This window comes from Asterias rubens, chromosome 22 (assembly GCF_902459465.1).
Source record: "Asterias rubens chromosome 22, eAstRub1.3, whole genome shotgun sequence".
NCBI classification, from domain to species: Eukaryota; Metazoa; Echinodermata; class Asteroidea; order Forcipulatida; family Asteriidae; genus Asterias; species Asterias rubens.
Genome location: NC_047083.1, coordinates 3,930,791 through 4,074,298, shown reverse-complemented (window position 1 = coordinate 4,074,298; position 143,508 = coordinate 3,930,791). Strand labels below are relative to the sequence as shown.

The following is a 143,508-nucleotide window of genomic DNA, read 5'->3' as shown; positions in this document are numbered from 1 at the left end:
TGGTATTCAACTGCTCTTACGAGTATGAAGGCAAGATCCTCAACAATCACCTACTACCAGGGCCAACACAAGGTGCTTCACTGCTCGGCGTATTCCTGCGATTCCGCCAACACCCTGTTGCCATATCTGGGGATATTCAGGCAATGTTCCATCAAGTGAGACTACTCCCTGAAGACAAACCTCTCCTTCGATTTGTATGGCGTAAGATGAACCGAGACGTTGAGCCAGATATCTACGAATGGCAAGTTTTACCATTTGGCACCACGTGCAGCCCATGCTGTGCCACATTTGCACTACGCAAACACGTCAGCGATGACAAGGATGTCTGCAGTGCAGTTGACCAGGCATTCTACGTCGACAATTGCCTTGACAGTAAACCTACCATACCCGAAGCAAAGGAGCTCGTTATGAAGATGCGAAAGCTACTCTCAACTGGTGGTTTCAACATCAGACAATGGGCCAGCAACATCCCTTCAGTAGTTGATGAACTTCCATCTAATGCCAGATCTGAAGGCTACGAGCTCTGGTTAGCCTTTGGTCAGAACGACTTGTCCGAAGGCACCCTTGGACTTCGATGGCAATGTTCAACAGACGAACTCAGTTATAAACACAGATCAACTGAGTACTCGACGCTCAACCTACGAACTATCTACAAGATTCTTGCTAGCCAGTATGATCCAATTGGCTACATTTCTCCCTTCACAGCACGTGCTAAGGTGCTAGTGCAAGACCTTTGGAAGACAAAACGAGACTGGGACGACCCTCTGGAACCAGGAAAGATCCGTGATCAGTGGCTCACTTGGGAGGAGGAGCTCTCCGACCTTCCTCTGGTTAAACTGCCGAGATGTTACACCCCGCCTGATGTCAACACAGTGACTTCCAATAGAGAACTACATGTTTTCTGTGACGCATCTGAACGAGTATACGGATCAGTTGCCTACCTCCGCACTGAAGACAAGGGGAACGTCAGCGTCAGTTTTCTCATGTCTCGATCCAGAGTGGCACTGAAAAGACAACTATCGATGCCACGACTCGAGTTATCAGCAGCTCTCACCGGTGCACAACTAGCCGATCTCCTTCGTAAGGAACTTACCCTAGAGATCAACAAGGTCACCCTATGGAGCGATTCGACCACAGTCCTGCAGTGGTTGAAGTCAGAATCATGCCGATATAAGGTCTTCGTTGGTACTCGTGTCACCGAAATACAGACCCTTACAGATGTGCAGGACTGGCGCTATGTGGACACCCAGAACAACCCTGCCGATGACATTACCAGGGGTAAGTCACTCAAAGAACTGAGTCAAGAATCCCGATGGAAGACAGGCCCACTCTATCTTCGTCAACCTCCGTCTCAGTGGCCGAAAAGTCCAATCACTGACCCTACAGAGGATGCAACAGAGCTGAAGAAAGCAACCTTCTGTGGTAAGACTGCCATTGTAGAAAACCCATTGCAGCCCGATCTCCATCAGTACAACAGCTGGGACGCTCTGGTAGAGGCTTTCAAACTATCCCTTCACGGGGTGGCCAAACCTGGAGATGACACAGCACAGTTGCGGGAGGACATCGAAAATCTTCTGTACCAAAAATGTCAACTCGAAAGCTTCCCTGAAGAGCTGTCTGCCTTAAATGCCAAACGAGGAATACCGTCCGGGAGCAAGCTCTCACAGTTGGACCCAGCCTATGACGAAACCGCAAAGCTCATCAGAGTTGGAGGACGACTACGTAGGGCAGAAATCCTCTCCGATGCTGTTAAATACCCAATTGTCCTTGATCCTCATCACCACATCACCAAGCTGATAATACGTGACTATGACGAGAAGCTTCTTCACTATGGTCCAGAACGTATTCTAGCTGAATTAAGACGCAAGTTTTGGATACTCCGGGGAAGGGAGGCAATTCGTCGTCATCAGCATCAATGCTTTGAATGCCGCAAATGGCGCGCAAAACCCGAAGTACCAAAGATGGGTGATCTTCCTCCGTCCCGTCTCCGTCTATTTAAGCCAGCCTTCTACTCTACCGGTGTTGACTGTTTCGGTCCGATGCATGTCAAGATTGGTCGCCGCTCCGAGAAAAGGTGGGGGGTGATCTTCAAGTGTATGACGACCAGAGCTATTCATATAGATCTCTTAGAAGGCCTGGACACCGATGCCTTCTTGATGTCCTTTCGGCGCTTCATTTCCAGACGAGGGAAGCCCTATGAGTTGATATCTGATTGCGGAACCAATTTCAAGGGAGCTGAAACTGAATTACAGGAAGCATTCCATGCCATGAAACCTGACCTTGCTGCACAACTAGGCGACCAGAAAGTGAGATTCAAGTTTAATCCACCCAGTGCACCTCACTTCGGCGGAGTGTGGGAGCGAGAGATCAAGAGTATTAAAGACGGTCTCAAGGTTGTAATCAAGGACCAATCAGTCACCGAAGCCGTACTACGCACCGTCCTGATAGAAATTGAAGGCATCCTCAATTCCAAGCCATTGGGCTACATCTCATCTGATGTTGCAGACATCAATCCCATAACTCCGAATATCCTACTGATGGGACGCCACGACCAGTCACTTCCACAAGTAGTATACCCTGTCGACGAGCTGATAGGACGACGCCGATGGCGCCACAGCCAAGTACTAGCGGACCAGTTCTGGTCACATTTCCTGAAATACTACCTGCCAAGCCTCCAACTTCGCCCAAAATGGCAAAAGGACTGCCGTAACCTCACCTGTGGCGATGTTGTCATGATTGCCGACCCTCAGCAGCCTAGAGCTCATTGGCTAGTTGGTAGAGTCATCGAGACACTTCCTGGAGTTGATGATCGCATCCGAGCGGCCAGAGTTAAAGTCGCTGATCGCGAATACACCAGACCCGTTGCGCGTCTGATACGCCTACCTGAGATCACCGATAGTGAAGACCCCTAGAGATGGACACCTATCGTGGACTTTTGAAGACTTTCTCTGTTTGATAAAATTTAGAGCCTAAATTTGGGGTGGCTGTCAGAAAGTCTCCGCATCAGGACAGTTTTTGTTATAGCGCCCTCTCTTGAATCAAAATCTCCAATGTTTCCATGATCATACCAATCGCCATTTTACAAGTCCAAATCCAAACTAATCACGTAAATTCCTCAAATAATTCCTAAATATCCAGGTTAATCCAATCATCGAATCACTTTTATTAATCACCAAAGTCCCGTGCGTACATCCTAATCGTGAGTACTGTTTTAATTATTACAAAGGGTGATTTTAAGGGAAGTTGGTTTTCCATGTAATTCACGTTTCAATTTGTTTACATCCACATTGTTACAATGCATATAAATGTACATGTAGGCCCATATCATAGCGTATAATGTATAACGATGATTACTGTTACCAGCCCAATATGTATAATTGATTGGGGTTAATTTCTGCTTTCTCTATAGAACCACGGGTATATGATCACCAATAAATCAAAGTTCAAGTACACCTTCTTTTCATGGCTAAAATAAGAGATGACTCAATACCCCCGCCGTACAGGCCCGTAGACTAGTTCAACCTGCTTATTATGCAACGACGGCCAGTGTATTGAAACCATAACAGCCTATTCTTATAACATTACATTACATTCATAAACGCACGTGGTTATTTAGTCTTGGTGCAAGACGTTTCTCGTTTCCTTTTCACGCACACCGCGGCCAATTCACCGACATCGCGCGCACCGACTCACCTGACTTATATAGTCCACTCACCGCCCCGGAGAAACGTCTTGGTCCGTGTGCTGATCGCTCGGGAATTTCCGAGCACATTCCAATCATGCCGTGCTGCGCTAGGCCTGCATAACTCTGACGTAGCAGTATCAGCATAATTTCCCACAGTCTGGTATCTGTACGTCTTCTGTGCAACGCAACCAGAAACAGCGAGGCTTCCTCGTATGTTAGTTGGTGTGTCGGGCTTGTACATTTACGTTCGTCTTTTAATTTTTGTAAACATGATTGCTGCTGAACGATGTGCGAATTTAGTTTGCCCTAAAATACGTTTTTAGGGAAGATTTTGAGAATTTTGTAAGTGCAATTAATTGAGGGGAATGGAATCTTAAAATGTTATGAACGAGGATGTTTAGCAACAGAGCTAACAAAAATAGATCGATGTTCACGAACATGGGATTTTCTGGCATTTTTAGTCTTAGTCCAAAGGGTAACTTTGTAGGTAAAAAAAATTGTAGGGTCACAGTGCCTGAAAGTACTTTTTATGCAGAAAAAACTAAACACTACATCCGAAACGTCCGTATCATACTCACACAGCTTGGTTAAAATCAACCGGTGGTCGACCACCATTAAATATCTAAGCCTATGAGTAATTTGACACGTCTTCGCGAAGATAAGAAGCCCAGCCACAACACCTCGTTGGCATTCGGTTGTGTACTGTGTGCATGTGTACAAGAAGGTACATGTACATGTCAGACATATCCTTTGCCGACGCACTTGGCCATGCAGGATATCTTTCTTTATTTTCGAAATAATGTGCAAATATACCCATACAAGTTACAAGTTCTCTCACCCGCAAATAAAACTCTCGACTCCTCGAGTCTTGCCGATGCGGTCAGCAATATTTTTATAGTATTTTTTCATTGACTGACAATTTCTTCCCTCTAACAATCGATCGCAACCGCTGATCTCTAATTAATAATAACATAAAGATCAGTGATCGCCTTTGCATGCACAATAAAACGCACATGGTGTGTATTTCCCCGGGTTCCCGCCGTAGCATGATGCAGCGAGGCTTTTACTCGACACGTCGGGTGCATGCAAGTTACCAGACTGGCCCGCTTGTCTGTTTCCAGTTGTGCGCGTGCGTAGTATTTTGTTGACCCACACGTTGAATATGTATGTGAGGTCACATAACTCAAACATGCACACGGACCAAGACGTTTCTCCGGGGCGGTGAGTGAACTAAAGTCAGGTGAGTCGGCGCGCGCGCTGTCGGTGAATTGGCCGCGGTGTGCGTGAAAAGGAAACGAGAAACGTCTTGCACCAAGACTAAATAACCACGTGCGTTTATGTATGTAATGTAATGTTATAAGAATAGGCTGTTATGGTTTCAATACACTGGCCGTCGTTGCATAATAAGCAGGTTGAACTAGTCTACGGGCCTGTACGGCGGGGGTATTGAGTCATCTCTTATTTTAGCCACCCTGCAAAAATAAGGGGAAATGAAGTCCAACATCCATGTAATGTATAATAATCCCTTTAAATTGCAGTTGGATGATATGGACATTTTGCCTTATTTGAACTTGGGGTCACCAGTTGCTTTTGAGTATGTTTTAGGTAAGGGATCATGTTGCATTATTAATCGAATATTTATATGGGACGTTTTTTTGGAAGTTATTTAAATTAATAAACGGTAATGTGTTGGTTGGTTAACTATGATTCTATCTTTGGATTTATTTGTCTGGCGTTTCTGCGGAGCAGTGCCTTAAATTAGGGTAGTCGTGAGAGTTGTCGGGGACGGTCCAATTCAAAAACGTTTCGGTGGTTTATACAACAGCAAGATGTCACTGAGGATTTGGTCGAAGTGGTCGACCCGGGCATAAGCGGTTTAAAGGCAGTGGACACTATTGGTAATTACTCAAAATAATTATTGGCATAAAACCTTTCTTGGTGACGAGTAATGGGGAGAGGTTGATGGTATAACACATTGTGAGAGACGACTCCCTCTGAAGTGAAGTAGTTTTCGAGAAAGAAGTAGTTTTCCACGAATTTGATTTCGCGACCTCAGATTTAGAACTTGAGATCTCGAAATCAAGCATCAGAAAGCACACAACTTCGTGTGACAAGGGTGTTTTTTTTCTTTCATTATTATCTCGCAACTTCTACAACCGATTGAGCTCAAATTTTCACAGGTTTGTTATTTTATGCATATGTTGAGATACACCAAGTGAGAAGACTGGTCTTTGACAGTTACCAATAGTGTCCACTGTCTTTAATATCTATAGTGGAATATTTTTATTGCATCTTGAGTAAATTTACATACAGTTTTTTGTTGAAGACTAAAAATTAAATTTTATCTTCTATGTATATTATTAATCAGGACCTGATGGGGTACCTTTTTGAAGTTGATTTGTCATATTGATTGAGATTTGGCTTGAATTTGAGGTTTGATGGAATAAAAAAAATGCTAAAATGCGCCCCCAAATAACATTTATTAGTTATTAGCATTATTTTATATCAAATATATTATTATCATGTTATTATTATCTTGTTGAAAAAACGAGCCTGGTATATGAGATATGAAGGCAATTGTCTCCTGTTGCCCAGATTTTTGCCTTGGTGCCCCTGAAAATGTTCCTCTATAGAAATTGACAACTTCCTTATAGAGTTGCCCTTTTCTGGATAACAGAATGGCGATATGAACACAATGTCACACTTTCATTAAGCTATTAAAGCTCAAAAGCGGTCAAGAGCAACAAAATTGTTAAAATAAAAGGTTACCATGGTTACCATCCAAAATACTATATTACAACATGTATTGTCTTTAACTGGTTTCCTGCAATTTTTTGCTTAATAGTATTGATGACCAGGGCCCAATTTCATAGAGCTGCTTAAGCACAAAATTTTGCTTAAGCAAAACAAAACTTGCTTAGTAATATCAGATTCCCGGCCAAGACCCACTCAATTGTTATGCTAAGTTAACAACAGCTAAATACCAGTCACAAGCAATGTATATGGCATGACATTTTTGCCAGTAACATGTGAAAAATAAGCGAACTATTGTCGTGCTTTAGCAATTTTTTTGCTTAAGCAGCTCTATGAAATTGGGCCCAGTTTTTATATAGTGCTTTTCACACCCAAAGGGCATCTCTAAGCGCTACCAACATTAATGACAGTAAATTGTTCAGCATATGTTTTTCACCTTTTGAGGAAGCTGGCCTATAGGCTCCTATTGTCAGACTATTAACTATTTTGTTTACAAAGTTTCGTAAACTGTGGGTCATAGTGATAGGGCATAGGTCAGGAGGTCAATTGTTAGCGTTCCACATGTTCAACGTCCCATTTGTATGACCTCCGCTCTCCGATTCCAATCTGAAGTTATCGTTGAACAGCGGATGCCACCAGGGGTAAACGCGAGCGCAAAGCAAGGGATCAAGAATCAAGATCGTTCGGTCGGCTCTCTTGGTGTGACGCACCATCGGCTCCTGAAATTCCAGCTTTAACTTGTTGTACATCATTCCGTAGCTGACGCTGAACGATGCGTTCACTAACTCCTTCCCCATGATCCGTTCGGGCTCCAAACGATGGCAAGTCTTACACATGATTTTCAAGATCCATTGATCACGATTAGGGTTCACAAAAATCTCTCGCTCACAATCAGAAATCTGACACGCGCGACTCGTTTCCTGAAACTTCAAGTAGTAGACGTAGTTCGAGCCCTTGCGTCGACTGACGTGGTACATGAAAATGAGCCCCGACATGTTCTCCACCGCGTCGTTGGTGTTTCCCAGCGCGGTGTTGCGGTGGGCGAAAGGCGGGTAGATGAACTGGAGAGAGCGTATAACGAGGGTGCGCAGACCGAACGTTCGCTGGATGCTGGTGTAGTGAAGCTCCTTGGGGAGACTCTTTGCTGCTTCGGGGCTCCAGTACCTAGATCTGTCATTCTTGTTATAGTTAATTTTATTAGATTACACAAAAGGCGTCATTAGCCATTTTTGAGATTATATGTTGGACACATAGAGGGCGCACTGGTGATACTGCTTGCACAAAATAATGCGACGGGACCGGAAGAAAACACGCGCGCCGATTTGTACGCGCGTTGCACATGAAGTACACATTGGAGTTTGTGTTTATTTAAAACGCTATGCGATAAACACACGCTGTGCGATGCTCTTTTGTCTACTTTTGTGCGATGCTTTTTTTGAAAATGGCCGCATGCTCACATAGACCTTTTCGCAAATACCGGGGCGCGCGCGTAAAGCTAGGAATTAGGTGCATTGTGGTCTTGCTGGTATCCAAATTTGATCCATATAATCCCACAATGCACCTCATTCAACAGTCTGCGCGTGCGCATTGGTATTTGCGATAAGGTCTATGTCGGGCCATGTATAAAGGCCAGTGCGCCCTCTAGATCTTAATAACTCTATGGTTGCATATTGTAGAAGTGCATTGTTTGGTTTAGATGTAAACAGACAGGTTTACCCAAACTACTGGTGTTATAGTATTGTGTCCCCCATATCTCAAAATGCCTTATGTCCGAGTGGTTTCAGAGCATCGAACTAAAGTTCTGGGCCCAATTTCATAAAGCCTGTAAGGCACATAAAACTTGCTTAGTACAAAAAACGATTGCTTAACAAAAATAGGTTACCAGTCAGAACACCGTCCAGATACCATTGCTGTGACTAGTACCCCGATTATTTGTTGCTTAGCCAAGAAATATACTACAGAGCAGAATTTTCTGCTGAAAAGCTTTATGAAGTTTGGCCCTGGTGGTTAAGTCATCGGAGTGTGGGTTCGAATCCCGGTCAGGACACTTGTGTCATTGGGCAAGATGCATTTTGCTTTTCTTTACACAGGGGTATAAAAATGGGTACCTGCGAGGGTAGAGGCTGACATTGTGTATGAAAAAGCCTTTGGGTTGTATACTCCCCAGGGAGCTGAGAAAGATTAAAGAAATGTTATTGGCCCAATGACCTGCAGCCGATTTCACGAAACGCTAGGATTAATCCTAACTCGAGTTAGGACGAGTAATCCGTCCTAACTTGGGATAGGTTCAATGCGTCCTATTATTTGGATACGGAAGTGAACTCGTCCCAAGTCCCAAGATTAATCCCAAAGTTAGGAAGAGTTTGGTGAAATTGACGGCAGGGCACCTTGAGACAGTTATTGCGAAATGCGCTAGAAGAAGGTGGGGTTCTTTTCGGACTGACCTGAAATACAGCTTTCTCCAGAACCCTGCAGTGTTTGTCAAGGCGTACGTGTCACATGCAAAGGTTGAGATGTCTTCAGGGTAGATATAGGCGGACACAAGGTACCAGATAACCGTTGGGTAAGCATTGGCACTTGAAGAGTGACCTCCTGTAACTTGCTCTGCAGCAAATAAAGAGAGAGAGAGAGGGAGATGATGGACCGTTCAGATCTCTTGCATTCTAGAGCAGGGCCTACCTTCATGGCTGTGCTGTGCTGCCGAATTCTGCGCTTAAAGACAGTGGACACTATTGGTAACAACTCAAAATAATTTTCAGCATCAAAACTTACTTGAAGAACTTACAAGAAACGGCTCCCTCTCAAGTAACGTAATATTTGAGAAAGAGGTAATTTGTCACTGAAATAATAAAAGACTTCAGGCCTGAAGCCTTTCTTTAGAAATCTAAAAGATAACAAATTTGTGCAAAGTTTTTTGTTTTTTCTTTTTATTCTTCATTTTCCTCTTTATCTTCGATGACCGATTGAGTCCAAATTTCTACGAATTGGTTATTTTCTACATACTGGGATCAGTACTGGTTGGGATACACAAAGTGAAAATACTGGTCTATGACAATATTTATTACCAAAGGAGTCCAGTACATTTAACCACAGTGATGAGACGCCAGTTAGCATCTTAAACTTTAGATCAATCTCGAGACTAAACATGACTGCCTCTTACTTACCGACTGGCATCCTTTCTGTTATGTCTTCCTTCTCCGTCATCTCAGTTAGGTCGACAACCTCGATGAAGACGATCTCTTCCTCATCATCATCATCAGAGAACTCTCTCTCAAACCAGTCTTCAATCACATCATCTTGGGAGGTGTTCTTCAAGATTTCACTCGTGCTGTCCACGAGTTTGACTTTAAAAGAAACAAAGATGGTTACGTTGCAATGTGTCACTTCACAATGCATGTACTTGGGGTTTTGTTTGTTTGTTTTCTCATAATACAAATTTGCCCCAAACGAGGCAAAAAGCCACGCTTGAAGAGCTCTCTCTCAAAGTCATCAATCACATCATCTTGCGAGTTGTCCTTTAAGATTTCACTCGTGCTGTCGACGAGTTTGACTTTAAAAGAAAACAAAGATTGAAATGTGTCACTTCACAATGCATGTAATTGGTTTTTGTTTTTGTTGTTTATATTGTTTGCCCCAAGCAAGGCTAAAAGCATCCCTTGAAGAACTCTCTCTCAAACCAGTTGTCAATCACTTCATCTTGTGAAGTATCCTTAAAGATTTCACTCGTGCTGTCGACGAGTTTGACTTTAAAGGCAGTGGACACTATTGGTAATTACTCAAAATAATTATTGGAATAAAACCTTTCTTGGTGGCAAGTGGAGAGGTTGATGGTATAAAACATTGTGAGAAACGGCTCCCTCTGAAGTGCCATATTTTTCGAGAAAGGAGTGATTTTCCACGAATTTGATTTCGAGACCTCAGATTTAGAACTTGAGGTCTCAAAATCAACCATCTAAACGCACACAACTTCGTGTTACAAGGGTGTTTTTTCTTTCATTATTATCTCGCAAGTTCGATGACCGATTGAGCTCAAATTTTCACAGGTTTGTTATTTTATGCAAATGTTGAGATACATTAACTGTGAAGGCTGGTCTTTGACAATTACCAATAGTGTCCACTGCCTTCAAACCGAAGGCGGTTACTGTCACAAAATTTCTTGTTTTTTTGTATATATTTGTATATAGCAATGTACCTTTAAGTTCAGGCTATTGTTAAAAGTTCCTGCGAGGTTGTCATTGATTAGGTTCACTGGAGTGTAGAGGTTTAAACATTCCCTTGTTCTTTTTAGCATGGGGTTTCAGGTATAGAGGTTTCAGGTTATGTAACACTGGGTCAGTGAAGTATATAATTTATTCAAGGTGATTAGGCCAAGTAGTTTAGTCAGGGGGACATTCCAAGTTTAGGGTGTTGGCCAGAGAGTTCCAGTAAGAGCAGTAAGAAGGACACACTGCACAGCCACTCTGCTCTTTCACCTGACATTGTGATGAGCCAGCAACATCGTGGATAGAGTGTGTCGGCACTCTATACTTGGCTCAAACCGTGAGCTTCAAAAGTAAACCAGAGCAGGGTGAAATTTATCACCATAGTTAACATTGAATCCAGGCGGAAACACCCAGGATTGACTGTAAGTTAAACCAACTATTTATTTATTGTTTATAACTGCTATATTTTCAGGGCATTTTGTTTGAAGAAGTTCAACCAAAACAAAGTCTATATTTTCAGTGCATTTTGTGTGAAGAAGTTCAACCAAAACGAAGTCTGTATTTTCAGTGCATTTTGTGTGAAGAAACAAAAACTGTGTTGATAAATCAATATTAATTTAGAATTGAGTAATCTGGCTTTAGTCATGTTAGTTACAAGAAATACTATTTTATTTGCTTGAGACATTTGAGAAAGTTGTGACAGAAAAGTGCTGTTATCCAAAATGGTTTTTAGTGCAAAGTTTGTTCAGAAGGGCCATAGTCAATCACATTATTATGTGTTATTTGTTATTACAAACTCTATTGTTTAGATGGCCAAGAGTATGTGCCGAGAGTATGCGCCAAGATGGCCAGGGAATGGGCGAGGTTGCTCCAGTTATAACGCGCGTTCATCAGTAGGCGAAACGTCGGGCCGGACAGGGAAGTCGCGGCAGGGCTGGACTGATGTATCAGGGAGGTTGCACCGAGGAGGTATTTGTTGGAGAAAGGAAAGACTGGCTTTTATGCCTAGAAAACAATATTTGGAGATGCATATTAGTGTTAAGTAGAAGTTGAGATTGCATATTGATGCTATTGCGAATTTAAGTGGAATTTGGAGATGCATATTATTGCTAAGTAGAAGTTGCGATTGCATATTGATGCTATTGTGAATTTAAGTGGAATTTGGAGATGCATATTATTGCTAAGTAGAAGTTGAGATTGCATATTGATGCTATTGTGAATTTAAGTTGAATTTGGAGTTGCATATTATTGCTAAGAAGAAGTTGGAGTTGCATTTTGATGCTAAGAGAAGTTTGAGTAGAGTTCGGAGTTGCATAATATTTCTATTTGAAGTTGATGCTTGATTGTAAATATAATGTAAATAATCATAACTAAAAAAGGAGTCGAAAGTGTTTGATTTCGGTGTCGTGATTTTAGGGTTCCTTGGTGAATTCAGCGGGGTGCTGACAGTTACATTGAAATGTGTCACTTCCCAGGCGCGCCTGGGGTTGATTTTACCTAACTCTTCATAAACTCTTGGGATTAATCTTAGGAAGGATTAAGTTCCTTAAACCATAGCAGTTAGGATGGATCGGACCCATCCTAAATTAGGACGAGTCTCGTTTTAACTCAAGATTTTCGTGAAAGTGTTCGTGAAAGCGGCTGCTGGGGTGGGTTCACAAAGAGTTGGGACTAGTCCCATCTTGAGTTAAGACTAGCTAATATCTCCTAGGACTAAGTTCTTTGTCAAATCGACCCCTGGAATTTCACCTTGGAGGGGGCAAGTCAAAACTTTTGAAGGGGGGGGGGGACCAAGGCCAAGACCAGGGCAACGCAGGGCATGGCCGTATAATTCCAGGCATGACTTCACATCGCATGTATTTTTTTATATTTCTTTTAATTGTTTTTTAAATGCAAGAATGCCCCAAACAAGGCTAACTCATTGTGAAGATTGCCACTGGAAGCCAGTGAAGATTGCTTTCAACTTACTTTCTCTATGGATAGACATTGTAGCAGCTTTACCGGTCCTCTTGCTTAGAGCACGGCAGCTGGCATTATCAGCGAATGCTTGAAGAGTTACATCTGGGAAAAGAACAATTAAATAATAATAATAATGATAATAATGATAATAACAACACCAAAGTCTTATATAGCGCACGTATGATATGTCTAGACGACGGCCGTGCTTCATGGCTCTGCTTCCCGCTGAATTCTATGCTTACGGTCACCATTCTCAGCTTGAACGGCAAGCGACAAATTTCTACGCAAGATAATATCGAAGTCTTAAAGGCAGTGGACACTATTGGTTATTACTCAAAATAATTATTGGCATATAAACCTTATTTGGTGACGAGTAACGGGGAGAGGTTGATGGTATAAAACATTGTGAGAAACGGCTCCCTCTGAAGTGACATAGTTTTTTGAGAATGAAGTAGTTTCCCACGAATTTGATTTTGAGACCTCAGATTTATAATTTTGAGGTCTCGAAATCAACCAGTTAAACGCACCCAACTTTGTGTGACAAGAGTGTTTTTGCATTATTATCTCGCAACTTCGACGACCAATTGAGCTCAAATTTTCACAGGTTTGTTATTGTATGCATAATGTTAAGATACACCAAGTGAGAAGACTGGTCTTTGACAATAACCAATAGTGTCCAGAGTCTTTAATTGAGAATTTGAGGGATATGTTGATACCAGTACATAGAAAAATAAAGTTCATCATCATCACTGCTATACGCTCGACCCTGATTGGTCAAGTTGATGATGACGCGCGCCCTCAGATCACGTGTGTATAACCACCCGTATAATAATCATCACTGACATGCTGACTACACGATCACGGGTTACACGACACACATGAACGACCTTAAACAAACCATAATACCAGTTAAAGTAGACTTAACTTTGTAGCCATTTGTCGTTAAATATTTTCTTTGCTCTGAAGTAGACTTGTTGACAAGTCGTTAAATATTTTCGAGTGCATGCTCAATTGATCGCCTTGTTCAAGGCCGGACGTTGCAAACATGTTATGGTCGTAGCCTAACTGTGGACGTGAACTGCCTTGACTTGTTTGATTTAATTGTGACTTAGTCTACACTATTAACTGTGGACGTGAACGGCCTTGTCCAGTTTGATTAAATTGTGACTTAGCCTACACTATCAACTGTGGACGTGAACTGCCTTGACCAGTTGGATTTAATTGTGACTTAGCCTACACTATCAACTTTGGACGTGAACTGCCTTGTCCAGTTTGATTTAATTGTGACTGTGCCTACACTATCAACTGTTCACACTAGCTTCTTTTTCACAGGAACAACGTGTTACCCCCGGGTTAACTCAGGGATTTAACCCTACCCCTGAGCAGGGTTTATGTGAGGTGTAAAAAATATTGACAACAAGTTCCCGGGAATTTCCCGGTAAATAACTATAGTGTGAAAAGGGCTACACATGTACGTCGGGTTTGACTGTGGGGCTAATGTTTGAAGTGAAATGGGGTGACGTCAAAGATGCTATTTGGCTTAAAGGGAAGGTACACGTTTGGTAATTACTCAAAACAAATATTAACTTAAAAACTTACTTGGTAACGAGCATTGGAGAGCTGTTAATAGTATAAAACATTGTAAGAAACGGCTCCCTCTGAAGTAGCATAGATTTTGAGAAAGAGGTAATTTCTCACTGAAATATTGAAAGACATTCTAGCCAGAAGTATTTTATTCCTATCTGAAAGCATACAAATTCGTCCAACATGAGTGTTATTTCTTTCATCATTTTTTTGAAGGGCATTTTATGTACATTATACAATAAAAGAAATAAACCGTAACCCGCATCTGATTTCATAGCCGGATCTTATAAATATTATATTATTCATGTTTTATTGCCCAAACATTATGTTGCTATTTTATTCATTGTTTCTCATTAAAAAAAAATGATCCAGGGGTTGTTATTGTATTAACAGCTTTTTATTTGATTTTGCTGAAAGTCGTCATGGCCCAATTTCATGGCTCTGCTTCCCGCTGAATTCTATGCTTACGGTCACCATTCTCAGCTTGAACGGCAAGCGACAAATTTCTACGCAAGATAATATCGAAGTCTTAAAGGCAGTGGACACTATTGGTTATTACTCAAAATAATTATTGGCATATAAACCTTATTTGGTGACGAGTAACGGGGAGAGGTTGATGGTATAAAACATTGTGAGAAACGGCTCCCTCTGAAGTGACATAGTTTTTTGAGAATGAAGTAGTTTCCCACGAATTTGATTTTGAGACCTCAGATTTATAATTTTGAGGTCTCGAAATCAACCAGTTGAACGCACCCAACTTTGTGTGACAAGAGTGTTTTTGCATTATTATCTCGCAACTTCGACGACCAATTGAGCTCAATGTTTCACAGGTTTGTTATTGTATGCATAATGTTAAGATACACCAAGTGAGAAGACTGGTCTTTGACAATACCAATAGTGTCCAGTGTCTTTAATTGAGAATTTGAGGGATATGTTGATACCAGTACATAGAAAAATAAAGTTCATCATCATCACTGCTATACGCTCGACCCTGATTGGTCAAGTTGATGATGACGCGCGCCCTCAGATCACGTGTGTATAACCACCCGTATAATAATCATCACTGACATGCTGACTACACGATCACGGGTTATACACGACACACATGAACGACCTTAAACAAACCATAATACCAGTTAAAGTAGACTTAACTTTGTAGCCATTTGTCGTTAAATATTTTCTTTGCTCTGAAGTAGACTTGTTGACAAGTCGTTAAATATTTTCGAGTGCATGCTCAATTGATCGCCTTGTTCAAGGCCGGACGTTGCAAACATATTATGGTCGTAGCCTAACTGTGGACGTGAACTGCCTTGACTTGTTTGATTTAATTGTGACTTAGTCTACACTATTAACTGTGGACGTGAACTGCCTTGTCCAGTTTGATTTAATTGTGACTTAGCCTACACTATCAACTGTGGACGTGAACTGCCTTGACCAGTTGGATTTAATTGTGACTTAGCCTACACTATCAACTGTGGACTTGAACTGCCTTGTCCAGTTTGATTTAATTGTGACTTAGCCTACACTATCAACTGTTCACACTAGCTTCTTTTTCACAGGAACAACGTGTTACCCCCGGGTTAACTCATGGATTTAACCCTACCCCTGAGCAGGGTTTATGTGAGGTGTAAAAATATTGACAACAAGTTCCCGGGAATTTCCCGGTAAATAACTATAGTGTGAAAAGGGCTACACATGTACGTCGGGTTTGACTGTGGGGCTAATGTTTGAAGTGAAATGGGGTGACGTTAAAGATGCTATTTGGCTTAAAGGGAAGGTACACGTTTGGTAATTACTCAAAACAAATATTAACTTAAAAACTTACTTGGTAACGAGCATTGGAGAGCTGTTAATAGTATAAAACATTGTAAGAAACGGCTCCCTCTGAAGAAGCATAGATTTTCAGAAAGAGGTAATTTCTCACTGAAATATTGAAAGACATTCTAGCCAGGAGTATTTTATTCCTATCTGAAAGCATACAAATTCGTCCAACATGAGTGTTATTTCTTTCATCATTTTCTCGCAACTTCGATGACCAATTGAGCAAAAATGTGTACATACAGGCTTGTCATTTGATGCTGATGTTTGGATAGACCAGGGCCCAATTTCATAGAGCTGCTAAGCACACAAATTTGCTTAGCATAAAATTTCTTCCTTTATAAAGACAGGATTACCAACGAAATTTCCATTTGTTGCATATTTCTTGTCACTGATATTCAGCTGTTGTTTGCATATCCTGAAAATCACGTGGAAACTTGGTTGGTAATCCTGTTTTTATCGAGGAAGAAATTTCATGCTAAGTAAATTTGGCGAGAAGACTGGTCTTTGACAATTACCAAACGGGTACAGTGCCGTAAAGGGGGTACGAGTCCTTTCGAATGTCTAGGCGAGGGTGGACCTTTTTTGTAGGTTGTTTTTTAATGTATGCTTGAAAAAAAATGGGAAAAAAAACATGTATATAATTGTCAGCCCAGCCCAGTTTTATTTTTGGCTGTATAGGGTTAAAGTCCATTCGTGTTTGGCTTTGGGTTTTTAAATTGTTGTTCCTGATCCTGTTGTTATGGGGTTTTGTGTGTGTTGTTTTTGCAGTAATATGGATTCGCTTTTGTTTTGATGTTTTCTTATAATTTGGTGCGTTCGATTAGCTTCCCTGGGTCAACCCCGCGGTGCTCACTCGGGTGAGCCCCTGCCTTTAGCAAATCGAACGGCCACACTCGCCCTCTCGTTATGACGTCATGCACCTAGGGCCAGCCCCCAAGTGACGCACTCCACAAGCAGGACACTGCGGGCTGACCCAGGTGAGCCCCTGGAATGACGTCAAAGCTATTTGACGATAACCAAATGTGTCTAGTGCCTTTAAAGGCCGTGAACACTTTGTAATAACTTATAATAATTATTAGCATAACACCTTACTTGATAACGACTAATGGGGAGCTGTTGATAGTATAAAACATTGTGAGAAACGGCTCCCTCTAAAGTAACGTAGTTTTTGAGAAAGAAGTAATTTTCCACGAATTTGATTTCGAGACCTCAAGTTTAGAATTTGAGGTCTCGAAATCAAGCATCAGAAAGCACACAACTTCGTGTGACAAGGGTGTTTTTTTCTTTCATTATTATCTCGCAACTTCGACGACCGATTGAGCTCAAATTTTCACAGGTTTGTTATTGTATGCATAATGTTGAGATACACCAAGTGAGAAGACTGGTCTTTGACGATTACCAATAGTGTCCACTGTCTTTAACAGAGTTAAATAATCACCACTATTTTTAGAAAGCAATATAACGGACAACTCGAAATGTAAAGAGTGTGTTGTGTTACTCTTAGTTTAGTAAGTACACAAAAATTAATACTTACAATAATTATTAGCATAAACCTTGGTAGCGAGTAATGGGAAGAGATTGATAGTAAAATACATTGTGAGAAACGGATCCATATGAAGTGACGTATTTAGTTTTCGAGAAGGAAGTCATTTTACCACAAAACTTGATTTCGAGACGTCGGAATTAGATTTTGAGGTCTCGAAATCAAAGCACACAACTTCGTGTGACAAGGGTGTTTTTTCTTTGATAGTTATCTCGCAACTTCGGCCATCAATTGAACTCAAATTTTCACAGGTTTGTTATTTTGTGCCTGTGTTGAGATACACAATGTGAGAAGACTGGTCTTTGACAATTACCAATAATGTCCAGTGTCTTAAAAGACACTGGACAATTACCAATAGTGTCCAGTGTCTTGAAAGACACTGGACACTTGGTAATTGTCAAAGACTAGCCTTCACAGTTGGTGCATAAAATAACAAACCTGTGAAATCTTGAGCTCAATCGGTCATCGAAGTTGCGAGATAATAATTAAAGAAAAATAACCCTTGTCACACGAAGTTGTGTGCGTTTAAAGATGGTTGATTTCGAGACCCCAAGTTCTAAATTTGAGGCCTCGAAATCAAATTCGTGGAAAATTACGTCTTTCTCGAAAACTATGGCACTTCAGAGGGAGCCGTTTCTCACAATGTTTTATACCATCAACCTCTCCCCGTTACTCGTCACCAAAAAAGGTTTATATGCCAATAATTATTTTGAGTAATAACCAATAGTGTCCACTGCCTTTAAGACTTCGATATTATCTTGCGTAGAAATTTGTCGCTTGCCGTTCAAGCTGAGAATGGTGACCGTAAGCACAGAATTCGTCAGGAAGCAGAGCCATGAAATTGGGCCATGACGACTTTCAGCAAAATCAAATAAAAAGCTGTTAATACAATAACAACCCCTGGATAATTTTTTTTTTAAAGAGAAACAATGAATAAAAATTAATAATATTTGGAAGATCCGGCTATGAAATCAGATCCGGGTTAGAACAAACCAATTACCATGAAGTTACCAAGCAAACCCATACCCTCACCCTCGATACATCAAGCCTTTATAAAGGGCACCGTCCACGCTGACAAATCATACACCAACTTGACCAAAGTGGTTACTGAAATCAGTTTTCCAGTTCTACCTTCGATTCAGAAGATTCTTATCCCATCATGATGAGTGGGTTCTTGAAGTTTGCCTTCGTGTTGGGCATGTGTGCCGTCGCTGTGACTGCCAAGTCCGTACAGGTTTGTCACTTTGTTTTCATTTTATTTAGGGCCTAATATTGTTTCAGACATGTGTGCCAAATTATTTGGCCCCTATCCTACTCGGTGTGAATATTCTTGCTTTGGTTTTTGAACCATTTGATTGTTGCTTACGAATTTACACTCAAACAAACTTACCTGTGACAGAAAATTTGCTAAAATGATTCAGCCCTGATACTCTTTGCTTTACCCCCCCCCCCCACCCCATTTTGTCCTAAGGGCTCTGGGATGGATTTCATAAAGAGTTAAGACTTTTCTTATCTCGAGTTAGGACGAGTTACTCGAGTTACTGTCCTAACTTAAGACTAGCCATACGTTTTTTAATACGTCTTTCTAACTCTTTGTGAAATCGACCCATGGACACTATTGGTAATTACTCAAAATAATTAACAATTTAAACACTGACTCGGTTAACGAACAATGGAGAGCTGTTGATAGTATAAAACATTATGAGAAACGGTTCCCTCTAAAGAATCATTTCCACTAAACCCAAAATGTTTGAATTTTATTTAAAGACCTCAGAATTAAATTTTGAAGACCAGAAATCAAGCATCTGAAAGCACATAACTTTGCGTGACAACGGTATTTTTTTCTTCCATTATTATCTCGCATCTTCGACGACCAATAATTGAGTTCAAATGTTCACAGTTTTGTCATTTATGCATTTAATTATGTTGAGACTCACTAAGCGAGAAGACTGTTACCAAAGGTGTCCAATGTCTTAAAGGACACAAGTGTCACGTCTGGGGATTGTTAACGATGAGGATGACTTTGACTGTTTGTAGATCAAAGACATCGAGAGAGTGGAGATGACTTCCGAGGAAAAGGAGTTCTTCTTGAAGATGGTGTCGGTTGCGAAGAAGGCCAGCATGTACGGTTTGAGCTCGGATGCTAATTTGTGTAAGTGACGTCATTGGTGTATATTTCTTTCTTTCTGTCTAAAGACCTACTTGAACGAAAAATGGCAAGTCGTGAGCTTTGCTGAATTTCATTTTGTTTCTTCATTGTTTGAAAAGTTGATCTCTGTAACAATTTAGTTTGGGTGTTTGATGGTTTTTAGTCCATTCTATGGTTGTTGTTTTTAACTTGCTGTCCCTTCCTCCTATTAATACGGTGTTTCATTGTTCTTCAATAATCTGGATTTGGTTGTGTTTAAATGTTTTCTTTTGGGTGATTTTGAAATGTTTCAGTGCAATCTCCTTTTTGAATTGTATAACAATTTTGTATCTTTGGCAACATCGCAAAGTAACATATTTTCCCTTTTTTTTTTTTTTTTTACCGTAAAGCATGTAATGATCTCCGAAGTTTCCAGAAAAACTGGAATCGAAGTATAAAGCCAACTGCATAATTCTGTAGTTCATAATTTACTTTAATTAACTACTGTTATTGTTCATTCTTTAATATTTATTTGTGTCTATTCTGCAAATCCAGATGAGCCAGCAATCTCTGCCAACGGACAGTGTTCGGTGTCGGGAGATGTCGGGACCTGCTCAGGAGCCATTTCCGTTCCAATAGACCTAGGGTTTTGGTCATATACTATCGATGTCAATGGTAATAGTCTGCTGATTTGTTTTAATTGTATTTATTAGTAAATGTACATGCCCCTTACTATGATTTGTTATGCAGTGCAGCACTCAGATCGATGCCATTAGAGTGACTGAAAAAAAAGGATTCAAATTATACTGATTGATTATAGGCATACGGATACTATTGGTAATTTTTTCACAATAATTTTTAGTATTAAAACTAACTTGGTAACGAGCAGTGGACAGCTGTTGATAGTACAAAACATTGTGAGAAATGACTCCCTCTGAAGTAACGTAGTTTTCAGATAGAGGTAATTTCTCATTCAAATAATAAAAGACTTCAGCTGAAGCATGATCAGGAAGGAAGAACAAGTCTGAAACAATGGGTGCGTTCGTTTAGCTTCCCTGAGTCGACCCCGGTGTGTGGCGGTTTTTTTTTCCCAGGACGAGTGTGTGCAGATAATTACCCACGTTCGTCCTGGTAAAAAAAAACACGCCACGCACCGGGGTCGACCCAGGGGAGCTAAACGAACGCACCCAAAGATGCGTTGTAGAGACACTATACTTGTATCACGGAACCAAACCCCGTCAAAGATTCGCAAGTCTGCAAGTCGCACCTTTTTTTATGTTTGCTCTCCAGACCATGGAATGCTCCCAAAAACTTCATCAGAGTCTGACTTGATATGCAAATTCAAGAAGTGTGTCAACAATTAGTTATACCCAATCTAATTACTGCGCTCAATGATACATTGGCGCTCTATATCACGCCATGTGTGCTAAGTTGACCATTGGGTATTATCGAAATGCTGGGAGTCAGTGAATGAGGGGGGCGTTTTCGTGGCTGAGATGCAGAAGAATAACCGCGATCTAAGACTTGAATCAAGTCTATAGAGGTGTGGGTGACAAACACCAACAACGTTTAATTTTTATATTTTCAGTAAAGTATTATACACAAAATGAATGTTTATGAGTGCAATGGTGCGAATACGTTCATGGGTTGAAAGATGTAATTTTCCAATTCAACGAGGCGGAGCCGAGTTGAATGGAACATTCCAGCTTTCAACGAATGAACATAATATTTGCATCATTGCACGAATGAAAAACATTCGTTATTTGTTTTATATAACATCCAAGTAGATCTTTGTCATTTTGATTGGAAGATACTACAAATTTTGATTGTGAAATTACACCCGTTTCTCTTTAGGTCGGCCTGTTGGATTCAACAGTCACAATGCGCGTTCTGTACAGCTATTTTTAGACACGCAGAAACCGAATGGTAGTATTTTTGCTGCCTTGGCAGTAACACTGCTGCGTTACCAAAGACACGCGCACGCCACGCACGCAGTGATGTTTTTACTCAGCTTTTTCGAATGGAACGAAAAAGCATGGTGGGTGACTCAGCGTGCAGTGGTACTTTATTTGCTATCACGTGATGGACATTCCTCCAATCAAATGGCAAGGATCTGCTTGGATGTTAAATAAAATTTTCTAATAATATTATCTTTTTTTTCAGCTGAGCTGATTGTTGACTACATCCCGGAGAACTACGGCGTTCACATCATCCTGAGAGTCAACGGGGACACCATCGTCAACCAGGAGGTGTCGGGTAAGCCAAGAATCTTGTCTTGTTTGCCCCATTATTGACCCTTAATAAAAAATAAATCAATTCTGGCATCTATCCTTCTAGCTCAACTTATCTATCCTTTTAGCTTTTAGAACATCTGTATCCTTTTAGCTCTGCCTAAAATATGTTCCTAACTCCGCCTAGCATCTTTCTAGCTCGGCGCCTAACATCTGTCCTTCTAACTCTGCCTAACATATCTTAGCTCCGCCTAACATCTTTCTAGCTCCGCCTAGCATCTTTCTAGCTTCGCCTAACATCTTCCCTTCGAAAAGGAACTAATGTCAGCGTGCAGTGAAGCTAGGTGGCAGAAGACTTACCACTTTAAAGGAACACGTTGCCTTGAATTGGTCGAGTTGGTCTTTGAAAAGCGTTTGCAACCGTTTGTTATAACATGCATTTGGGTGGGAGGATGTTGTAAAAGTAGAATACAATGATCCACACAAACACGCCTCGAAATTGTACGATTTTCCTTTTACCTCATCAACTAAAACGGTCGGCCGTTTGGACTCCCATCAAATGGCCGACCGTGTTAGTCCGCAAAGTAAAAAGAAAACCACGCAATTTCGAGGCGTGTTTGTGGGGATAGTAATCTATTACAACATCTTCCTATCCATAATAATGGATATTTTATAACAAACGGTTGCAAACGGTTTTTATAGACCAACTCGTCCGACCCAAGACAACGTGTCCATTTAATACATGGTGCTCTGTGATGTGCACATACCCAGACCTTTACCCTCAGCTTTCCAAAGTCCCCCATTGAGTTTACACGTTATTTTCATTTCCAATTGGACTTTTTGTTGACGATAACACGTTCGGAACATTTCGGATAACTTCGAAAGAGGAGGAATTCCTCCTTTTTGGTCACGTGATTTTGGGTGATACCGGACCCTAAATTCGACAGAGCCTAGTCGGAGATTTTTGGGTCTGGGAACCAGACTATATTATCGGTAATAATTATGCGCATGCTCAAAACTGCGTATGTGACCTTGCGCTCGATTAGCTTACACGTGATACTCGTGTCTCTCCCGATGTCAGTCACCACATGAGTGCGTTTTGACGACCCCAACCGGAAACATTGGTCATCGGCATAGATATGGTCATCGGTTGAGCGTTTTCGCGTCTCGGTTGAGACGCGGTGACGATGCTGTTCAGCAGACCAACCGGTAACTGACTTGTTGACTCGGTTGGGATTTGTTTGGGGTCGAAACTGCACTCCAGACCTAGCCTGACCTCTGACGTCACACTTCGAGGCTCGTGAGAGTGGCCTCTAGCCTACAGGTCAACCCTCGTCCATCTTCACCTTTCACCTACATTCATATGCAGACGACTGTCAGTGCAGCTGTCAAACGTCACACCTCCGACCAATCAAAACACAGATACAGAATGCTTACGTGACTGCACGTTCGTCCAATGAAATAATTGTGTCCAACAAAATTGCTGGTTTTGAAAAGCAAGTATCTGTCTTGGGACCAGTGTACCACAGACCCAGCTCAGGAGCGTAGTACACTATCCAATATGGAGCACTTACGTATTGGGCCAAGACTACCACATACCCAGCTCACGAGCGGGGTCTCTGTGGCTATCACGAGTGTAAACCCCGGTACACTGGGGGAAGCTAATCGCACGCGTTATAGGGAATTCACCTGGTAAGTTTGCTGCCACCTAGCGTTCAAAAACTCCCAGTGTTTTAAATTAATTTTGTTTCTCTTTTTGTTTTACTCTACTAGCTGTGAATCCGCCATATGTGTGCGTCGGTATTGCGAAGTTCCTGACCTTATGTCTGAAAATTTCAGACATCAACATAAGTGGTAGCAACTTTCACGCATGCTTCGGTATTGTAGGTAGGGTCCTCTTTGTCGACGTTGCGAACTTGAACCTTGGATGCATCGACGTCTAAACAAAATAAAAACAATTATTATACTAATAATAACATTAATACAAAATAATAATAATAACCAGTGTTTTCCCTCACGACGGATGACGTTTTAATTATCACTAGCTATCGAAAAAAATACGTACAGGCCTATACTACACTCTGAAAACAGATTGTCAACATATTTGTATAAGCGTAAAAGCAGTGAACACTGTTGGTAATTACTCAAAATAATTGTTAGCATAAAAACTTACTTGGTTACGAGCAATGGAGAGCAGCTGTTGATCATGGTATAAAACATTGTGAGAACCGGCTCCCTCTGAAGTCACGTAGTTTTTGAGAAAGAGGTTGAATTGATTCGAACCTCGGCTGAGGTATCAAATTCAAGCATTTGAAAGCACACAACCTTTGCGACAATATTGTGCTATATTCTTTCTTCGTCTTCTCACAACTTCAACGACCAATTGAGCTCAAATTTTCACAGGTTTGTTATTAATTTAGAGAATACTGGTCTTCGACAATTACTAACAAGGTGTCCTTTGCTTAAGTTTTGTACCCATTGGTTTATATTCTTGTATGTGTTTGTACAAACCATTTTGAGCAGGTGTCAAAATCATGATAAACACGTTCATTTAAAAAGTTGGTACGACATTATGTGTTTAAACTCTTTAAAATGAGTATAATTATTATGTACACACCATCTTACAGTTTTGAATTGATACAAAAAAATATAAAATACTTAAGCATAACACCCGTGAACAATCCACCCAAACCGCGGATCTTGATCTAGTGATAATTAACTCTAAACGTGTATACTTTGGACAAGATATTGCTTACAATTATTATTATATCTCGATTAAGTAATTAAATTAAGCAATGGTGGTGACCATTATGGGTTCTTTAATTTCTCTTCCACGATCAAATATTACATTTATTTTAAAAACTGTCTAAACCCTCCTCTGCACACAGTAGTGGAATTGAGCCACAATCACACAGACTTGACCTGAAATCCGGGTCCCTTTAGGTCATATTCGGGTCAGTTTTACCCGTAGTTTGTATCAAAGTGACCCAGAAACGGGTCAACCTGACCCAGAATCTGAGGAAAAATCCCCTGTCAGTTCTGATCTGGGCCCAATTTCATAAAGCCTGTCTGTAAGCACACAAATTTGCTTAGCATGAAATTTCTTCCTTGATAAAAACAAGACTACCAAACCAATTTTTTCATTAATTTGTTGCATTTTGCTTGTTGACTGACATTCAGCTGTTGTTTGATTATCATGAAAATCACGTGGAAATTTGGTTGGTAATCCTGGGACCTGAAAAAAGAGTATAGTGATTCATCAGACAAGTATCATGTGTTTTAAATCGATTATTCTTCGCATTCGGTTGATTTCATTATAACAATAATCATAACTAAAAGACGATAGTTATAATTGTAGAACACTCGAGCTTAGCGGTTTAAAAAGACAAATCCTCCGCATGCCTATAGTAATTTTGTCTTCCACAGCTTCTAAACTGTTTTGTTCAAGATTTAAGTAATGCCTACTTTACAAGGTTCAAAAGATTTCACAACTTTGAGTTTTTCTTTAAAAAAAGTGATACTGAAGGATAAACCAAAGTGGACTGAATTTTTTTAAAACTTTGTAGAGTTTTCTTAGGTGTACTTTACATCGTCTCAGTAACCAAGTAGCCTAAATAAAAATGAGCAATGAAAAAAAAAACTTTTAATTTGTTGTCATTACTGTTTTTTGTGGTGTGAGGAAGCAAAACTTTGGGTCCCAATTTTTAGGTCAGATTATTTAAGTTTCAAAAAGTCGCATCCCCTTAAAAGCAGTGGACACTATTGGTAATTACTCAAAGTAACTGTTAGCATAAAACCTTTCTTGGTGACGAGTAATGGGGAGAGGTTGATGGTATAAAACATTGTGAGAAACGGCTCCCTCTGAAGTGCCATAGTTTTCGAGAAAGAAGTAACTTTGTTCGAATTTGATTTCGAGACCTCAGAGTTAGAACTTGAGGTCTCGAAATCAACCATCTAAACGTACACAACTTCGTGTGACAAGGGTGTTCTTTTCTTTCATTATTATCTCGCAAGTTTGATGACCGATTGAGCTCAAACTTTCACAGGTTTGTTATTTTATGCATATGTTGAGATACACCAACTGTGAAGGCCAGACTATGACAATTACCAATAGTGTCCACTGCCTTTAAGGTGGTCCCTTGGCTGCCTCTTTCCAGGTTGTTTCGTATTTTGGGTGTGACCCGGTTGTATGGCTTCTGGGTGTAGAGTGTGACCAACAGAGGGCGCTCTAACATTGTTGAACATCCCCGAACAAAGATATTGACAAAAATGGAGACCTTCAAAATAGGGCTGGATAGCTCAGTTGGTAGAGCGCCAACACGTTTCAATCCGGAGGTCGTTGGTTCACATCCCATTCTTGTCAATTCTTTGTTCAACCCTCAAAATCATTACCCAATTAATTTACTCAGTCAGTTTCTCTTGTGGTTTATGTTGATATTTTAAGTTTCAGTTAATTGCACAAAGCTGTAGACTGTTGAACATAAGTTTTAAACACCAGCCAGAGGGGTACAGTGGTTTCAAAGAAGCAGATACATATGATAAATAGCCTTGTCGAGGCTCATGCGGCACCCCATCAAGCACGACCCCCTAAAGCCCAAACGGCGTCACACATCGATAAGACAGGGGATCAGTCGAGAAGGTCCTAGCCTGGACGCAATTTTTTCTGCACTTAAGATTGCCATCCTCAAAAATGTCCTGATTCTGTTTTTCAACAAATCCCCATGAAAAACACTACTACGGCAATTTCGTAGTGCAACCTAAACACGTCACACTTTGATACCAAAGTAAGCCTTTTCGCAGTTGATATAGTTATTTTCTAAGAGATCGATTCGCAAAAAGGCCTACGTTCTGTCAGGTAAGGACTGGGGACAAGTCTAGTATCGCCTTTTCAGTAGTAGAGTGTGACCAACAGAGGGCGCTCTAACATTGTTGACAGTTTGCTGAGCAATATCCTTCATCCTTCGTCAGTCTCGACACGATTGCACAACAAACGAGCCACTTCAAGCTTCCTAAACCACCAATTTTGCACTCTGTTCTGTCAGTTGGCAAACATAGTGAAGGTAAGTAAGATTAATCAATAATTGCAAGTTAGATCTCACCCGGCCAGTCTTGCAAAACTATTACAGTAGTGTAACCATTCCATACCTACACTGACTTCTCAATCTCGCTGCACTGTCAGTGTCAGTACTCAGTGGTGTGTCCTTGTACACACACTACACTCTGTGTGAGTGTGACTACTTTGGATTGGATCATATTTTATTCCTAAACTGAATGAATTTGATATTCCTCCCATGGTTGATATAAATAATGGATAACTTTCCGTATGGCGCCACCACTTTTTCACTCATTTTTACAAAAAGGGATATATCATTGAGTTGAGGTAAATTAGATACTATTATTATTTCATATCGAATGAAAACGTGGTGGCGCCATACGGAAACTTTTCCTAAATAATACTTCAAAGAAAAAAATAATACAAGTAGGCCTAGGCCTAAACCACTTTTAATTTTTTTTTTTTAACAATTTATATTTAGTTAACATACATAATGATTTATGACACCATGACCATACATCGGTACCGGCATAAACAGATAAATAACTTATAAGGTTTAACTTTATCGCGATGCAGAACTGCAATGCGTTATTATGGGTAGGTAAATGGGATGGGTCATTTGCTACCGCGGTGTTAGTAACTTAGTTGCGATAAAACGTAACCCTCCTCCCGACGGCCGCCAGGCCGGAGGGTTACTCACTATTTTTATTGTTAGTTTAATACCATTGTGAGGTGACAGTTGGTGCTAACCATAGAAATAGAACCCGGAGAACGCTGAGTGTCTCATTGTGTGTGCGGTTTCTTTGTGAGACCATTTTTATGGACGCGCTTTACGCCATTTGCGTAGCGCGTCGAATATGGCAAAATATTTTGGAATGCAATTTTGCCATACAATGACATCATCATTGACCAATGAAAACACTAGAAACGGTCTATGTGCCCTGACATCTTGCCATTTTGCCATACGCGCGTGTCACAAAATGATAATTTTCCCATACGCGCGTATTGCGCGGTATTTATCTGCCGCGTCCACAGACGACACAGAGGGTGGCCGAGCTCAGCGTTCTCCGGGTTCTATGTCTATGGTGCCAACTAAGGTCCGCCATCTATGGCCATTGCATTCCCATCCCTTGTGTATTTTTGATACATGGAATCTGTATCAAGATGGGGTTTATAATGGAACAAAATCCATTACTCTTTAGATCATTTATAATCGCGCACTACATTCATTTAAACACTTTTTTTCTGTGATTGAAAAGGATAAAAGAGTCCATCCTGTCAAATGCATGTTCAACCTATGCTAAAGGCTCCCCCAGGATGCCACTCAACAGTGGAAAGCAGCGGGGAAAGAGATCAACGAAATCAAGAGGCATTGATCACTTTCACGTCGAGAACAAGGAGAAGAGCAGAGGAGGCTGGCAGAAAGAAAAGGGGCGGAATAGTGCCAGTGGTGTCTCCTCAAAGTTTGTACAAGCTCAAGGTACTTGGTTAATACTCCCTCAGCTTAAAGACACTGTACACTATTGGTAATTTTAAATTGCTCAAAATAATTATTAGCATAAAACCTTACTTGAGTGAGTAATGGGGAGAGGTTGAACGGTTCCCTCTTATAAAGTGAGGTATAGCTTTTGAGAAAGAAGTAATTGTCCATGAATTTGATTTTGAGACCTCAGAAGCAGATTTTGAGGTCTCAAAATCAAGCATCTGAATGCCAACTTGGTGTGACAAGGGTGTATTTTCTTTCAATGTTATTTGCAACTTTGACAACCAATTGAGCTCAATTTTTCACAGGTTTGTTATTATGTGAGAAGACTGGTCTTTGACAATTAGGCCTACCCAACGTGTCAAATGTCTTTAACTTAAAGAGACGCATTGCCTTTGATCGAGCAAGTTGGTCTATGATAAGTGTTTGTATAGTGTTATAAAATGCACTATTAGAAAGACGTTAGTAGAAAGCTATGATCCACACAAGTATGCCTCGGAAGTCGCGTGGTGTTTCTTTAATACTTTGCGAACTAAAGTTGGCCATTTTGACAGCAGTGTAGCCTATATGTATGTAATCTACCTATAAAACACCTTGCTTGCCATAAATTATTCAGTTCATAAACATTCTCAAACGATTTTCCACCTTGCCGTTTCCAAGGCAATGTGTTTTTGAAAGACCCAACTGCAGGGGGGTACCGTTTTCCAAGTTGGGAAAAACTTTTTCACTGGAAATTAAAATAATGCTAAGTCCTCTGGATTGTTTAAGCTGTTTGCCAAAAATAGGTTAGTCAAGGAGCTTAAAAAATAGTGGCATATGTTCTTCTTGGGTAGATTTCACAAAGAGTTAAAGGCAGTGGACACTATTGGTAATTACTCAAAATAATTATCATCATAAAACCTTTCTTTATTACGAGTAATGGGGAGAGGTTGATAGTATAAAACATTGTGAGAAACAGCTCCCTCTGAAGTGAGGTAGTGTTCGAGAAAGAAGTAATTTTCCACGAATTTGATTTTGAGACCTCAAGTTTAGTAGTATTTGAGGTCTCGAAATCAAGCATCAGAAAGCACACAACTTCGTGTGACAAGGATGTTTTTTCTTTCATTATTATCTCGCAACTTCGACGACCAATTGAGCTCAAGTTTGCACAGGTTTGTTATTTTATGCATATGTTGAGATACACCAACTGAGAAGACTAGTCTTTGACAATTACCAATAGTGTACACTGTCTTTAAGACTATTGTCTTATCTCAAGTTACGAAGAGTTACTCGTCCCAACTTTGACTACCCATACGTTTTTTATCTCCTGTTTATATCTACTAGAATTATTATTTAACTGTTCTCTTCCCAGATGTAACTCTTCAAGCATTCGCTGATAATGCCAGCTGCCGTGCTTTAAGCAAGAGGACCAGTAAAGCTGCTACAATGTCTATCCGTAAAGAAAGTAAGTTTAAAGGCAGTGGACACTATTGGTAGTTGTCACAGACCAGTTTTCTCACATGGTGTATCTCAACATATGCATAAAAAAACAAACCTGTGAAAATTTATCTCAATTGGTCGTCGAAGTTGCGCAATAACTATGAAAGAAAAAACACCCTTGCCAGTCGGTGTTGTGTGCCTTCAGATGCTTGATTTTGAGGCCTCAAATTCTAAATCTGTGGTCTCTTAATCAAATTCTTGGAAAATTACTTCTTTATCTAAAACTTTGTCACTTCAGAGGGAGCTGTTTCTCACAATGTTTTTATCCCCCATTGCTCGTTACCAAGTAAGTAATCTTCAATGGCTACCATTAAAATTATAAATTGTTTAACCAACTCATGATCTTAACCTACCGCTCAATACATAAAATTCGAACGGCACATTTATCATAATAATTGAAACTCATTAAGCCTAACAACTCCAGTCGAGCTGGTCTTCGCTCAGCAAGTCAATATCTTCTGACTGAACTGAGATCTTATCGCTCCTGGGGAGACGGATCTTTCAGTACTGCTGCCCCTCGTCTTTGGAACAGCCTTTCTCACTACATACACTCTATTTCGACCTTCAACGGGTCAAAGTTATTTTCATCTTTATTTTTGTTCTTTTCTTGTAGCCCCCCTTTACAAAGAGTCAGCCTTGTTTGGGGCAAACTTGCATACAAAAAAAATAATAAAAAAATAGACATATTCGCTAGAGGGCGCGGTTGCACTTTGTGACGTCATAGATATTTTTTGTTAACTGCCCACCCTTGCCAGGCACTAACATCGTTGAAAGCAACTTCATACCTTTTGCCACTTTTGAATTAAAGGGGCACTTCCTGTTGCGACCGGAAGTAGAGGTCATGTGAGGTCACGCACACGAAAAAAAATGATGACCTAATTTATCCCTCCCCAATCCCGCAAACAGAAACCTACGGTCTCTTCTGGTTGATTTGTGATAAATTTTCAAACATTTAAAACACAACACCTTTAAAATGACGTCATGTGACTTCTGATGATGTCATAATGACATCCTTGTTTTGCAATGATCATTGCACTAATACCTTTCATCACTGAAATTTTCATTGCAACTGCTATTTTGGAACATTGCAAATCAGCACTTATAAAAATTAGTTCTGAAGATGACAAATAAAAAATTAAAAAAAATTAAAAAAAAGATATTATCTAGTCTTCACTCAAGATGGGACTAGTCCCAACTCTTTGTGAAACCCACCCCAGCATCCGCTTTCACCCACACTTTCACAAAAATCTTGAGTTAAAACGAGACTCGTCCTAATTTAGGATGGGTCCGACGGTCCTAACTGCTATGTTTAAGGAACTTAATCCTTCCTAAGTCCTAAGATTAATCCTAAGAGTTTATGAAGAGTTAGGTGAAATCAACCCCAGGCCTGTGAAGGGGCACATTTCAATGTAACCGCTTTCGGTTTAAAGTCACACTCGTCGACAGCACGAGTGAAAACATGTCTTCTTCTATGGTCACCTTGCCAGTTAGTTTAGAATTTTAGCATAGTTAGGGTTGGAGGCGTCTGTCTCCTGAAAAGGTCAAAACATTACCGATGCCAGCAGAGATATAGGCCCATGTAATAAATAATTAATTAGTTCTCTGTTGGCGGGACAGACGTATCCCCATACTTTTGTTTGGGCACTGGCCTGGTGACCAGTCTTTTTTCTTTGTCTTTTTCTTCCACTCTTTACTTTTTAACAAGTGTTCTGCGCCTCTGATCATTTTGTATGTAAGGGGCGCAATATAAATTTTAAATATTATTATTATTTGTGAAGGATACTTCACAAGACGAAGTGATTGACAACTGGTTTGAGAGAGAGTTCTTCAAGGGTGGCTTTTAGCCTTGCTTGGGGCAAACAATATAAACAACAAAAACAAAAACCAATTACATGCATTGTGAAGTGACACATTTCAATCTTTGTTTTCTTTTAAAGTCAAACTCGTCGACAGCACGAGTGAAATCTTAAAGGACAACTCGCAAGATGATGTGATTGATGACTTTGAGAGAGAGCTCTTCAAGCGTGGCTTTTTGCCTCGTTTGGGGCAAATTTGTATTATGAGAAAACAAACAAACAAAACCCCAAGTACATGTACATGCATTGTGAAATGACACATTTCAATTTATAAACCGTTTTTTGTTTGTTTTTAAGTCAAACTCGTCGACAGCACAAGTGAATTCTTGAAGGACAACTCGCAAGATTATGTGATTGATGACTGGTTTGAGAGTTCTTCAAGGGTGGCTTTTAGCCTTGTTCTTGGCAAACTTGCATTATAATTTTTTTTTAAAGCCATTACATGCGTTGTCAAGTGACACATTTCAACGTAACCATCTTTGTTTGTTTTAAAGTCAAACTCGTCGACAGCACTAGTGAAATCTTGAAGAACACCTCGCAAGATGATGTGATTGACGACTGGTTTGACAGAGAGTTCTCTGATGATGACGAGGTTGTCGAGCTAACTGAGATGGTAGAGAAGGAAGACACAACAGAAAGGGTGCCAGTCGGTAAGTAGAGGCAGTCATGTTTAGTCTTGAGATTCATCTAAAGTTTAAGATGCTAACTGGCGTCTCATCACTGTGGTTAAGACACTGGACACCTTTGGTAGTTGTCATAGACCAGTATTTTCACTTTGTGTATCCCAACCAGTACTGTTCCCAGTATGTAGAAAATAACAAATCTGTAGAAATTTGGACTCAATCGGTCATCAAAGATGAAGAACAAAATGAAGAATAAAAAGAAAGAAAACAAACTTTGCACAAATTTGTTTGCTTTTAGATTCCTAAAGAAAGGCTTCAGGCCTGAAGTCTTTTATTATTTCAGTGACAAATCACCTCTTTCTCAAATATTACGTTACTTGAGAGGGAGCCGTTTCTTGTTACCAAGTAAGTTTTGATGCTGAAAATTATTTTGAGTTGTTACCAATAGTGTCCACTGCCTTTAAGCGCAGAATTCGGCAGCACAGCAGAGCCATGAAGGTAGGCCATGCTCTAGAATGCAAGAGATCTGAACGGTCCATCATCTCCCTCTCTCTCTCTCTTTATTTGCTGCAGAGCAAGTTACAGGAGGTCACTCTTCAAGTGCCAACGCTTACCCAACGGTTATCTGGTACCTTGTGTCCGCCTTTATCTACCCTGAAGACATCTCAACCTTTGCATGTCTCTGCCGTGACACGTACGCCTTGACAAACACTGCAGGGTTCTGGAGAAAGCTGTATTTCAGGTCAGTCCGAAAATAACTCCACCTTCTTCTAGCGCATTTCGCAATAACTGTCTCAATGCACTTTACGTTAGTGCCCTGCCGTCAATTTCACCAAACTCTTCCTAACTTTAGGATTAATCTTAGGACTTAGGACGAGTTCACTTCCGTATCCAAATAATAGGACGCATTGAACCTATCCCAAGTTAGGAGGGATCACTCGTCCTAACTCGAGTTAGGATTAATCCTAGTGTTTCGTGAAATCGGCTGCAGGTCATTGGGCCAATAACATTTCTTTAATCTTTCTCAGCTCCCTGGGTAGTCTAGGTTCCTAGACCATTGGTGTTGCGTGGTCACACACAACCAACGTTCCGATTATGCACGGCAAAAACTGTACACGCTTGTAATGAACGAACGCTAGCGGGCGCTCTGTTTCTCTGATTTCCTGTGCTCACCAAGGTCTAGGACATTTGCAACGACGGGTCTTAACTTTTTTATTGTTTTTCGGCAAATCTCCCCCGACTTTCCGGTGGAGCCAATCAGAGGCTGCGTTGCAGTTGGCTCATGAATAATTCATCAGTGTTGTGCATGCAGTGTAAATGCATTGCATGACTTTTGCTAGACACGGCATGGGCGGTACGTGATTTTCCACAAGGCTTATTTCACGTTCCGATTGCTCCACGCCGTGGGGCCATACAAGCGTCCGTTACACGGACTCTCTGAATGCTAATCTTACGTTCGATTTTTGACCATTATTTACGATTTCAAATCGTCACGTATCCATAATCTGAATAGGTAGTCTATACTTAAAATTTCACTGTTTTCCTTTTAATAGGCCTATAATGACCACGGAATTACTCTTTGAGCAAAGATTATTAAAAATAGCGCGCCGATCACATTGACCTTTGACTCGGTCTAGTTTGAATAGTCATCTTCAACCCGTCACGTGATATGAATAATCGAGTCATTTGCATAGTCTGGCCACGCCTTCAATTTGCAAATGTCCTAGACCTTGGTGAGCACAGGACATGGTGAGATCCGGAAATCAGAGAAACAGAGCGCCCGCTAGCGTTCGTTCATTACAAGCGTGTACAGTTTTTGCGGTTTGCTGTTTACATCTAAACCAAGCAATGCACTTCTACAATATGCAACCAAAGAGTTATTAAGATCTAGAGGGCGCACTGGCCTTTATACATGGCCCGACATGTGAGCATGCGGCCATTTTCAAAAAGAACATCGCACAGCGTGTGTTTATCGCATAGCGTTTTAAATAAACACAAACTCCAATGTGTACTTCATGTGCAACGCGCGTACAAATCGGCGCGCGTGTTTTCTTCCGGTCCCGTCGCGTTTGTGCAAGCAGTATCACCAGTGCGCCCTCTATGTGTCCAACATATAATCTCAAAAATGGCTAATGACGCCTTTTGTGTAATCTAATAAAATTAACTATAACAAGAATGATAGATCTTGGTAAGTTTTGTATTGTCTCTCCTGTTTTTCTAGGTACTGGAGTCCCGAAGCAGCAAAGAGTCTCCCCAAGGAGCTTCACTACACCAGCATCCAGCGAACGTTTGGTCTGCGCACCCTCGTTATACGCTCTCTCCAGTTCATCTACCCGCCTTTCGCCCACCGCAACACCGCGCGGAGAAACACCAACGAAGCGGTGGAGAACATGTCGGGGCTCATTTTCATGTACCACGTCAGTCGACGCAAGGGCTCGAACTACGTCTACTACTTGAAGTTTCAGGAAACGAGTCGCACGTGTCAGATTTCTGATTGTGAGCGAGAGATTTTTGTGAACCCTAATCGTGATCAATGGATCTTGAAAATCATGTGTAAGACTTGCCATCGTTTGGAGCCCGAACGGATCATGGGGAAGGAGTTAGTGAACGCATCGTTCAGCGTCAGCTACGGAATGATGTACAACAAGTTAAAGCTGGAATTTCAGGAGCCGATGGTGCGTCACACCAAGAGAGCCGACCGAACGATCTTGATTCTTGATCCCGTGCTTTGCGCTCGCGTTTACCCCTGGTGGCATCCGCTGTTCAACGATAACTTCAGATTGGAATCGGAGAGCGGAGGTCATTCAAATGGGACGTTGAACATGTGGAACGCTAACAATTGACCTCCTGACCTATGCCCTATCACTATGACCCACAGTTTACGAAACTTTGTAAACAAAATAGTTAATAGTCTGACAATAGGAGCCTAGGCCAGCTTCCTCAAAAGCTGAAAAACATATGCTGAACAATTTACTGTCATTAATGTTGGTAGCGCTTAGAGATGCCCTTTGGGTGTGAAAAGCACTATATAAGAACTGGGCCCAATTTCATAGAGCTGCTTAAGCAAAAAATTTGCTTAAGCACGAAAATAGTTCGCTTATTTTTCACATGTTAATGGCAAAAATGTCATGCCATATACATTGCTTGTGACTGGTATTTAGCTGTTGTTAAGTTAGCATAACAATTGAGTGGGTCTTGGCCGGGAATCTGATATTACTAAGCAAGTTTTGTTTTGCTTAAGCAAAATTGTGTGCTTAAGCAGCTCTATGAAATTGGGCCCTGGTCATCAATACTATTAAGCAAAAAATTGCAGGAAACCAGTTAAAGACAATACATGTTGTAATATAGTATTTTGGATGGTAACCATGGTAACACCTTTTATTTTAACAATTTTGTTGCGCTTGACCGCTTTTGAGCTTTAATAGCTTAATGAAAGTTTGACATTGTGTTCATATTGCCATGCTGTTATCCAGAAAAGGGCAACTCTATAAGGAAGTTGTCAATTTCTATAGAGGAACATTTTTCAGGGGCACCAAGGCAAAAATCTGGGCAACAGGAGACAATTGCCTTCATATCTCTGTTTATATCAGGCTTGTTTTTTCAACAAGATAATAATAACATGATAATAATATATTTGATATAAAATAATGCTAATAAATAATAAATGTTATTTTGGGGCGCATTTTAGCATTTTTTTATTCCATCAAACCTCAAATTCAAGCCAAATCTCAATCAATATGACAAATCAACTTCAAAAAGGTACCCCATCAGGTCCTGATTAATAATATACATAGAAGATAAAATTTAATTTTTAGTCTTCAACAAAAAACTGTATGTAAATTTACTCAAGATGCAATTAAAATATTCAAATAGATATTAAAGACCGTGGACACTATTGGTAATTGTCAAAGACCAGTCTTCTCACTTGGTGTATCTCAACATATGCATAAAATAACAAACCTGTGAACATTTGAGCTCAATCGGTTGTAGAAGTTGCGAGATAACAATGAAAGAAAAAAACACCCTTGTCACACGAAGTTGTGTGCTTTCTGGTGCTTGATTTCGAGACCTCAAGTTCTAAACTTGAGGTCTCGAAATCAAATTCGTGGAAAATTACTTCTTTCTTGAAAACTACTTCACTTCAGAGGGAGCTGTTTCTCACAATGTTTTATACTATCAACCTCTCCCTATTACTGGTAATAAAGAAAGGTTTTGTGATGATTATTATTTTGAGTAATTACCAATAGTGTCCACTGCCTTTAAGTGTAGCTACACTTTACTCCGTGTAGTATAAATTTTAAAGATTGCAGTTGGACTTATTTTTATAAAAATTAAATGTCCTTTTTTGAAGAGGAATTGTAACTTGTCGTGTGTTTGTTTTGTTTGATATTTACTATTAAAAGTTACTAGAAAAAATGTAACTTAAAGGTTAGGATCTTTTACTTATAATTATTTTGCCGTAAAGGGGCAGCAGAACAGGTGTATCATCTAGTGTGACATTAAAGCCACTTTCGGTACAGAAAAAAAATTAAAGTTCAAAGATTTACTAATAACTTACAGGGTTTGAAGAAGGTAATGGTGAAAGACTTCTCTTGAAATATTATTTCATGAAATGCTTTACTTTTTGAGAAAACATTAACACAATATCAATTCTCAATCGAGAATTACGGATTTATTTTAAACATGTCATGACACGGCGAAACGTGCGGAAACAAGGGTGGGTTTTCCCGTGATTTTCTCCCGACTCCGATGACCGATTGAGCCTAAATTTTCACAGGTTTGTTATTTTATATAGAAGTTGTGATACACGAAGTGTGGGCCTTGGACATTACTGTTTACCGAAAGCGTCCAATGGCTTTATTTAAGCAACGAACTGTTGTTATATAGTTTATGGAGCTAGGAGGAGTGGCCTCAAAAACTAGTAGCAAGTCGGTTGGGAAAAGCACATTAGCTTTTTTTCAGGGGTGTTTTATATTACTGGTTTAGCACAAAAAACGGCTGACCTGCCAAGAATTTAAAACAAATCAGAAGTGTAGTGGCGGTCTGAAAATGTATTTAATTGGTTTGCAAGAGGCTGGAGACTTTAAAAAAAAAATTGAGTATTTTTTCAATATCAACATGGAGGTAGTCAGTAACTTTTTATTGCAGTTTATGGCCCTTTTCGAAACCACGGCTTCGATTTGGATTCCGAAGCCCCGAGTGCGTACATTCTCAAAACAACCACGGGGCTATAAAGCTAGCCTGAGTCGAATCCAAGGCTGAAGCCGTGGTTTCGAAAAGTGCGCGGCTCTGCAGCTGCTGTGTTCAGAGCCGTATGTTGTGTTGATAACGCCCTCTATTGACAAATCAACTTCTGACAGCTGCAAAACAATAAATTAAAAAACAAGATGGCAGCCAACGGGGGTGTGGGGCTAAACAACCGAGCGGAGAGTACGTTTCGTCGGATGATCTCCGATATAATAATGGAGAGGGGGAAGGTGAACTGTGCAGAGACAGTCGAAGGTACAATAGGAGATTTACAAACGATGACGAGAGGTGGGAATTCGGTGTTTTGTGGTGGAACTGTTTGCAAGTGGTTTGTTGTGGTGCACTGCATATGCATGCTGCATACGTAATTTACGTTGTTTTCTGTGCATGATGTGTGACTGAATTAAATATCATGGATGACTCATTTTTATTGGTCATCATGGCTTGGAATTGCATGTGTGTTTTCTTTATTTTGCATTGGGGAAGTCAATATTTTTTTAAAGTGGGCACTAGATCTGCTTTCGGCTGGAGGATTGAAAGATGCTGAGAATCTCAGCCAGTGAGATGCAAAAAAAGTGATTGAGTGGTTGAGCATTTTAATAATAAAACCAAGTTTCATCTTTTTAAATTTAAAAAAATTAAAGAATTTATGACTCATTTTATTTTTATTGATTGGTCAACATTGGTCCCTGGTTCTTGATTTGGAATTGCATGTGACGTGTGTTTACTTTTTTTTGCATGGAGAGAATATTCAATCAGGAAAAGTTTCCGTATGGCGCCAACACTTTTTCATTCGAAATGTACCTACATACATGTACATGTAATTTAATTCTTGTCCCTTTTTGTAAAAATGAGTGAACAAATTGTTGCGTGATTATACGGATAGATGTCCTTAAATCTTTTGTTTACGTTGGGCTTGAGGATTTTTTTGTTTTCATACCAATTCTAGTTGCGATTTATAACGTAACCCTCCTCCCGCCGTCGGGAGGAGGGTTAGGGGCCCTACCTAATTGCAACTACATGTACACCAATCCATGAACTTTGAAATGATAGATGCTGACTCACTCAGTTTTAGAAATCAACAATTATCTTTTTTGTGGATGACTCAATTTACTGGTCATTATGACTTTGATTTTGAATTGCATAATGTGTTTTCTGTTCCTGCATGGGGGAAGTCGATGTTTGGTTTACGTGGGCATCCACCATGGGAACGACGTGTTACTCACTGTTTACAAACAAAGGATTTTGTGTTTTTTAACACCATTCCATGAAAATGAAGAATGATTCTGCGTTACAAATAATTGAGTGCTAACTCAGTCCAACATTAGCCGCATCTTACAATTTACATGAAAATGTCTTTATTGTACAATGGGGAAAAACGTCTCAGTTTGAGTCAAAAATGCCAGCTCATCTGGTCATGAATCGCTCAAAAGATCGGCTCAAGATCAGATGAGCCATAATTGGCTCACATGAGTATAGACTTTAGCTCAGTCAAAAATGAGCCAATGTGAGCCAGTGGCTCAATTTTTATGGGACTCTAGGTTGGTTCCTAGGAGCAAGTTCGAGTAGGCACAACCAATGGTCGACCAGCCTGGGTTTCGAGTGCAAATGGTCAACCTTTAGTTAACCATTGTTCACACTCGAATTTGTTTTATGCAGTCAGAAAATGGAAGGAAAAATCACAGCAAAATTTCATGAATTATTAATTCTTAATTTTGTTATAATTTTGTTTAGATGGGTTTGTGCACATTCCAATGGAGGTGAACTGCTTCTGGACTCAAGTCTTCGCTCAACATTTTCTCACAGCGTCTGATGAACACAGAGACGACATGCTGTTTTTTGTTTATCGTCACAGTGCATCAAATAGAGCAGAACGACAGGTACGCTTCCATATCAATCTTAATACCATGGGTTCTCCCCCTTAAAAAACAAGCGTATCCCTAGGATTCAAGCTCTGGTGTTTCTGATCAGCAGAGTGTGGGTTCGAATCCCGGTCATGAACACTTGCTACATAAAATTGTGGAGGTAGTGCTTTCTGCTCTATACCGGCCAGGCTTCGGACTGATGATACCCTACTACATTCGTATGGAATGTTCAAGGGGTAACCCTGTTTCAGCCCCAGGAGTAGGTGGCAACTGCCTTTGGAAAAAAATATAATTGTAGCCCACACCTTGAAGTGGCCTTCAGGCCTTGTGTGTCTGGCGACTTGCAAACAAAACATAAAAAATCCCTAACCCTAACCCTAGCATGTAGATCACGAGGACCAGGGTTGTATGCGTAGCAAGACCATCAATATTATTTGTTTAAAGCCATTGGACACTTTCGGTAAACAGTATTGTCCAAGGCCCACACTTCGTGCATCACAACATATAAAATAACAAACCTGTGAAAATTTAGGTTCAATCGGTCATCGGAGTCGGGAGAAAATAACGGGAAAACCCACCCTTGCTATTTCGCCGTGTCATGACATGTGTTTAAAATTAATCCGTAATTCTCGATATCGAGGAATTGATAATTGTTTTAATGTTTTCTCAAAAATCAAAGCATTTCATGGAATAATATTTCAAGAGAAGTCTTTCACCATTACCTTCTGTAAATCCTGTGTTATTTGTAAATCTGAACCTTTTTTTTTTTTTTTTTCTGAAAGTGTCCAATGGCTTTAAAGGGAAGGTACACGTTTGGTAATTACTCAAAAAAATATTAACTTAAAAACTGACTTGGTAACAAGCATTGGAGAGCTGTTGATAGTATAAAACATTGTGGGAAACGACTCCCTCTGAAGAAATGTAGTTTTTGTGAAAGAGGAAATTTCTCACTAAAATAATAAAAGACTTCTACATATAGCTAGAAGTCTTTCATTCCTATCTGAGAGCACACCAATTCGTCCAACAAGAGTGTTTTTTCTTTCATCATTTTCTCGCAACTTCGATGACCTATTGAGCCCAAATTTTCACAGGCTTGTTATTTTATGCATATGATGGGATACACCAAGTGAGAATACTGGTCTTTGACAATTACCAAAGGTGTACCTTCCCCTAATTTAAACAAGAACATTGTTTTTAGTTTGTAAAATTGAAATGAGGTTTAACCGACTTTTCCCGATTTTGTTTCAACATGTTTAATCTAGAATGAAAAGGTAATTGTTTTTATTTTATTTTTGTTGACATTCTTATTATTTTCGTTTGTTTCATCACAAAAAAAAAAACTTGTCATCACTCTTTAGAATCAAGCATGGTTGATCATGTCGACCACGTAATCATGGTCTGGTGTTTCGTGGCCGAATGGTGTAATTCACTGGAGCCAAGCTTTGGTATTGTCAGCATTAGAGTGTGGGTTTGAATCCTGGTCATGACACTACAAGTGCCCCCTGAGCAAAGGCACTTTAAAGGGTGTCCATGTACCTTTTGTAGGACAAAAAAACACAATGTCCACAGATTTACACTAAACTTACACAGTTTGAAGATAATGGTAGTAGAAAGCTTCCCTGAAAATATTACGTGCTGAGGTGCTGTAGTTTTTGGGTAATGAGTAAAACAATGTCATGAAAATAATTTTGGTCTCATGAGACCAAAATTAAAGCATTTACAAACATATTTTCATTACATTGTTTTACTCATTTCTCAAAAACTACAGCACCTCAGTAAGTAATTATTTTAAGGGAAGCTTTCCACTATCATTATCTTCAAACCCTGTAAGTATAATTTAAATCTACGTATTATGGACACTTTGAAATAGTACTCAAATCCTTTAAAACCATAACTGCTTCAGAAAATATTGGGAGAGCAGTGGTAGTGCCTTCTGCTCTACCAGCCAGGCCTATATCCTAAGGGACACTGAAGGGGTTAACCAGCCTGTTTCAGCCCCAGTAGGGGAAAACATGCCCCTGGTGACAGTTGATCTCTAGGTTGAAAGTCAAAATCAGTTACAAGTGTGTCCCTCATGTTGAGGTGGCCGTCTTGGACTGACTTCAAAAAGCAATGACATCCATCGCAAGGCAAGATACCAGTATTACCACAGTGATTTGTATCAATCATTGCTGTGATTGGTCAAATCGGTGAACGCGCACAGTTTGATTGACAGGCCGGATCGGTTCATTCTTAGAACAGGACGGGTGAAGACACAATCATTTTCTCTCTCATTATTTCGGTAAACAGGTTGTTGTACTTCTTCGGTGGACTGGAAACTTAGTGTGATTTTCTCTGTCTTTTTTGCACATTTATGAATTATGAAACTACTGCACACGTTTTGGGTTACTATGGTACAGTGTATAATTTATTGGTAATATGGGATAGTTTGGAATGCTAGGTGGCAGCAGACTTATCAGGTACATTGTTTTCGTACGTCTGAGCATCATGGGCTTTTTGCTGAGAACCGTGCAAATATCAGACGTTTACAAAAACAATCTTTTTAAATCTGGTATTATTATTGTTGTTATAATTTCGCAACAACCATCAAGATAAAACCAATTTTAATGTCCCAGAATACACCTCAGGGCATTATTTAATACCAAAACACCAGGTAGAAAATGCTCAGAAGACCTGGTTTCAATTCATCTGCGTGTGGCCAAACATCCTAAAAGGTCCATTGTGACCCACAATTTCGAAAAAAACTGGGGTAAAACCGGATTTACCTTTAAAAACATTACTGTCACAATAAAATAAAAACCCTGACCTGCCGAAGGAGAGACACCAAATTTTATCATAATAAGCAGGGGGTTTCGTTTTTTTTTTCCTGGCACTGCGAAATATTACTTGACAACGGTGGAGGCTTGTGTAGTTTGTAAAATTTATCTCGGGAACTGATTCAAAATAATGTATTTGTGTGGAACACTTTTTTCCGCCTTTTCTAAGGTATTTGGAAGGGATTTTGTTTTTTTCCCAACTTCTCTATAGAAACTTAAATATATGTAACTTTTGGCAAAGACACAAGTCTTCGGTCAGGACATTGCTGCGAATGTTTTACTGCATCAATTTCTTATAAAGACAGCTATGTGCCCCTTGGACAAACCGAACCATAGAGGGTTTAGGCTCCGTCCTCTCATCTGAAGTCCTGAGAGTATTGTGAAGCACGCGCAATAATTCTCAAAACAACCGCAGGGTCACGCTAGCCTGAGCCGAATCTAGAGCCGAAGCCGGAGTCAAAAAGGGCCTTTCATTTGACTTTCACCAAGTAATTGCCTGCTATTTGAGGATATATTGCAAATGTTACCCCCTCTATTTGGCGAATGTGGCGACAACTGTGTTACAAATTTTAAAATGTAGAATGAAATTTTTGACCAAGGCTACAGAGACACAAGTTTAGGACCTTCACGAAAGTGTGTTCTGCTTGCATTAACCCCCACCCCACCACCAAAATAAATAAATAGTATGTCTCCTTTTACCTGTAAGAAAAACTTGTTATTCTTGAATCTAAATATGTTTTCTGTGTCTGATTTTTAGACAAGAATGGAGGTCTATCGCAAAGACTCCAAGAACCTACCGAGTTTAGGAGAACCAAATATAGACTGGGAGGAATCGGTCTACCTCAATCTTATACTACAACAGGTAAGAACCTAGACTGGTCCCCTGTTCAGGCACTAGGCCAAATTTCAAAGAGCTGCTGAAGCGCAAAATTGAAAGCACAAAAATATCTCGCTTGTTTTACACATACTATATTACAGTCCGAAATTCCCTGCCATATGATATTGCTTGTGACTGGTATTTAGCTGCTGTTTACTTTGCATAACAATTGAGTGGAGGCTTGGCCGGTACTCTGAATTTACTAAGCAAGAATTTTGTTGCTTAAGCAAAGTTTTGTGCTTAAGCAGCTCTGTGAAATTGAGCCCTGGTCCCCTGTAAGACAGGTACTGTTCTTTTAGCGTGTGCTGTGTGTACGAAGACAGCGGATAGTCTGTCCGTCCTTAAGAAGCATTCTCAACAGGTCTACGCATGACCGTCCAAGAGGCGGATGAAATAAGAAACCACTACTATTATTATAATCTCCCCTTCCATTTATCTGACAGTATGACTACATTTTAACGTGTGCTGTGTGTACCAAGACAGCGGATAGTCTGTCCGTCCTGAAGAAGCATTCTCAACAGGTCTACGCTTCACCATCCAAGAGGAGGATGGACACCAAGGGGGAGGAGACCGCCGTCTCGTACCCCAACATCTTCTTCATGATCGACAACTTTGACGAGGTAATTAATTCAATTCAATTTTTTATTGGTCCTACCATGGAGGAAAATTCATTTTGAATACATGCAATACAGACACAATTAATAATACACAAACATAAATAAACTACTGGAAATACATACACAATGTAATATTAATTAATCAGAGAAAACTACATAATAAACCACTATGGAATCATACTGAAAACAACTTCTAAGCAGAAAGTAAACAAAGTAGTTCAACACTGAGGTTGAGTAGACGGACAGAGTATGAAGGAGTTGAGGTACATGTTTGTTTTGCACCGAAGTGACTGCCATCACCTACCACTTCTTAGTTTGATGAAGAATTTGTTCAATGGATGGTTAGTGTTACATTCGACTGCCTCTGCTTTAGATCGAACCTTATCTTTGCAAGTTTCATCAAGATCGATGTCTATCCCTAGGATTTTCGATGCTTGTTTCACATCCCGTTTCATTTTACCAGTATCTTGTTTTCTTGCTCCATTGTACCAAACCACACACTCATGAGTAATAGCACCTGTAATAACAGATGAGTAAAACGGAATCATAATTTCCTTGTCTACATGAAAATAATTCAAATCCTTCATTATGTCTGATTACATAACAACCTTAAGCATTTTGATTGGAGGGCTGTCAGTCACTTGATAGCAAGTAAACGTACCATTGGACGCTACGCCATTCACTGTGCATTTTTCGTTCCATTCAACGTGCATTTTGGTCCCCATTTACTGTGCATTTGTCATTCCATCCGATTTGTTCTTAGAAGAAAGTTTTAATGTTAACTAACTTTGAGAGTTATTACCAAAGGTTATACATGAGATACCCTCCCAACATACACACAATTGTGATGCAAACAAGGGTAATGAGTCGTTTGTCAAAAAATTAATATCGGTTGGGAGAGAAACAAACCTAAAACAGGCAAACAGGGGTGACATTTTAAGAAATGTTGTTTTTGTAAGCTTTTACGCTTAATACAAAAACAAAATAGATCTTTTTTCGATATTGGCAAAAATAACATCACAAAGGGTAAATGACATTAGCATTGAAAGAAAGTGTGCCAATAAACAACTCGACTGTGTAAACCTCTTTCTTCTCAGTTTTATCCTCTCGCATCTCTTGTTCAGTGTTGTTTCTACTTTCACAAGTCTTAAACCAAAGGTGTTATCAATATGGGGTTTTAAAGGCAGTGGCAAAATTGGTAATTACTTAAACTAATGATTATCATAAAACCTTTCTTCATAAAAAGCATCTGAAAGCACACAACTTCATGTGACAAGGGTGTTTTTTTCTTCCCATTATTATCTCGCAACTTCGACGACCAACTGAGTTCAATATGTCACAGGGCCTGTTTGTTATTGTGTGCATATGTGGAGATCACTAGGTGAGAGTACTGGTCTTCGACAAGGGTTGGTGACCGAACCGAGAGACCCTTTTTTGGCCCATTGTCCGGCGGATGGGGAGGGGTAAGTGGGTGCCACCAGTCCTCAACCTGCCGGCGCTACTATAGGGGGGTGGAAACAACCAATAGTGTCCGCTGCCTTTAAATGGAAATGGCCTTGCCCTTTCAACATGTTCACAGAGGAAATTCCAGACTTGAAATGACCCAGGTCGTCGACAAATGACTCATTTTTTGCTTGAGATCATCACAGGGTTACACTGTGCAAGCAATTTATACAGTGTATTCATCATGTTCATACACTCTACTTATCGTGCTTGTACTCCGTCAAAGACAGTACACTTAAAGACACTGGAAACTATTGGTAATTGTCAAAAAACCAGCGTGTACAGTTGGTGTATCTCAACATATTATGCATGAAATAACAAACCTGTGAAAATTTGAGCTCAATTGGTCGTCGAAGTTGGAGGTAATAATGAAAGAAAAACCATCCTTGTCACACGAAGCTGTGTGCTTTCAGATGCTTGATTTCGAGACCTCAAATTCTAAATCGTAGGTCTCAAATTCAAATTCGTGGAAAATTACTTCTTTCTCTATAACTACATCCCTACTCCAGAGGGAGCCGTTTCTCACAATGTTTTATACTATCAAACTCCCCCATTACTCGTCACCAAGTAAGGTTTTATGCTAACAATTATTTTGAGTAATTACCAATAATGTCCACTGCCTTTAAATGAATTCAAAATTGTCTGTCGCTAGCGCCTATACTCTTATGAATAAAACATCAAGATTCCTTCTGGGTAGAAATTAGCTTACTCCAGGATCCTTAATCCACTCTCTTTAAACCTAAATCCATTGATCGTGGCCTAGGGGCAGAATGTATACGTAAAGTTATTCCCTTTTTGCTGCCCCTTGTCTAACGGCATTGTCGCCGCACTGCCTAGTCAACTGCTAGTATAATTAGTCTTACAAGATTATTGAACCGGAGTCAATTTATATACCGTGTCTGCGGACACTTCAAGTGTGTCTACCCATTCTCGTGTTTGTTTGCTGTTTTTCTAATAAAGACGACCCCCCAGCAGTTTTTTCTTCCTTAATTTGTGTGTCTACGGGATCCCATTATTCATGACTTGGAAATACACTCTGGGCCGAATTTCATAGAGCTGCTTAAGCACAGTAAAGTACACCAAGCACAAAAAACAGAACAGGGTTACCAGCCAAAATACCCTGTCACATATATTTAGTGACTGGTATCCTGGTCATTTCTGCTAAGCAGAAAATGGTTCAGTGCTTAAGCAGCTCCACATACATGTAGGGGCCTGTATGTTGTTTTTTCTTCCTTAATTTGTGGATGTGTACGGGATTCCATTATTCATCGTCTTGGCACTATGGCCACAATTTCATTGGGATGCTTTGAAGCACAAAAAGTATTTTTAAAGCACAACAACATTATGCTTACCGGCACAGGGTTATCAGCCAAAATACCATGTCACATGTACAATTTGTGACCGGTGTCCGGCTCATTTCTGCTAAGCATAAATTGTTCAGGGCTAGCTAAAGCAGCTTTATGAAATTGAGCCCTGGGCCCAAGTTCATAGAGCGTCTTTTTAGCTAAGCACAACAAAATTATGCTTACCAGAGCAGGGTTGCCAGCCAAAATACCATGTACCATGTCAAAATACCATGTACAATTTTAGCTGGTATCTTGTTCATATCTGCTAAGCAGAAAAGTGCTCAGTGCTTAGCAGCGCTATGAAATTGGGCCCTCTTTTTGGTGGTTGATTGTAATGCTATCATTCGTAAAGTAATGGTGTTTCTGATGAGCAGAGTGTGGGTTCGAATCCCCAGCCGTGACACTTAACCATTGCTTCGCCCTTCGGATGGGACGTAGAGCCGTTGGTCCCATGTGCTGTGTAACCAATTGTGTCAAGATTTTCACAGGTTTGTTATTTTAAACAAAAAGTGATATTCAAAGTGAGAATACTCAAAACGTTTTTTAGCATAAAAACTTACTTGGTAACAAGTACATGAAGTAATGGAGAGCTGTTGATAGTATAAAATATGTGGGAAACAGCTCTTTCTGAAGTAAGGTAGTTTTCGAGAAAGTAGTAATTTTCCATGAATTTGATTTCGAGACCTCAGATTTTGAGTTTTTTTTCTCAAATTTTCACAGGTTTGTTATTTTGTGCATATGTTGAGATACACCATTGACAATTACCAATAGTGTCCAATACCTTTAACTTGGTGCTATTGCTGCTCTGCGACATGCTATGATTAACGTTGTTGTCTTTTTGACTTGGCAGGTGTTTGGTGATGTAATGGTTGAAGAAGGACAGCTTATATGCGTAGAGGTCGTCGCAGCAGAGAAACAAGGTCACTATCGTAGCGTTATATTTCTAGGCTCGGTGAGGTACGAATCGCTAAGGAGGGTGTATGAAGCCAGGGTAAGCTCACAACTAACATGACTAGAGCCTTGCATAATACTTCCTGTGAACGCACATGCGATATGAAATTTCATGTGAAGTCATAAATTCGTCAACAAGATAATTCGCAACAGTTGTTCAACTGCTGCAAAACAATCGCTGCAAAAACAGCCTTGTGATGTCAAAATTTGCTTCGCATTCGCAGGAAGTATAAACCAGGCTTAACCGATGCTAAGTGGTGTTTGTTTATTTGTTTGTTTGTTTGTTTGTTTGTTTGTTTGTTTGTTTGTTTGTTTGTTTGTTTGTTTGTTTGTTTGTTTGTTTGTTTGTTTGTTTGTTTGTTGTTTCCATTATCTTCCTGTCAAGGGAACTCAGCAAACTCCTACAAGGGGATACAAACACCAAGCTGGCAACAGTCAAACTCTTTCACACAAACTGTGGTTTAGCAACTATGATTATGAATTGAACAAGTCAGGAAATTGTGATTCAGTAACTAGACGACAATCTGAAATGTTATTTTTCATATTGGAGATTGTCTTCAACTGATTGCCTGTAAATTGCCTGCAGTCGATTTCACCAAACTCTTCCTAACTTAGGATTGATCTTAGGACCTAGGACGAGTTAGTTCCGTTTATTCGAAGACGAAAGGACACATTGAACCCATCCTAAGTTAGGATTACTCGTCCTAACTCAGTAGGATTAATCCAGTGGATGCCAGAAAGTGTTTTTATCTTGTTGTTCTTTTCATTTTCAATTCACCACAGGCGAGTGTAACTTCCAGAGTAGCTGCTTCCATGGGGCTTTACGGTCGTGGAAAGAGCCGTGTAGAGTTTATCCGAATGAAGGGGCCAGAGGGCAAAGGTTACGCCGAGGTCGCCGTCAGTAGACACCACCGGGTCGGTTCTATAGACTACAGCAGTAGTGAAGATATGACTAGCGGGATTGAGAGTAATGCAGAGTCACCAACAGAAGAGGTATGGAAAATCTCATTCCACTGTCCCTGCCCAAATGCCCCTGTCCCACTGCCCCTGTCCCACTGCCCCTGTCTTGTCCCATTGCCCCTGCCCTGTTTCACTGTCCCTACTATTTTTCATTGCTTCTTCCCTGTCCCACTTTTCCTGCCCTTCAGGGTTCGAAATTAGCGGTCGCCCGGTCGCCAAATGCGAGTGAAAAGAGCGGCGGGCGAGTGAAAACCCTTTCTCACTAGCCCGCCGGGCGGGTCAAATAATTTTTCCTTTTCACATATAAATGAGGGTTCAGTGGCAAAATCCCACAGAAAAGCTTTTAAACTAGTAAGTTTGACAATTGTAGATACTTGCTAGATTTAATTTTGCCGTGATCGGGACTGGAATTGCTGTCGTTCGTTTCAGAAAACACGTACAATCAATTGAAAACATGATGCACAAACCACATGGTGCCGATCGAGTATCCTTACAGTACATGTACATGTACACGGTCGCCCACTGGTACGTCCATGCAGTATGCACAGCACATACACAACACACACACAGTCGTCCAAAGTCCATTCTGACCAACACTCTGCACGCTGTGATTGGCCGTTGATGGCTGTTAATAATTCCATATTCAAGATGTTCTTGACTAGACTTCAATGCAGTACATGTTCGCGAACGGAGTAAATAATTGCCGCACGTTGTGCATTATGCCAGCAGACTGTGCACAATGTACAGCCTTTGAGGAATTCCAATAACATGGACAACTTTTGCCAACAGAGGGCGTTGCGAGGCAAAGTTCATTGAATTATTTCTCGATGTGCGTTGTTGACTGATCGTTGATTCATGAAGATTTTGTTGCAAACAGAGTTCAAATCATGTTCAAATCAACGGACCCCCTATAACCATGAAGTCATGAAAGTTGTTGTTGATGGAAAAGGGATAGTTTAAGGTAAAAATTCAGATATAAAATCCTTAAAAATTAAGCAATTTTAAGGGCTTCATTTTCTTTGTTTCTTTTTTTATATTTTTTTAAAATAAATACATGTGGGCTAGTGAAAAAACCTGCAGGCGATCGAAAAATTGTGGTTGACTCGCCCAGCGGGCGATTGAAAAAATAAGTTAAGGGAAACCCCTGCCCTGTCCTATTGGCCCTGCCCTGTCCCACTGCCCCTACTATGTCTCATTGCCATGTCCCACTGCCCCTGCCCTGTCCTATTGCCACTGCACTGTGACAAACACTGAAACTCTAGTTTTTATAGTTTTTTTTCTTCTTTTTCTTTCGTCCACGGTTGTTAGTGTAAACCAATTATTAGGCAACCGAAAGATGCAGCTGCAAATAACAACCACATCAAGCCGGCACTAAGGAAGTCTCGTTCAGACAGTGAAACGTTAGGTCAGCTTGACGAAGACAGAAGAACGAGAGACGAGGAGAGAGCTATGTCAGAGGGTGAGTCCATGCAGATGGTCCTTGAGACAACTTCGGTAAATTGACAAAGACCAGTTTTCCACCTTGGTGTATCCCAACAAATATATATGTATGCATACAATTTTCAAGAGATGGAAGAAAAATACCCTTGTTGTACAAAGTTGTGTGCTTTCAGATGCCTAAGAAAAGGTCCCAGGCCTGAGGTCTTACATTATATGAACAAGAAATTACCTCTTTCTCATAAATTATGTTACTTCAGAGGAAGCCGTTTCTCACAATGTTTATATTATCAACAGCTCTTCGTTGCTCGTTACCAAATAAGATTTGTTACAATAATTTTGGCCATGACCCACCATTTTAAAGGATTTGGGTACCTTTTCAAAATGTCCATAGATTTATTTACATTAAACTTACAGGGTTTGAAGATAATGATAGTGGAAAGCTTCCCTTTAAATATTACTTAACCGAGGTGCTGTAGTTTTTGAGAAACGAGTAAAACAATGTCATGAAAATACGTTTGTAAATGATTAAAATAATTTTCGTCTCATGAGACAAAAATTATTTTCATGACATTGTTTTACTCATTTCCCAAAAACTACAGCACCTCAGCACGTAATATTTTCAAGGAAGCTTTCTACTATCATTATCTTCAAACTGTGTAAGTTCAGTGTAAATCTGTGTTTTTTGTCCTACAAAAGTTACATCGACCCTTTAACTTGATTATTAAATAAAATTATTATTTGATAGATGAGCAAGGTATTACCGAAGGTTGGAGAAATCGATGGTTGAGACGGACGTCGAGTGCTCTCCGTCGCTTCAAGAGAACCCAAGCTGCAAGTGTCAGACAGCTGACTCTTAATGTTCACTTAACGTACGTGACGCTACCGTGGCATCGTATTATAGGAGGTGAGTCACGCCTAGAGCTCGGGACTCGGGAGTGTCAGACTTTGTGTTGTTTCATGGCCTAGCAGTTGACGGAACACGTTGCCTTGGATTGGACGAGTTGGTCTTTGAAAAGCGTTAGTAACTGTTTGTTATAAAATGCATATGATCAGAGAGATGTTTTAAAAGTAGAATAAAATGATGCACACAAGTGGCACTTGAAGTTGCACGGTTTTCCGTTTATTTCATCGACAAACATAATCGGCCATTTATCGGAGTCAAATGTTTGACTCCCATAAATGGTCGACCGTGTTAGTTCACAAAGTAAAAGGAAAACCACGCAATATCGAGTGATAACTCTGTGGATCATTGTATTCTACTTTTAAAACATCTTTCTAACCATTATGCTTTTTGTAACAAACTGTTTCAAACGGTTTTAAAAGACCAACTCGACCGATCCAAGGCAGCGTGTTCCTTTAAGAGCACCAGACTCCAGCTCTGGTGATTGTGATCAGCAGAGTGTTGGTTTGAGTCCAAGTCTTGAAATGGTGTGTTGTAGCTAAGCGGTTAAGAGCACGAAACTACGAGCTCAGGGGTTGTCGTCTGATAAAAAAAACAAGCAACTAATTTTTGTTTCCATATGATAAATTTTTCACTAAAAGAAATGGTGCATGATAGGGTGAAATGATTTCTAAGTTTTCATTTCCTTTAATTTATTCACCAGATGTCCTTGAAACTCAGAAGCAGCCCGTCCTAAGCTAGTACAGAGTTCAACTCTCGTCTAGTTTCTTGCCAACTCAGGATATCATTCTCCTCCCGGCGTGACATCAACCCTTATCGACCTCCTCCAGCGGGCACTGAGGCCCCGCCCCCTCCTATAAGAAGGTTGTTTTTATTTTTCTACTCCTTCGACTATTTGCAGGTGTTGTTTAAGAGTAGACTCCCTGAGTGGTGTTCCTCATAGTCCAAGAAGTAGCGCTCAAATTTGAGAGAAAAAAAACCTCCAAGACCACCTGTAGCTCAATATTAAGGGGTCTGGGTACGTTTTGTATGACACAAAACACAGTGTCCACAGGTTTACATTAAAGGGACACGTTGACTCGAGTTAGTCTATGAAAAGCGATTGTAACGTAGTAGAAAGCTTCCCTTGAAATATAACTTGCTGAGGTGCTGTAGTGTTTTAGAAATGGGTTAAACAATGTCAAAGAAAGAATGTCTGTCTCCTGGAAACATTGCTCCGCGATTTTTTTTCTCAAAAACTTGACAACTATTGAAGCTGAAACTTCTACAGGTCAATTAATTACAAACGTGTACATCCTCATTCTCAGTGAGAGAAGGGATTCATGTCATGGCCAAAAAGCTTATTTTAAAAAAGGTGTCAAAAACCCTTTAACCCGACCAGAGTACTGGTTACACGAACAGAGCACTGCTTACCACTTAAACAATTAAACTGTTTGAGTGTAAAAAAAAAAAGCACTAAAGGGGGTCATTCATAAACACTACCGAAGTTGGTTTAACTCATGGTTCAACCCAATTGAGTTCAACTCTGTGTGAACGTTACTAAAGTTAGTCTGAATCGGGTTCAACCCATAAAAGTTAGACCGTCCAGCGAGGGGGTTTATCTTTAGACCGCTTCGGGTTTATCTTTTAACACTGTGTGTGGACAGAATTTAAAAATACCACATCCGGTTTAACTCACAACAGACGACCCATTGACCTCCGTAATCATTACGTCTTAAACACATGGTGACCAATGAACAGGACAATAAACCGGATGTTAGAGTAACATGGTTCGCCGCTGCTTTGCCCTTTGCTGTCTGAGGGAAGGGGGGAACAACTTTTGACAACTTTTTACAACCACCTCGAAAGTTAAACCGGTTCGGTTAACTAAACTTAGTTCGCTGTCTGAAGATTGATCTCATTTTGTATTTTGATTATGGAAAAGAACGCTTCAATAATCGACAGATATTTCATGCATCGGACTGAAGGTCAACATTTGTTTCATATTTTTTCATCATATTCTGAAATCGCACAGAAAATAGCAAGTGTAGGGCCCAATTTCATAGCGTCACTTACCTCAGAATTCTGCGCTTCTGATTGCAAGCGGCAAATTTCTGCGCGGTAGATGTTCAAAGGCAGTGGACACTATATTGGTACCGGTAATTACTCAAAATAATTATTAGCATAAAACCTTACTTGGCATGCTTGGTAATGAGCAATGGAGAGCTGTTGATAGTAGAAACATGAGAAACGGCTCCCTCTGAAGTAACGTAGTTATCGAGAAAGAATTAATTTTCCACGAATTTGATTTCGAGACCTCAGATTAAGAATTTGAGGTCTTGAAATCAAGCCATCTGAAAGCACACAACTTCCTGTGACAAGGGTGTTTTTTTCTTTCATGATAATCTCGCAAGTCTGACGACCAATTGAGCTCAAATTTGCACAGGTTTGTTATGTTGTGCAAATGATGAGATACACCAAGTGAGAAGACTGATCTTTGACAATTACCAATAGTGTCCAGTGCCTTTAAAGGAGCGTTTTAAAAGTCGGAACCTTACAAAAGTTCCAATTTAATCGGAGAAGTATTCTAAAGCGGAATGAACCATTCAATGTTATGGCGTTTCTGGAATTCTCCAGGGCCCACTTTCATAGAGCTGCTAAGCACAAATATTTGCTAAGCATGAATTTTCTTCCTAGATAAAAACAGGATCACCAGCCCGATTCCCATTTGTTGCATAGTGCTAGTTAGTGGTATTCAGCTTTTGTTTGCTTATCCTGAAAATCACATGGAAATTTGGTTGGTAAACCTGTTTTTATCAAGGAAGAAATTTCATGCTAAGCAAATTTTTGTGCTTAGCAGCTCTATGAAATTGGGGCCTGTACTTTGGCACAAACATGACAAAGATGCGGTCTTGTGGAATGTTCTTGCAGTGCAGTGTGCATACAGCAACATTTTTTTTTGCGCCTTGAGTTTGCCCGACCTCTTGAGATGCGTCATTATACTGGTATTTCGTATGGACTGTGAAAGAGGTAATCCTGTTTCAGCCCTAGGAGTAGGTGGCAGTGGCCTCTGAAAAAAAAAAATGGTAGCCCACACCTTGAAGTGGCCTTCAGGCCTTGTGTGTCAGGCGACTTGTATAAAAAAAAAATATATAAAAAAAAAAAAATAAAATAAAAATAAAAACAATAATTGATCCCTCAATCTGTCACATAGAAGATGTCTTACAGGCTTAAGCAAAATGGTGAACCACAGTAGTCAACCAATGATCGACCACTGTAGTCGACCACTGGTCGACCAATCTGGGTTTGGGTCAAAATAGTCAACCTTCAATTAACCACGGAGTGCACTCAAACTTGCTCATGGATGTGCCCACTTTGCTTAAACAAGCAGGGCACGTTATGGAGGGTCCAGGCATAGTATTCTTTCTTCTTTTTAGTCTGAAATCCAGAGGTATTCTGCTTTTGAAAAAGTCAGACAAATTGTGATTAAATAGCCTTAAAGGTCGTCTAAAGCTTTCAACTTGTGTACTAGTACATGTAGCTTAGCCCTTGCAGTCAAGAACATTTTCAAGATTATTTCGTCAAAAAAGAATACCTTGAAGTTTTTTGTTGCCAAAGAATTGTTGTTTATATCCACAGGGAAATTGCTTTCCCCCAGTCTGGATTGTAAAATGTTATTGTTTAAATTTTTTAAGGATTTTGTGAAAAAAGTCTTTATGTTGCAGGTATTATGTATAAATTGAAACAAAAAAGCTATTATATATATATATGTTGCAGAAGTAAGTTTGTAAATGATGGAATTATGTTCGGAGGGTTGTTGACATTCATAAACAGTACTTTGTGAGAAGGGAAACCCCTCCTCATTTCAATAAGTGCACTGGGTTCAAGGAACACGCTGCTTTGGATCGCTCGCGTTGGTCTTTGAAAAGTGTTTGTATCGTTTTTTGTTTTTTTTAAATGTGTATGATTAGAAAGATAATTTAAAAGTAGAATATAATGATCCACACAAGTATCACTCGAAATTGCGTGGTTTTCCTTTTACCTGGGCGACAAACACGGTCGGCCATTTATGAGAGTCAAATTTTTGACTCCCGTAAATGGCCGACCGTGTTAGTTTGCAAAGTAAAAGGTAAAACCACACAATTTCGAGGCAAATGTGTCTGGATCATTGTATTCTACTTTTAAAACATCTTTCTAACCATATAGATTTTGTAACAAATGGTTACAAATGCTTTTTAAAGACCAACTCAACCAATCCAAGGCAACCTGTTCCTTTAGTATTTCTGTGCTTTACACAACACACGGGACCAACGGCTTTACGTCCCTTCCAAAGGACGAAGGTTTGAACTAAGGTTAGGGTGAGAAAAGTACACTAGATGTGTCGGAACATAGAACTCTGTCATGGTGCAGCCATCTTGAATTTCTCCCATTGATATCAATGTAACCAAACCGAGGCTGGAAGAACAAAATAGTCTGGTTCCTATTTGCAAAAATGATTATTAGTATTCATTATTGTTGTTCGGTACTAGGAACCTGACCAAGATGGTGACAGCATGATACAAGTCTATATGGATGTTACCCTGACATTATGCTGTTCTGTTAGAACTAGTACAATTTTGTTTCCCTGTGAATGGAATCCAAAAATAGGATTTGGTCAGTATTAGAAAATGGGAAAACATGTAATATTTTGTTGTCCACATACTATCCAGTCTATCCGATCATGGAGTTATATATAAGAACTAGAGGGCGCACTGGCCTATATACGCGGCCCGGCATGCGCGCATGCGGCCATTTTCTAAGTTGACAAAACAGCATCGCACAGCATGTGTTTGTGCGGCCATTTTGTAAGTTGACAAAACAGCATGGCGTAGCGTTTAATAAGCAAAAACTCCAACATGTACTTCATATTCAACGCGTGTACAGAATGGCGCACATGTCTCCTCTTGCGGTCTTGTCGCGTGTGTGCAAGGAGCATCACCAGTGTGCCCTCTAATTCTTATATATAACTCTATGTATCCGACTAACCTTGGATTATAAGCACTTGTACATGTACCTGGGACCGATTTCACAATGATAGGCCTAACTTAGAACTAGCCCAAACCTAGGACTAGTCCTAGCTTAGGACTAGTGCTAACTTAGGACCAGTCCTAACTTAGGACTAGTCCTTAAACTTATAACTCTGTAGGAGTTATTAGAAACTTAAAGCTAGTCCTAAGTTAGGACGACGTGTAACTCGTCCTAACTCAAGACAAGACTAGTCTCAACTCTTTGTGAAATCCACCCCAGGTGTTTTTATAATCCAAACCTGATAGTTGTACTGTTATTATGATTGAGTGAGTATGTGTGTGCAGGGGTCGATTTCACAAAGAGTTAGGACTAGTCCTAACTTAGGAGTAGTCCTAGGAGATATACAAATTGCATGGATAGTCCTAAGTTAGGACTCCTAACTGGTCCTAACTCGAGATAAGATTAGTCCAAATTCTTTGTGAAATCCACCCCTGGAGCTTTGGGAATGGGGAATGAGGGGTTGGAAGGGGGGGGGGGGGTATGAATTTTAGGATTATGCATGGCCGATTGGTGGGGAGGGGGAGGGCTGTCAAACTAGCTAGCTTGCCTCAGGTACTTAAACATTTATGATTTTATTCTTAAGTGCAATCTGAGTAATCACCAAAAATGAGAAATTTATTTTTCAATGTACAATGTAATTCTAGTAGGCGCAGATTGTCACTGTATTTAATTTGTCATGCGTACTTAGCCTTGCTCAATCAAGGCAGTCAAATTATTCACTCCGAAAAAAAGAACGCCGCTGTATAAAAACCCACCCGTATACACTGTGCATAAAATGTGTGTAACCACATCGCACGACACGATGCCCCCGTACACTATCCGCATGGCCTCCGCATGCGGTTTGTGGTACGAGTGCGGTCGACTTGTGTGCACAGTAGTCGTACGATGTGACAGTGTCCGAGTTGGTCGTGCGGTGTGATTACACGCACCATAACCGAGTATACGGGTGAGTTTAATACAGCAGAGTCTTTTCGGAGTGAATAATGCAACTGCAAGACTTATGTGTACTATGCGCAAGTTATAATTTTAGGGGTATAATACAGGTCGAATGTGAACAGGGGGTAAAGTTGTTGCTGCTCAGGGTCCAACTTCACAAAGCTGTTAAGCAGAAACAAAATTGCTTAGCAGATTTCTTTGCGAAGCATAAAATGAGTAGGGCACCAGTTGCAACAATGTAAACTGCATGGAATGTTGGCTGGTAACCAGTTTTTGTTAAAGGCATTGGACACTATTGGTAATTACTTAAATAATTATTATCATGTGAAACCTTACTTGATTATAAGTAATGGGGAGAGGTTGATAGTATAAAACATTGTGAGAATTGGCTCCCTCTGAAGTAATGTAGTTTTTGAGAAAGAAGTAATTTTCCACGAATTTAATTTTGAGACCTCAGGATTAGAATTTGAGGTCTCGAATTCAAGCATCTGAAAGCACACAACTTTCACATGGGTGTTTTTTCGTTCATTGTTATCTCGCAACTTCGACGACCGATTGAGCTCAAATTTTCACAGGTTTGTTATTTTATGCATACGTGTATGTTGAGATACACCATGTTGAGATACCGGTCTTTGGAGAAGACCGGTCTTTGACATTTACCAAAGGTGTCCCTTGCTAAGCATTATTTGTCGTACACCTTGATCTGTTAGTATTTTTTTGTCCAGTATGCCAACAAATGTGCAGTTGTTTAGACTCGACAATGTAGAAGGTAGACTAATAATATGAGAAAATGAAATAAAATTTTCTCTGATACAACAGTAATTTAGTTTATCGTCTCTAATCTTATTGCCCCAAGTCTCTAACCCTAATCCCAGGGCCCAGTTTCATAGCCCTGCTTAGCACACTAATTTGCTTAGCAAGAAATTTCTCCCTTGATCAAAGCAGGAATGCCAACCAAATGTCTACGTGATTTTAAGGACAAGCAAACAACAGCTGAATATCAGTATTAAGAAGGAACATGCGACAAATGGAAATTTGGTATTGTTACTCCTGTTTTTATCAAGGATGAAATTTCATGCTAAAGCAAATGTTTGTGCTTAGCAGCTCTATGAAGTTGGGCCCTGGTCTTCAACACCAACCCCGAATTTGGGTCAAAGATTGAAGAAAATCACGAGGGGTAGTTCAAAGTAGGCCCTACAGCATATTTATCACATTTAGGTCAGACATTGAAGGGGAAAAAAACAAAGGGGTAACTCCAGCAATGGATGTCAATTTGTTTGCCTAAAAAGAGAAACATTCAGAAGGGTTAAGTTTACCATTTTTATCAGCTTTTGGCCATAATTTTGATTGGAAAAATAAAACACAAATACACATACACAAGGGGGTAAGTCCAGCAACTTTGCAAATTCTTGCCGAAAATTGACAAGGGTAAGTCCAGTATTTTGATCAGTTTTGGCCAAAAAAAGTACCAAGATCACAACGGGTAAGTCCAGCATTTTCATCAATTTCAGATTCAAAATTTCAAAAAGATTCAAACGTTTTGTCGGATTTCGGCCGAAAACTGACAAAAATCACAAGGGGTTAGTCCAGCAGTTTTAATAGAATTCGGCCGAAAATTAATTAAAATCGCAAGGGGTAAGTCCAGCATTTTTACCGGACTTCGGCCGAAAACTGACACAAATCACAAAGGGAAGTCCAGCGGTTTTATCGGATTTCGGCCGAATAATTGCGAAAAAACACAAAAGGGTAAGTGAAGCCAACAGTTTTATCAGTTTTTGACAAAACAATTGACAAAAATATAATATTTCCGCAAATTTAGCTGAAATCATGGCTCAGTTTAAGAACCCCAAATGTGCTATCAGTAAAGTAATCTGTAGTCAATGTGTTGTTTCCCCAGAAGATATTAAATTTATATTAAATGAAACAATCATGCACGGTGTGTTATAATACCGAGTTTGTTTAGGTTGTGTTTTATTATATAATTATCTAGTATTTTCTGTAATAGAAGCAGATGGGGCCGTAGCTACACGGAACACGCAGTGGACTGGGTGCGATGAGACCCGGGTTCAATTCCCGACAGTGTCCTTTTTTTTGTATTTTAGTTGGACGCAGTGAATTATATAAGTAGAGTTTAAAACTACCTTCAAAGTCTATACTTGTCAAATTTTGCTTGAAAAGTCTATAGCCTTGTGAATTTGTCAATTTTCGGCCGAAATTCAATAAAACCGCTGGACTTACCCCTTGTGATTTTGTTAATTTTCGGTTGAAATCTGATAAAAATGCTGGACTTACCCCTTGTCATTCTTTACAATTTTTGGCCAAAATCCAAAGAAACTGCAGGACTTACCCCTTGTGATTTTTGGCACAAGTTGACTTACCTAACTGCATCATTTTACTGCATAAAATCACAGCTGAAAACCTGGCTAAAAAAAACGCTCGGCCTACCCATTCAGATTTTTATGAATGCAATAATTTCTGTGAAACTTTGGCTAAAATGGTTTTCATTTTTTTACCCCCGAATGTGTTTTCAGTCAAAATGTTGGAATAAATGTATCATTTTCCGGTGGAAGGAACCCCCGAGTTTAAATAAATGCAACAATCATTTTAAGAAACGCCATTAAACGAGTGTTTTTAATATTGAGTTTGTCAAAATTGTGCTTTACTAGGCCTAGTATATTCATTGAGAGTATGAGATGGGCCGCAGCTACACGGAACACGCATTGGACTGGTTGCCACGAGACCCGGGTTCAATTCCCGAGAGTGTCCTTTTTTTGTATTTTAGTTGGACGTAATGAATTATATAAGTAGAGTTTAAAACCACCTTCAAACACCAACGGGCACTGTGGCGACACAGTGCACTGGATAGTTCAATTGCGTGCTATCCAGAGCTGGTACACCCGGTTCGAATCCTACCCGTACCAAGAGGGACATGACTTTTACTGCTGGCACCAGTAATGGATTGGGGTCCGTCATGTCTATCCCCAAAATAGGTAAGGATGAAGATATTCCGGGTGGGAGAGTAAAGGAGGGACCGGGATGTCCAATCCCTTAAGGGTTCTAATGGGTGATCACCACGCTGGTTTCGGCCAGACTTTGAGTCCCCTGAAAGCCTGGTCGTCACTCTGACTAACTCTTTGCACAAATTTGCTTTGATGTTAAGTTAAAAGCTTACCCCTTGTGATGTTTTTAGTTTGGGGCTAAAATTTAACGCAAATGCTCGGTTTACCCTTTTTTATTTTTATTTTTGACCTTAACCTTATTTATATTCTGGACTTGCCCCTTGTGATTTTTCCTAGAAGTTTGGGTCTATATCCAATAAAAACTACTTGTGATTTTGATATTTTCAGCCCAAATCTGATCAAACTGATGGAATTACTCCATGTGATTTTCGTACATTTTTGGCTCAAATAATAATTATGATAAAACTGCTAGACTTACACCTTGTGATTTTTGGGGGGTTTTCGGTCGAAATCCAATAAAGCCACTTGTGATTTTCGTAAACATTGTGATGGAAATATCAGTTTTATCAGATTTCGGCCGAAAATTGACAAATATCACAAGGGGTAGTAAGTCCAGCAGTTTTACCGGACTTCGCCCGAAAATTTACAAAAAACACAGGGGTTTTATTAGATTTCGGCCAAATATTTACAAAAATCACAAGGGGTAAATCGGACTTCGGCCAAAAATTGACAAAAATCGCAAGGGGTAAGTCCAGCAGTTTTATCGGATTTCGGCCGAAAATTGTAAACAATCACAAGGGGTAAGTCCAGCAGTTTTGTCGGATTTGGGCAAACAATTTACGAAAATCACAAGTGGTAAGTCCAGCGGTTTTATCGGATTTCGGCCAAAAATTTACGAAAATCACAAGAGGTAGGTCCAGCAGTATTATCGGATTTGGGCAAAAAATTAACAAAAGTCACATTGCATTTTTTTTTCGGATTTCGGCCAAAAATCACAAGGGGTAAGTCCTGCAGTTTCTTTGGATTTTGGCCGAAAATTGTAAAGAATGACAAGGGGTAAGTCCAGCATTTTTATCAGATTTCAGCCGAAAATTTACAAAATCACAAGCGGTAAGTCCAGCGGTTTTATCAGATTTCGGCCGAAAATTGACAAAAATCACAAGGGGTAAGTCCAGCAGTTTTATTGAATTTCGGCCGAAAATTGACAAGTTCACAAGGCTAGAGACTTTTTCAAGCAAAATTTGACAAGTATAGACTTTTTCACGCAGAAATTGACAAATTCACAAGGCTATAGCCTTGCAGATTTTTGCAAGCAAAAATTTACAAATTCACAAGATAGCCTTGTACACTTTTTCAAGCAAAAATTGACAAATTCACAAGGGGTATAGCCTTGTAGACTTTTTCAAGCAAAAATTTACAAGTAGACTTTTCCAAGAAAAAAAATTACAAACTCACAAGGCTATAGCCTTGCAGATTTTTTCAAGCAAAAATTGACAAATTCACAAAACTATATAGCCTTGTAGATTTTTTCAAGCAAAAATTGACAAATTCACAAGGCCTTGTAGACTTTTTCAAGCAAAAATTCACAAATTCACAAGGGGTATAGCCTTGCAGATTTTTTCAAGCAAAAATTGACAAATTCACAAGGCTATATAGCCTTGTAGATTTTTTCAAGCAAAAATTGACAAATTCACAAGGCCTTGTAGACTTTTTCAAGCAAAAATTCACAAATTCACAAGGGGTATAGCCTTGCAGATTTTTTCAAGCAAAAATTTACAAATTCACAAGGCTATAAGCCTTGTAGACTTTTTCAAGCAAAATTTGACAAGTAGACTTTTTCAAGCAGAAATTGACAAATTCACAAGGCTATAGCCTTGAAGACTTTTTCAAGCAAAATTTGACAAGTAGACTTTTTCAAGCAAAAATTGACAAGTTGACTTTTTCAAGCAAAAACTGACAAATTCACAAGGCCTTGTAGACTTTTTCAAGCAAAAATTCACAAGGCTATAGCCTTGTAGACTTTTTCAAGCAAAAGTTAAATTTGACAAGTATAGACTTATTCAAGCAGAAATTGACAAATTCACAAGGCTATAGCCTTGTAGACTTTTTCAAGCAAAAATTGACAAATTCACAAGGCTATAGCCTTGTAGACTTTTTCAAGCAAAATTTGACAAATAGACTTTTTCAAGCAGAAATTGACAAATTCACAAGGCTACAGCCTTGTAGACTTTTTCAAGCAAAAATTGACAAATTCACAAGGGGTATAGCCTTGTAGACTTTTTCAAGCAAAAATTTACAAGTAGACTTTTCCAAGAAAACAAATTACAAACTCACAAGGCTATAGCCTTGCAGATTTTTTCAAGCAAAAATTGACAAATTCACAAGGCTATATAGCCTTGTAGATTTTTTCAAGCAAAAATTGACAAATTCACAAGGCCTTGTAGACTTTTTCAAGCAAAAATTCACAAATTCACAAGGGGTATAGCCTTGCAGATTTTTTCAAGCAAAAATTTACAAATTCACAAGGCTATAAGCCTTGTAGACTTTTTCAAGCAAAATTTGACAAGTAGACTTTTTCAAGCAGAAACTGACAAATTCACAAGGTTTACAGCCTTGTAGACTTTTTCAAGCGAAAATTGACAAATTCAAAAGGCTATAGCCTTGTACACTTTTTCAAGCAAAAAATTACAAATTCACAAGGCCTTGTAGACCTTTTCAAGCAAAAATTCACAAGGCCTTGTAGACTTTTTCAAGCAAAAATTGACAAATTCACAAGGCTATAGCCTTGTAGACTTTTTCAAGCAAAAATTTACAAGTAGACTTTTTCAAGAAAAAAAATTACAAATTCACAAGGCCTTGCAGATTTTTTCAAGTAAAAATTGACAAATTCACAAGGCTATAGACTTGTACACTTTTTCAAGCAAAAATTGACAAATTCACAAGGGGTATAGCCTTGAAGACTTTTTCAAGCAAAATTTGACAAGTAGACTTTTTCAAGCAAAAATTGACAAGTTGACTTTTTCAAGCAAAAACTGACAAATTCACAAGGCCTTGTAGACTTTTTCAAGCAAAAATTCACAAGGCTATAGCCTTGTAGACTTTTTCAAGCAAAAGTTAAATTTGACAAGTATAGACTTATTCAAGCAGAAATTGACAAATTCACAAGGCCTTGTAGACTTTTTCAAGCAAAAATTGACAAATTCACAAGGCTATAGCCTTGTAGACTTTTTCAAGCAAAATTTGACAAATAGACTTTTTCAAGCAGAAATTGACAAATTCACAAGGCTACAGCCTTGTAGACTTTTTCAAGCAAAAATTGACAAATTCACAAGGGGTATAGCCTTGTAGACTTTTTCAAGCAAAAATTTACAAGTAGACTTTTCCAAGAAAAAAAATTACAAACTCACAAGGCTATAGCCTTGCAGATTTTTTCAAGCAAAAATTGACAAATTCACAAGGCCTTGTAGACTTTTTCAAGCAAAAATTCACAAATTCACAAGGGGTATAGCCTTGCAGATTTTTTCAAGCAAAAATTTACAAATTCACAAGGCTATAAGCCTTGTAGACTTTTTCAAGCAAAATTTGACAAGTAGACTTTTTCAAGCAGAAACTGACAAATTCACAAGGCTACAGCCTTGTAGACTTTTTCAAGCGAAAATTGACAAATTCACAAGGCTATAGCCTTGTACACTTTTTCAAGCAAAAAATTACAAATTCACAAGGCCTTGTAGACCTTTTCAAGCAAAAATTCACAAGGCCTTGTAGACTTTTTCAAGCAAAAATTGACAAATTCACAAGGCTATAGCCTTGTAGACTTTTTCAAGCAAAAATTTACAAGTAGACTTTTTCAAGAAAAAAAATTACAAATTCACAAGGCCTTGCAGATTTTTTCAAGTAAAAATTGACAAATTCACAAGGCTATAGACTTGTACACTTTTTCAAGCAAAAATTGACAAATTCACAAGGGGTATAGCCTTGCAGATTTTTTCAAGCAAAAATTTGACAAATTCACAAGGCCTTGTAGACTTTTTCAAGCAAAAATTCACAAATTCACAAGGAGTATAGCCTTGTAGACTTTTTCAAGCAAAAAATTACAAGTAGACTTTTTCAAGCAAAAATTGACAAATTCACAAGGGGTATAGCCTTGCACACTTTTTCAAGCAAAAATTCACAAGGCTATACCCCTTGTGAGTTTGTAAATTTTTGCTTGAAAAAGTCTACAAGGTTATGTGAACTTGTCAAATTTTGCTTAAACAAATCTACAAGGCTTTTGTGTAGGCCTACTTGTCAAATTTAGTCTTCAGTTTGTGCCTCAAATTGGTTATAAATAATTGTTGGTATTATTAGTTGTTAAACTAAATAATGTTAAAGAAAATTTGTGCAAAGAGTTAGTCAGAGTGACGACCAGGCATTCAGGGGACTCAAAGTCTGATCGAAACCAGCGTGGTGATCACCCATTAGAACCCTTAAGGGATTGGACATCCCGGTCCCTCCTTTACTCTCCCACCCGGACTATCTTCATCCTTACCTATTTTGGGGATAGACATGACGGACCCCAATCCATTACTGGTGCCAGCAGTAAAAGTCATGTCCCTCTTGGTACGGGTAGGATTCGAACCGGGTGTACCAGCTCTGGATAGCACGCAATTGAACTATCCAGTGCACTGTGTCGCCACAGTGCCCGTTGGTGTTTGAAGGTGGTTTTAAACTCTACTTATATAATTCATTGCGTCCAACTAAAATACAAAAAAATGACACTCTCGGGAATTGAACCCGGGTCTCGTGGCAACCAGTCCAATGCGTGTTCCGTGTAGCTACGGCCCATCTCATACTCTCAATGAATATACTAGGCCTAGTAAAGCACAATTTTGACAAACTCAATATTAAAAACACTCGTTTAATGGCGTTTCTTAAAATGATTGTTGCATTTATTTAAACTCGGGGGTTCCTATGATACATTTATTCCAACATTGTGACTGAAAACACATTCGGGGGTAAAAAAAAAATTGAAAACCATTTCAGCCAAAGTTTCACAGAAATTATTACATTCATAAAAATCTGAATGGGTAGGCCGAGCGTTTTTTTTTAGCCAGGTTTTCAGCTGTGATTTTATGCAGTAAAATGATGCAGTTAGGTAAGTCAACTTGTGCCAAAAATCACAAGGGGTAAGTCCTGCAGTTTTCTTTGGATTTTGGCCAAAAATTGTAAAGAATGACAAGGGGTAAGTCCAGCATTTTTATCAGATTTCAGCCGAAAATTAACAAAATCACAAGGGGTAAGTCCAGCGGTTTTATTGAATTTCGGCCCCGAAATTGACAAATTCACAAGGCTATAGACTTTTCAAGCAAAATTTGACAAGTATAGACTTTTCACGCGAAGAAATTGACAAATTCACAAGGCTATAGTCTCGTAGTCTTTTTCAAGCAAAAACTGACAAATTTCACAAGGCCTTGTAGACTTTTCAAGCAAAAAAGTCACAAGGCTATATAGCCTTGTAGACTTTTTCAAGCAAAAGTTAAATTTGACAAGTATAGACTTTTTCAAGCAGAAATTGACAAATTCACAAGGCTATAGCCTAGTAGACTTTTTCAAGCAAAATTTGACAAGTATTTTTTTCAAGCAGAAATTTAAAAATTCACAAGGCTACAGCCTTGTAGACTTTTTCAAGCAAAATTGACAAATTCACAAGGCTATATAGCCTTGTAGACTTTTTCAAGCAAAAATTTACAAGTAGACTTTTCAAGAAAAAAAATTACAAATCCACAAGGCTACAGCCTTGTAAACTTTTTCAAGCAAAAATTGACAAATTCACAAGGCTATAAACCTTGTACACTTTTTCAAGCAAAAATTTACAAATTCACAAGGCCTTGTAGACTTTTTCAAGCAAAAATTCACAAGGCTACAGCCTTGTAGACTTTTTCAAGCAAAAATTGACAAATTCACAAGGCTATAGCCTTGTAGACCTTTTCAAGCAAAATTTGACAAGTAGACTTTTTCAAGCAGAAATTGACAAATTCACAAGGCTATAGCCTTGTAGACTTTTTCAAGCAAAAATTTACAAATTCACAAGGCCTTGTAGACTTTTTCAAGCAAAAATTCACAAGGCTACAGCCTTGTAGACTTTTTCAAGCAAAAATTGACAAATTCACAAGGCTATAGCCTTGTAGACCTTTTCAAGCAAAATTTGACAAGTAGACTTTTTCAAGCAAAAATTCACAAATTCACAAGGCTACAGCCTTGTAGATTTTTTCAAGCAAAAATTGACAAATTCGCAAGGCCTTGTAGACTTTTTCAAGCAAAAATTCACAAATTCACAAGGCTATAGCCTTGTAGACTTTTTCAAGCAAAAATTTACAAGTAGACTTTTTCAAGCAAAAATTTGACAAGTAGACTTTTTCAAGCAGAAATTGACAAATTCACAAGGCTACAGCCTTGTAGACTTTTTCAAGCAAAAGTTGACAAATTCACAAGGCCTTGTAGACCTTTTCAAGTAAAAATTCACAAGGCCTTGTAGACTTTTTCAAGCAAAAGTTGACAAATTCACAAGGCTATAGCCTTGTAGACTTTTTCAAGCAAAAATTTACAAGTAGACTTTTTAAAGAAAAAAAATTACAAATTCACAAGGCCTTGCAGATTTTTTCAAGTAAAAATTGACAAATTCACAAGGCTATAGACTTGTACACTTTTTCAAGCAAAAATTGACAAATTCACAAGAGGTATAGCCTTGCAGATTTTTTCAAGCAAAAATTTGACAAATTCACAAGGCCTTGTAGACTTTTTCAAGCAAAAATTCACAAATTCACAAGGAGTATAGCCTTGTAGACTTTTTCAAGCAAAAAATTACAAGTAGACTTTTTCAAGCAAAAATTGACAAATTCACAAGGGGTATAGCCTTGCACACTTTTTCAAGCAAAAATTCACAAGGCTATACCCCTTGTGAGTTTGTAAATTTTTGCTTGAAAAAGTCTACAAGGTTATGTGAACTTGTCAAATTTTGCTTGAACAAATCTACAAGGCTTTTGTGTAGGCCTACTTGTCAAATTTAGTCTTCAGTTTGTGCCTCAAATTGGTTATAAATAATTGTTGGTATTATTAGTTGTTAAACTAAATAATGTTAAAGAAAATTTGTGCAAAGAGTTAGTCAGAGTGACGACCAGGCATTCAGGGGACTCAAAGTCTGATCGAAACCAGCGTGGTGATCACCCATTAGAACCCTTAAGGGATTGGACATCCCGGTCCCTCCTTTACTCTCCCACCCGGACTATCTTCATCCTTACCTATTTTGGGGATAGACATGACGGACCCCAATCCATTACTGGTGCCAGCAGTAAAAGTCATGTCCCTCTTGGTACGGGTAGGATTCGAACCGGGTGTACCAGCTCTGGATAGCACGCAATTGAACTATCCAGTGCACTGTGTCGCCACAGTGCCCGTTGGTGTTTGAAGGTGGTTTTAAACTCTACTTATATAATTCATTGCGTCCAACTAAAATACAAAAAAAGGACACTCTCGGGAATTGAACCCGGGTCTCGTGGCAACCAGTCCAATGCGTGTTCCGTGTAGCTACGGCCCATCTCATACTCTCAATGAATATACTAGGCCTAGTAAAGCACAATTTTGACAAACTCAATATTAAAAACACTCGTTTAATGGCGTTTCTTAAAATGATTGTTGCATTTATTTAAACTCGGGGGTTCCTTCCACCGGAAAATGATACATTTATTCCAACATTTTGACTGAAAACACATTCGGGGGTAAAAAATTGAAAACCATTTTAGCCAAAGTTTCACAGAAATTATTACATTCATAAAAATCTGAATGGGTAGGCCGAGCGTTTTTTTTTAGCCAGGTTTTCAGCTGTGATTTTATGCAGTAAAATGATGCAGTTAGGTAAGTCAACTTGTGCCAAAAATCACAAGGGGTAAGTCCTGCAGTTTCTTTGGATTTTGGCCAAAAATTGTAAAGAATGACAAGGGGTAAGTCCAGCATTTTTATCAGATTTCAGCCGAAAATTAACAAAATCACAAGGGGTAAGTCCAGCGGTTTTATTGAATTTCGGCCGAAAATTGACAAATTCACAAGGCTATAGACTTTTCAAGCAAAATTTGACAAGTATAGACTTTTTCACGCAGAAATTGACAAATTCACAAGGCTATAGTCTCGTAGTCTTTTTCAAGCAAAAACTGACAAATTCACAAGGCCTTGTAGACTTTTTCAAGCAAAAACTCACAAGGCTATAGCCTTGTAGACTTTTTCAAGCAAAAGTTAAATTTGACAAGTATAGACTTTTTCAAGCAAAAATTGACAAAATAGCCTTGTAGACTTTTTCAAGCAAAAATTGACAAGTATAGACTTTTTCAAGCAGAAATTGACAAATTCACAAGGATATAGCCGTGTAGACTTTTTCAAGCAAAATTTGACAAGTAGATTTTTTCAAGCAAAAATTGACAAATTCACAAGGCCTTGTAGACTTTTTCAAGCAAAAGTTAAATTTGACAAGCATAGACTTTTTCAAGCAGAAAATGACAAATTCACAAGGCCTAGTAGACTTTTTCAAGCAAAATTTGACAAGTATTTTTTTCAAGCAGAAATTTACAAATTCACAAGGCCTTGTAGACTTTTTCAAGCAGAAATTGACAAATTCACAAGGCTAGCCTTGTAGACTTTTTCAAGCAAATATTGACAAATTCACAAGGCCTTGTAGACTTTTTCAAGCAAAAATTCACAAGGCTAATTTTTGCTTGAAAAAGTCTACAAGGCTATAGCGTTGTGAATTTGTCAATTTTTTCAAGCAAAAGTTGACAAATTCACAAGGGGTATAGCCTTGTAGACTTTTTCAAGCAAAAATTTACAAGTAGACTTTTTCAAGCAAAAGTTAAATTTGACAAGCATAGCCTTGTGAATTTGTAAATTTTTGCTTGAAAAAATCTGCAAATTTGTAATTTTTTTTCTTGAAAAAGTCTACTTGTAAATTTTGCTTGAAAAAGTCTACAAGGCTATACCCCTTGTGAATTTGTCAATTTTTGCTTGAAAAAGTCTACAAGGCTGTAGCCTTGTGAATTTGTCAATTTCTGCTTGAAAAAGTCTACTTGTCAAATTTTGTAGACTTTTTCAAGCAAAAATTTACAAGTAGACTTTTCAAGAACAAAAATTACAAATTCACAAGGCTATAGCCTTACAGATTTTTTCAAGCAAAAATTGACAAATTCACAAGGCCTTGTAGACTTTTTCAAGCAAAAATTCACAAGGCTACAGCCTTGTAGACTTTTTCAAGCAAAATTTGACAAGTAGACTTTTTCAAGCAGAAATTGACAAATTCACAAGGCTACAGCCTTGTAGATTTTTTCAAGCAAAAATTGACAAATTCGCAAGGCCTTGTAGACTTTTTCAAGCAAAAATTCACAAATTCACAAGGCTATAGCCTTGTAGACTTTTTCAAGCAAAAATTTACAAGTAGACTTTTTCAAGCAAAAATTTGACAAGTAGACTTTTTCAAGCAGAAATTGACAAATTCACAAGGCTACAGCCTTGTAGACTTTTTCAAGCAAAAGTTGACAAATTCACAAGGCCTTGTAGACCTTTTCAAGTAAAAATTCACAAGGCCTTGTAGACTTTTTCAAGCAAAAGTTGACAAATTCACAAGGCTATAGCCTTGTAGACTTTTTCAAGCAAAGTTTGACAAGTAGACTTTTTCAAGCAAAAATTGACAAGTTGACTTTTTCAAGCAAAAATTGACAAATTCACAAGGCTATAGCCTTGTAGACTTTTTCAAGCAAAGTTTGACAAGTAGACTTTTTCAAGCAAAAATTGACAAGTTGACTTTTTCAAGCAAAAATTGACAAATCCACAAGGCTTATAGCCTTGTAGACTTTTTCAAGCAAAAATTTACACGTAGACTTTTTCAAGAAAAAAAATTACAAATTCACAAGGCTATAGCCTTGCAGATTTTTTCAAGTAAAAATTGACAAATTCACAAGGCTATAGACTTGTACACTTTTTCAAGCAAAAATTGACAAATTCACAAGGGGTATAGCCTTGCAGATTTTTTCAAGCAAAAATTGACAAATTCACAAGGCCTTGTGGACTTTTTCAAGCAAAAATTCACAAATTCACAAGGGGTATAGCCTTGTAGACTTTTTCAAGCAAAAATTTACAAGTAGACTTTTTCAAGAAAAAAAATTACAAATTCAAAAGGCAGATTTGTTCAAGCAAAAATTGACAAAATCACAAGGCTATAGACTGGTACACCTTTTCAAGCAAAAATTAACAAATTCACAAGGGGTATAGCCTTGCAGATTTTTTCAAGCAAAAATTGACAAATTCACAAGGGGTATAGCCTTGCACACTTTTTCAAGCAAAAATTCACAAGGCTATACCCCTTGTGAGTTTGTAAATTTTTGCTTGAAAAAGTCTACAAGGTTATGTGAACTTGTCAAATTTTGCTTGAACAAATCTACAAGGCTTTTGTGTAGGCCTACTTGTCAAATTTAGTCTTCAGTTTGTGGCTCAAATTGGTTTTAAATAATTGTTGGTATTATTAGTTGTTAAAATTAAATAATGTTAAAGAAAATTTGTGCAAAGAGTTAGTCAGAGTGACGACCAGGCATTCAGGGGACTCAAAGTCTGATCGAAACCAGCGTGGTGATCACCCATTAGAACCCTTAAGGGATTGGACATCCCGGTCCCTCCTTTACTCTCCCACCCGGACTATCTTCATCCTTACCTATTTTGGGGATAGACATGACGGACCCCAATCCATTACTGGTGCCAGCAGTAAAAGTCATGTCCCTCTTGGTACGGGTAGGATTCGAACCGGGTGTACCAGCTCTGGATAGCACGCAATTGAACTATCCAGTGCACTGTGTCGCCACAGTGCCCGTTGGTGTTTGAAGGTGGTTTTAAACTCTACTTATATAATTCATTGCGTCCAACTAAAATACAAAAAAAGGACACTCTCGGGAATTGAACCCGGGTCTCGTGGCAACCAGTCCAATGCGTGTTCCGTGTAGCTACGGCCCATCTCATACTCTCAATGAATATACTAGGCCTAGTAAAGCACAATTTTGACAAACTCAATATTAAAAACACTCGTTTAATGGCGTTTCTTAAAATGATTGTTGCATTTATTTAAACTCGGGGGTTCCTTCCACCGGAAAATGATACATTTATTTCAACATTTTGACTGAAAACACATTCGGGGGTAAAAAATTGAAAACCATTTTAGCCAAAGTTTCACAGAAATTATTACATTCATAAAAATCTGAATGGGTAGGCCGAGCGTTTTTTTTTAGCCAGGTTTTCAGCTGTGATTTTATGCAGTAAAATGATGCAGTTAGGTAAGTCAACTTGTGCCAAAAATCACAAGGGGTTAGTCCTGCAGTTTCTTTGGATTTTGGCCAAAAATTGTAAAGAATGACAAGGGGTAAGTCCAGCATTTTTATCAGATTTCAACCGAAAATTAACAAAATCACAAGGGGTAAGTCCAGCGGTTTTATTGAATTTCGGCCGAAAATTGACAAATTCACAAGGCTATAGACTTTTCAAGCAAAATTTGACAAGTATAGACTTTTTCACGCAGAAATTGACAAATTCACAAGGCTATAGCCTCGTAGACTTTTTCAAGCAAAAACTGACAAATTCACAAGGCCTTGTAGACTTTTTCAAGCAAAAACTCACAAGGCTATAGCCTTGTAGACTTTTTCAAGCAAAAGTTAAATTTGACAAGTGTAGACTTTTTCAAGCAAAAATTGACAAAATAGCCTTGTAGACTTTTTCAAGCAAAAATTGACAAATTCACAAGGCTAGCCTTGTAGAATTTTTCAAGCAAATATTGACAAATTCACAAGGCCTTGTAGACTTTTTCAAGCAAAAATTCACAAGGCTACAGCCTTGTAGACTTTTTCAAGCAAAATTTGACAAGTAGACTTTTTCAAGCAGAAATTGACAAATTCACAAGGCTACAGCCTTGTAGACTTTTTCAAGCAAAAATTGACAAATTCACAAGGGGTATAGCCTTGTAGACTTTTTCAAGCAAAAATTTACAAGTAGACTTTTTCAAGAAAAAAAATTACAAATTCACAAGGCTATAGACTTGTAGACTTTTTCAAGCAAAAGTTAAATTTGACAAGCATAGACTTTTTCAAGCAGAAAAAATTGACAAATTCACAAGGCTACAGCCTTGTAGATTTTTTCAAGCAAAAATTGACAAATTCGCAAGGCCTTGTAGACTTTTTCAAGCAAAAATTCACAAATTCACAAGGCTATAGCCTTGTAGACTTTTTCAAGCAAAGTTTGACAAGTAGACTTTTTCAAGCAAAAATTGACAAGTTGACTTTTTCAAGCAAAAATTGACAAATTCACAAGGCTATAGCCTTGTAGACTTTTTCAAGCAAAAATTGACAAGTTGACTTTTTCAAGCAAAATTGACAAATTCACAAGGCTATAGACTTGTAGACTTTTTCAAGCAAAAGTTAAATTTGACAAGCATAGACTTTTTCAAGCAGAAATTGACAAATTCACAAGGCTATAGACTTGTAGATTTTTTCAAGCAAAAATTGACAAATTCACAAGGCCTTGTAGACTTTTTCAAGCAAAAATTCACAAGGCTACAGCCTTGTAGACTTTTTCAAGCAAAATTTGACAAGTAGACTTTTTCAAGCAGAAATTGACAAATTCACAAGGCTACAGCCTTGTAGATTTTTTCAAGCAAAAATTGACAAATTCGCAAGGCCTTGTAGACTTTTTCAAGCAAAAATTCACAAATTCACAAGGCTATAGCCTTGTAGACTTTTTCAAGCAAAGTTTGACAAGTAGACTTTTTCAAGCAAAAATTGACAAGTTGACTTTTTCAAGCAAAAATTACAAATTCACAAGGCTATAGACTTGTAGACTTTTTCAAGCAAAAGTTAAATTTGACAAGCATAGACTTTTTCAAGCAGAAATTGACAAATTCACAAGGCTATAGCCTTGTAGACTTTTTCAAGCAAAAATTTACAAGTAGACTTTTCAAGAACAAAAATTACAAATTCACAAGGCTATAGCCTTGCAGATTTTTTCAAGCAAAAATTGACAAATTCACAAGGCCTTGTAGACTTTTTCAAGCAAAAATTCACAAGGCTACAGCCTTGTAGACTTTTTCAAGCAAAATTTGACAAGTAGACTTTTTCAAGCAGAAATTGACAAATTCACAAGGCTACAGCCTTGTAGATTTTTTCAAGCAAAAATTGACAAATTCGCAAGGCCTTGTAGACTTTTTCAAGCAAAAATTCACAAATTCACAAGGCTATAGCCTTGTAGACTTTTTCAAGCAAAGTTTGACAAGTAGACTTTTTCAAGCAAAAATTGACATATTGACTTTTTCAAGCAAAAATTGACAAATTCACAAGGCTTATAGCCTTGTAGACTTTTTCAAGCAAAAATTTACACGTAGATTTTTTCAAGTAAAAATTGACAAATTCACAAGGCTATAGACTTGTACACTTTTTCAAGCAGAAATTGACAAATTCACAAGGCTACAGCCTTGTAGACTTTTTCAAGCAAAAATTGACAAATTCACAAGACTTTTTCAAGCAAAAATTTACAAGTAGACTTTTTCAAGAAAAAAAATTACAAATTCACAAGGCAGATTCTTGCAGATTTTTTCAAGCAAAAATTGACAAATTCACAAGGCTATAGCCGTGTAGATTTTTTCAAGCAAAAGTTGACAAATTCACAAGGGGTATAGCCTTGTAGACTTTTTCAAGCAAAAATTTACAAGTAGACTTTTCAAGAAAAAAAATTACAAATTCACAAGGCTATAGACTTGTAGACTTTTTCAAGCAAAAGTTAAATTTGACAAGCATAGACTTTTTGAAGCAGAAATTGACAAATTCACAAGGCTATAGACTTGTAGACTTTTTCAAGCAGAAATTGACAAATTCACAAGGCTATAGCCTTGTAGACTTTTTCAAGCAAAAATTTACAAGTAGACTTTTCAAGAACAAAAATTACAAATTCACAAGGCTATAGCCTTGCAGATTTTTTCAAGCAAAAATTGACAAATTCACAAGGCCTTGTAGACTTTTTCAAGCAAAAATTTACAAGGCTACAGCCTTGTAGACTTTTTCAAGCAAAATTTGACAAGTAGACTTTTTCAAGCAGAAATTGACAAATTCACAAGGCTACAGCCTTGTAGATTTTTTCAAGCAAAAATTGACAAATTCGCAAGGCCTTGTAGACTTTTTCAAGCAAAGTTTGACAAGTAGACTTTTTCAAGCAAAAATTGACAAGTTGACTTTTTCAAGCAAAAATTGACAAATTCACAAGGCTATAGCCTTGTAGACTTTTTCAAGCAAAAATTGACAAGTTGACTTTTTCAAGCAAAAATTGACAAATTCACAAGGCTATGGCCTTGTAGACTTTTTCAAGCAAAGTTTGACAAGTAGACTTTTTCAAGCAAAAATTGACAAGTTGACTTTTTCAAGCAATTAGCCTTGTAGACTTTTTCAAGCAAAAATTTACACGTAGATTTTTTCAAGTAAAAATTGACAAATTCACAAGGCTATAGACTTGTACACTTTTTCAAGCAAAAATTGACAAATTCACAAGGGGTATAGCCTTGCAGATTTTTTCAAGCAAAAATTGACAAATTCACAAGGCCTTGTGGACTTTTTCAAGCAAAAATTCACAAATTCACAAGGGGTATAGCCTTGTAGACTTTTTCAAGCAAAAATTTACAAGTAGACTTTTTGAAGAAAAAAAATTACAAATTCACAAGGGGTATAGCCTTGCACACTTTTTCAAGCAAAAATTCACAAGGCTATACCCCTTGTGAGTTTGTAAATTTTTGCTTGAAAAAGTCTACAAGGTTATGTGAACTTGTCAAATTTTGCTTGAACAAATCTACAAGGCTTTTGTGTAGGCCTACTTGTCAAATTTAGTCTTCAGTTTGTGGCTCAAATTGGTTATAAATAATTGTTGGTATTATTAGTTATTAAACTTAAATAATGTTAAAGAAAATTTGTGCAAAGAGTTAGTCAGAGTGACGACCAGGCATTCAGGGGACTCAAAGTCTGATCGAAACCAGCGTGGTGATCACCCATTAGAACCCTTAAGGGATTGGACATCCCGGTCCCTCCTTTACTCTCCCACCCGGACTATCTTCATCCTTACCTATTTTGGGGATAGACATGACGGACCCCAATCCATTACTGGTGCCAGCAGTAAAAGTCATGTCCCTCTTGGTACGGGTAGGATTCGAACCGGGTGTACCAGCTCTGGATAGCACGCAATTGAACTATCCAGTGCACTGTGTCGCCACAGTGCCCGTTGGTGTTTGAAGGTGGTTTTAAACTCTACTTATATAATTTATTGCGTCCAACTAAAATACAAAAAAATGACACTCTCGGGAATTGAACCCGGGTCTCGTGGCAACCAGTCCAATGCGTGTTCCGTGTAGCTACGGCCATCTCATACTCTCAATGAATATACTAGGCCTAGTAATTTTGACAAACTCAATATTAAAAACACTCGTTTAATGGCGTTTCTTAAAATGATTGTTGCATTTATTTAAACTCGGGGGTTCCTTCCACCGGAAAATGATACATTTATTTCAACATTTTGACTGAAAACACATTCGGGGGTAAAAAATTGAAAACCATTTTAGCCAAAGTTTCACAGAAATTATTACATTTAAAAAAATCTGAATGGGTAGGCCGAGCGTTTTTTTTTTTTAGCCAGGTTTTCAGCTGTGATTTTATGCAGTAAAATGATGCAGTTAGGTAAGTCAACTTGTGTCAAATCGAGGTCAAAATTTAAAGAAAAAAAAACAGTTATATTATAGGAATGTCCAGCATTTTTTTTTTTTTTAATTAATCAATTTAGGGCCCCCAAAAATGAAACTATCACTTGGCAAGTCCACCATTTGTAGCAAATTAAGTTCCAAAACATAAACAATCACAAGGGGGCGGCCAGCATTTTAACAGATTTAGGTTAACAATTGTATATAAACAAATAAAATAAAAACAAGGGTTAAATTCAGCATGCCTATCAAGTTTCAAAGCACGGGTAAGTCCAGCGACTTTTGGTTAAAATATGTTTGGCAAATTTAAACAATAACAAAGAGTCCAACATTTTTTTTGGCACTAAAAATACAAAAGTAAGTTTTTATTGCCATTAATTTTCAGTCATTACGAGACATAATTATACAGAACATTTATCTGACAACGTTTGCATCTTCAAAAGTTCAATGATCGGAAATTGTTTCAATTTCGTTCATCAGAACTTGTAAATATTGGTTGAGTTTAAAGGGCACTGGACACTCAAAATAATTGTGAGAATACCACCTTACTTGGTAACAAGCAATGCAGATCTGTTGAAAGTTTCAAACTTTGTAAGCAATGGCTCCCGCTGTGAAATTCTTCAGAAAGGGGCAATTTTCACTCAAATAATAAAAAAAACCTTCAGACCTGAAGCCTTTTATTATGCATTTGAAAGCACACAAAGTTGTGCAACAAGGGTGTCCTTTATTTGTTCTCTCGCAACTTTGATGACCATTTGTGCCCAAATTTTCACAGGTTTGTTATTTTATGCATATGTTGGGATACAACAAGTGAGAATACTGGTCTTTGACAATTACCAAAGTGTACAGTGCCTTTAAGAAACATTTACGCCGAAACAAAGAGAGCTTTTGCTTCTTGAAAAAAAACTTTTGAAAACACACAAGATAAAAACAAAGATCAACAACACTTGTAAATTTATAAAATTTCTAACAAAGCTCTGCGATGCAACTTCCTTTTGCCTATGGTACTTTAAAACTTCCACTCACATTCACATACATGTTTGCATCAAACATGATGCAAAATATACAAACAGTAAAATGTTTAATAACACAAATGCATTGGTTGAAACTTGTGAAAATGTTACAATGTGTAAAACAGTATGACGCATCATTCCTTTTGCCCTGTGGTGCTTTATAACTTATGATCAAAATTTACATAATTTAATTCTTTTTGCATAAATTACTTAAATATGCAGACTGTATACGAACTGTTCAAAACACAAAAGCGTTGGTTAAAACTTGTAAAAACTTTTAAATTTTGTAAAACTCTATGATAAATTAACCTTTGGTACTTTGCGCTTTATAAGTATGATCAAAATTTACATGCTTAAAAAATGTTTGCATAAACTCTTAAATAAACAAAATATACAAACTGTTAAATATTACAAAAAGCATTGGTTGATACTTGTAAAAATGTAAACATTTGCCCTGTGGTGCTTTATAAGTTATGATCAAAATTGACATGCTTAAAAAATGTTTGCATATAACTCTTAAATGCAAAATACACAAACTGTTCAATAACACAAGGGCGTTGGTTGGAACATGTAAAAATGTTGTTAAATTCTATGACGTATTATCCCTTCTGCCATTGGCACTTTATAACTTATGATCAAAATTAGGATACTTTAGAAAATGTTTGCATATAACTCTAAAATAAACAAAATATACAAACGGCTCAATATCACAAAAGGACTTGGTTGAAACTTGTTAAAATGTTACAATTTGTAAAACACTGTGATGCTTAATATTGAAATACTTTAAAAGTTTCGGAATAAAATTCCTAACATGCGCAACATCTTCTATCTGTTCAATCAAACAAAGTCATTTGAAGAAACTTAAAACTAATCAAAAATTTGTAAAACTCTCTGATGTATCGTCCTTTTGCCCTTCGCAATTTATAAGTTATGATCAAAATTTACATACTTCAAAAATGTTTGCATAAAACTTTTAAATATGCAAAATATACAAACTGTTCAATAACACAAAGGCATTGGTTGGAACCTGTAAAAATTTTAACACTTTGTAAAAATCTATGATGTAACTTCCTTTTGACCTTGACGATTAATAACTTATGATCAAAATTTACATGCTTAAAAAATGTGTGCATAAAACTTTTAATTATGCAAAATATACAAACTGTTCAATAACACAAAAGGCGTTGGTTGGAACCCGTTAAAATGTTAACACTTTGTAAAAATCGATGATGTAACTTCCTTTTGCCTTTGGCAACTTTATAACTTAAGGTTAAAATTTTAAATACTTTAAAAAAGGTTTGCATAAAACTGTTGAATATGCAAAAGTATAGACGATGTGACCTCTGACGTCACACGAAAACCATAACATGATTCGCGCGCATACCGCCGGGCAAAACCTTTGTGTTTTGGCAGCAAGCTAGAAAGTGTTCGCAATCTTACCATGACTACGGTACACGTCTTTGTGCTCGGCGAAACATGACGTATACAGTGTTTTTTCAACAGGGGGCGGTTTGAATGTAAACATAGGTCACATTGTCTGTACAAACTGTTTACTAACACAAAGGTGTTGGTTACAACATCAATGTTACACATTTTAACAATAAATACAAATTACAAATTTTAACAGTTTTCAAATTTTTAAAACTCTCGATGATGTATCATCCTGTTGCCTTTGGCACTTTATATCTTATGATCAAAATGTACATACTTTACATAAACATCTTAAATATTCACACATACATCTTGTACCTGCACCATTTTCTAATGGCACCTTCTTTGAGGAACATTACAGAATTGGTTTTGCTAAAGAAAAACAGTTGCTAGCAGTGTAAGCGCTCTATGCAATCCACCATATACATAAACTGACAAACCTGTAAAAGTTTGAGATCGATCAGCCATCTGGGTCACGAGAAAATAGTGGAAAAAAAAACGATTTACACATTTTGCATGAAATTGATGCAAAACTCAAAATGAATAAAACGCTCACTGAGCGATAAACTTCAAATTTGACATTTCAGTCAGAAATATTTCAAGGGATGTTTTCTACTATCATCATCATTAGACCAGGTATGTTTGATGTAAATCTGTGAAATCTAAATCTGAGGTCTCGATATCAAATTCCCTTCTTTCTCGGAAACTACGTCACTTCAGAGGGAGCCACTTCTCACAACGTTTTATACTATCAACCTCTCATTACTTGTTACCAAGTAAGGTTTATGCTAATAATTATTTAGAGTAATTACCAATAGTGTCCAATGCCTTTAAACAGGCAAGAATTAAGAATATCAAGACGATCACCATTCTTTGCTTACAAGAACAATAGCTCCTTTCGCTCCTGTGGTACTTTGATCATCAATTATTGATCAACCATTGCTGAAATATTTGCAGGGCTTTGTCTGGTGATCCTCCACTGACATACTGCAGTCCCTGAAACAAGGAGAAAATAGAAAGGAAAAGTAAAGGAATGTGTTACTTTGATGGTCTAGTTTTTGGCCAAGACATGAATGCCTACTCACCGTGAGTGAAGATGCATGTAATATGATTTACCTGAGAAGCTTCATTAGTTGTCACGTTTTTTAGTACAAAATGAAAATCACATAGCAATGTTTTCAGGAGAGTCGCGTAAATCTGTTGTATATGCTAAAATAATTTTGACTCTTGCTACGAACATTATTTCCTTGACATTGTTTAACTTATTTCACAAAAACCCCTCAGCAAGTAATATTTTAGGGGAAGCTTTCTACTAAATAGAGTACAGTGCCTTTAATGTGGTAAAACAAGGAAAATCAGGTCTTCCTAAACCCATGATGCAATTCCTCCTCATCAGTATGTTCACAAAATCACACTCCAATGAAATAAAGTTCTGAGAACTGACGAAGGAAGTTGCCAAAATAAAATAATACATATTTTGGCATAAATTTAAATTCACAAAAACAAATCTTGTTGAAAACTTCACCCTGGTTTTGTCTGGGTTTTTCCATAATGATACAAAAACCTCACTTAGCTTGATGGCAAAACATTTCAATCTTTAGAAGCGTTAAGCCAGGTTCAGACATCCTGTGAGTGCCAACGCAATCCAAATTTTGACGTCACAAATTCGCAACAACTAATTCGCATCAGTTTACTTGTGCTCATCTTCTGCGAAAAATTCAATGCCAAAATCAACCCTGTGACGTCAAAATTTGCCTCGCATTCGCATTTATAAGATTAGACAGGTCTTTACTGTCAAATAACTCCTCACCCGTGCCTCGAACTCAGACCGGTTCCCTGTCGTTCCCATGGGCTCCATAGTGCTATCAGCTTCATTGCACATGATGCTGGGTACCACCTGGTTTTCACCTTGCAGACTATCCGCCGTCGAAATAGTGTCCGAGCTGTTATTGGTTGCTAGGTAACAAGACGATGAAGTTTCGGAGGACTGACTTGCGACCTGTTGGTTTGGTTCGTGAAAACTTGTAAATCATTTTTGTGAAAGTTGAACAAAGTACAGCCAGAGATGCCATTTGTCACAACGGATATATTTGAAATTCGGAATGAAAATACCAGTTGCATGTTTTTCCGTGTTCCAAATACTTTCACAGGCAGGGATGTAATAGGCTGTTAAAAACAAAAAACAAACTTTGAGCGCAGAGCATGAAAGTTTGTGAGCACAAAGCGTGAAAGCTTGTGAGTGTGAAAGCCAGCAAAGATACATTTATCTTTGGTTTTATGAAAGCCCTACTCCTGCAACCTCTACCCATGGTTTACTTTATTTTCAACCATGTTTACAATAGTAAACCCTGGGGTGGAAACTCCTTACTTGGACCCTGATTGGACAACGACTTTACAATAACAGAATATGTTCTGTATTCATAGGTACAGCCAGCCGCCAGCAACCAACAACGTACAAACAATCTATTAAATCTGGTACCATACTACGAGATTATGACGGAGATGTGAATTTCAAAAATTAGTCAGACTATTTGAATTTGCATACGTATCAAAAAAATTCGGATATATGCAAATGATCCAATACCAGGGTAACCGCTCGACACACCCTGGGGACAAGGTTGCTACTCCTGCAATTTGGGGCTTTCCATACTGTTTTTTTTTTTCGTTTTCTGATGTTGGATCTATAGTCATATAATAACTAAAGAAACAAAATAAATTAATCCATTTTTTTATGTGTTTATATGTTAGAGGCAGTGGACACTATTGGTAATTGTCAAAGACCAGCCTTCACAGTTGGTGTATCTCAACATATGCATAAAATAACTAACCTGTGAAAATTTGAGCTCAATCGGTCAACGAATTTGCGAGATAATAATGAAAGAAAAAAAAAAACCTTGTCATATGAAGTTGTGTCCACTGCCTTTAAAAATGGAGAAATCATATCCCTGCACAGGTGACTCTGCTAATTTTCTACCCCTTCTTACATTTGTGCTCTCGATCCAAATGGGCACCTCCATAGCGCCGACCCCTCCATCATCCCCTTCTCTGTACCCGTCTACTTCCCTGTTCCTGACGTCTCTGTAGCTATTATAGTACCCCCCTAGGAATTCATCATCCATCAGACTATCCAGAGACTCTTCCTCCGCTTCTAGCTGGATGGGAGGATGATCGGCGAAGTCCCACTCGTCGAGATCCTTGCTGCCGATGGAAGAAGTCTGCTGAGACATGCTGGAAAACATTATTGGAAAAGGTCTGTTAAAGATTTATTGAGTGTCGCCAGCACAAAACAATCAAAACCTTCACTTACAATTCACAAGAGAATAATGAAAGGAAAGACACCCTTGTTGCACAAACTTGTGTGCTTTTAGATACCTGGGAAAGGCTTCAAGCCTGAAGTCTTTTAATATTTGAGTGAGAAATTACATCTCTCTCAAATACTATGTTTCTTCAGAGGGAGCCGTTTCTCACAATGTTTTATACTACAGCTCGTCACCAAGCAAGTTTTTATGCTAACAAATTTTGTGAGTAATTACCAGTAGTGTCCGAAAAAAAGAAAAAAAAAGCGATAACAAACATATCAGGATTGCTTTTATGTGATCAACTCAGTTTTGAAAATTTTCCAATGTCCTCACCTATAATGATCATTTGGCATTTCTTGTGAATATGAAGCATCTAGCGTGTCTTGAGACAAATGGCCAAGACTCGGGGATGCTGAAGGTGTAGAGGGTGTTATTGTCGACAAGGGAGACATATACGATGGAGAGCTAATGTGGGATGCTGTTGTTGCAGCGGTGTCAGAAGTGGGATATACTCCAGCACTACCTTCTGGGTTCCTGTCGACCAAAGGCATTGAATACTCCAATGTGGACGGGTTTTTGGTCGGCGTGCCAGAGTCGATGCAGATGAGTGTTCTCTGAGGTCGGGTGAGACTGAACATCGGGTGGACTTTGGTTTTGCTGACGACTTGACCGTTCAAGAGTGCCTGCGTGGCTCCTTTGCTGTACACCTTCTCTCCATCGGAAGTTCGATCTGTAGATTCAACATCAGTCTCTGGTAGCTGATAGCGACCTAGTGGGACAGTAGAGTGGTTTCTCAGGGCACTTGAGGCAAAACGGGCAAATGATTCCGTTATCGTCAAACCCTCGCCTTCATCAAGACGACCTCTGTAGCAAACATCACCCTTCGGCAAGGCCTCATCATCTGGCTTACTCTTTACTGGGCTGAGCAAGAAATAGGATGCCTTCTCCGGACTCTTGTACACACTGAGGCTGGAAACTTTAACAGGGCTGATTATCACAGATGTACGGCGACTTGGGCTGCCTGTCTCATCTCCACTCAGTTGAAGGCCTTCCAGGAAGGCTTCCTGCTGCAGGAACTCCTGGAGTTGATAGACGTCCGGATTCGGAGACATGACTTCCAGGACCTTGAAGGTGTTGTTTCCGGAGCACTCCGGTGAGCTGCGTGAGGTGCTGGAGCTAGAACAAGACTCTTCTTCAAGCTCCAAGATGGTAAGGACAATCTCATCGTCAGATTTACTCAGGTTGAGGTTGACTGGAGTCGGTTGACTTCGTTGCAATGTTTCTGATCAATCAGAAGATAAATTTGACAATGTTTTGTTTACACAAGATTCTGACAAGGCCATTTGATACTCTGTTCAAATATCATTCAAGTCACAGTAAGCCTGGGGCCAGTTACATAGCGCTGCTCAACGGAAAGCAACTGTTCTTGCTTATTACAGCAGAACATTTTGCTTAAGCCTATCTCACAGGTTAGCAAGCAAATTAGGTGGCCAGCTTGCACATCCAGGGACTTGCGTAATGTTACGCCAATCACTTTCGTACAGTAAATACCAGAAAGCAAAAATGCCTTTTCTGCTCAGGGTATAGACCTTTATTGTACGCTGTCACCATCTTGGTCATGTTCCCTGTTTCAAATAATAGTAATGAATGCTAACATTTATTGCGCATGGCAACCAGACTATAAATTTTATCCAGCCTCAGTTTGGCGCAATCAGTTGGAATGGAGTATAATCAAGATGGACCACACTGTGATAAAGGTCCATAGCAGCGCTATGAAATGGAAATTTCACACAGTTAGGACAAAATTGGCAGTTGAGATGCTCTATGGTAAAATTGGGCCCTGGAACCTATGAATTACAGAAACAGAAAGATCCAAGCCCAGTTAGACTTACCCTCGACATCTTTATCTTGCAGGAAGCAGTCGCTAGTCTCCCCATACAGCAGTAATGGTGCTATAATATCATCTGGTAGGTGTGGTATCTCCTGGAGTAGAAGACTACCTTGGCTAGACAGTAGAAACAAAAAAAAGAATCATAATATGAATGGAAAAATATAAAGCGACGGTATTAAAAAACAAAAACAACAAACGGAAAATAGGTTCACATAAACAGGGATGAAAGTCATTACTAACTAAAAAGTCTGAAACTTGGATACAAATTCAAAGGTATGTTGAAATGATGCCATTTCTACCTTTTGGTAACCCCTGGGGTTATAGACTTCAAGGAGCTAAATTGGAAACAGTATCCAAAGCACTAGAGAGTTAGCCTAGACCAATGAGCAGGATTTCTTTATCTATGTAAAAAAATATTGTCTGATTTTCTTCACCAGGTCGACACAATCTCATCCCTGCATAAGAAAATAGAGTAAATATCATAAATCATAAATATAAACCATTTTTGATGCTCAGGGTTGAAAAACAAAGATAAACTTCAAGTAGAAAATATTCAAAAGTTCTTGTTTCAACTCAGCGTGCTCAACTTCCAAAATTCAGGTCCAGCAAATTTGGGCCCCCAAAGTTTTGAAAAAATCCTGGGGGGATTTCATAAAGAAAAACTACCACCCCCCCCCCCCCAGCATGCAAAGCTTTTTTAAAGAAGGGGCCTCGTTAAACTTTATTTAATCCAAATCACCCAAACCATGACCAGGCCTGGAATCACTAATAATAATAATAATAACACCGAAGTCTTATATAGCGCACGTATCTACACGTACCAAACAAGGTACTCAAAGCGCTTGGTATATAATACAAACTTTCAGAAATATAGGTTATTGCAGTGATGGATTCTGAGACCCAATTATGTAGCACCTTATAAGGGTTTACAAGGTGCTACAGCTTATATAGCAGCCACAGCCAGGAACACCGGGGCGAACCCCTTCTCTTTTCGATAAGTGCACTGGGTTCTTTTACATGCGTTACAGAACACACGGGACCAACGGCTATACGTCCCATCTGAAGGACAACAGCGGTTAGGTGTCTTGCTTAAAGACACAAGTGTCACTACAACAATGACAAAGGCAAACAATGAGAGGAAATGAACTGGCTCTTTTCGAAGCCCACATTTCTTCCTAGAAGCAATCCATACAGGGTGTACCCGAAAGAAAAACATCTATCTTTATCGTAAAAAAGCCTCACATATTTCAACATTATATTAATACCTGCTTTCCGTGTCAGGGTCTGTGGAGGTCGGGGCGCCTTGAAACGTTGCAGCATCTGGAGTAGTCATGCTGTCAGAGAGATTATCAGTAGTGTTAAAATACGGGTAAGTTACACAGATGCCGATAATTGCATTATGCAAAGGGAAGGTACACGTTTGGTAATTACTCAAAACAAATATTAACTTAAAAACTGACTTGGCAACAAGCATTGTAGAGCTGTTGATGGTATAACACATTGTGGGAAACGACTCCCTCTGAAGTAATGTAGTTTTTGAGAAAGAGGAAATTTCTCACTAAAATAATAAAAGACTTCTACATGTAGCTAGAAGTCTTTCATTCCTATCTGAGAGCACACCAATTCGTCCAACAAGAGTGTTTTTTCTTTCATCATTTTCTCACAACTTCGATGAACAATTGAGCCCAAATTTTCAGACTTATTATTTTATGGCTATGATGGGACACACCAAGTGAAAAGACTGGTCTTTGACAATTACCAAACGTGTACCTTGCCTTTAAGGGGATTTTGTACCAGACAGGGGGAAATATTGAGAATCACAACTAAATGCCGGTTCATATTTCCTGCGAATGCGCTACGAATGTTGACGTCACAAATTCGCACCGAGTAATTCGCAGCGGTTGTGTTGTGCTCAACTCTCCTTCCAACATTGCAGCGAAAACAGAGTTCAGTTATCAAATTCACATCAAATTCGCATTGCATTAAGTAACCGACCTTTGTAACAATGATGTTTCAATTGCTGTTTGAAGTCTGTATGCAATGCCTAAACTATATTTGATACATTTCTTCGTAACTGTTGCCAATATGGAAATAAAATGTCTAAACTATCGGTTCTGAAGTTTCATCTACCTTGTACTATCTCTAAGCCGTCTGACTGGGTTAATAACACTTTCAACATCAAGGAAACCTTCCTCATCGGGGTCAGGTCTCGTCTGGGTGTCTCGTGTCACCAACCCTCTTGGCTGGTCCCGGGTCGCCAAATTGGGTTTATCGACACCCAGTATGAGGTCGACGCTTTCCCCCCTAGGAGTAGTAGTGGGCGTCCAGAATGAACCTTGATTCTGGGCGGCAGGGAGCTGCTGAGTGGGTGCTTTATTAGAGGGTATTATTTTTGAGGGTGGATTAGGCGCTTTGGAGGGCTGACTGGGTGCTTTGGTCGTACGCCTAGGTTGTCGGGAGGGTCCACTGGGTGGAGATTGACACCTCTTTGGACTCTTCTGGGTAAACTTCCTGCTGACTCCACTGGTAATGAAACAGCAATTATAACAAATTTCACAACTTCATATTGTTGAATTTGAATATTTAGTATATCATTTGTGACCCACTCCAACATAATGAGGAATGTCAAGTAGAGTCCCAACATGAATCATAACAAAAATTTTTTTAAAACACTTCGAAATTGAATACTGAAAAGATTATCATCAAAACAGATACTCAACAGAAATGAATGATATTTATCCGCTACGACTCTAAGTCTTAACATAATGGTTTTTCTTTTCGATAGACCGTATTGAATATGACTTCACAGGGCTCAAATATCTGACCTAAAAGATGGCGTCTGTGCGTGTGCATGTGTGTGTTCGTGCATGTGTTGTAGAAATCAAACCGGGAATGTTGCGTGCTGCGTGCTTCGATGATGTACGTGTTTGGACGCGCATACGGTTTGCCCTACAAGATGGCGACTTTTCATAGCAAAAAGGTGTTATTCAATACGGTCTATTCAGTGAGGTACTATTACTCAAATTAAAAAACAAACAAAAAAACAACACAAAAACACCTGACTTGTCTATTCATTAGTTTACTGGCCAAATGCTAAAATATCTGGCCTCCATACCTGTTGGGCCAGTGTAAAATTTGAGCCCTACCTCCACCAATGAAGTTGTTGTGTTCTTATGTTGTTAAATTATCCATAACAGACAAAGAAACCTGTGTCACGGTGCCTCAAACACTCAGGTTCTATTCACTTGATAAAACCAAGCAAAGCTCTCATACAACGAGATCTCGCTTGAAACAATGACATCATATTCTATAAATAGATTACTATTAGTCTGCATACACTACAAAAGTATTTAAAACTTACTATAGAGGGCTGAGAACCTTGCCGTCCTGAGGATCCCAGGGTCTGATCCGGGCGGCCGTCGATCTCTTATGATATTTCTTTCTTGTCTCTTTTAACTGCACATAGAAACAAAAAACCTGTCAATATCGCCAAAATTATCATTAATGTGCAAACCAAGTTTAAGAATGTCAAAGGGTCATATCCAACATGAAATTTGACCGTTGAAAAAAGAAAGGTAACCATGCAGAGAGATTGTCGGAGAAACTGCATCTCCAGACCATTCAACCCCATGGTCTGAACATCTAGGAAGAAAATGACTACAAACTTTTTGTCTTTGCCTTCTCCTTTTCCCCTCAGATATCTCCCACCCCCCCCCCCCTTTTCTGTTTAAGATCGCTATAATAATGGTAGGCTTTGGAAGCTTTTTTTTTCACAAACTGTACCTTTGGTTTCTTCTCTGGAGGTTCCCTTGTCATCCTCTCCTCCTCCCCGCCCTCAAAGATAAGCCTCTTACATCGGTTGCTCTTCGACTGCAACAACTCTCCCTCCTGGGAGAGTCGCATGTCGTTTATAAAACGAGCGGACCAGTTGGAGGCGCGCTTCTTCGGGGGGATACCAGGAGGCTTTGAGGAGGAGGCGACAGCCCGAGACGAGCGTGGGGTGAGGTAGGTATTGGACTTCTGGGATCTGACAGAAGAAATTAGACGGAGAACAAACAGTGAAACATTTGTGACGCAATCGGGCTAAACAATAATATAATACAAAGTAAAGACTTTTCATGCGCACATATCCACCCTGCTGGGTGTTCGAGGCCCAGTTCGAACCCCCCCCCCCCCCAAAAAAAAGGGGAAAAAAAACAAGAAAAAAAAAAAAAAACAGCCTTGAAAACCTGTAACATAAGATAAGTTTTGTGAAGACATTTTGTTTTTGTGGTACAAAGTGGTCGACAAAATGAGCAGTTTTTCAAAAATATCAGCATGGAGAAGCAAACCAAAACATGCTAACATTTTCACAAATTTTCACAAATTTTTGTTTATTTTTAATAAAGTGCTAAAACATATCTTGATATTGACAATTTACTTCCTAATTAAAGGCAGTGGACACTATTGGTAATTACTCAAAATAATTATTGGCATAAAACCTTTCTTGGTGACGAGTAATGGGGAGAGGTTGATGGTATAAAACATTGTGAGAAACAGCTCCCTCTGAAGTGCCATAGTTTTAGAGAAAGACGTAATTTTCCACGAATTTGATTTTGAGACCTCAGATTTAGAACTTGAGGTCTCGAAATCAACCATCTAAACGCACACAACTTCGTGTGACAAGGGTGTTTTTTTTCTTTCATTATTATCTCGCAAGTTCGATGACCGATTGAGCTCAAATTTTCACAGGTTTGTTATTTTATGCATATGTTGAGATACACCAACTGTGAAGGCTAGTCTTTGACAATTACCAATAGTGTCCACTGCCTTTAACATCAAAAAGAGGTTCAAGTTTGACATCACACTTCGAGGCTCGTGAGTAACGCCAGATACCAGCCTGACCAGATGTATATGGATGCCGACAAATGTACCTTTGACCTCACAAGTAACATACATGCCTGTGATTCTTTTCACAGAGCTCAGGACAGACTAGTCTTGGTTCAAGACTCTCCTGGATTTGTCACAAGAGGGCGCGCTATCAACCACGAACCACTATCACCCGAGAACCGCTATCACAGGAGAGTCTTGGCACATTCGTTAAATCTCCCCCCCCAAATCGGGGGGGAAACATAATGCGCGTGGGTAGGTTTCCCGCAGAGCCCGCCCCCTTTTGGGGGGGGAGATTTAACGAATGTGGCAAGACTCTCCTGTGATAGCGGTTCTCGGGTGATAGCGGTTCGTGGTTGATAGCGCGTTGGGGGTGATAGCGTGCCCTCTTGTGAAAAATCCAGGAGCGTCTTGAACCAAGACTAAGGACAGACGTGAGTATACAGAGCCAACACACATCAATGTAAAACAAAAATTAGTATTCTTTATCCCCTATGCCAATTTCCATCTGGTAATATCGCTTACGCCTAAAAAGTGCAAAAGAGGAAATTTAGACTCACCGTTCTTCTTCTTGAGCGGGCGGTATTTCCTCCTCACACATTAAGTCTGGAGTTACTTTCCCGTCACCGTCTCTTCCATCAAGACATGAGTCAAGATCTTGGGAGGAAGTGTCCCATCCTCTTTGCTCACCTTCAATTCAAGGAAAAGTACACGTTTGGTAATCACTCTTAAAAAGTTGGGGTACTTTTTGTAGGATGGAGAGGGGTTCCAAAGAAATGCTTCATCTCAACAATGCAGCAAATTCATGCTCAAGCATAACTTCTGGCATTATTTGCAGGCACTGGACACCATTGGTAACTACTTAAAGTAATTGTTAGCATAAAAACTTACTTAGTAACGAGCAATAAAGAGCTGTTGGCAGTAAAACACATTGTGAGAAACAGCTCCCTCTGAATTAACATGGATTTTGAGAAAGAGGTAATTTCTCACTCAAATAATAAAAGACTTCAGGCCTGAAGCCTTATGAGGTATCTGAAAGCAAACAAATGTGTACAACGAGGGTGTTTTTTTCTGTCATTATTCTCTTGCAACTTTGATGACCAATTGAGGCAAAGTTTTCACAGGTTTGTTATTTTATGCATATGTTGGGATACACCAAGAGTGGATACTGGGCCCAATTTCATAGAGCTGCTAAGCACAAAAATTTGCTTAGCATGAAATTTCTTCCTTGATAAAAACAGGATTAACATGCAAACAGGATGTGTTGCATATTGCTCGTTACTGGTATTCAGCTGTTGTTTGCATATCCTGAAAATCACGTGTAAATTTGGTTGGTAATCCTGTTTTTAATTACCAAAGGTGTCCAGTGCCTTTAAGACATGTAAGACAGGCAAAACAAGTAAACAATGGAACCGTGTCAAGTTCTTCTGCCACTAAAACCTTTTGACTTTTTTTTTTTTTCTTTTTTTTTCTAAGGAGTGCCCCTTGAAAAAACAAGCATAATATCCCATAGGGAAAGCTAAGTGCTTATTTCAACAGACCATTGACCATGATACAATTTTTTTTTTTTAAATTACCTTGATCTAAGCTCTTGATTGTCCCACCAACAATCTGGTACCGTTTTGACGGAGTCCCGACGAGAGTGGAGGTAAACGGGCGTGAGTAGGGTGAGTTAGGGTCCTCCTGGGACAGGCTCCAGATTGCCCCTATAATTGGGCTCCAGGCAGGGCTTGAGGGGTAGGGTTTAATGGGTGTCAGCAGATGTGGTGATTGCGAGTAGATCCCTGTATGAAAACAAAAACAATGAAAAATTGTAATCTTGTAAACTCTAAATGAGTTTATTGATTTTGGTTGAAGCCATTGGACACTTTCTGAACAGAACAAAAATTAAAAGTTCACATATTTACAAATAACTTACAGGGTTTACAGAAGGTAATGGTGAAAGACTTCCCTTGAAATATTATTCCATGAAATGCTTTACTTTTTGAGAAAACATTAAAACAATATCAATTCTCGATATCAAGAATAACTGATTTATTTTAAACACATGTCATGACACGGCGAAACGTGCGGATACAAGGGTGATAGGTTTTCTCGTTGTTTTCTCCCGACTCCGATGACCGATTGAGCCTAAATTTTCACAGGTTTGTTATTTTATATACAAGTTGTGATACACGAAGTGTGGGCCTTTGGACAACACTGAGTGTTTACTGATGTTGTGCGATTGCTTTAAAAGTTGTTTGGGGGGTAAGTTTATTTATTTTGGTTTTACCCATATACTTATGTGTAACCACTGTATACTTGGTACTTTCTCGAGTTCTGTGAAAAAAATCACAGGCTCGGGTAGGATTCGATAAAGAAAGAAAATGAATTTTTATAATATAAGGTAGGTTTAATAAAGAAATATCAGGCCCCAATTTCATAAAGCCTGTAAGCAAACAAATTTGCTTAGTATGAAACTTCTTCCTTGATAAAAACAGGATTACCAACCAAATTTCCATTTGTTGTATATTGCTTGTCAGCTGTTGCTTGCTTATCCTGAAAATCACGTGCAAATTTGGTTGGTAATCCTGTTTTAATCAAGGAAGAAATTTCATGCTAAGCAAATTTGAGTGCTTACAGGCTTCATGAAATTGGGCCCACGCCACTAAATATTCCATGGAACCCTCACTAAATATTTCGTGGAACCCCCATCAATTGCGTAGGTGCACTGTGCTTTTGCTTTAGTGCCCGTTGCAAAGTCCAAATACAAAAAATTACATTTTCCTCTATCAAAAGTGCCCTTTACAAGAGAGAAATTGCTGTGCACAGCTTAGCCCTGGCGGCCTTACACTTTCGTATTGTACTACAGTGGCGTCCTGGATATCAGGGTCCATTTCTGGGACAGAAAATTTTCACAGCTTCATAACTCAAATCTTACCTGCAAGAAACCGCTAATTTCAACTGATTCACATTCCATGGCAGCATATATTTTTCCTCGGTGGATTTTGGTCCTCATATATTCTTCACAAATCCGTCATTTTCGTGATTTATTGCAGCTCTCAATGCTAAAAAAATTCCTGTTTTGATCCTATTCTCGCATCACAGTCTGCCGTGCGTACACAAGACGTGTTAACGCTGTGCAGTCAAGATCCTTGACCAAGAATTCATGCGTCTTGCAGTGTATTCGCGTATGCACGGGAGCAGACAACACTGTGAGAGGGCCGATCAAAATGGGAATTTTTGTTGTTGGGAGCTGCATTATTTCACGAAAATGACGTATTTGTGAGGAATATATGATGACCAAAACCCACTGCAGAAAAATGTATGCTGCCATGGAATGTGAATCTGTTGAAACAAGTGGCTTCCTGCAGGTAAGATTTGAGTAATGAAGCTTTGAAAATTTTCCGCCCCAGAAACAAGCCCTTATCTGTTTATAGGGATATATGCCATCTCAACTCTTCCAAAGTTTCGTAGCGAATTTGTGAGTGTATGGCATTCGGATTCGCAGGAAGTATGAACCCGTCTTGAAACACTTACCAAGATTCAAAGGAATGCTGACTTTTCGAGGGGTGAGCTTACTGGGCGTAACAGGAGACTGTAAAGGGGTGTGGTTCCCTTTGTCCGAGAGATCTTGCTCGTTGCAAATGAGAGACCTCGTTGGTTCAGGACACTGAGCACTACTGGTTGTAACATGAGGTACGGACGGAACTGTAGGAAATTAATGGCGTCACATAAGAAATACAAAGAAATCCGGCATGTGTGTACAGCTCCAAAAAGAAAATGCATTTATTTTGCGCCAAAACTACAAATGACATATAGTGGTAATGGAGAGATAAGTTCCTAGAACAGTCAGTGGGTATTGTTTTGTTTTCATCTCATCATTTTATTCCCAAATAAATAATGTAATTTTTAGGGCTGCTACTTGAATTGGTGCATTATAAACTTCTGTATGTATTGTTTTACAGTCTTGTCGTGTTGACCTTACACCTTGAAAGATGCTATGTCAGATTTTTTTGCCGATTTGACCCAAAAATTTAGATTTAAAATTCAATAGGTATTTTGATCGGGGTCGAGAAATTGAGCCATTGCTCAAAAAAGTCCGCCAATTATTAGTAGCACTAAAATAAAGTGCTCAAAATCAGTTTTTGCCGGGATCCCGACAACATATCACGCGACCAATTCTTATGTGTTTCATAAGAAACGTTTTAAATTTTTGTCATGGTTCCTGACCATTAGACGTAAAAGTTGAATTTTTTTCGTTTGAGCGGGTGATACTCTTTGAAATACCATTAACTCAAAACAATCTATTTTTTAATGTTTGGGGGCTAAAAATCCGACATAGCATCTTTAAGTGACTATAGGGTGCATTGTACTATATTTGTGCGATATTGTATTGAAAGATTAAAACAAATACAGGAGATCGCTGTACATTATTTTTTAGACGTCATAGGCCCTTTTCGAAACGACGGCTTCAACTTTAGATTCGGCTCAGGCTAGACTGGCCCCGCCGATTGATTTGACAACTGCACGTGCTTTGGGTATGGGTATACGTGCGCCGCTCGGGGCTTCAGACTAGAGAACGGAGCCTCAAGCCACCAAATCTGAAGCCATGGTTTGGAAGAGGGCCTAAGTATGGCTTTTTGCATATTGCATTCTGGTTCTTCTCTAAGAACAAACTCTACCTGGCAAGTAGATACACACATGGTGTTACCGCAAACCAAATATACATTATTATTATTATTTACTTCTATTTTTGACGTTACAACATTCCGCACCTGTTTGACCTTTCTCCTTCTTGTTGTTCATTCCAGTTGCCATGGTTGCCTTGGCTTTTCCAGAGGAGGGAACTAACTGATCACACTTTCTTTGACGGGCTGAAACAACTGCTCGACCTGGTGACTTCCCTGGTTTTTTAACTGCAACTTTCTTGGGTTTGGAGCTTAATCATTAAAAACAGAAACAGAAAAACAACACTCACACAATGTTAGTAATGAACATGAGCTTGCCTAGCGCAATGGCAGGTCTCTCGTAGGTGTTATAATAAATAAAATTTGGGGGGCTAATCATCCTTACTCGCAGCTAAGAGCTGAATTGAGAAGGACGCGGCTACTATGTGTTTGAGAAGCAGGCATGCAAGGGCGCCTTTGGCTGCCAGCCACATCAACCCATTATGACCACACAGCACAGCCAAGATCGAAAGTGTTTGATTTTTCCTGAGGGAGGAAAACCTGATGGTTCGGACAACCCTCATGGCACAGCAGAGAACCAACGCACAACTCAACTCACATACGGCCCTGGCTGGGAATCGAACCAGGGTCACCTTGGTGAAAGACAAGTGCTTTTACGCACAAGCCAACCATGCCACCTAAGTGGCTTCTTCTGAAGATCGGAGCACACATCATACAGTATTCTCCTGCAAGGTACGTGAAAGTATACGTTTGAATTATGAGACCTACTCCCTTTACATAGGACCATGTAATGGTTTACAAGGTGCTGTGTCTCATGCTGCCAATCAATCCAGGAACACCAGGGCAAACCCCTTCACTTTTCGGTAAGTGCACTGTTCTTTTTACGTGCGTTACAGAACACATGGGAACAACAGCTTTACATCCCATCTATAGGACAAAGTATCATGGCTAGGGACCCAGCAGTCGATTTCACCAAACTCTTCCTAACTTAGGATTAATCTTAGAACTTAGGATGGGTTTAGTTCTGTATTCAAATACGTAGGACGCATTGAACCCATCCTAAGTTAAGACGGGTTGCTCATCCTTACTCAAGATAGGATTCATCCTAGCGGTTCTTGAAATCGGCTGCTTGTGTCACAACTGGGACTCTAATCCACATTGCCAGATCTGGGCCCAATTTCATAGAGCTGCTGAGCACAAAAATATGCTTAGCATGAAACATTCTTCCTTGATAAAACAGGATTACAACCAAATTTCCATTTGTTGAATATTGCTCGTTACATACTGGTTTGCTGTGGAAATTTGGTTGGTAATCCTGTTTGTATCGAGGAAGAAATTTCATGCTAAGCAAATTTGTGTGCTTAATTGGGCCCAGCTGATGAGAAACACCAGGGTTTGAATCCGGTGCGTACTTTGTAATTTTTTACCTGGTCTTCTTTGACGGTTTGGGAGTCACTGTAGTTTCCAGGTCCGAATCTTCGTAGTCTTTATTCCTCTTGAAGTGATACTTGTAAGTAAACTCTTTCCGTGCCATTTGCAGATTCTGTTGACCTTTTGTCGGGGATACACTTTCATTTTTACCTAGAAATAACAATTTGAATATATGAGTTTTTTTACAAAATGTCTGTTTAGCAGTGTAGCGTCGTATGACTTGCTGTGTTGTTGACTTGTAGTGTTGTTGACTTGAGTTGGTGTTGGTCATGACTTGACTTGACTTGAGGAAAAATTACTTGGTTACAACACTTTTGACTTGGACTTAAGACAAGATTGTCAATGACTCGGACCCAACCATCTAGACTCAATGTTTGTGACTCGTCAGCAAAATGTAAATTACTTTCAAAATCATCGTAATCTCTCAAATAACATATTCAAAAATTACTTGGTTACAACACTTTTGACTTGGACTTAAGACAAGATTGTCAATGACTCGGACCCAACCATCTAGACTCAATGTTTGTGACTCGTCAGCAAAATGTAAATTACTTTCAAAATCATCGTAATCTCTCAAATAACAGTCATCGTAATCTCTCAAATAATAGTCAGGGTTTTGAGTCCTGCGAAAAGGTGGTGGGTACCATTGGAAAGCTCGTTTCCAACTGAATTCAGAAATGTACACCTCAGTATCAAAAAATAAAAATATTTAATTACTTTTTTTTTTTTTTGGTAGGCCAGTGACAGAAACTAGGTCATATAGTTTTGTAAAATAGTTCAGTTTTCTTACCACTTTGAATGGCCTGATTTAACAGCATCACGACAGACTCCAGGTACTCAACTCTCTCCACCGTCTTCTGAACTATCACCTCCTAATTGGGATGAAAACATAAAGTGATGAGTAACAAATTATTACATAATCGTGGCCGAGCGGATAAGAGCACCAAATTGAATAATAATAATAATAATAACATGCATTTATATAGCGCTTAATACAAGGTTTCTAAGCGCTGAACAGGAAGTGTATGATATCAAAAGAAAGACAATTAAAAGTGGGATGAAATAGCAGAAACTAAACAGACTAGATGGATTTATATAAGTGTGTTTTTAGAGCAGTTTTTAAATGAGTCCAGAGAGGATGAGGCACGGATATGAACGGGGAGATTGTTCCAAAGAGTGGGAGTGGCGATTGTGTTCAGCAGAGTGTGGGTTCGAATCCCGGTCGTGACACTTGTGACCCTGAGCAAGACACTTCGCTATAATTGCTTCTCTCCACCCAGGGGTAAATGTGGACATGTGAGGGCAGAGATGGTTCTTGTGATTGATTTAGCCGAGTAGCGCATTTGTTGCACAGGGCTGTATACTCCCAGAAGGCTGAGAGGGTTTAAGGAATGATTTAAGGCCCAGTGACCAGGGGTAATAGTTTGAAGTGCTTTGAGACACCCTTTGGAAGTGAAAAAGCGCTATACAAAAAACTTAATACTAATACCTGTATATTATTCATATTATTATTTATAATCTCAATATAAACCACAAGGGAAACTGACTGGGTAAATTTTGAAATGCTTTTTGGGGTTGAACAAAGAATTGACTAGAGTGGGATTCGAACCAACGACCTCCGGATTAATGTGGCGGTGTCCCGCCAATATAGGGCTAGATAGCTCAGTTGGTAGAGCGCCGGCACGTTAATCCGGAGGTCGTTGGTTCGAATCCCACTCTAGTTAATTCTTTGTTCAACCCCAAAAAGTATTTATAATCTCAACGGTCTACTGAGACTTGTTGCAAGAGCACTGATCTAAACATTAGTGTTGGGTTAAACTTTACGGACCAACTTCCCAATTCGATAAGCAAAGTATATTGTTTTACTCAGAATAAAATATTCACAAAGATAATCAATATAAAACTGTTTAGAGCACCCCAGATCTTACAGATTAAAACCAAAGATATACACCAAGTCAAAAACATTACAAGGAAATGGTTCCAATTCTGCCTGCTCAGGCCATAATTATGTTTGCAACTTTGGTCCCGAAAAATCACATAGTTTGACAAATCCAGCAGAGAACTTTGTTCTATCTACAATTCCTCAACTTGTCAACATGCTGTAATAGTTTTTTTATCACTGGATTTGTTCTTCTTGTCTTTTGTTTTTACAAATCCCTCCTATATTGCTTGTTGTTGTTTGTATTTTCACGGTTCTTGCCTTTTGCCATTGAACCAGTGAGTTTTGTAATTTTTCATTCCATAATTGCTCTAATGTAATTTTTATGTAGCGTTTTGTAAATTTTATACATTTTACACTTTATTGCCTTTTTATATGTGATTGTTGCTATATTCATGATGTACTTTGACCCTTTCAGTTTATGCTGCTGGTCATTTTGTTGTATATATACCAATAAAAAAATTATAAATTAAAAACTACCTTTGAAACTCGTGTTTTTTGACAGCTTCTTGTGGGCAGAACTTTATTCTTTAAATGATTGAAGCAACAAGAGAGATTGGACCTCCACTTTGCGTCCGATTCCCGACGCTTCTTCTTTTTCTCCTCCTTCCCCGGAGAACCTTCGTGGGGCCGGAGAGTCAACGAAGGCCCTTGAGTTTTGACCGGCTCTGCTGCTGCACGCAGTGGCCTTGGAACTTGCTGACAGGGGGCACTGCACGTTGCTCTTTGTTGGTGACGGTTGAATTTTTTGTGGGACCACTTGAAGGGCTCCCTCACGGGTGAGTAAAAGGAGATCTCAGTTGTCGGAGCACGAAGCGGCGATGAAAGAGTAGTATCTGAAAAACCATTCTTGGTGAATGGCATGTTGCTAAGGAAAAAAAAAACTGTTTTTAGGAAAAGAACAGTCGGTGATTGATACTGACCCTGCAGGTTAGATGCTTCATTTTCTGAAAGGGCAAGGGCACCAAGGCAAATTTCTCTTCGTTGAAGGCCATGCATATAGCTACAGGCTTAAATACACTGGACACTATTGGTAATTGTCAAATACCAGTCTTCTCACTTGCTTAGCATGCTTGGTGTATCTCAACATATGCACAAAATAACAAACCTGTGAAAATTTGAACTCAATTGGTCGTCAAAGTTGCGAGATAATAATGAAAGAAAAAACACCGTTGTCACACGAAGTTGTGTGCTTTCAGATGCTTGATTTCGAGACCTCAAAATCTAATTCTGAGGTCTTGTAATAAAGTTTGTGGAAAAATACTTCTTTCTCGGAAACTATGTTACTTCAGAGGGAGCCGTTCCTCATAATGTTTTATACTATCAACAGCTCTCCAGTGCTTGTTACCAAGTCAGTTTTATGCTAAAAGTTATTTTGAGTGATTACCATCAGTGTCCAGTACCTTTTAAATTCTAGTGCAATGAATCAGTCACTGACATTGCATGTACATGTACTGTGATTTCAACAAAGTGGTGAGCTAAAGTTTTGCCAACTCCGAAGGTCTTACTCTGAATTTTGAAAACCATGGAAAGCTATAAAAATAACAAGATGCAAAGCAAAAAAAAAAAACACAGGTAGGATAGACGGCTAATTTCAAATTTGTTTCTGTTTAATTAATTGTAAACATTGTCTTTTTATAATTAGGCCTATATTATTAATGTGATGGATTCGTTAGAAATAAAGCAAACAATTAAAATTAATAACGGGATGTTTTTTTTTTTTTGAATGGCAGTTTTACTTAGTCAAAGAAGTCAAAAAACATGCGATGCGACAGAAAAACAACAGTAAGTACCGAGTAGTTGCGATAACAAAACCCTAACCCTGGCTGCCGTTGGTAGGAGGGTTTTGTTATCGCAACAAGTACCGAGTAGAAAATTGCATTTTTTGACAATGTTTTTTTTTATTTCACTCAACAAAAAGGAAATGCAAGCATTATGAATGTATATGACTATGAATGAGTGTGTTGGAAAAGTTTTGGCTGTGTAGTACAAAAGAAACTTCAGTTATTGATGGCTTTAATTTATTTTTTTAAGCATGTTGTTAACTTATTATAATAATTTAATATCAAATTATGAGCCTTTTTATTTTTTATAAGGAGGCCCAAAATTATAACATATTATAGACCTTATGCACATGACGTCAATCGTCATTTCAGTACGGCGCCCTCGCCTTGAGGTCAAAAGGAGGTTGTTCATTGGCCAATCTATGTGCGTTTCGATTGTTTCGTCACCGTTTGATTGACCTCAAAGATGGCGGCTGGATGACGTCAATGCATAAGGTCTATTTAGAGTTAAGACCCCGGCCCTGTTTAGTTAGTGTTAATTATAATAAAACTAAAAGGGTCACGGCACGGGGAGCCTTTAATTTTAATTTTTAGAAGTAAGTAGTCATGATGATGCAGCTGCTAGCTACTAAAACTGTGAGGTTCGTTTCACGATAGCCGAACGAACCTCAGTCATACTCATATAGTTCTAGGAGTAGCTGCTTGCTGCACTGTTAATAAATGCCCGTCATGCATATGTCATCATGACCGGGCCGTGGCCCGTGGTGCACTGGTTGCTAGCTCCCCGGCCGGCCGGCCCACCCAGCATGCAACCCCTAGCCCTATATCGTGATCGTCAAGATCGATTGCGAACAATTTAGAAATCTTCCTCATGCGACGAACGAACTTCAAACAATGTTATTTTTGACTTACCACAACGAGCTGGAACTCAGTTGGAACCATCAATTCGGTTTGGCGGACATTTGAAGTAGTTCTTATCTGTCTTTGAAATAAAATAAGATTGTTGAATTCCCCGCACAAAAAAACGATAGCCACGCACGTACCACTGCAAAAGGGGGAGAATGAGAGGTCAACTACTTATTTGACCCCTGCAAAATCCAGGTACGCATCACGCAGTATGCGCGCTGTGATTGGCTAACCAGATTGTAAGAACGGGGAATACCATTGGTTAAAAGTTAAAGGTAGTTTATAGACCTTTGGGGGGGGGGGGACGTGGTGGGTCGTTTAAATTTGTAAAATTTCGGTTGTTTACCAAATAAATTTCCAATTTCAGTACAGTGATTAATCTACAATAACCAACTTCCTTTTTCTAGTGCAAAACAAATTTTGTGAAACATTTTAAACGAGGGCTATCCTTATGAATCCCCGCAGATACCCCCCTCATAAAATAATGGTCCAACCTTGGGCTAAATAAAGATATCTCAAATTGATACTTTGTTGCAGTTATCAGGTGTTGTTTACTCTTTCGTTCAACATTAATAATTATTATTCTTTATCATAATATCGATTTCAGAATGTGTAACTATTGTTTTGAGTTAAAATGTAAAAATGTATCAATAACATTTCGACTGCAATAATTTTTTATTAGCTAGCTACTACACAACAAAAAAGTACACACCAGAGAGAGAGTTAGGCCGTGTCCGACTTCGACTACAGCTACGGCTAGGGCGCGCGCGTCTGCTATTCTTCAACACTGACAGACGCGCTGATCTAGCCGTAGCTGTAGCCAAAGTCGCCAATTCGGACACGGCCTAGAAAGGACATCAACTACTATAGTAAGCATGCATGCATGCATGCCATGATGAAAGCAGATAAATCCTGATGCGGTGTTGGTGAGGTGCTATTATCTACTTTCTTGAATAATACACACGGCTGTTGACAAACTTTATGTTGTTTTTATTCCGTCCATTCTCCAATTGATGATGAACTATGCTTTGTAAAACTTTGCATAAAACTCAGAGCTGGAAGTGGAATTGTACATGCCATCTTCAAACATTTTCCCGATTGTTTTAATGATTTCCGAATCGATTCAGAAGAGGAAATTCCCAATTGAAAAGCATTCAGTGGAAATTTCGTAGTGCAGAAAAAAAAAAAAAAAAAAAAACTGCCTCCGGGTCCAAAGAATGGCTGTCATGAGTTTTGAAAACGGTTAAAATTTATCAAATAAAATATGGTCACTATCTGACAAAAAAAGTTTGAAATTGCTCAGGTATCCTGCCACCACTTTTTCATTCGATGTGAAAAATAAAATAGGATCTAAACTACTCAATTGAGTATAATTTCCTTCGGTAGAAATAGTGGGAAAGTGGTGGCAGGATACCTGCGCTGCAGGCAAGCAGGATACGACGAAGAGTTGTTAGTTTGCTCCGCCCCCTAGCCCTCAAGAAGCCGAGCCTATCCGACGTAGAGGGCGCACTTTCTCAAAACAAGACAAGATGGCAGCCTGCTGCACGGAGCTGACAGATGATCGGGCTCAAGAGTTTTTCGATTCATTTGATACAGTTTTATTTGATTGCGATGGTAAGGATTGCAGGGAGAGGGTGTGGGTCCACCTGTATTTTTATAAAACACAATTTTCCAACAAATAATTAGGAACTGAGCCAGAGCATGTTATTGTTGTTCAGTTGGTTGAGTTGAGGAAAGTTTTCGGAAACAAATTTCCGCTCTCATCTCTCCTACCCTACCCTCCCTCAACCTCAGTCTCTTCTGGGGGCGGGCCGGGGGAAGAGATAAGTATGTGTTTTTTTCTGCGGAGGGGGCATGAACCCTAAAAAAGTGAACCTGATCCAATGACTGAGTGAGTGAGTCAGTTATCCTTTTTTGTAAAAATGACTGCCTGAGTGAGTGAAAAAGTGGTGGCGCCATCATACAGAAAGTTATCCAAATACTTTTTAATAGACATATCTTGTTGGCGATAGCAATGAATGGAAAAGTTTCTGTATGGCGCCACCACTTTTTCATTTGATATGAAATAATAGTATCTAATTTACCTCACTGCAATGAGATATCCCCTTTTTTTTTTGTAACAATGGGTGAAAAAGTGGGTGGTGCCATATGGAAAGTTATCCAAATTGACGTCTTATTGGCGATAGCATTAAATCATTGGTAACCAAGTGATCATGGTGATGGACCATGTCTGACTGAGCGCATATCTGAGTGACTGTTCTGTTCTGCTCTGTTCTGATTCTGTTTGGTAAATTTGTTTTATTAAGTCTTATTTGCTTTTGTATGTTTTTGTACCACTACCAGGTGTGATTTGGACGGCCAAGTCTGCAATCCCAGGAGCACAAGAAACATTAAAGAAACTGAGAGACTTGGTGAGAGTTTTCAAATATTGTTATTAACAAACTGTTTGGCCATTCAAAATCATGCACCTAAAAATACTTCTTGTTATCACAAAAAAAGCACTGAAAATATAATAATAATAATAATTTGGGGGGCTAATCATCCTTACTCGCAGCTAAGAGCTGAATTGCGAAGGACGCGGCTACAACGTGTTCGAGAAGCTGGCATGCAAGGGCGCCTTTGGCTGCCAGCCACATCAACACATTATGACCACAGAGCACAGCCAAGATCGAAAGTGTTTGATTTTTCCCGAGGGAGGAAAACCGGGTGTTCTGGGAGGAAAACCCTCGTGGCACAGCAGAGAACCAACGCACAACTTAACTCACATATGGCCCCGTCCGGGAATCAAACCGGGTAACCTTGGTGAGAGGCGAGTGCTTTACGCACACGCCAACCATGCCACTAGGCAAACTGTTTTGTAGTTTCTGTCAAAAAGCAGAGGTGGGTTCGACCTTGAACCTTCAATTGAAAGGAACCCTAGTCAAGAACACCGTTTTGGGTTTTGTAATTAATTCTGAACATTCCAAGACTATAATTTTTATAATTAATGCCTTTGTTATGATGATTGTTTTTTTGTCCCCAGGGAAAGCATGTAATTTTCATCACCAACAACAGCACAAAGTCAAGAATACAGTATGCAAAGAGGTTCACCGACTTTGGTCTCGGCAAAGTTTCAGTGGTACATTGTATGATTATATATCTTTACATCTCTTTTGAAGTTCAGGATATCTCTGCTACATGTAGAACACTGGGTCGCATTAGTATTTTCGTTCATTTGAAAATTTCAAGTGTTTATTACCGCCCCTATGAACTTAAGGAAGTAATTTGCTTTTAGCTCAAAATTTTACAGGTTTGTTATTTTATGCATATGTTGAGATACACCAAGTGAGAAGACTTGTCTTTGACAATTACCAACAGTGTCCACTGCGTTTAAAGCTTTATTTTTCATAAAATTGTTCCCTTTTTTGGTTTCAGGATGATATATTCTGCACAGCCTATGCAGCGGCTCACTACTTGAAGGAGACGTTGAAGTTCGAGGGTAAGGTGTACCTTATCGGAGAGTCAGGTCTTGAGGAAGAGCTCAAACTTCACAACATTAGCTACACTGGACCAGGGGTAATATAATATTTGTAAATACCTCAGACAGTTGGTGGAGAGCGCGTCACGTGGTTGCGTATAAACTTTGTTTATGACCAGTAAAAAGTGTTGAAACATGGGCGTGACACGCTAGCTTGCACCTGTGCTTATAAGACAGTTTCTTCATTCCTATTGGTCAAGAGCAACGGCCGGGACAGTTGCACCATTCGCTTATAAGGAGTTGTTTACCCGAGTGCCTTACCATTTCATCTGGAGGGGTGTTGTGTTGAAAGAAATCATTGAACAATTAAAATTTTTGCATTTATTTTACTTTTTGACCAAAAATGTGTTTTTACCGAAAAGATATTGATGAATGGGAATCAAAGTGTGTTGAATCGGTTTTCAACTAGTGGTTTAAACTCGCCGAGGCCTGGTTCTTGATATTTTACCTCGACTTCGTCTCGGTTAAATTATCAAGAACCAGGCCTCATTGGGTTTAAACCACTAGGTGAAAACCTCTTCACCACACATTGATTCCCTTAATTATAATCGGTTTTTATACTGCGCTTTTCACACTCAAAGAGTTTCTCAAACTATTCCAACATCGTTTCCCCTGGTCACTAGGCCATTTGATTCATTTCTTAAACCATCTCAGCTCCCTCAGGAGTATACAGCCTGTGCTACAAACATGCGATACTAAATTAATCACAACGAACATATCTGCCCTCTCCTGGGTGGAGAGAAACAATTATAGTTAAGTGTCTTGTTTGGGCACACAAGTATTACGACTCGAACCAACACTCTGCTGATCACAATCACCAGAGCTTGAGTTCAGTGTTCTTATCCGCTCAGCCACGACACGCCACTGATTTAAAGCCATTATACGCTTTCGGTGAACAGTATTGTCCAAAGGCCCACACTTCGTGTATCACAACTTCTATATAAAATAACAAACCTGTGAAAATTTAGGCTCAATCGATCATCGGAGTCGGGAGAAAATAACGGGAAAACCCACTCTTGTTTCCGCGCGTTTCGCCGTGTCATGACATGTGTTTAAAATAAATCCGTAAATCTCGCTATCGAGAATTGATATTGTTTTAATAAATTCTCAAAAAGTAAAGCATTTCAAGGAATAATATTTCAAGAGAAGTCTTTCACCATGACCTTCTGTAAACCCTGTAAGTTATTTGTAAATCTGTGAACTTTTTTCTTCTTTTCTGTACCGAAAGTGTATAATGGCTTTAACATGGCAAGTTATATACATTAACTCATAACATGTACACCAAGGCAGCCTGTCTTTATTAACGTAAACTTCACAGGACAAGACAACTATACCACTTTCACAAACTTTTTTTTGAGGCAACATCAGTAGTATTTGGTTTGTGGTAACACCATGTGTGTAACTACTTGCCTGGTAGAGTTTGTTCTTAGAGAACAGTCTTGCTTTATTCTACTACCGCGGAGTAGATGTTTGTGGGTTCAGGAGACTTCTCAGTTCTGAAAAGAACTATCCTGCTTTTGAACTACTACCCTGGCGGATGGTATAGGTAATAATTAAAAAAGCAGGACAGTTCTTTTCAGAACTGAGAAGTCTCCCGAACCCCCAACATCTGCTCCACGGTAGTAGAATAAAGCAAGACAGTTCTCTAAGAACAAAGTCTATCTGGCAAGTAGATAGTTTTTACCGCAAACCAAATATATATTGATACCTCACCATGCAATGCCTCGTAATCCTATATCAGTAGTATTTACAATTTTTTACTGTTTTTTACTTTTCATTGATGCAGCCTGACCCGGTTGTGGGGACTCAGCAAGATTGGCTGCAGATACCGCTGGATCCTGAGGTAAATAAAACTTTTCTGCCAACCTTGACCCTTGACCCTTGACTATTTTCTGTTACGAACCTTGACCCCCAGGCCTTTGGGAGCCTCGAGCCAGTAACCTTGACAATCGGACAAGTCCGCTGTTTTTGTGCTTTTCAAATTGTTAATGACACCTCACTGTGTAATATAAGTTTTTGAAAGAATGATGTTGAAATTTACTTTTGAGTCTTACAAATTTCTTAAAATTACGTGGCGTATCAAAGAATATATTCACCCACAAGATTAATCTCCTCTCGTTTTGGGTCTGGTAACAATAAAGTCTAGTCCAGTTTAACTTTTGAGCTCCAACCCAAAAAGATTTCCCCTTACCAATTTCAATTCCTGTATTTAAGGGTGCCCTCCCTCTCTATCTATCGTCTTTCAAGTGAGAGTTCATAACTCCGTTTACAGCCATAGGCAACAAAGGGCTACTCCAGTAGCTTTTTCCCTCGTACTGCATCTCTCTGGAACTCTTTGCCTGGTGCATGTTTCCCTTCATCCTATGATCTTCCATCGTTTAAGAGGAATGTCAATTCCTACCTTCAGCTCAACTGAGTGTCTGCATGTCTATGTTTTCTTCCTTGTAGCCCTAAACCTAGAGAGGCTTGAAGCCTTGTTTTGTGCGACTTGCATAAAAAAAAAAAAAAAAATAGGCCTGCTTTGATCGTGACAGTGCAGCCCCTTTAAGCTCTTTGCCTGGTGTTCATTGTTCCCTCCAAGGCCTTGGCCAAAATTAGCAGCTGCGGCTACGACCAGAGTTGTGTATTGGGAGAGAATTTATTCTATTTCATTTCATTTCATTTATTATGCCTGGTCCTGTGGTGTTTTAACTGGCATTCTGCCAGCAGACCACTGCTAAGGGACACAGATAATAATATCGAAGTCTTATATAACGCACGTATCTACCAAACAAGGTACTCAAGGCGCTGAGGATATACAAACGTTCAGAAAGATAGGTAATTGCAGTGATGAATTCTGAGACCCAACTATTTAGCACCTTATAAGGTTTACAAGTGCTACGGCGCATACAACAGCCACAGCCAGGAACACCGGTGTGAACCCCTTCTCTTTTCGAAAAGTGCACTGAGTTCTTTTACATGCGTTACACAATACATGGGACCAACGGCTTTACGTCCCATCCGAAAGGACGAAGCAATGGTTAAGTGTCTTGCTTAAGGGCACAAGTGTCACGCACTGGGGATTCGAACCCACACTCTGCTGATCAGAAACACCAGAGTTTGAATTCATTTCTCTTAACCGCTCGGCCACGACACTTCCACATGTTGAGACTCTGTTGTGCTGTATTGGTTTTTCTCTTTACTTCTTCCCAACGTAGGTAAAAGCAGTTGTAGTCAGTCACGACATTCACATCAGCTTTGTCAAAATCTTCAAGGCGGCAAGTTACCTTAGCAATCCTTCCTTTCCATTCATCGCCACGGAAATGGACGGCCGTAATCATTACCCAGGGACAAACATTGTCAAACCTGGTAAGACCATAACAATTTCATCGCAATCAAACAAACGCTTTTTTTTTCTCTCTCTCGCTTTTTTCTTCGTCAAAAAAGGTGAACGCTGTCTGTGTCGGTTTCGATCGTGAGTTCACCTACATGAAGATATTGAGGGCAGTGAGTTACTTGAATAAACCCAACGTTCCGTTCATCGGAACCAACTCAGACTGTCGTTTCCCTCCGCATGCTGATATAGGTATCGTTCTACCAGGTAAACCCAGAAAAACAATCCGTTTGTCAAACAAGATGCCATGTTGATCAGTTACTTTACCTCGTCAAACACTAGACTTTTGGACAAGTCGTTAATGGTCCCACTCGGTGAGATAGTCGAGTTGTGGCGGTGCTCTCACGCAAACTGCTGGTTGCCCTACTTCTACTCTCCATTTAATGGGACGGTAGTCGTTAGAGCAGTAGTCTCGCGGGGAGAGTCGGAATGCTATTACCGCAACAGACATATAACGACTTGTCCACAAGTCTAGTCAAACACTTGAAGTCCAGAGGGCTGTATTTTTAAATGGTGTTTGAAGCTTTGCATGGTGTGAAAAATAAGAAGTAACTATAAATACTAAATAGTAGACTTGCGGGTACAACCATGTGTAAGATTTTTTTTGAGGAAGTGTTGGCTCTGAAAAGAGCCGGTGTGGCAGGGAATTCTTGATAGTTGTTACTTCATACTTGGTACTTTGTTGTCCTTCCATAGGCCGATCCATTAGGCTCCGCCCACGGCGCATGTGAGAGCAAGAACACATGAGCCTCTCCAACGCCATTCTGCAAAACTCTGCTGCACACGCCAAGCAAACGCGCACGGATGTCGGACTTGTCGGACTTTTGGTTGCGCAATGGGTTGTGATTGGTCAATACATAATGGGGCGGGGCTTAATGGATCCGTCTATTGACAGGTCATAGTTCCAAAAGTAAAGATTTAGAAACTGTTGCAGGAGGAGATGCTATTCAAAGAGAAATAACTTTGAGAAGATGTCAAAAAAAAAAAAAAAAGGGGGGTGGTTTGGTTGATGCAAACTGTGCGTTTTCCTAATGAATTTTGGCTACAGGTGCTGTTTGTGGAGAGGTGCCGAGTAATGTTATTTGACATCATTAAGCTCACAGGGTATAGGTCTCCTGGCGATCACTAGAGCAGGCTATTGGAAATGTTGAGACCAATTAAGAACTCACTCCGTGGAAGTGAAGTTAATAACGAGAAGTCTCCTCGATCCACTAAGCGAAAGTAGTAGTCTCGGCCGATTTCCTACCTTCCGCCCCGGTAGAAGTTAAAAAGCAGGGCAGTTTCTCGTTTAAGAATTGAGAAGTCTCACGAACTCAAAAAGGAAATCTGCTCCACGGCAGTAGAATAAATAGCAAGGCAAGTTCTCAAAAGAACATAATCTACCCAGCAAGTAGATGTACACATGGTGTTATTGCAAGCCAACTATACAAAGGTCCAGGGCCCAATTTCATGGCTCTGCTGCATACGCTAAGCACAGAATCGACGCTTACAGAAGCAGGGAATTCTGTGCTTATGGCAAACGTATTTGATGTGTTAGCATGTACTCCACATTAATAGGCATTCTACGCTAACAAAAGGCTAGCGCAGAAATTTGGCGCTTGCATGTAAGCGGGGAACCGTGATCGTAAGCGCAGAATTCAGGGGTAATCAGAGCCATGAAATTGGGCCCAGGTCCGTTTGCGTAATTATTTTTTACTCGTACTCCCTTTGTATTTACAGGCACCGGATGTATAATCAACGCAGTGAAGACGGCCGCTCTTAGAGACCCCATTCTAGTCGGGAAACCCAACAAATATCTCTTTGAATGTATCCAGCAAAGGTATGTAGAGTACTGGTTTCTGATGGACAGTCCATCAGTAGTGGAGTCCATGACTTTCAAGGGTCTGCGAGGCCAAGACCGAGTGACAGCACTCGAGTCTGTGGCCAAGGTGGTCACAGTGGGTGCATTCGATAAGCTTCCCTGGGTCTACCCGCAGTGCTCACTCGGGTGAGCCCCTTACAAGAGCTAATCAAACGATCATACTCGCCTTCTCGTGGTTACGGCATGTACCACAGGTCACCCCAAGTGACCCACTCCACAAGCAGGGCACTGGGGGCTGACCTGGGTGAGCCCCGTCAAAGCTATTTGAACGTACCGGGGCAGACCGGGGTCGACCCAGGGAAGCTAAACGAACGCACCCTATGTCCGAGACCAAGGCCAGCTAAATTAGTATAATAATATGCACACTCAGACAAGTAGAAAAACGAAATGTTTAGGCTCGGGTATCATCCAGGGTGATACCCAAGCCTACATCTGTTAAGACTGTTTCATTTACAAACTTGCCCAGTCAGTTGCCCTTTAGGTTTATTACCATATATGTCTAAAAAAATATTTATGGGATATCTATTAATAGCACCTTTATTACTCCTCCATCAGACATAAAGGAGTGGTCGCCGATCGTACTCTCATCGTGGGTGACTCTCTCGGAACGGATATCCTTCTAGGAAGGAATTGCGGGATGAAGACGCTCTTTGTCTTGTCCGGCATCTCAACCCTGGAGGAAGTAAGACACAACCAAGCGAGCAACTCGGTCGAAGACCAAAAGCGCGTCCCGGATTTCTACCTGCCTTCAATTAAAGAGCTTGGGGATCTGATGAGTAAAATCAAGTTGTAGGACAATTGCATTTTGAGCCTCCCAGAAAGACTCTGTTAGGGTCGAAACGTCAGGCCATTAACTAATTTTTTTCAATCACATTTTGTTATGGTGGTATTTAATACACTGGACACTATTGGTAATTACTAAGGGAATCAATGTGTGGTGAAGAGGTTTTCAACTAGTGGTTTAGTCCCAATGAGGCCTGGTTCTTGATCATTTTACCGAGATTATCATGAACCAGGCCTCGGTGGGTTTAAACCACTAGTTGAAAATTGATTCAACACACTTTGATTCCCATTCATAAATACCTCTTCAGTCAAAAACATCAACACTTTTTGGTCAAAAAGTAAAATAAATGCAAAAATTATAACTGTTCAATGATTTTTTTCAACACAACACCCCTCCAGCTATGAAATGGTAAAGCCCTCCGCCGCCCTCGGGTAAACAACTTCTTATAAGGGAATGCTGTGCGTGTCGCGCGTATGGCGTGATGTGGCACAACTGTTTCAGACATTGCTCTCACCAATAGGAATGAAGAAACTGTCTTATAATAACAGGTGCAAGCTCGCGTGTCATGCCCATGTTTCAACATTTTTTACTGGTAATAAACAAAGGTTTATACACACCCACATGACGCGCTCTCCACCAATAGGAATAGCGAAACTGTCTGAGGTGTTTATGAATTAAAAATAATTGCCAGCAGAAAAACTTGGTAACAAACAATGGAGAGGTGTTGATAGTATAAAAACATTGTGAGAAATGGCTTCCTCAGATGAGAAAGAAGTAATTTCTCACTAAAATATTTGAATTTAATTCAAGACCTCAGCTGAGGTCTCAAATTCAAGGCATCTGAAAGCACACAACTCGTTGATCTCATCTTTGACGACCAATTGAGTTGAAATTGTCACAGGTTTGTTATTTTATGCAAATGTTGGGATACACCAAGTGAGAAGACAGGTCTTTGGAAATGACCAAAGGTGTCTATTGCCTTTAAAAGAAGGTATTGGCTTTGACAGGATGGAGAAAAAATTCATTCATAGTCTCTAATTTAAAGGCAGTGGACCCAAAATAATTATCAGCATAAAACCTCATTTGGCAACGAGTATGACGAGAGGTTGATAGTATAAAACATTGTGAGAAACGGCTCCCTCTGAAGTGAGGTAGTTTTCGAGAAGGAGGTAATTTTCCACAAATTTGATTTCGAGACCTCAAGTGTAGAATTTGAGGTCTTCTCACTTAGTGTATCTCAACATATGCATAAAATAACAAACCTGTGAAAATTTGAGCTCCATTGGTCGTCGAACTTGCGAGATAATAATGAAAGAAAAAACACCCTTGTAGCACAAAGTTGTGTGCTTTCATATGCTTGATTTCGAGACCTAAAATTGTAAATCTTAGGTCTCGAAATCAAATCCATCGACAATTACTTCTGTCTCAAAAACTACATTACTTCAAGGGGAGCTGTTTCTCACATTGTTTTATACTATCAGCATACAACCTTTCTTGGTGACGAGTAATGGGAAGAGGTTGATGGTATAAAACATTGTGAGAAACGGCTCCCTCTGAAGTACCGTAGTTTTCAATGAATTGGATTTCGAGACCTCAGATTTAGAACTTGAGGTCTCGCAATCAACCATCTAAACGCACACAACTTCGTGTGACAAGGGTGGTTTTTTCTTTCATTATTATCTCACAAGTTCGATGACCGATTGAGCTCAAATTTTCACACGTTTGTTATTTTATGCATATATGTTGAGATACACCAACCGTGAAGGCTATTCTTTGACAATTACCAATAGTGTCCAGTGTCTTTAACCTCCCATAGACTTTGCTCTCAAAGTTCCCTTTGGAGACCTTTAGTTTTGCCTTTTCTGCGTTGTTTCAGCTGTGCCAGTTTGAAGGCGCAACCAGAGCCCTTTTTCATAGAGCTGCTTATTATTAAGCAGAAAATATTGCTAAACAATTTACTGCTTAGCAGTAATAAGGTACCAGCGGTCGATTTCACCAAACTCTTCCTAACTTAGGATTAATCTCAGGGTTCAGTTCCGTATCCAAATACGTAGGACGCATTGAACTCATCCTAAGTTAGAACGGATTACTCGTCCTAACTCGAGATAGGATTGATCCTAGCGTTTCGTGAAAATCGACTGCAGGGTACCAGTAACAAACTGTTCACATGACATGGAGTTTTGACTGGTAACCTTATTCTGGTAAGCATACTTGTGCTTAGCTAACACATGGTGTTACCGCAAGCCAAATGAATATGATCTTTTTTGTGTTACGTTCATCCTACCATCATATTATTTTAATTTTGCTATGTGTAATAATGTGTTTCTCGTATCTAATAATATGTTACGAGTGTGCAAAAAATAAAGTTTTAGAGTATACATCAAAATCCTTTTGTTTAATGTAAATCTGTGGACATTTTGTTTTGTGTTTCAAAAAGTACCCAAATCCTTTAAAGCCATTGGACACTTTCGGTAAACAGTATTGTCCAAGGCCAACACTTCGTGTATCACAACTTATTTATAAAATAACAAACCTGTGAAAATTTAGGCTCAATTTGTCATCGGAGTCGGGAGAAAATAACGGGAAAACCCACCCTTGTTTCCGCACGTTTCGCCGTGTCATGATGACGTGTGTTAAAAATAAATCCGTAATTCTCGATACCGAGAATTGATATTGTTTTAATGTTTTCTCAAAAAGTAAAGCATTTAATGGAATATTATTTCAAGAGAAGTCTTTCACCATTACATTCTGTAAACCCTGTAAGTTATTTGTAAATCTGTGAACTTAAAAAAAAAAATTATGTTCCGAAAGTGTCCAATGGTTTTAAAACAGTTAATAACATGTTGTTCCTTGAGTGATGAAAAAAACTTAAAAAATCGGGTGTAACACAGTCATGGTGGTTACATCCAAATCACCCTTATAATTTCATAATAATTTCCGTTTGAATACTTAAAAAAAAAATTATACTAAATGTGTTGCTAAGCTCATGGAAGAAAAAAATCTAATTTTCTTCATCCATGCTTGGCAACAAAAGCAGGATACCAGTGACACGTAGGCCTACATGTGTTCCAAGCGTATAGACGATGTGACCTATGTTTACATTCAAACCGCCCTCTGTTGACAAAACACTACATACGTCATGTTTCGCCGGGCACTGAGTTGCGTATAGTCAATATAAGATTGCGTACACTTTCTAGCTGGCTGCCAAAACACAAATGTTTTGCCCGGCGGTATGCGCGCGAATCATGTTATGGTTTTCATGTGACGTCAGAGGGCACATCGTCTATAATGGACGGTAATCTTATTCTTGTAATTCAAAAACTGGAATAGGCCTGGGCCCAATTTCATAGCGCTGCTAAGCACAAACATTTGGTTATGGCATTTCTCCCTTGATAACCAACAGGAGTGCCTACCAAATTTCCACGTGATTTTCAGGACAAGCAAACAGTCAAGCGCACTACTCTTATGGAAGCCAAACAACTCAAGGGTCATAAGAGTTTTGCCATGGTGTTCATAACTCCTGACTTAAAGGCAGTGGACACTATTGGTAATTACTCAAAATAATTATCAGCAGAAAACCTCACTTGGTAATGAGTAATGGGGAAAGGTTGATAGTATAAAACATTGTGAGAAACGGCTCCCGCTGAAGTGACATAGTTTTCGAGAAAGAAGTAATTTTCCACGAATTTGATTTGAAGATCTCAAGTTTAGAATTTTGAGGTCTCGAAATCAAGCATCTGAAAGCACACAACTTTGTGTGACAAGGTTTTTTTCTTCTTCTCATAGTTATCTCGCAACTCCGAAGACCAATCGAGCTCAAATTTCCACAGGTTTGTTATTTTATGCATACGTTGAACTACACAAAGTGAGAGGACTGGTCTTTGACAATTTACCATTAGAGTCCAGAGCCTTTAACACCCAAGGAAATGGAGGCAAACCGGAAGCTGAGAGAAGAGCTGAGAGGTAGACGAGCAGAAGGAGAAGAGGGTCTACTAATTAGAGGCAATAGAATAGTCAAGGAAAGAAGACACAATCACAGCTTTCGTGACCACAGTGGAGCCGAAGGCAGCGCCCCATCCACAGGTGCAGGGACCAAGGAGGAACACTTGCAGCAAAACCAAATGACCGTAATAATGATGCATTTGTAAAAAAAAATAAATAAATAAAAAAGCACAACAGATGAAAGAGCACCCAGCACAGAGCACGATAAGACAGAGCACCCAGCACAGAGCACGATAACCCAGATCTACAGAAAAAGAGATCGCCAAAAAGAAAATTGGCAAAGGAGTCAACAAAATGTATAGCACAGCAGTATTTCTTTAACTGTTATTACACAAAATAACAGCTTAATGAACAAAATTTCAAGAACTGCAAGCCGAGATTGACATCTGGAAGGCAAAAATAATAATTAGTATTACAGAACGATGAGAGCGTGCTAGACAGTAAAATATCAATTCCAAATTAAAATTACCAAGGAGTCTATAACTGAAAAAAGTTTGAAAAATACTGTACAGTGTATTGAGTTACGGTGCCACTTCATGGGGTCACGGTAACCTAAGGCTAATCTCTAACGCCCAAGGAGTCTGTAACTGAAAAAAATTAGAAAATCGGTTGTGTAGTTCTTGATATATGGTGCCACTTCTGGTTGACCCGGAAGTAGAGGTCAACTTGGGGTCATGGATTTTCAAAGTTTATTTTTAATGCCTTAGGAGGATAAAACTGAACAAACAGGATTGAAAATCGGTTGTATAGTACTTGGCGTATGGTCCCACTTCCGGTTCACCCGGACGTAGAGGCCAACATGGGGTCACGGGTTTTCACAGTCAATATTAATGTCAAGGAGTCTGTAAGTGAAAACAAATTGAAAATCGGTTGAGTAGTTCTTGAGATATGGTCCCACTTCCGGTTGACCCGGAAGTAGAGGTCAAATTGAGGTCACGGTTTTTCCAAGTTTTTCTCCTGTCCCCAAGGAGTCTTATAACTACAAACAGTCGACATTATTAAAGAAGAATGTCGTCTTCCTGTGATAATTTATCTCGGAATGTCGACATCATAAAAGTAGGATGTCGTCTTCCTGTGATAATTTATCTCGGGATGTCGACATCCTAAAAGTAGGATGTCGTCTTGCTGTGATAATTTATCTCGGTATGTCGACATCCTAAACGTCAGTTGTCATCTTCCTGTGATAATTTATCTCGGGAAGTCGACAGTCTAAAAGAAGAATGTCGTCTTCCTGTGATAATTTATCTCGGAATGTCGATATCCCAAAAGTAGGATGTCGTCTTGCTGTGATAATTTATCTCGGGAAGTCAACATCCTAAAATTAGGATGTCGTCTTCCTGTGATAATTTATCTCGGGAAGTCGACATCCCGAAAGTAGGTTTTTTGTTGTTGAAATGATTTTACTTGTATACGTTTTGTTAACTAGTATTACATTTCCAACAATATTTCTAATATTCATGGTCATAAACTACGTTAAACTAAAATAATGGACGAAACAAAATGTCCCACGTAAAACTCCATAAGGTTTAGAACATAATGGTCCCGCAAGTTCAAATACGCGCGAGACTTGCTTAGTCTACACAGAAGGTAATAAATAATTTATTACAAGCAAATGCAATCGTACAATAATAGAAAACAAAAACTAAAAATCAATGCAAAACACATGTAGGGGATGGAGGGGCCCATAAAAAGCAAACCTTAACGAGTACGGACCCCCTCCCCCTTTTTTTCTAACGAAGAAAGCAATGTAAGCAATTCTATTTAGTGGGTGTAATCTTATGTAGCGGCAAAACAATTCAAAATTACTGGAAGAACAAACACAAAAACAGTTAGCGTAAAATAAAACTTAACCATATATTTAAATGAAACAGATAAACAAAATACCCAAAATAAATACTAGATAAATTGGGCCCACAACTCTTGCTGGGAAAAAAAAACATGTCGAAATATACCCGTGTTATCCATTAGAGACGTTTTGTAGTCACCTTGGTTGGGGAGCGAGGACGATTGCACTTTTGGTATTGTCATTGTTAAACTCCGGTTCCATTGTGTGCTGTCTGTTACCCTCAACGCATAGATTTTCTTGTGAATAGTAGCTGTGTATGATTCATGGTTCGCTGAATAATTTGGCGATACAAAAATATTGATTTCGGACGGAGATACGAACTCGCAATTCTCACGTTCTAATTACGCACGTTCGTTTTAACGAAAACCCATGCACAGAGTAATTGGTCCAGAACGCGGTTAGAAAAACAAGGACAAATTTATAGACTCCTCTCAAGAAGTCAACAACTCATCGAAGGACAAATTTATAGACTCCTCTCAAGAAGTCAACAACTCATCGAGGTACATACTGTGTTGTATTACCAAAGAGAATGTTTCACAATAACATGAAAGTGACTGCATCAAGTTTACAAATTAAATATTCAAATGAAGACCACGTGGTTAATTAATTAAGAATTGTAACACTTTTTTTGGTAGAGTAAAGCTTATGTTCTAAGCTTCAATTTGATATATGATTTAACTCTTTTATCCTTATACTTTAGGAGACGGGGCCTAAACAAAAACGCTGTACAAACGCTATGGGGTTTTAGGCGGAAACAAAGAATAATAATAATAATAATAATAATAAAAATAATAAAAATCTCGACGAAAACAATACCTGTTCCGACGGTAAGTCGGAACAGCTAATAAAAATAATAAAAATCTCGACGAAAACAATACCTGTTCCGACGGTAAGTCGGAACAGCTAATAAAAATAATAAAAATCTCGACGAAAACAATACCTGTTCCGACGGTAAGTCGGAACAGCTAATAAAAATAATAAAAATCTCGACGAAAACAATACCTGTTCCGACGGTAAGTCGGAACAGCTAATAAAAATAATAAAAATCTCGACGAAAACAATACCTGTTCCGACGGTAGGTCGGAACAGCTAATACACACTGTTTAGAGAGGACAGAAAGTCTACTACCGGAGGGGGGAGGGGGGAGGGGGGGGGGTTACTTTACATTCGAAACCACCTACAGGCAGTGAAATGTGACGAGATGCAAAACTCAAACTCCGGCATATTCTACAGTGCGTGACCTCGGTTTGAGTATATAATTAGTCCAAAAGGGCCTCTGAAATTCAGTCTTTTTCGGCCTTATCTGAAAAGTATTGTAATGTCTAATAGTTCTTTTTTTCGTAATGGGAGTTTTGGAATAACGGTGGAAATCGCTGTATCCTGACTGGACTAGGTACGATTCGGTCTCGCTTTTAACATTTCCAGGTAGAATATGAAATAATCTCTCTATACATACTAATTGGGTTCTGTTGCCAACATTCATAACGGGAAAATTTGCCGTGTTTTTGTGACTTGTTTTCTCTGTTTTTTATGCCATTTTTTACGTACAAATTTCTCTTTTTAAAATTTGAGTTGCACCGATTTTTTTATATACATAACGACAGATATGCTCTTCGTTTCAATTTACTGGTACATTATTTTGGTTGAGACTTTTCAAAAAAGGCTGGAAATGACCGAATTCCAGAAGCCCTTTTGACTAATACTCTGCAGATGAATCACAATATGGAATATAATTATTGACTGCTATGAGGGGCATAGTTTTAATTATAGGCCCAAGGTGATGCCAAAACCATGACAACACTCTGACTATACGGTTAAAGGTGTCTGCGAAGAAAGGTCGAACCGTGACACGGAACGCTAGTCGTACATTATACATATCACAGTTGCGTTATTTTCATAACGGGCATAGTCAATTGACTATACCCCGCCCATAGTCACTATGACGTCATCTTGGTAGAAAAGGGGGCATAGCTGTTTCTAACCAATCAGATTAGAGGATTCTCTACTTGAGGTATACAAAGGAAATTCGTGACTTGCGGGACCAGGTAGACTGTGGTACACACATGCACAATAGTACTATAGTCCTCTTGTTCTAGTTCCGTTGTGAAATGTAGGAGTCGTGGGATCGAATGGAAATTTAATGAAGTCCATCTATCTTCAACTGGATTAATATTCTCATTCAAAACCAGCCATTAATAACTATGGGTAACGCAAACACGCCAACAAAAACAAACAGTGAACGTCATGAATCAACTCCAGGTAAGTTTTTCTAATTTAATACGTCCGTAGTGACTTGGTCAATGTAGTATTTTCTCAGTTTAAGTTCGCACCTTTTTGAACTTGATCGTCGTTCATCGTGGTGGACCAGATCCGTGGAATCGAACCTGCAAACAATGACCGTGATTTTATTCTATACAAAGGCCAATGCATGCTGCATGGTTAGCCCGGCTGTACTTTATTAACTGTTGTGTAATTAAAAAAAAAGACATATTGCTATTTTCGCTCATGTTTTTTAAGCATGCATTTTAATGTTTTTATTGACTGTACAGCTCTTTGAAACAGTGTTAAGCGCTTTATAAACGCATAGTTAAAGATGCTATGTCAGATGTTTGGCCCCAAACATTAAAAATTAGATTTTTTTGAGTGAATGTTATTTCAAAGAGTATCACCCGCTCTAACGAAAACAAGTTTAACTTTTACTTTTAATGGTCAGGAACCACCATGACAACAATTTAAAACGTTTCTTTTAAAACACACACGAACTGGTCACGTGATATAATTGTCGGGATCCCGACAAAAACTATTTTTGAGCACTTTATTTCACTCATTACTAATAATTGGCGGACTTTTTCGAGCAATGGCTCAAATGAAAGCTTGTAACTTCAAAATAAAAAATACCTGTTGAATTTTAAATCAAAATTGTTGGGTCAAATCGACCAAAAATCTGACATAGCATCTTTAAGTTAAGTTAAGTTACTGAGGGACGTTATAGTCAGTGCCACTGCACTGCGCGTTGCATGCAATGGACGAATCGAGGAGTCTTATTACGGTCCCAATTCTGGATCTGGATCTGGAAATATTATACTCCCGCCGATAAAAACAGATACCCGCATCGTACCATTATAATAGTTTAATATCTATGTATAGTTACTTCCTATTTATCCACAGCATGCAAAGCTTCAAAAAATACTATAGTATGAGAGATACATTATTTTGTATAAGAGTCACAAGTTTGGAGTTTTACATTCCAACAATAACAGATTGACTTCAAAACCATTCATAGGTTGACAATGAGATTTTCAGAATTGAAAAGAGCACCCTGACCATTTTACTTGCAAATTGTCTTTTATCTCAACACTTCAACACATTACATTGTACGTTATTCACAATATTCTCATCACAAATACGTTTGTTTTGTTCTTTCAAGTTGAGGAACCACTTGTTCAAACTCCAGATGGACTGGAAAGCGACGCTTACTCTCTAAACGAAGAAGGCGACTCTTTGATTCTTCTTAAAGATGAAGGTACGTATGTAAGAGAAGAGGTAAGAAAAGAGGCAAGTGGCCCTAGTGGGTCTTGGTCATATGTGCGCTGGACTCAAGCTCTGGTGTTTCTGATCATGGCATTGCGGTTATGTGCGCTGGACTCAAGCTCTGGTGTTTCTGATCATGGCATTGCGGTTGTGTGCGCTGGACTCAAGCTCTGGTGTTTCTGATCATGGCATTGCGGTTGTGTGCGCTGGACTCAAGCTCTGGTGTTTCTGATCATGGCATTGCGGTTATGTGCGCTGGACTCAAGCTCTGGTGTTTCTGATCATGGCATTGCGGTTGTGTGCGCTGGACTCAAGCTCTGGTGTTTCTGATCATGGCATTGCGGTTATGTGCGCTGGACTCAAGCTCTGGTGTTTCTGATCATGGCATTGCGGTTATGTGCGCTGGACTCAAGCTCTGGTGTTTCTGATCATGGCATTGCGGTTGTGTGCGCTGGACTCAAGCTCTGGTGTTTCTGATCATGGCATTGCGGTTGTGTGCGCTGGACTCAAGCTCTGGTGTTTCTGATCATGGCATTGCGGTTCTGTGCGCTGGACTCAAGCTCTGGTGTTTCTGATCATGGCATTGCGGTTGTGTGCGCTGGACTCAAGCTCTGGTGTTTCTGATCATGGCATTGCGGTTGTGTGCGCTGGACTCAAGCTCTGGTGTTTCTGATCATGGCATTGCGGTTGTGTGCGCTGGACTCAAGCTCTGGTGTTTCTGATCATGGCATTGCGGTTATGTGCGCTGGACTCAAGCTCTGGTGTTTCTGATCATGGCATTGCGGTTATGTGCGCTGGACTCAAGCTCTGGTGTTTCTGATCATGGCATTGCGGTTATGTGCGCTGGACTCAAGCTCTGGTGTTTCTGATCAGCAGAGTGTAGGTTTGTATCCTGGGCCTTGATACAGGGTGTGTTGTGGCTGAGTGGTTTAGCACACTCCTGGATAAATGAATGATAATGAACAAAACGCTAACTGAGAGATAAACCCCAAACATGAAATTAGTTTTATTTATTCCTCATCAAGTGTCTGACGTTTCAGACAGAAATTTTTCAAGGGATGTTTCATCATCATTAGACCGCGTAAGTTTTATGTAAATCTGTGATCTTAGACAACTTACCAATGGGAGACTTTCTGGGACGATAGAGGGCAGCAGACTTACTGGGCAAGTCCATTGTTCTCAGAATTATGCGCATGTTCAGAACTACGTAAACAATGGAAATTTACCCGGTATGTCTGCTGCCACCTAGCGTTGGAAAGTCTCCTATTATGTAATGTTCTTTTTTAACTTGTATTCTTATCATTATACAACTGTTTGCTATATTATTGTTGGTTTAGTACTGATGTTTTTGATCCTATACTGTAAAGCACGCAGTGGCTGGTTTGATGTGGGGCGCTGTATACACCATGTGAACTTTGTTTACAATAAGTTTGACCTTGTACATTCTTTGGGTATTCTGGCAGGCAAGATACTACACTGGTCCTATGGGAAAGTTAACATTTTATGTCATAATTTCCACATCAATCCAAGAGTTATAATAGTAAAAGCTGGACAAATCTTGAGATGTGACCCCTTTCATCATATCAAAAGTTGATAAGAATTTGACAGTGCAATCTCCATAAAATATAATTTATGATTTCTTCCATTAGGCTGTGTAAAAATCGTGCCAGCAGGAAGCAAAGGCTCTGTGGCTCTTTTGTAAACATGTGATGTCACAGGTCACATGGTCTATAAATCTTGCTTTTTATTATTACTAGTATTATTATGATTAACTGTATCCTTCCTTTGTTTTATAAAGGCATCCCAGCTTACAAGCTTTGCTTTGCTTTAATGGGCCACGCCTCCATACAGTTTTCAGTCTTGTTAAATCCTATTGTTTGTATTTGTATATTGTGTTTGTATGGAAATAAATGTTGATTGATTGATTGATTGATCTATAGAGAAAGAGGTGAAAAAGAGGCTATTTGAGCACTATGCATTGTTGGAGGAAGCGGCTCTGGAGTATGTAAGGAGCCGGCGAGAGACGATCCAGCTATTGGAGAGTCTTGCGAATGAGCTGACCACTCATCATTGCAATGCACAATTTGCAAAGGTACGGTCAACAATAGACATTTCTCACATTGGGTGCGTTCGATTAGCTTCCCTGGGTCAACCCCGGTCTGCCCCGGTACGTTCGAATAGCTTTTATGTCATTCCAAGGGCTCACCCGGGTGAGCCCCGAGTACCGTGCTTGTGGAGTGGGTCACTTGGGGCTGGCCCCAGGTGCATGACGTCACCACAAGAGGATGACGTCACCACAAGAGGGTGACTGATCGTTCGATAAGCGCTTGTCAGGGGATCACCCGAGTGAGCACCGCGGGGTTGACACAGGGAAGCTAAACGAACGCACCATATACATGTAAGGCCCTGTCCAAGTTAGCGGCTATGAGCTATGGCTATGGCTATATTTCTGCATACCATCATGCATTGCGGTAGCTGTACATGTAGGACGTCCTTGGCAACACACTTAGCAACAGTCGTAGCCCCTAGCTGCACAGCCGTAGCTGTAGCTGCCACTTCGTATAACGGGGTCCTCTCTTTTTTGGGTGATTTGCTAGATCCTTCCTGAACATCACGAGGTCCATTAAAGAAAGACAAAAAAGACACATCCTTTTCATCTGACACCTTACTTACACCTGTTATCTCCATGTAGTTTCTTTTCCAAACAGTGTACTTAATTACATTAAGTCATGACCCAAGTACTTCAATGTAACACACCCTGTCTTTGGTTGATTGAGATCCTTCATGACCATTACTGTAACATCTTCTCCATCTGACAACTCACACCTGTTATCTCCATGTATTTTATTTTCTAAACAGTGGACTTAATTACATTAAGTTTAATGACCCAAGTACAAGTACATCACTGTAACACACTCTGTCTTTGGGTGATTGAGATCCTTCATGACCATTACTGTAACATCTTCTCCATCTGACAACTACCACCTGTTATCTCCATGTATTTTCTTTTCCAAACAGTGGACTTAATTACAATGAGTCATGACCCGAGACCCAAGTACTTGCTCTCGCTTGGGGTGACTGCGATCCTTCCTGACCATTACTGTAACATCCTTTCCATCTGAAAACTCACACCTGTTATCTCCAAGTAGTTACTTTGGTACACCCTTTAGGATGAAAAAGTACAATAAAAGAACCAAGTATTAATTAGACATTAGGTGTTTGTGAACAAACACAAAGCTGTGCCGTGTTCTTTTGCTTTGATTATGTGTTAAAATTACCAAGGAGTCTATAACTGAAAAAAAGTTTGAAAAATACTGTACAGTGTCTTGAGTTACGGTGCCACTTCATGGGGTCACGGTAACCTAAGGCTAATCTCTAAGGCCCAAGGAGTCTGTAACTGAAAAAAAGTTAGAAAATCGGTTGTGTAGTTCTTGAGATATGGTGCCACTTCTGGTGGGTAGGAAACAAAATAGTATAGACTCCTCTCAAGAAGTCAACGATTTATTGAGGTACATACTGTGTTGTATTACCAAAGAGAATGTTTCACAATAACATGAAAGTGACTGCATCAAGTTTACAAATTAAAAATTCAAATGAAGACCACGTGGTTAATTAATTAAGAATTTTAACACTTTTTTGTTAGAGTAAAGCTTATGTTCTAAGCTTCAATTTGATATATGATTTAACTCTTTTATCCTCATACTTTAGGAGACTGGGCCTGAACAAAAACGCTGTACAAACGCTATGGGGTTTTAGGCGGAAACAAAGAATAATAATAATAATAAAAATAATAAAAATCTCGACGAAAACAACACCTGTTCCGACGGTAGGTCGGAACAGCTAATAATAATAATAATAAAAATAATAAAAATCTCGACGAAAACAATAGCTGTTCCGACTGGATCGGAACAGCTAATAAAAATAATAAAAATCTCGACGAAAACAATAGCTGTTCCGACTGGATCGGAACAGCTAATAATAATAATAAAAATAATAAAAATCTCGACGAAAACAATACCTGTTCCGACTGGATCGGAACAGCTAATAAAAATAATAAAAATCTCGACGAAAACAATACCTGTTCCGACGGTAGGTCGGAACAGCTAATAAAAATAATAAAAATCTCGACGAAAACAACACCTGTTCCGACGGTAGGTCGGAACAGCTAATAATAAAAATCTCGACGAAAACAACACCTGTTCCGACGGTAGGTCGGAACAGCTAATAATATTATCATTATCCCCTTCCTGTCTAGATATCTGGAGGAGCAGCGGCGATACTTGGATCTGGTTTGGCGATCGTTGGATTCGCTGCCTCGTTCTTCACTTTGGGGGCCTCCATCGGACTACTGGCCGCGGGGGTGACAGTCGGTGCTGTCGGTGGGCTAGCTGCAATAGATGAAGTCATGACCAAGATGATCTCCTCAAGGTTGACCACCAAGAAGGCCAAGCAGATTCTGCTGCAAGACAACAACTCCTGTAAACTTTTGGTGGAAGCTATAGAGGTCGTTGACATCTCATCACGAAATCTTGTCACTACTTTGCGAGTCTCAAGCGGAGTCATCGGAGGCGGTAAAAAAATTCTCAACGTCGTCAACTCAGTGGCTGATATGGTGGAAGTGAGTTCAGTGACCGTGGAAGCAGCGGGGGGAGTTGGGCAGAGTGCTTTTAAGGCGGCGACTGCGGCGGGGAAGGGCGTTGCAATCGCCGGCGTCGTGCTAAGCGTAGTTACGACCCCGATTGATTTGTTCATGATTATATCATCTGCAAAGTACTTGCAGGAGAAGACAGTTCCGCAGGTCGCGCAAGGGATCTATGGCATCGTTGAAGAAGTGGCCTGCCCCACGGAGAAGGAAATACAACTCAACATCTCTGAAATGAAATGCCGACAACTGAAATTTTTCATGGAGACCAAAACTCCGTAGACTGCAACCATCCTATAATGTGTTTCTATATTTATTTAAAATCACACTATCAACTGAGGTACACAAAACATTATTTTTATTTTTTTATTTCACTATGTAATAGTAACATAACATTTTATAAAGTATAAGGGCAGCTCCACGGTCTCTACGTAGATTTTAGACACTTTACAGTGATATACATAAAAGGAGTGTTATTGTGGATAGAGGTATATAAGGTATAGTCACTAAAGTTATTTTATCAAAAGATTATCAATCCGTGCACATGTTTGGATATAGAACCCCCTTCGTCCAAAACACCACGGTGTCCGATGTACTTCACGGAAACGCCCTTTACTAATTGTTTGAAAGTCAATAATTTGTAGTTCAAACTTTGTGATATATATAGCTCTTATGGTTTGACCTTCAATGTATTGTTTTCTTATTATGGATTTTTATTTCTGGATTTTACTCTTATTTATGAATTATTTTCTTATTTATGGATTTTCTGTTGATAAGACTTCATGATAAGACATTTTGACTTTTAAATTGGGTTTTAACAAACGGCATTTAAAGGCAGTGGACACTATTGGTAGTTACTCAAAATAATTATCAGCATAAAACCTTACTTGGTAACGAGTAATGTGGAGAGGTTGGTAGTATAGAACATTGTGAAAAACGGCTCCCTCTGAAGGGACGTAGTTTCTGAGAAATAAACAATTTTCAACTAAGATTAAGAAAATGACATACATTAAAGGAACACGTTGCCTTGGATCGGTCGAGTTGGTCTTTTAAAAGCGTTTTGTAACTTTTGTTATAAAATGCATATGGTTGGAAAGATGTTGTAAAAGTAGAATACAATGATCTACACAAAATAAATATGCCTTGAAATTGCGTGGTTTTCTTTTTACCTCGTCCAATAACACGGTCGGCCATTTTATAAATGTCCCTAGGCTCTTAAAACAAGCTTCCCGCTTTGGGTTAGACTTGATTTTAAGTCTGAGACTGCGGTTATTTTCATCAGCCACGCAGAATTCCCCCGCAGCAGATTTGCTATCCATCCAGTCGCAATCTCATCGTAGGCCATGACGGAGGTTTATCCACAAGAGGGCGCTATTTCAACCAATAATGTAACGGCTATTAGACGGCCTAAAAAACACAATCACAGACTTTGAACCAAGTCTAGCTTTGGGTTAGACTTGGTTCCGTGTCTGTGATATACAAACACATTATTGCCTGAAATAGCGCCCTCTTGCAAATTAGCGTACGTTATTGGCCTACGATCACATACTTTAGGACCACTGTCAACGGTTTGTACACACCATACAAATTATGGCGAATTAGTCTATTAATATTAAAAGGCGGACGGAACACTCTGATTCGTCAGAATCTCAGAGGCCTTAAATGAAAATTAAATGCACATTCAAACGTAACCGGTACTCCACCATTTAGTAAAAACTGTATCCCTGAGCAAGACACAGCTATACTTTGGACGTCCCAAATATAACGGGTTTTGCATCCTACGTCTTCGGATGCACTTACGTCCTAAGTCCTAAGGTTAATTCTACATGTAGGAAGAGTTTGGTGAAATTGACGGCTGGACGTCGTCAAAGACCAAGTATTCTCACTTGGTGTATCCCAACATAGGCCTATGCATAAAATTACAAACCTGTGAAAATCTGGACTCAACTAGTCATCGAATTTGCAAGAGAATAGGCCTCATGAAGTATTTTATTATTTGAGTGGTGGGAAATTACCTCTTTCCTAAAAACTACGTCGTTACATCATCAGAACGAGACGTTTCTCAAAATGTTGTTCACTATCAACAGCTCCTCATTGCTCGTTACCAAGTCAGTTTTTATGCCGCAATTATTATTTACTCAAAATAATTATTAGCATAAAACCTTACATGGTAACTAGTAATGGAGAGCTGTTGATAGAATAACCATGGTATAACACATTGCGAGAAACAGCTCCATCTGAAGGAAACGTAGTGTTTGAGAAAGAGGTAATGTCTCACTAAAATATTTGAATTTTATTTCGAGACCTCAGAATTTGATTTTGAGGTCTCGAAATCAAGCATATGAAAGCACACAACTTGTGCAACAAGGGCGTTTTTCCATTATTCTCTCGCAACATCGATGACCAATTGAACTAAAATTTTCACAGGTTTGTTATTTTATGCATACGTTTGGATACACCAAGTGAGAAGACTGGACTTTGACAATTACCAATAGTTCCCAGTGTCTTTAAAGCCAAAAAAAGAAAAAAGTTCACAGATTTACGAATAACTTACAGGGTTTACAAAAGGTAGTGGTGAAATACTTCTCTTGAAATATTATTCCATGAAATGCTTTACTTTTTGAAAAACAGTAAAACAATATCAATTCTCGTTAACGAGAATTACAGATTTATTTTAAACACATGTCATGACACGGCGAAACGCGCGGATACAAGGGTGGGTTTTCCCGTTATTTTCTCCCGACTCCGATGACCGATTAAGCCCAAATTTTCACAGGTTTGTTATTTGATATAGAAGTTGTGATACACGAAGTGTGGGCCTTGGACAATACTGTTTACCGAAAGGGTCCAATGGCTTTAAGGAAATAATGTGCACAACTGTAATGTTTCACACACAAGGTTGCAATACGCATTAGTCACAATATTGTTTGTGACGAGTAGTTGGTTTCATGCTCTCACCGTATCATCATAGCAGGAGCACCAACTACACGTTGCAAAATAATGTACTGTACCGCGATTGCACGTCGTTGGGAATACCCTGGTATTAATATTAAAGAATGCGTATGCCGTCCCGGCACAAAGAAAACTGCGATATCAACAAAATTGGATCATGTTATGAAAACAAGCTCGACAAATTACTACTTTCAATTCATTGTTATTACAACACCACACATCTGGGCGTTACTGTTTGCCTCGAAAGATATTAAGGAAGTATAACACACTGAAGTTATTTATGGGACATTACGGAATAGGGGAATCCCCAAGTTCATGCAACCGCGGAAGGTTATTATAATGCATTTTTTTGTTAGAATGGAAAAACCCAGGTACTTGCAAAAAATAAGAAACGTCTGATGTGTGAGTGGATTCATTGTGCGGTACGTACGGGACGGAGGGCCAGGGGACCATATTCAGAGGACCATTGCGTCGCAGGGAAGCATACCGTTGACAGAAGCGCTGACCGGGTCTTAAAATTGAGCCCCTTCATAGTCGTAGAGAACCCGTAAACTAGGAGGAGTAGGTTGCATTAGTGTGTAGAAACATCGAGAGTGCTGTACATGAGTTTGTACTGCAATCGCATGTGCGAACTAAACATGCATTGAATCATGAGCAAATCAACAAATGTAGCAATACATAGGGCTGGTTCCCTATTCGGGTGTACACGCTCGCTACTCTATGTTGTTCTGATGGTGGGTTTACAACGTGTGGCACAGGCTGGGAAGCTGTATAATACTACTACTGCAGCAGGACCGAATAAGGAACCACGGGTCACCGGGGAGGAGACGTCAGATGTTTCTGGCGTCAGGTTGGAACTCAATGTCAGCGGGCGTGTGCTAAAAATAGTGAGTCTTTATTGTGTATTTTTAAAGCGACTTTGCAGAGGGGCATTTTTCTTGTTCACCCTTGCACCGTTGATTGATCGAGCACCCTGTGAAAACTGTTGGGTTTTGTTTATGTTGTTTGTTGGGGAGGGGGATTTGTTTGTGTTTTTTTTTTTTTTTTTTTTTTTTTTTTAATGATCTTTCTCGGCAAATTCACACAATGGGATACTAAAAACCATGCCAAGCTGGTAACGGCCATTGTCAAGCACTTGAAGGCAGTGGACACTATTGATAATTACTCAAAATAATTATTAGCATAAAACCTTACTTGGTAACGAGTAATGGGAAGAGGTTGATAGTATAAAACCTTGTGAGAAACGGCTCCCTCTGAAGTGTATAGTTTTTGAGAAAGAAGTAATTTTCTGCAAATTTGATTTCGAGACCTCAGACTTAGAATATTGCAGGTCTCGAAATCAATCACCTGAAAGCACACAACTTCGTGTGACAAGGTGTTTTTTCTTTCATTATTATCTCCCATCTTCGATGACCAATTGAGCTCAAATTTTCACAGGTCTGTTATTTTATGCTGATGATGGGATACACCAAGTGAGAACACTGGTCTTTGATTTGACACTTACCAAACGTGTACAGGCCTTTAATGAGAAATGTCTGAACCCTGGGGGAAAAACAAAATCGTCTCCGATATGAAGTATCGCGTAGTTCTGTTCAACGAATTTGTTAGAGTGACTGGCAAGTTCACCGGGTATGAGTTGGGCGAAAAAGACTTCAATATGTTTATGTGGAACGCTAATTTCACTTGGGTTGCTTGTTATCAAATCTTCTGGGTTTTTTTAGAGTATAATATGCTTAATATTTATCAAACAATCTACACAAACATTAGACCCATAGTTTAGTACTTTGGAACTACTTTTTTGAGAGAGGGGGAGAGAGACTAGCCGGTGGTAAAAAGAACCGATAGTTGTGAATATTCATGGGCGTTATAGACTCTTTGGTTAAAAGGTCTATGTAACTTTTGTAGGACAAAAAACACAATGTCCACAGATTTACACTAAACTTACACAGTTTGAAGATAATGATAGTAGAAAGCTTCCCTGAAAATATTACGTGCTGAGGTGTTGTAGTTTTGGGGAAATGAGTAAAACAATGTCATGAAAATAATTTTCGTCTCATGAGACAAAAATTATTTTAATCATTTACAAATGTATTTTCATGACATTGTTTTACTCATTTCTCAAAAACTGCAGCACCTCAGTAAGTAAAATTTGAGGGAAGCTTTCCACTATCATTATCTTTAAACCCTGTAAGTTTAATGTAAATCTACGGACATTTTGAAAAGGTACCCAAATCCTTTAAAGGGGACTGAGGGCTTGATTTGCTCAAAATTTTCCATCAACAACCATTATTCCCTCATTGCTTCGTCCTTCGTATGGGACGTAAAGCCATTGGTCCCATGGTTTGTGTAACACATGTAAAAGAACCCAATGCACTTATCGAAAAGAGAAGGGGTTCGCCCCGGTGTTCATGGCTGTGGTTGCTAAAAAATGCGCCGTAGCACCTTGTAAACCCTTTTGGGGTGCTACATTATTGGGTCTCAGAATTCATCACTGCAATAACCTATCTTTCTGAAAGTTTGTATTTATACTCAGCGCCTTGAGTATCTTGTTTGGTAGATACGTGCCCTATATAAGACTTTGATATTGTATCAATGTTTCTCAGCCTGAAGTTTCGGGTCATAGAAACTGATTATACATTTTGTAAATATAACCTCATTACTCCGTGAAAGTTTCTTAATAAAAATGTATACGATATCGAAAGCTATTGTAGGCCTCTAAAGCAAGTACGTTTGTGTTGCCATTAACTTCTAGAGTGACTACCAAACTTATACCATCCCTTAAAGCCATTATACACTTTCGTGAAGAAAAAAAAAGTTCACAGATTTACAAATAATTTACAGGGTTTACAGAAGGTAATGGTAAAAGACTTTTCTTGAAATATTGTTCCATGAAATGCTTTACTTTTTGAGAAAACATTAAAACAATATCAATTCTCGATAGCGAGAATTACGGATTTATTTTAAACACATGTCATGACACGGCTAAACGCGCGGAAACAAGAGTGGGTTTTCCCGTTATTTTCTCACGACTCCGATGACCGATTGAGCCTAAATTTGCACAGGTTTGTTGTTTTATATATAAGTTGTGATACACGAAGTGTGGGACTTTTACAATACTGTTTACCGAAAGTGTATAATGGCTTTTTTAAAAGGGTTTTGGTACTTTTTGTCCGACCCAAAACACAATGTCCACAGATTAACATTTACACGGTTTAACATTTACACGGTTTAAAGATTATGATGGTAGAAAGCTTACAATAAATACTTGCTAAGATGCTGTATTTTTTTGTTTTTTTGTTTGAGAAATGAGTTTAAAAATGTCACGAAAATAATGTTTGTTTCAGGAGAATCTTATTTTAGCGTACAGCGTATTTTACCAGGTGAATGTATTAATTTACGCGACTCTCCTAACAACATCGCTCTGTGATTTGCACTTTTCCTCAAGAACTTGACGACTATGAAACTGCAACTTCTAAGTTCTACAGGTCAATTATATATTGCATACATCTTCATTCATAGTCTGATCCACAAACAGTGTTCAAACTCCTTTAAGGATAGAAAGGACATGTTTTAGATTGGTCTTGAATTAAAGCCATTCGACACCTTCGGTAAACAGTATTGTCCAAAGGCCCACACTTCGTGTATCACAACTTATATATAAAAATAACAAACCTGTGAACATTTTAATAGGCTCAATCGGTTATCGGAGTCGGGAGAAAATAACGGGAAATCCTACCCTTGTTTCCGCACGTTTCGCCGTGTCATGACATGTGTTTAAAATAAATCTGTAATCCTCGATATCGAGAATTGAGAATTGTTTGAATGTTTTCTCAAAAGGTAAAGCATTTCATTGAACAATATTTCAATAGAAGTCTTTCACCATTACCTTCTGTAAACCCTGTAAGTTATTTGTAAATCTGTGAACTTTTTTTTATGTTCCGAAAGTGTCCAATGGCTTTAAACCCATGCCTCCAGCAGTAATAACTGTATCTCAGAGGACGAAAGATATCATAACAGATGTTTGTCTTGTTCCACAGTGTCGTCATTGCAAACGGGATTTCTTCCGACCAGAAATTGAAGACAAAAGACAATCAAAGTGCAATCGGTGTCGACCATGCACTGAGTGTGCGTACGAGGAACAAGTCACCGCCCCTTGCACCCCCACCCAAGACACAAAGTGCACGCCCCTCTGTGGGGACGGCTTCTATTTTAACAGAGTCACCCGATCTTGCCAGAGAGACGTAGTCATTAAACATGAACTTTTTGTCGAAGAATCTACGGATGTGATGACATCATTGAACTCTGAGATGGTTCTTTCAACGGATCGGATCACCATCACAGAACATCCGTCGGGTCATCTTAAAACATTCGGGCGTGTGAACCAGCGAAGACAGGGCTCTTCATCGAGGGTTGTGGACGCTGAGAGTGAGGAATGGTCACCAGCGTACGTGACGTCATTATTTGCGATAGGAGCTGCCGGGATTGCGTTACTCATTCTTCTGGTGGTTGTTTCTATCCACGTTGCGTTACGAGTCAAGCAGTGGTGGAACTATGAAACTGCTCTTGAGGACAGAGGTAATAATCATACACAAAAACATTCACACTAAAGCTTAAACAGCCAATAAACGATGATCTCAAATATATATATATTACAGTTTTCTAATAGCTGGAGTCCATAGAAAACATTTAAAAAAATATAACGAGTCTCTTACCTCACGTTAAACATGGTAAAAATGTTTTTTTCTACAGAAGGCTTCTAGGCAAGCAAAATTTCTGAAAAACGCGGGGTCAAACAAACCTGCGCGACAAAGGAATAATGACGTCAGTGGCGGTTATTTGGTGTGGAAAATAGCGCCCTCAGTTTGCCAAAGCTGGAGAACTGTGTTCAAACTCCATTAGGGGAATGTCGTCACTGGCGTCAAGAGGTCATTATAATAGATAAGACGTTTTTGACTCTCAGCTGAAAAAGCCGCGCGGCCGGGTGCATTTTTGACCCGAGTTATTCATTACAAAATGCAAACTTTGAGAGTAAAATGATGATCGACCGGTATCTACGATGTCTATTTGGCCAAAAAAGGGTAAGAATTGAAATATTGAGATCATCCTTTATTGGCTCTTTAAAGGCAGTGGACACTATTGGTAATTACTCAAAATAATTATTACCATAAAATCCCTTCTTGATTACGAGTAATGGGGAGAGGTTGATAGTATAAAACATTGTGAGAAACGGCTTCCTCCGAAGTAATGTAGTTTTCGAGAACAAAGTAATTTTCCAAAATTTGTTTTCGAGACCTCAGATTTAGAATTTGAGGTCTCGAAATCAAGCATTGAAAGCACACATCTTCGTGTGACAAGGTGTTTTTTCTTTCCTTATTATCTCGCAACTCCCGACGACCGGTGAGCTCAAATTTGCACAGGTTTGTTATTTTATGCATAATGTGGAGATACCGCAAGTGAAATGATTGGTCTTTGACAATTACCAATAGTGTCCACTGTCTTTAAATGGATTTGGTAATATTTGCAAAACATAAAAAAAAACCAATATATACAGATATACATTAAAGACATTGGAAACTATTGGTATACGTACTTATTGGACACTATTGGAAACTGTGCTCAATTGGTCATTCTTTCTCGAAAACTACGTTACTTCAGAGGGAGCCGTTTTAATTCTCACAATGTTTTATACTATCAACCTCTCCGATTACTCGTTACCAAGTAAGGTTTCATGCTAATAATTATTTTAAGTAACTACCAATAGTGTCCACTGCCTTTAAGGGGTTATCAAAAGGTGGAAATTCCATCGGTTTATCGTTCTCCTAAGATCTGGATCTCAAAGTAAGACTTTTTTGTCAGCATACTTCATCCACAATATCAAAACACCACTCAGAATATACATCGTTTATTCACGAGCGAGCGACTTTGGAAATATTATTTACTTTGCTGTGATTTTGCCCTCTCCGGGATGATGTAAGCAACCTTTTTAATGAGCACAATAGACTCGACGGGGTTCGAAAGGGGGTTTTCATTTTGTAGTTTATAAAAAGCACTGGGAAACTCCTATTTCTTTGGGCTCATTGAACCATGACCACAGCTCAGTCATAACATTAACAGACACATTGGACCGTGACCAGGAAGCTATTTAAAGGGCCTTGGATCGGCGAGTCGGTCAATGAAAAGCGTTTGAAACTGTGTGTTATCATGGAGGAATAAATTTATTCCTCCATAGTGTTATACAGCGCATGATTCAGGCCTCGACATTGCGTGTTTCCTTTTACTTTGCGAACAACTATACATAAAAACAAAGAGACGTTTCAAAAACAAGGGGGGAAACAACGTTAACCCCCCCCCCCCCCAACAAACAAAAAAACGAGAAAGTCGATTGAAAACATCAATCATATTTCCTGGTAGGCCTATCCAATCCGATAATGATATACAAATAAAAAATGAAAACGGAAATGAACCAATCCAAAATAAAAAGGGAAAAACCATCGCCGACCGGAAAAAAAACAAATGCACAGAAAAAAAAACCGCTTGCATGATCTGATAACGGATCCGTGCCCATCCTGTGGGCGACTAACGATACCTGTTTGCCTTATAAAGGGATTGCTCGCCATTTTGTTTGTCTCAAGTAACATTTTGGGGCTGAGGATACTGAAAGTGAAATTGTGGTATAGCTACACTGTGGAATTCTTTATTACTAGTTAAAACGATATCGATATTTTATGTGTTAAATACAGCATTTTAAAGTATCCGGTCAACATATGTGCCAGTTTAACGTTTAAAAAGCTGATCCAACAATTCCAAGGAATATTTTTGAAAAATGTTGAAATAACACTTAAATTGTTGAATTAACCCTTTTTTGCGTTGAATCAAAAATTTAAAATGTTAGATTTAACAACAAAAACGCGGCTGGATCCATCACTTTCGAAAAGTGTAAGTCACTCACCGAACTCATGCAAATACTGGGTTCAACTCTTTAGTTTTTAGAGTGTACATCACTGTTAAAAAAATCCGTCAATTTACGGAGTCGGTACAGTGAAAAACTAAATTTACCGGAAAGTTACCGGAAAAGTTGTTTCATTCCGTAAAATATAAAGCCTCTTTTTAAAGTCAGTCTGTACAGGTGTACACGGTTGTAACAATATTGAGTACTCACATGTACTTTATATTGTGTAGGTGTTTGGGCAAATTTGGTTGATCGTAATTACGCTAATTAGCATAATTAATATTTGCATTTACGGAAAGTCCGTAATATAACGGCGACATTTCACTTTACGGAGTTCGTACACCTACGTATTTTTAATAGTGGTAGGCCGTGTCCGAATTAGCGGCTACAGCTACGGCTACGGCTAGATTTCCGCGTCACCATGCGTTGAGGTATAGGACGTCATTAGCAACTCCTTAGCAACAGCCGTAGCCGTAGCTGTAGATGCCAGTTCGGATTCGGCCTTAGAATCACAGTTATATCATCTGATCAACGCAAATATGTTTGTTGTAAGTTTCTCCAGAAAATAACCAAAGTACTTGATAAAACAGTGCGAAATAGCAACTAAATAACTAAGTATCTATGAACAAAGAAGTACAGAAAAACAAACAAAATACAGAAAATCACCATTCGCAATGCGCTACGCTCAGGTATGTTTAAAGGCAGTAGACACTATTGGTAATTACTCAAAATAATTACTCATTAGCATAAAACCTAACTTGGTAACGAGTAATGGGGAGAGGATGATGGTATGAAACATTGTGAGAAACGGCTCCCACTGTAGTGAAGTAGTTTTTGAGAAAGAAGTAGTTTTCCACAAATTTGATTTCGAGACCTCAGATTTAGAATTTGAGGTCTCGAAATCAAGCATCTGAAAGCACACAACTTCGTGTGACAAGGGTGTTCTTTTCTTTCATAGTTATCTCGCAACTTGGACGACTAATTGAGCTGAAATTTTCACAGGTTGGTTATTTTATGCATATGTTGAGATACACCAAGTGAGAAGACTGGTCTTTTTCAATTACCAATAGTGTCCAGTGTCTTTAACAATAGTTGACGTAAAAATGAAAGTTTGCACAAATGAGCAATTTGTCATAAGATATCTTGAGATACTGATACCGAGCAGAAGTGACGTCATACACTAATCTGTTAAAAGGAAACCAGACTGTGAAATTAAAGGTTAAAATAAACAATTAGCTTTCTGATAAGATGGAAGTGACAATCAGAAGGTGCAAGTGATTGCCAAGAATTCGTTAATTTCTTTTTCATTCGGGATGGGGTGGGGGGGGGTCGATAAGACAGCATGTTGACGTTGTCTGATGCATTGCAGTGACGAAACTGGGGGTGGGGCAAGTGGAATATAAAACATAACTTTGGATGTTTTTTTGTTTGCTGTACTGGACTATTTTCTGCTTGTTTACCATCTGGGGGGGGGGGGTCTGTCCCTGCCCCAGATATAATTTTCATTACCTTCGTAGTGTAAACACGGTTAGCGTAGTAAAAGTTAACACGAAACCAAGTCAAAATCTTACATTATATAATGGAGCGTTTTGACGGATAACAGTTTATTATAGTAGCAAGCAACATGCAACCCAGGTAGTTTGTCATTCATTATACCTCCTTACCGAAATTATGGTGAGCTAAACAATAATGTGCATGAACCAGTCAAAATTGTTACGTGTAGTGCAGTGCTTTGACCGTTTATAGCAAGCAACAATTGTTTTTTTTCCCGTTTGAGTCTAATTGTGTGGTTAGCGAGCTCTGTGAGTTTTGGCCGAAATCATAATATACAGTACAGGAGAAGTGCTTGGTTGAAAATGACCGAATAATGATTTTTATTTTATTTTTGAAAGCTCTGATTTTGATCATTATACAGTACAATACTCGAGTGAACACACTTTTCTTCCGATTTAAACAAAGTCTGGAAGAATTTTTTCGAAAATCCCAACTCAAAGCTCATAGCATTTGTTTTGGATGCAATTGAAATAAACCCGTGAGGTATACTATGCGACTTATAAATAAACACCGTTTGCGCCGTTCACTAAAAATTCTGGCAACAAAATTGCAGACATTTTTAACAGGCTTGTGTTAGTTATTTATTGAAAACAGGGACAAGGAATGAATGTAGCCCTTTAAAAAAAAAACAATTTTGTTTTGTCCTGACATTTTGTTTAAAGATCCGGAATGTTATAGATACTATTGATTTATTAAACAATGACACTATGATTTGAAACATATTAACATCAACATCGGAGAGGACTGCGCCTCTACAATGGCGGCAACATTGATGTTTATCCCGTGAGCATTTTTTGTTTATGCACATAAAAATTGCCACTGTCGTATTGCTTTTCTATGGGTAAACTTGTTCTTCTAAATCGATTAAATAAAGAAAATCCTTAAAGGGAAGGCACACGTTAAGTAATTACTCAAAACAAATATTAACTTATAATCTGACTTGGTAACGAGCATTGGAGAGCTGTTGATAGTATAAAGCACTGTGAGAACCGGCTCCCTCTGAAGTAGCATATATTTTGAGAAAGAGGTAATTTCTCACTAAAATAATAAAAGCCATAAATCTGTTATTCCTATCTGAAAGCACACAATTTCGTCAAACAAGGGTGTTTTTCTCTCATCATGTTCTCGCAACTTCGACGACCAATTGAGTTCAAATTTCCACAGGCTTGTTATTTTATGCATATGTTGATATACACCAAGTGAGAACACTGGTCTTTGACAATTACCAATAGTGTACCTTCCCTTTAAAAAAAAAAGGGAATTTTTGGAGGATGGCAATTCTTGACTACAGCAATCGAAAGTGTCTATCCAGTAACTGCTCTATATTCCGACACCCCTAGGTTTTGACAAACCTGTGTTCCGGAAAAAAACCTGTGATTTATTTGCTTCGGGTTAGGGGTTAAAGGGTTTTTAGCAGGGTTAAAAAAGTACAGTCTAGGGATGTTGGATCATAAGGGTGTCTAAACAGGTGTGCCGAAACATTACAGTTTATAATTCTCGGGTGGATTTCACAAAGGGTTAAGACTAGTCTTATCTCGAGTTAGGATGAGTGACTCACCTAACTAACTAAGGAAGTAGTGATTGTAAGTTATCTTTTTTTGTGAATCAGCCAAAGACCCAATTTAATAGAGCTGCTTTTTAGCACAAAGAGTAGCTAAGCACAACCATATTATGCTTACCTCCAAAAATACCATGTCTCATACTTGTGACTGGTATCTTGCTTTTTTTCTGCTAAAGCATGAAAAATTTAAGCAATAAATTGCGCCCATCAGGGCAAAATTTCGTAAAGCTGTAATTAAGCAGAAGGTTTTGTTTAGCAAATTGGTTTGCTTAGCATAAAATGAGTGAGGTACCTGTTGCAACAATGATGGCTGTAACCACAAGTGTTATGTCCTTAGCGAATGTTTTTATGCTTACAGACTTTATGAAAGTGGGCCCAGGTCAGCATGATTCTGCACATACAGTCGAATTGTCATAAACATTGTCTCGAAACTTAGCCGGGGATTATGTTAACGAGTAGTCGTTTCGTGCGTTCGGGAAAAACCCACAGCGAGAAATACAGACGGGACTACTTTTTATTATAATTAATGCACTTTTTGTTTACCAGATGCTGCAGCGTGTCTACAAAGGGGCGGGCGTTGCGGGGGGGGGGGGATACATTTTACTTTATTATATTTTTTTGTTTTTTACCCATACACCGATGTGTGTTAGCACTGTATACTCAGTACTTTCCCAAGTCCTGTGGAAAAAATATCACAGGCATATTTACTCGAGTGGGATTCGAACCCACGACCCTTGAAATTCTAGAGCAGTGTCTTACCAAATAGACCACCGAGATTGCCCGGTAGCTAGAGGCAGTTCGAATCCTATGTTTTGGCAGCGATATAATATATGTTAAATTTGCATTGGGGATAAAGAATATTAATTTTTGGTTTTTACCCATACACCGGATCATCCCCGCTGAAGTATGTGATTCAATGTGATTCAATGTCAATGTTTATTGTAAACACTTGAATGCTCCTAACCATAACAAGTTTATTTTATAAATTACAGTTACAATATAATTATGTTCCAGAATAGCCATATTTTACACTATGAATTAAAAACCGTATTTTGCGCAAGGGCGCATCGGAAAATTTACTCAAAGCCACTAGACACCGTTGGTAATTGTCAAAGACCAGTCTACTCACTTGGTGTATCTCAACATATACATAAAATAACAAACCTGTAAAAATTTGAGCTCATGAGTCGGTCGTTGAAGTTGCGAGATAATAAGGAAAGAAAAAACACCCTTGTCACACGAAGTTGTGTGCTTTCAAAGGCTTGATTTCGAGACCTCAAATTCTAAATCTGAGGTCGAAATCAAATTCGTGGAAAATTACTTCTTTCTCGAAAACTACGTTACTTCAGAGGTAGCCGTTTCTCACAATGTTTTATACCATAAACCTCTCCATTTTTAGGTACCAAGTAAGGTTCAAAAATTATTTTGAGTCATGAATTTTAGTGTCCACCGCCTTTCACTTGAAGTGCAGACGTATACTGGCAATGCGCGATTCATATCATTATCGTGCTAGTGCATTATCATAAAAAAGATCGGGATTTCGTGCGCGGGGACTTTCCCAGACTGAGAAATCGTGCATGCTTATTAGATATTGGCTTCTTATGTCAAAAATTTAGGATCGGGTTCGTTTGGTTAAAGCCATTGGACACTTTCGGTAAGCAGTATTGTCCAAAGGCCCACAGTTCGTGTATCACAACTTATATATAAAATAACAAACCTGTGAAAATTTAGGCTCAATCGGTCAGAAAATAACGTGAAAACCCACCCTTGTTTCCGAATGGTTTAAATAAATCCATTGTTTTAATGTTTTCACAAAAAGTAAGCCATTTAAAGAGAAGTCTTTCACAATTACCTTCTGTGTCCAATGGCTTGAAAGGCCACATATCAAATTACTTGATAACAAGCAATGGAGAGCTGTTGATAGTATAACTCATTGTGAGAAACGGCTCCCTCTGAAGTAACGTCGTATTGGACAAAAGTAGGGTGGCCACAAATTCTGCTCGGTATACACCAAAGATGCGTATAGTTTCCATTAATGTTGTTCGCGATGTCTGCCCCAAATCGCAACTATACACGCAAATCATATCAATGTTTAGGATGTGTCTCAGATATTGACGTCATGCTTCAAAAATTATATAAATTTAAAATTACTTCTTTCTCGAAAATTTACGTCACTTCAGAGGCAGCTGTTTCTAACAATGTTTTATACCATCAACCTCTCCCCATTACTCGTCACCAAGAAAGGTTTTATGCTAATAATTATTTTGAGTAATCACCAATAGTGTCCACTGCCTTTAAGACTTAAGATTGCTCCATAGGGCGAGTTTGATGAAATCGACGGCTGGTCTTTCATCCTTTCATTCATTCATTCATGGTTTATTCTTTGAGAGTAAATTTCCCATGGTGACCAAAGACAACTCTGAGTATAAACACTGTCTTTATTGAAATTTTCAATCATTTTTGTTTCACTATTTCTTCCTTTGCTAATCAGGCCCTTGCCACTGTACAATGCTATCGTGTTGCATCAAACCTGTAAACAGCTCAAGCACTTCAAATATTATGCAAGCCGACTACTCGACTAATGAAAACCGAAACTTTACAACTCGACACCAACAAGGACGGAGACCACTAGTCGGTATCATAGTCACCAGAATCAAAGCAACGGCAGAATCGAGTACGACCACGGGAATCGATTCTAATGAGTGTCAGGAAGGCATCGTGGTGGACGAGCTTCAAAAGAATCGAGTCACCGGAACCGCGTTATCTCAACTCGACGAAAACGGAATCGAAAACACAGCAAGAAAGTCATGTGATGCGGCATCATCGGATCAATTTGAAAACCCGCCATTTTTAGGGGTCGAAACTGTCATTTAGTAGACTGGTCCCCTGTCTTTATAAAGATCCGCAAGGATAAAGACAGACTGGGTTTTAGAAGTATCCATCAGAAGGTAGTTCGCCTACGTACAGACGATGCGTGTTTTTATAATACTGCCCTCTATTGTCTGTTTTTTCTTATTTATTTTATGGAAAACCAGAATATGTTGTAATCAAGTGTATAGCCTACCCATCCCAACTTATGATGCCTCATTACTAAATCGTTCACTGAATGCGTTTTTTTTATGGCGAACAGAACCGCGGATATAAGCAACAGAGGGCGGTATTTATGTTATTGTCTATTACTCAGATCCACATCACTTACACAGCGCACGTCAACCAAAGACTAACGATCAGTTTCTGTATTGTATTTTGTGAAGGAGTGAAATGGTGAAATATTGGAATAAACAGGGTGCAATTTTACTTAATGGAAGTATTACTTAACATTATTATTGTATGTGTTTTCTTGTATTGTAAAAAACGCCTTTGCTATTACTGTGATTTTACGCTTTTAAAAATGTCAAGTGATAGTGCAAGCAGGGTGGGCATGCCTACCACATCTATGTCTAGAATTACTGTCGAATAACGAATAGGGAACTGTGTTCACCATACTTACTTAAGGACACTGGACACCATTGGTAATTGTCAAAGACCTGTCTTCTCACTTGGTGTATCTCAACACACGCACAACATAATAAACCTGTGAAATTTGAACACAATATTGGTCGTCGAAGAAAAATACACCCTTGTCACAGCACGAAGTTTTGTGCTTTCAGATGCTTGATTTCGAGACCTCAAAATCTAATTTTGAGGTCGCAAAATCAAATTCGTGGTAAAAATTACTTCGTTCTCGAAAACTACCTTTACTTCAGAGGGAGCTGTTTCTTCTAATGTCTTATACTATCAACCTCTCCCAATACTCGTTACCAATTAAGATTTTATGCTAACAATTATTTTGAGTAATTACCAATAGTGTCCACTGCATTATGTCAGTCATACATGTACAATGAAGACTGGATTTGATAGGGCATGGGAATTAGCGGGTTGGGGGGGGGGGGGGGGGTAGGGAGGGAGGTTGGGATGGAGGGGACCGGGGTAAACAAAACATTTCTACTAAAAACTATAAAAACATATATGCTACGACCTCGCGCTTGTGTGGTAACTTATAATATTATGCTTTTGACTGGGCTGGGAAGAGGGGCGATGGGCGGAGTAAATTCTTTTTCCCAACCCCCTCCCTCCCACACCCACCGTATCGTACACAACACGGAATGCACCTCCGCATAATGCGCGTCCGCACTTAATATGCATGTAATGTTGTAGTTCGTGAGAAATGCACAAAAGCATTTGGGTTTAAATTAATCTCGCGAGAACAAAACGAGAGGTTTGAAAACTGTACAACCCCTTTTAATATCCACATATCATGTTTTTTGTTGATTCCAATGACTGATTGATCACACATTTTCACGGGTCTGTTATTTCATGCCTGGGGTATAACAAGGGAGGCTGATCGTTGTTGTCTGTGTGCTTAAAGGGAAGGTCGATTGGTAATTGTCAAAGACCAGTCTTCTCACTTGGTGTATCCCATCATATGCATAAAATAATAAGCCTGTGAAAATTTGGGTTCAATCGGTCATCGAAATTGCGAGAAAATGATGAAAGAAAAAACACCCTTGTGGAACGAATTTGTGTGCTTTCAGATAGGGACAAAATACTTCTGTCTAGAAGTCTTTTATTATTTTAGTGAGAAATAACCTGCTCTCAAAATCTATGCTACTTTAGAGGGAGCCGTTTCTCACAATGTTTTATACTATCAACAACTCTCCAATGCTCGTTACCAAGTAAGTTTTTAAGTTTATATTTGTTTTGAGTAATTACCAAACGTGTACCTTCCCTTTAAAAAAACTACACAATAAATCAGAGGCTATACAGGATATTACGTCACATATTATTTATTTACTGTGTTTTATATAATGCATAATCTTCTATTATATTGTTTTATTTTGTATATTACACGTAAACGTGCACGTTATTTTGACAAGCTAATAAAGCACAGAATGCTATGCAGTTTTGCGAAGCAGTAGACTGTGTTTAGTGTGTGTATTCTTTCATACGATTTCAAGTATAAACTTTAGGGCTTGTCACTGGATAAATCGGAGCGGAGAATCGCAATGACATTCTTTAGCCCTCTTTGTGGGTTTGGTAATGGTCCCCCGCCCCCCTTACGTATTCATTGTCTTCTTGGAATTTCAGGTATTCTTTGGAGGTATTTTATGTGGTACTTCTGTGCTTATATTTGGTACATTTTATATTGAGACAAAGAACAGAACGAAGAAGGGACATTGAAAGGTATACAGTAGTAGGAATTCAAGGCCAGGTGCTCCACAAGAAATGTGGTGTAACAAAGAAGTCGATGGGAAGATTTTAAGTTAAAGATGGGACAAAGGAAAGAAGAAAAATGTCCCCACCACATAGGGATTCAAATTTGAGGGGGTGGGGGGGGGGGGGGGGGCTATCCCTGAGTGACAACAAGTATTATTAGGAATCTAGGACCGGGTGTTCCACAAGAAATGTGGTGTAACAAAACAAGTCGATGGGAAGATGTAAAAATGGGACAAAGGAAAGAACAAAAGATCTCCACCGCTTTGCAGAGGAATTCAAATTTGAGAATGCTTGTATAGAAGAGGAAACTATGACAGCACTGGAACACGGAAATGGGGTGGGGTGGGATGGGGGGGGTCCCCTCTGCAGATTGGCGTATAAAATCTTTAATTGGGGAAGCTGTTAAAGGCAGGGACAAAGAAAAGAACAGAAGATGTCTGCTCCTGGAATGCAAACTTGAGGGTACGTGTGTACAAGAGGATGTGTTTAAAAACGCTGAGACATGGAGGTTGGAGGAGGGGGGGGGGGCGGGGTACCCTTTGCCCCCCCCCCCCCGCATTGGTATGGTGTACGCTATGGACCAAAGTGGAACAGGGTCACGACCCGAGGGACTACCTCCTGCGTCAAGTGGAACTTTACAACAACCGGTAAGCAACAATTTATCACAGGCTTTCCTCGTTCAAGCTTAACATTTTTGAAAGATTCCCATTCCCAGTACGTTTATGTTGACGTTGATTATTCAGCAGGATCCTTGAGTGAGGGCGTTAAAGCCAATGGTGCTTGATTTAGTTGGTGGAGTGCAGAGTAGTGTTGATACCAATTCAACCCAGGAGATTTATTTTCCATTTTCTCTTCACTGTGAACAATGAACATGGGCATCAAATAAACATTGGATCGAGAAATAGGGAAATGGAGGCTGAGCCCGAGTAGCAGAGCCCAACATTTAAAAACACATAAAGCTGTTCTGTTCAGCAGAAAATAAATGCTCACGAAATTTCTTTGCAAAGTACAGATTTAGTGGGACACCAGTCACAACAATGTAAACTTAATGTAATTTTGGATGCAACACGTTGCCCTGGATCGGGCGAGTTGGTAAATAAAAAGCGTCTGAAACCGTTTGTTATTAAATGCACCGATGACGGTCACTTCGTACCCAAGTCACTTCGTACCCAAGTCACTTCGTACCCAAGTCACTTCGTACCCAAGTCACTTCGTACCCAAGTCACTTCGTACCCAAATTGTCGTACCCAAATTGTCGTACCCAAGTCATTTCGTACCCAAGTCACTTCGTACCCAAGTCACTTCGTATACCCAAGTCACTTCGTACCCAAGTCACTTCGTACCCAAAACCATTGATGTATAGGCCAACCATCCCTGTATGCTAATGTGTCTTGAAAACTAGAGGATTTGAATGAATGACCTCTTCAAAAACCAATGATGTATAGGTCAACCATCCCTGTAATGTGTCTAGAAAACTAGGCTTTGAATGAATGACCTTTTCTAAAACCATTGATGTATAGGCCAACCATCACTGTATGCTAATGTGTCTAGAAAACTAGAGGATTTGAATACATGACCTCTTCTAAAACCAATGATGTATAGGTCAACCATCCCTGTATGCTAATGTGTCTTGAAAACAAGGCTTTGAATGAATGGCCTCTTCTAAAACCAATGATGTATTATGACAAACATCTCTGTATGCTAATGTGTCTTGAAAACTAGAGGATTTGAATGAATGACCTCTTCAAAAACCATTGATGTATAGGTCAAACATCTCTGTATGCTAATGTGTCTTGAAAACTAGAGGATTTGAATACATGACCTCTTCTAAAACCAATGATGTATAGGTCAACCATCCCTGTCTGCTAATGTGTCTTGAAAACTAGAGGATTTGAATGAATGACCTCTTAAAAAACCATTGATGTATAGGTCAAACATCTCTATATGCTAATGTGTCTTGAAAACTAGAGGATTTGAATGAATGCACTCTTCAAAAACCATTGATGTATATGTCAAACATCTCTGTATGCTAATGTGTCTTGAAAACTAGAGGATTTGAATGAATGACCTCTTCAAAAACCATTGATGTATAGGTCAAACATCTCTATATGCTAATGTGTCTTGAAAACTAGAGGATTTGAATGAATGCACTCTTCAAAAACCATTGATGTATATGTCAAACATCTCTGTATGCTAATGTGTCTTGAAAACTAGAGGATTTGAATGAATGACCTCTTCAAAAACCATTGATGTATAGGCCAACCATCACTGTATGCTAATGTGTCTTGAAAACTAGAGGATTTGAATACATGACCTTTTCTAAAACCAATGATGTATATCTCTCTACATGTAAAAGAGTGAAAAACACCATTCTTTACATTTCGAGCTGTCCCTCATATGGCTCTTCAAAAAGAGTGGTGGTTATTTCAGTCTTTTATGGGGGTTTCACTCCAGGACAGAGATCGAAAATCACTCAAAATGTTATTACTAATTACAAATCATAAGAGCCAGTGTTAATTTGTATGTGCTTTGGATGTTAATGTACTCTCCTTCTATAAAACAATGATGTATAGGTCAACCATCCCTGGTGTCTAGAAAACTAAAGGATTTGAATGCATGACCTCTTTTATAAAACAATGATGTTATTACCAGTATAAATCATAAGAGCCAGTGTTGATTTGGAACGAGTGTACTCTTCCAAAATCAATGATATTTCACCATTTTTTGATTATGTTTCTAGAATAAGAGAGGATTGACTACGATCGTTATGTCATAAAAACTACTGGACCGCAACAACCACCAT

At 39.1% G+C, this 143,508-nt stretch overlaps 9 protein-coding genes across 12 annotated transcripts in view; 7 read left to right on the top strand and 2 right to left on the bottom strand.

The window, feature by feature from the left end:
• LOC117305405 overlaps positions 1–2,912 on the top strand; it is a 6,072-nt gene extending 3,160 nt beyond the window's left edge. Inside the window, exon 1 of the mRNA XM_033790276.1 lies at positions 1–2,912. This exon is cut by the window's left edge and continues 3,160 nt beyond it. Within this exon, the coding sequence (XP_033646167.1) occupies positions 1–2,912 (2,912 nt within the window).
• Positions 2,913–6,772: 3,860 nt separating this feature from the next.
• On the bottom strand, positions 6,773–9,835 carry LOC117305404 (transmembrane protein 183-like). Its single transcript, XM_033790274.1, has 3 exons — positions 9,604–9,835; positions 8,884–9,043; positions 6,773–7,603 (listed from the first exon to the last, which is right to left on the bottom strand). Exons 1-3 carry the CDS (start codon positions 9,833–9,835, stop codon positions 6,982–6,984), a joined length of 1,014 nt encoding a protein of 337 aa, XP_033646165.1. The 3' UTR covers positions 6,773–6,981.
• An 8,785-nt stretch (positions 9,836–18,620) lies between these two features.
• Positions 18,621–24,035, top strand: LOC117305017. The gene is made up of 5 exons (XM_033789703.1): positions 18,621–18,782; positions 19,586–19,700; positions 20,232–20,351; positions 21,840–21,932; positions 23,681–24,035. The coding sequence occupies exons 1-5, from the start codon at positions 18,708–18,710 to the stop codon at positions 23,848–23,850; spliced, it is 573 nt and encodes a 190-aa protein (XP_033645594.1). The 5' UTR covers positions 18,621–18,707; the 3' UTR covers positions 23,851–24,035.
• Positions 24,036–26,857: 2,822 nt separating this feature from the next.
• On the top strand, positions 26,858–35,472 carry LOC117305015 (transmembrane protein 183-like). 2 transcript variants are annotated; one of them, XM_033789701.1, is made up of 6 exons: positions 26,858–26,967; positions 28,220–28,440; positions 29,795–29,887; positions 32,273–32,428; positions 32,975–33,143; positions 34,623–35,472. In XM_033789701.1, exons 2-6 carry the CDS (start codon positions 28,278–28,280, stop codon positions 35,242–35,244), a joined length of 1,203 nt encoding a protein of 400 aa, XP_033645592.1. In that variant the 5' UTR covers positions 26,858–26,967; positions 28,220–28,277; the 3' UTR covers positions 35,245–35,472. The 2 variants fall into 2 exon arrangements, with proteins under 2 accessions (XP_033645592.1, XP_033645593.1); XM_033789702.1 differs by lacking the exon at positions 29,795–29,887.
• A 1,867-nt stretch (positions 35,473–37,339) lies between these two features.
• LOC117305014 (uncharacterized protein KIAA0930 homolog) lies at positions 37,340–52,577 on the top strand. Of its 2 annotated transcripts, none has more exons than XM_033789700.1 (9): positions 37,340–37,903; positions 39,383–39,528; positions 43,087–43,191; positions 43,650–43,826; positions 47,523–47,663; positions 48,407–48,616; positions 49,892–50,042; positions 50,769–50,927; positions 51,628–52,577. In XM_033789700.1, the coding sequence occupies exons 1-9, from the start codon at positions 37,789–37,791 to the stop codon at positions 51,663–51,665; spliced, it is 1,242 nt and encodes a 413-aa protein (XP_033645591.1). In that variant the 5' UTR covers positions 37,340–37,788; the 3' UTR covers positions 51,666–52,577. The 2 variants fall into 2 exon arrangements, with proteins under 2 accessions (XP_033645591.1, XP_033645590.1); XM_033789699.1 differs by having other exon boundaries at positions 37,340–37,936.
• A 26,304-nt stretch (positions 52,578–78,881) lies between these two features.
• LOC117305245 lies at positions 78,882–99,145 on the bottom strand. 2 transcript variants are annotated; one of them, XM_033790074.1, is made up of 17 exons: positions 98,884–99,145; positions 96,668–97,055; positions 95,039–95,120; positions 94,245–94,398; positions 92,905–93,068; positions 91,667–91,837; positions 89,725–89,931; positions 88,708–88,837; positions 87,059–87,305; positions 86,640–86,734; positions 85,409–85,801; positions 84,544–84,612; positions 83,280–83,392; positions 81,721–82,669; positions 81,073–81,316; positions 79,899–80,087; positions 78,882–79,084 (listed from the first exon to the last, which is right to left on the bottom strand). In XM_033790074.1, exons 2-17 carry the CDS (start codon positions 97,049–97,051, stop codon positions 79,010–79,012), a joined length of 3,666 nt encoding a protein of 1,221 aa, XP_033645965.1. In that variant the 5' UTR covers positions 97,052–97,055; positions 98,884–99,145; the 3' UTR covers positions 78,882–79,009. The 2 variants fall into 2 exon arrangements, with proteins under 2 accessions (XP_033645965.1, XP_033645966.1); XM_033790075.1 differs by having other exon boundaries at positions 87,062–87,305.
• A 1,261-nt stretch (positions 99,146–100,406) lies between these two features.
• Positions 100,407–108,597, top strand: LOC117305229 (glycerol-3-phosphate phosphatase-like). The gene is made up of 8 exons (XM_033790049.1): positions 100,407–100,491; positions 101,221–101,288; positions 101,900–101,995; positions 102,292–102,432; positions 104,181–104,237; positions 105,821–105,974; positions 107,487–107,586; positions 108,184–108,597. The coding sequence occupies exons 1-8, from the start codon at positions 100,407–100,409 to the stop codon at positions 108,419–108,421; spliced, it is 939 nt and encodes a 312-aa protein (XP_033645940.1). The 3' UTR covers positions 108,422–108,597.
• Positions 108,598–116,461: 7,864 nt separating this feature from the next.
• Positions 116,462–122,715, top strand: LOC117305403. Its single transcript, XM_033790273.1, has 4 exons — positions 116,462–116,519; positions 117,688–117,783; positions 119,732–119,883; positions 122,047–122,715. The coding sequence occupies exons 1-4, from the start codon at positions 116,462–116,464 to the stop codon at positions 122,713–122,715; spliced, it is 975 nt and encodes a 324-aa protein (XP_033646164.1).
• Positions 122,716–125,763: 3,048 nt separating this feature from the next.
• LOC117305171 lies at positions 125,764–139,016 on the top strand. Its single transcript, XM_033789971.1, has 3 exons — positions 125,764–126,272; positions 129,423–129,960; positions 137,941–139,016. The coding sequence occupies exons 1-3, from the start codon at positions 126,036–126,038 to the stop codon at positions 138,321–138,323; spliced, it is 1,158 nt and encodes a 385-aa protein (XP_033645862.1). The 5' UTR covers positions 125,764–126,035; the 3' UTR covers positions 138,324–139,016.
• The last annotated feature ends 4,492 nt before the right edge of the window (positions 139,017–143,508 follow it).

Bases quoted from the DNA above. Each gene is read 5' to 3' on its own strand.
- LOC117305404 (XM_033790274.1), bottom strand. From the start codon at position 9,835: ATGCATTGTGAAGTGACACATTGCAACGTAACCATCTTTGTTTCTTTT. The intron at 9,044-9,603 runs GTAAGTAAGAGG...TATTTGCTGCAG, and splicing joins AACAGAAAGGATGCCAGTCG to AGCAAGTTACAGGAGGTCAC. The intron at 7,604-8,883 runs GTCAGTCCGAAA...TGACAGATCTAG, and splicing joins TGGAGAAAGCTGTATTTCAG to GTACTGGAGCCCCGAAGCAG.
- LOC117305017 (XM_033789703.1), top strand. From the start codon at position 18,708: ATGATGAGTGGGTTCTTGAAGTTTGCCTTCGTGTTGGGCATGTGTGCC. The intron at 19,701-20,231 runs GTAAGTGACGTC...CTGCAAATCCAG, and splicing joins GAGCTCGGATGCTAATTTGT to ATGAGCCAGCAATCTCTGCC. The intron at 20,352-21,839 runs GTAATAGTCTGC...CTTTTTTTTCAG, and splicing joins ATATACTATCGATGTCAATG to CTGAGCTGATTGTTGACTAC.
- LOC117305015 (XM_033789701.1), top strand. From the start codon at position 28,278: ATGCCACTCAACAGTGGAAAGCAGCGGGGAAAGAGATCAACGAAATCA. The intron at 28,441-29,794 runs GTACTTGGTTAA...TTCTCTTCCCAG, and splicing joins AAAGTTTGTACAAGCTCAAG to ATGTAACTCTTCAAGCATTC. The intron at 29,888-32,272 runs GTAAGTTTAAAG...TTTGTTTTAAAG, and splicing joins AATGTCTATCCGTAAAGAAA to TCAAACTCGTCGACAGCACT.
- LOC117305014 (XM_033789699.1), top strand. From the start codon at position 37,789: ATGGCAGCCAACGGGGGTGTGGGGCTAAACAACCGAGCGGAGAGTACG. The intron at 50,043-50,768 runs GTGAGTCCATGC...ATTATTTGATAG, and splicing joins GGAGAGAGCTATGTCAGAGG to ATGAGCAAGGTATTACCGAA. The intron at 50,928-51,627 runs GTGAGTCACGCC...TTTATTCACCAG, and splicing joins GTGGCATCGTATTATAGGAG to ATGTCCTTGAAACTCAGAAG.
- LOC117305245 (XM_033790074.1), bottom strand. From the start codon at position 97,051: ATGCCATTCACCAAGAATGGTTTTTCAGATACTACTCTTTCATCGCCG. The intron at 93,069-94,244 runs GTAAAAAATTAC...TTAATGATTAAG, and splicing joins AAACCGTCAAAGAAGACCAG to CTCCAAACCCAAGAAAGTTG. The intron at 81,317-81,720 runs GTGAGGACATTG...AATGTTTTCCAG, and splicing joins ATGCCAAATGATCATTATAG to CATGTCTCAGCAGACTTCTT.
- LOC117305229 (XM_033790049.1), top strand. From the start codon at position 100,407: ATGGCAGCCTGCTGCACGGAGCTGACAGATGATCGGGCTCAAGAGTTT. The intron at 102,433-104,180 runs GTAATATAATAT...TCATTGATGCAG, and splicing joins TTAGCTACACTGGACCAGGG to CCTGACCCGGTTGTGGGGAC. The intron at 104,238-105,820 runs GTAAATAAAACT...TCGTCAAAAAAG, and splicing joins AGATACCGCTGGATCCTGAG to GTGAACGCTGTCTGTGTCGG.
- LOC117305403 (XM_033790273.1), top strand. From the start codon at position 116,462: ATGGGTAACGCAAACACGCCAACAAAAACAAACAGTGAACGTCATGAA. The intron at 116,520-117,687 runs GTAAGTTTTTCT...TGTTCTTTCAAG, and splicing joins ACGTCATGAATCAACTCCAG to TTGAGGAACCACTTGTTCAA. The intron at 119,884-122,046 runs GTACGGTCAACA...CTTCCTGTCTAG, and splicing joins GCAATGCACAATTTGCAAAG to ATATCTGGAGGAGCAGCGGC.
- LOC117305171 (XM_033789971.1), top strand. From the start codon at position 126,036: ATGAGCAAATCAACAAATGTAGCAATACATAGGGCTGGTTCCCTATTC. The intron at 126,273-129,422 runs GTGAGTCTTTAT...CTTGTTCCACAG, and splicing joins GCGGGCGTGTGCTAAAAATA to TGTCGTCATTGCAAACGGGA. The intron at 129,961-137,940 runs GTAATAATCATA...TTTGCTAATCAG, and splicing joins AACTGCTCTTGAGGACAGAG to GCCCTTGCCACTGTACAATG.